Source organism: Artemia franciscana, unplaced genomic scaffold (assembly GCF_032884065.1).
Source record: "Artemia franciscana unplaced genomic scaffold, ASM3288406v1 Scaffold_1270, whole genome shotgun sequence".
Lineage (NCBI taxonomy): Eukaryota > Metazoa > Arthropoda > Branchiopoda > Anostraca > Artemiidae > Artemia > Artemia franciscana.
The window spans coordinates 1-120,130 of record NW_027062779.1 but is presented as its reverse complement, the minus strand read 5'-3'; the positions used below and the strand labels follow the sequence as shown (position 1 = coordinate 120,130).

Here is a 120,130-nt window from a genome sequence, read left to right as displayed (position 1 = left end):
CAATTCTTGCTGGTTTGGAGTTTTACTCGGCTATTTATTGTAATTTCTGTTCGTATTAAGTTTCGTTTATTTATTAATAGTTATTTGTGGTAATTTTACGCTTGGAAGATTATTTGACTTTATTTCTACTCACTTTGGCTTAATGGAGCTCTTTACTTTTGTCTGTTGAATTCTTTATTTTGATAACAGTTTTTTAAATGAATTTAAAGAAGGAACAAACTAAAAACGACATGAGCATACAGGTAGTGTCCAAGGGGGTGAGCATTAGAGTCCTCCCCATTTACAAAATTTGAATATGGAACTTTTAATTATTGAATGGAAATTTTATTTATCAAAGCCCCATCTTCCAACCAAAATTATGGGTTAAAATTCTGATGAGTCATTAACAATTTCCCTTGATAGATGAAAGCAACAAATTTTCTAAAGAAATCTAAATTTATAAATCCTTCTAAAATACCAAGGATGGCGCGAAATATAGTTTTGTGGGTGTGCTCTCCGAGAAGAAGAAGCAGAACACTAAGAAAAATATGGAAGCATAATAAATACAAGAAGAGCAGAGCTGGCCTTTATTGGAAAACTGAAGAAGTTGGTTTCAAAACAACAGGTCTAACCTAATAGGAAGAAAAACACGCAAATATTTCGCCTATATCCCAACTGGCGTCGACAGCGCTGAAAAATACTTTATAAAAGAAAAAAATCAAACCACACTTTACAAATGGACTAAAAAGAGGAAAATAATTATTTCGAGTCTAAAGAATGCTTTTTAAAAACATACTTGGAAAATTTTTAAGTATGTATAACAAAATTATTCTTTAGAACAGAAAAATTTATATACTTCTTTTTAGTCCATTTGTAAAACGTGGTTTTTTAAAAGTTTCTCTTTTATAAAGTATTTATTTAATTTTTTTGTTGGTCTTAAGTTATGTAAATTGCGCCTACTTAGATCTTTAATGTTTACTATATTAAAACCACGAAACATTAAACAATTTCATACAAAAAACATTTACAGGAAATAAAAAAAGAAAAGCAATATGTGAATATGGGCAGGATACTTAACCTTTTTGTTTGGCTGAACTGAGACAACCTTAAATTAACAAGAAGGACACTTCTGCAAAACATTGGTTGTCATTCCGCTGATTTTTGTGAATTCTAGCATTTGTAGACCGCTAAACTTAAAAAAGGACAAAGAATCTTTTATGTTTATTTTTCATCAATCTAGAAGGACGTTCGACGCGTGAATTGAGATTTAGTTCTTCTTTCCCAAACCTCGATTCCTGCTATGGAACAACCAAGCAGCGTTTCCACTTCAAATTTTTGAAATAAATCCCTAAAGGCTGGTGAGAAATCCCTAGAAATCCCATTTTCCACAGAAAAATCCGTAAAAGTTGCGCCATTTTCTGACTTTTTTTCCAAATCACTTCTAAAGCATCTTTATTCTGATTTTTGTAACTCAAAACCCTTTACTTGTACCAAAATATCTTCTTTATACATTTAAAACAATGCTTTGTATTTATTGACTAGTTAAGTTAGGTTTCGATTCATAGTTTCCAGTGCCAGATTTCACATTCTGGACTGTATGAAGATAGTTCATTTCATCATTTTATTTATAATCCATCACAAAAAACTGGACAGAAAGCCCAGAAAAAGGTAGAGTAAAAATCAAAAAAGAAAAGAAAGAGACAACAGAAATAAGGACAAAGTTTTACAACTACAAACAAGGGACAAACAGAAATGACCAAAGATGGGAAGACTTCTGGTAGTCAGTAGTGAAATCACAAATACACCTCTCGAAAACTCCAGCTGGGTTTACCAAATGATACTTTCTTTTCAGAAAAGAGTTTCGTCCAAGTTGGATGTTCCATTAAATATTTTACAAATTTAAAGTAAAGGAGATGAACTTGCTTTCTTTTGCCACAATTAAAGAAAGACCAAACAGGAGCAAGGGCAAGTAATTGAGGAACCGTTAGGCTATAATATAATTGTTCGCACTCTTCTCGGAGATATTTGTTTTTCTTTTCGATGAATTTTCCTTCTCTACGAATATTTTTGACTTGAGTCGATGAAGTGGCATGAAGGACATCCGACCGGTCACACTTGAAGCTTAATTTTAATTTTGAATTGTTTTTGTATTGTGCTGTGTCTATGTTAGTGAAAATGCTTAAAAAACAGTATCTGTTGAATGATCGGTCGGAAGGTGACTGAAAATATGGAATTCGAGGATAGAAATCTGCTTAATATTTACTTTGAGTAATACAGAAAAGGTAAAATATAAAAAAATACTAAGGCATTGTTGACGTTCGTGTAGTAATGTGCAGAAAGGCAAACTAGATTAAATAAGAGAAATATATTCCAATTCTGTTTTTGTTACGCATGAACAAACAGAGTGATTAATTGGTTGTGTCAGCAGGCAAGTGGATATAGTGGTCAAAATAAATAAATATTTATTTTATATTGAATATTTCGGTAATTAAAGGCCACACTGCATATCATACCAGTGTAAAAAGTCCACTAGTTGCCTTAGAATATGGTTATATTAATTAGACTGTCCCTTCCTCAACACCTCGTTCTTTGCGCAAGAGTTTGACTCTTTGTCACAACTCTAGTTTTTTTAAACAATTAAAACTTTAGCGTAAAGAGCGAGACATTGAGAAGAGGACAGACCCTTTCATATACGGAATTATGTCTGTTTGTTTTTAAGTTTTAATGACGCTCCTTACTTTCAATTATAAAAAAAACTTGTTTTTTTTATAATTGATGAACATTTTTCAACTACTGCAGGTTTTACTTTGGCTCACCGTACATGAAGAATAAAAAAAAATTGCTCATTAGTTTTAGCAGATTTATTCCGTATATGAACGGTTCTCCCTTCCTCGGTACCTTGGTCTTCACGCTAAAGCTGTTAGATATTTAAAAAAAAATCTTCTCAAATAAAATGCCCCCGTGTTCCAACTTTAATAAACAGTCAAACTATAAAGTAAAGATAAATGTATCGAGGCAGTGGCAACCTTTCACATATGGAATAAATTTTGTTTATTTTTTCAAATAATGCCAATAAATCTGGCTCATCCCCTATGAAAGTGATCCTTCCCCCTTACAGAAACCTCCTCCATGGAAATTTCATCCAGCTTAAAGTACACCCGCCTCCCCATAAAATTCGCTCTAGACAGTCCGATCCACAACGAGAATCCCCCTCCTTGTAAAATTGCATGCGGACGATTCAGCCTGAAAAATTCTCCTTGGCATTCTTCAATTGAATAAAACTGGATCCCCAAACCGTATCTCGATCACTCTAGAAACGCCCCCTTCCGTAAAAATTATTTCCCAGAAAACAAAACTCGCGAAAAAAAGGATGATTCCCCCGGAACATCTCCACTTGAAAAACTTGGCAAAGACAATTACAACAAATTTCATATAATAGTTATGGCAAATCCCCCAGTGTAACATATCCCCTGGATTATTCCTCCTCCCCAAAATTTCCCTTCCCAAGGGAGATTCTCACCATAGAAGTCACCCCCAAGCAAAACCCCCTCTCCCCGAAAAATGTCTGTATGCTTCCCAATAACAGATACTATACGTAAACAATAAACGAATTTCATAACTTGCAGGCCTCTCACCACAGACTGTGGGGGGGGGGGGTGATTTTACATCTAAAGACATAATTATTTGATCTTTAACCTAAAATGAGCAAATATCTCAAAATTTTGATTTTTTATTTTTTGGAGAAAATTGGCGTTGGGGGGAGGGGGTGCAAGTTGCCTTCTGATTTCTTGGTCACTAAAAAGGGTACTACAAATTTTAATTTCCGTTTGAATGAGCCCACTTTAGATATTCTAGTATCATTGGGTTGTTACGATCATCCTTGGAAAAAAAAATAATAAAAAAACAAAATTACATATAAACACGCACCCGTGATTTTTCTTCTGCAAAAAATACAAAATTCCACATTTTTGCAGATAGGAGCTTGAAACCGCTACATTAAGGTTCTCTGATATGCTGAACCTGGTGTTGCGATTTTCAATAAGATTTTAGGACTTTTAAGGGATATTTCCCCTATTTTCGAAAATAAGACAAATTTTTTCAGGCTTCTAAACATTGATGGTTTAAACCAAACTTATTGAAACTTATATATTTGCAATCAACACAAAATCGAATTCTCTTGATATATCTATTAGTATCAAAATTCCATTTTTCAGAGTTTCGGTTACATTTGAGCCAGGTCGCTCTTTACTTACAATTCGCTACCAAGAAATATTTGATAGTATCTGAAGCCTTGACTCTTTTCATGTGCAATAGTAGCTGTTCGTCTCTACGAATGCATGAGGTACTTTCTTAGACCCACTTAATACCATATCTTGTTTTAATAATTCCACGTAAACCTTCCGTTTAAAGATTTTTTATCTGCCTGAATAGAACATATGCTTACGTTTTTGCAGTAGATCATTGGTTTGTTCAATTATGCACATCCAGAGTGGGAGAAGCATTTATTGGACTCTCAATTTTTGATCGAACGAGCATCCTCCGAAGTTACCACGGCAATGAAAATTTCTACGGCCATGAAGAAAAAGGATGAGGATGAGAAAAAGCAGTCTCCTTTCTATACGGAATAAATTCTGCTCATTTTGCGGTTTAATTTCTTTACTCTAATAGTGGTTTCTTAGACGAGAAATATTCCCAGAACTCAAGAGGGATTAAATATCATTTCATATTTTTGGCGTGTTTTTCAAATTTTTTCGTCCCCCTCCCCATAAATTTAAGCCCCTACAACAAAAGTCCTGAATACGGCCCTGGAGATTACACATTAATTTTTACCACTATCCTCCTTTTGTCTGTACAGGGGAGAACTTTACATGGAAGAATTTCTTGTGATAGTTTACGTAGCACTACGAAAAAACTATCAGAAATTAAATAAAAAAATTTATTTCAACTGTGATTAAGGAGCAACATTGTAACATCAAGCGAACAGAGGTTAACCTGTATATGATGGGACCCTCCTCCCTCGATATCTTGCTCTTTGTGCTAAAGTGTTAATTTTTGTCCCAAACCCTTAGGAACGACCCCTGAAACAAATAGGTCGTTTCATTAGAACAAGAGGTTAATTTAAATACAAAAAACTTGAGCGTGGACTTGACTTGACTTTATTAAACAAGAAACGATATACATAAATCTTATGGGGAGCGAGGCATTGAGGAGAGGGCGTCCCCTCTTATATACGGATTAATATGTTTTCGTCTTAAGCTTTAATGCTACTCCTCACTTCCAGTGAAAAAAACTTGTTTTTTTAATTTAATAAAGTGAAGGACAAGGCAATAACCAATTTCAGTTTTCTGTTGCAATTGAGTTAGAGGGGGTACATTAATACGGAAAAATTTCATCTCAGAACAATAATTGACCAAGCCATCCTCTAAATATTTAAGAAAAGGTAGGGCATAATGCTATTTTCTTATGTATTAGCTTGTAAGGGGGAACTAGAAAGTGCGGAAAAATGTATTTTTAAATAACAACTTTTATATATCCTCTGTAGAATTAAAATCGAGGAAATGGTTAATTTTTTTTCCATTTTAACCCAAGGGAGGAAGGGGTCGTGAATAAGGATATCTACATTCTTATGCAACAAAGTTTAAATTTTACCCAAGTGGAGATCTTTTGGGGTTATCTTAGGAGAGTAGAGTTCCCCTTATACGTCAAAGCGCACATAAAACTATCAATTTAGTTCTAAGAATACCTCATTTGTTGTAGTTCTCTCTAAAATTGACAATATCCGTAGTTTTCGTCTTTTCCAGTAAGCAATCTCCTCTATTGGCCCGAGACTATCATCATCTATTCGAAAAGATTCCCAAGTCCGAATTTCCTAAAAAACGAAAAAAAAGTTTTATCCAGGCACCAAATATGGCATCCTTGGAATAGAATTGAGGTGACGGTGAATGGAATTAAATATCCACAAGAAGATTTAAAATGAGATGAAATAATGATGATTATTCTAATGTTTATCAAAGATTTTATATTTAGGACACAAAAGTCGAAGATTGATAGTGAAACTGTTGTTAGCAGTAATGACGTTGAAACAGCGTATCCATTGTTTTGTTTTGATATTGCAAAACAAGAACCCAATACTTATACACCTGGATTAACTGCTGATAAAGAAATTAATTTTTTGTTAGATGATAAGCCTGATAGTCCGTACAACATTTACAATGTTATATTTTCAGAAAGAAAATCAAACATGGACGTCATTGATCATAAATTACATGTTAATCTGTAATTTATTTCCGATTTATAAAATTTATCTGATAATTGCCCAATAAATGGAGAAACTTTCAAGAGAAATTAAAATCAAAAATTAATACGATCAAACCGTCAAAAAATAAGACCTGGATATTAAAATGGACTATGAAATTAAAGAAATGAAATGTGAAAGAACTAAATATGGTAATAAACTCATTGTTACTATTAATCTTGAAGGTGAAGCGGTTGATATCTTTACACAAAAACGATTTGACTTTAAAGTAATCGACTTTAAAAGAAATATAAAAATTAGTTAAAGGTATGATTTCAAAGGTTATTGAACGAAAAAGTAAAGATAATAATAATTATTTTGATATAAATATTGAACTATCCATTAAATATTAAATAACATTAAAACATTATCTTGTATAAGTAGTATAGTAAGGAATTCTTGTTTCATAAGACTTGTTTTGCCCTTAAAGCTCATGATGGAAAATTTTAAAATGTTACTGGTTTTCATTGGAAATGATGTAAAATTGAGTTGAAAGGGGAGAGGGTAAAGTTACTGGTGATATAGGTGAAGGAGAACATACATTTTCCATACTACAGTCATCTTCAAGTTGTCCTGGACACAAAAGCGATTGTGCAACACTATGGGGAGTATTTTAGAAGTAATGTTTTGGGCCGTGCTCCTAGTCGCAACTTTAGATCTATCTTGAATATGAAATGATCTAACTCATATTTTGAGCCACTATTTACTCCAACATACGATATAATATTCTTAGGCATTGATTTCCAACAGGGGACAGGAGATGTAAACAATCTGACTTTTGGCCTTACCATCTTTTGAATGTCTTGCGGCCCTATGGCATGGGCTTGTGTTTAAATGAGATATTCGTAACTACCAGACCCATCTACCAGATAACTACCAGATCCTTCTTCAAGCAAAACTAAAGAAGCCTTGCCTCAAAACTAAAGAACCATTGCTACGTCTGGTTACAAGACCAATCTAGTCAATGGCCGACTAACCATTGGATACTTTTATACCTATTCTGGCGTTAAAGTTGCCTCCAATAAAGACGAGGTCTTCTTTCGGAACCTTCTTAAGTGCTTAAGTTAGAAGTTGGAAAAAAAATCTATTTCACTCACTGGTGCGACACTGGTTAGAGCATAAACTATAAGAACTGTTATATTGGATTGGTCGCCTTTGAATACCGCCCTTGCTGCTCTATAAAAGGAGGTATGTTCCCACTCTAGAAGTGACCTCAATACGAGGGGACTCAAGGTGATGCCCACTCCAACATACGCAGACCCATCTAGGGACTTAGATGTGAAAAAGGAGAATAAAGACTCTTGCTTGGGAGTTCTAATCTCCGAGTCTTCCATATTGCTGCTGATTAAAGATTCTGCAATGGAGTTTATGTCTATATTGTAACCCATAATTACCAAACGATGAACAACTGGGTCGTCAGGTATTTCATCCAACAGACTTTCCAATTTTCTACACTAATGGGCTGTCTAAGTCTTCAAAGCAGCATCGCAGCACAGCGATTTTTTGAAGCAGGTATCGATTAAACCTTAAACATATTGTTTGCTGGGAATACCGTAGTATGGGTCGGGCTCTTCACATTGAAGGGTATTTGTACAGGTCCTCATTCCCTGACGGCATCCTCTGTGCTTTGGCCACAAGTATTTAGTAAGAATTTGAATAGGCAATTTGAGTCATTTGCACCTGATTATTGCAATGAGGAGACTGCAGTTAGACTTCTCCCATGTTTAACTAAGGGTAGAAGACTAGACTAACCTCTTGCGGTGAGCAAACCTCCAGGGCCATCAGTTAAGCGGGGTTGTGTTCTATCCCTATTTAAATGGGTCATTTTGATGGGCTTTGTCCTAAGAAATACAGTACATTCTATAGAAGAGCACGGAATCACACGGGGAAGTACAACTCTTTTAGGTTTACATTTTCCTGATAATTTAAGCGTCCTAGATTTAAAATTTTAGTGAAATGAATGAATGTTGGAGGTTTGGAAAGTTGAGGGTCCAAGAATTGGTTTTGAAATTAACGTTAAGAAGACTAATATGCTAAGACTGGGACTATGTTAACGTGAAGAAGTGATGTCAGGTAGCGTGAAAATCAATCATGAATAATGACGAAGACCGCACTGCCTTTCCATAATACAAATACAAAAGAGAGAATAGTGACAACTTTTTTTTCTCAAGACACTGAAAGAACAAAATCTATTTTAATATTTCGTCCACATACCTAAGGGCCGTCTTCAGCAAAAAATAGTAAACAATAACACACTTAAAATAAAACTTCTTGGTTAAAAATTCCATTTTTTTAAATAGCCTAATTACTTCTTAATGAAAATTTCAGCCAAGACTGTCTGATAAAAGCTAACATTTTACAAGCCAAAAAGGTTCATTCATTTTACTAACTGTATTCATTAAAAATTGAAATAATTTCTTATTGCAATGTTTGCCTTCTTTGCAGCTAATTATGTATTTCTTTTGGGATTGTGTTTGTTTTTATTGGTTCCTATTTTTGTTTTATTCAGAATTAGATTATTTTCTGTACACAGGGTTGAGTGTTTATTCACCCAAGTCTCTATCTAGGGGTATATTATTATTTAAGTTTCATTTGATTTCGATTGCCTCGTGGAAAGTTTGTTTGATTCCTTGGTCATTGCTAATTAGAATCGTTTAGTCAAACAGAGTATAATGGTTTGGATTTTAAAAAATATGATTGCTTAAAGCTGAATCGAAAGTTATGGAGCCGTTTTTAGGTTTTATTGCTTTTTCAATACTTTCTTTTTGTCACTGTAATCTTGTTCCTAAATTTTGGTGGATGTAATAATTTCCACAAAGACGTGGTATTTGTTACATCCCTCCTAGACGAGTAACTGGGGTTTTATCCTTACCAGGATTGACAAGATTCGTTATGCTTAAATTACTTGGGAAGACAATGCGTAAATTATTTTTTAAGCAAACTTTTTTCAGTTTTGAAGTAATTGTCGGTATGTAAGGTAAGTATATTGTGCTTGTGGGTTTATTCGAATCGTTTACTGGTGTAGAATTTAAGGCTTTAGAAGAATGTATCTTTAATTTTTGAGCAATAACAGTATTTATGAGATAAACTGGATACCGGTTGCCAAAAAGCATGTCTGTAATAAAATTTAGTTCTTTGTTAATATACGGCTCTGAACAGATATTAATTACTCTATCCCCAAGAGATATTACCACGCCTCTTTTAACCTGTGGAGGATGGTTAGATTTGAAGTGAAGGTATCTATTATTATGCGTAGTTTTTCTGTAAACCGTAAAATTAAGTTTATTCACACTAAGTATTATCAATATATCTAGAAAAGGTATTTTTCCGTCTGTTTCGGTCTCTACAGTGAATTGCAGGTTTCTATCGTAAGTAATTAAATGTTCTAAAGAATCTTTAAGTTCACTTTCGCCATAATTTCAAACTGAAATTACGTCTATTCAATTCAATTGAATCATATACATTTAAACAAAAAAAACATAACTACTGTACATAATCTGCCAGGAAAGCAGTGCTTGTCATGGCAGAAACTTAACTAAAGAATAATTAAACAATCAACAAACAAAAACAACGATTCAACTGCATTTGTCAAAAAACAAAAAGAAAGGGGGGGGGGTGATGAAGAGAAGGAAAAGTAAAAAGAAAAGAAAAGGAAAAGACCGAAAAGAGGAGGAACGCAAGATATTCAAATTAGACATTATTTCTGTAATGAAATGGACGTCTTGGACGTCGTCCATGAAACGTCCCCAAAACACATGATTAAGAAAATACAAATCCAGGGCCCAATTTTCAAGATGCTTGACGAAAATATTTGCGAGTAGGGCTGATAGAGGTGCTCCCATAGGATGGCCCCTTACCTGCTTGTAATATGAATTTCGAAACTGGAAATGCATGGAATATTCGTTACATAATTTAACCAAATGCATGAGAACACCAATGTCTAGGCCTATCACTGACTATTCGATTTTCCAGTTTATTTTGCAATAATTGCTCAGATTTTGAAACATCAATACTAGTATGCATGGAAACTATGTCAAAGCTGCTTAATATGGAATTTTCAGAAATGTCTATCTGTTTCAATTTTTCTACAAGATCAACTAAATTTTTAATATAAGATTTTTGGGAGTGAAGCAATTGTTTAAATGCAGTGCATAACCATTTTCCAATGTTTGAGGCAGGTGATTTTGTACTAGCTACAATAGGTCTTAGAGGGATGCCTTGTTTTGTGCAATTTTGATAATCCATAAAACTTTGAGCAAAAAGCACAACGAAGGAGAAATTTTTTGTACATTTATGGAGTGACTCTGCCATTTCCTTTCAATATTTTTAATTCTTTCATAACTCTTTGAGCAAATTGATCAGTCTGGTTATGGGTTGATTTAACATAAGTGTTTGTATCATTTAAATGTGACTGAATTTTATTATCATACTCAGTTTTATTCATAATTAATAAGGAGTTGCTTTTGTCGGCCTTAGTGATTATTATTGAGAAATTATTATGGAGTTTGTTCAAAATTATGTGTCATATGATTTTTCCATTGCGTTATTTGGAGAATTAGGAAGCTTTAATGAAATGTTGAAAAGAGTGTTAATCAAACAAGATCTATCTGCATTTGGGTTTTAAACAAGAGCACTGCATTTGTGGAGAGAGGATTCTAAAGATGCTACCAAGTCTTCAACTGGAGCCTGTTTTGGTAAAAACGAGAATTTTGGCCCCTGTTCTAGAACTTTTCCTTCAACTTAGCTAAGTTTTTTAGACCAAATATTTACAATCGCAGGTCCAGGACTTACCTTAGGATTGTAAACTAGGTTTTCCATTCGCGACTCATATTTCAACCTTGCAAACTTATTAGTGAGTCTCCCTTTTGACATACGGAAATCATGGTGGAAAAAATTCCTTCCCATCCTAACAATCTGTCAGAAATCATTAGTTGACAAATTCTGGGACAGGAAATTTCCGAGCTATTTTTGTTCTGAGGAAATTACATATCTTCTGTGATTTTTGTCCTTAATAATATGATAAGTTTTTAGCTGTAATTTAAGTAAACTTGATTCTACGGTTTACGGAAAACATACACATAATAGATACCTTCACGTCAAATCTAATCATCCTCTACATCCTCTAAAAGAGGCGTGGTAATATCTCTTGTGGACAGAGTAGTTTATATCTGTTCAGAGCCGTATACTACAAAGAATTAAATTTTATTACAGACATACTTTTTGGCAACGGGTACCCAATTTCTCTAATAAATATTGTTATTGCTCAAAGATTAAAGATACATTCTTCTAAAGCCTTAAATCCCTCACCAGTAAACGATTTGAATAAGCCCAGAAGCACGATTTACCTACCTTACATTCCAAAAATTACTTCAAAACTGAAACAAGTTTGTTTAAAAATAATTTACGCGTTTTCTTCACAAGTAATTTAAGTATAACGAATCTTTTCAATTTTGGTAAGAATGAAACCCCAGTTACTCGTCTAAGAGGGGTGTATCAAATACCATGTAGTTGTGGAAATTATTACATTAGTCGAACCCACCAAAATTTAGAAACAAGATTACAGCAACACAAAGAAAGCATTGAAAAAGCATTAAAATCTAAAAATAGCTCCATATCTTTCGATTCAGCTTTAAGCAATCATATTTTTGAAAATCCAAACCATTATGTTCTATTGGACGAAACAATTCTAATTAGCAATGACCTAGGAACCAAACAAACTGTCCGCGAGGCAATCGAAATCAAACGAAACTTAAATAATAATACATCCCTAAATATAGACTTGGGTGAATACACACTCAACCCTACCTACACAAAATTAATTATAGAAAACAATCTAATTCATAATAAAAAAAAATAAGAACCAATAAAAAACAAGCCCTATCCCAAAATAACTACAAGATTAGCTGCAGAGAAGGCAAACGTTGCAATAAGAAATTATTCCAATTTTTAGTAAATACAGTTAGTAAAATGAATGAACCTTTTTAGCTTGTAAAATGTTAACTTTTATCACACAGTCTTGGCTGAACTTTTCGTAAAGAAGCAATGATGCCTAGACTATCTTAAAAATGGATTTTTAACCAAGAACTTTTATTGTAAGTGTGTTATTGTTTATTATTTTCTTTGCTGAAGATAGCCCTTAGATATAGCGCCGAAATATCCAAATAAAAAATATCCAAATCCAACTTCAATTCTCTAGGAAGCATCATTGGCAGCGCAAAAGCGTTGCCTCAGTAAACAGCAACGTGAGCATATTGTACTATTATTTTCTTTTTTCGCAAGGTACTTTGTATGGAAGGAGTTGTCTTGGAGACTTGGGAAGGTGTTAGTTAGATTGCAATTTGAAAGTATTAATGCCTTTTTCCAGAGCCAAAAGTGATTGGATGGCATCCATCCCCCCTCTCATGCACCTTTGTTTTTTTCACAGACATCCGATAAGATTTAAAATTTTGCTATCAAGATGGGCATCCTGTTCAGCTTAGCGGAAAGGCTTAAAAACCATATCTCTGGAGATGACAACCCAACGTATCTACTCAAAGCCCTTAAGGCAAAGAGTATAAGTTATACAATTCAGCCATTGTATGCAAATAGTATCAGGAAAAGGGTGCATGTTTAACCATTTGTGTCCTAAGAGGCGAAGGCCATTCAGGTGAAGTTTTCAAGGAATGTTGAAGAGTGTGTTGAACTAACGTGCTTGTGGGTCGTCAAAACGGCGTATCTTAAGAATGACCTAGAGTATTAATTTTGGACTTCCAGGAATAATACAGCGGATCTCAGGAACGACTTGGGGTCATTTGACGAAGAAGTAATTATATACATGCTACTACTAGTACTATTGCTACTACTACTGCAACTGCTACTTCTAATTTGACTTTTACTAAGGCTAATGGTATTACGTTGATAATTTTAGGAAACTTTGAGGGGGAAGTTCGGGTAAATTAAAACCCGCAATATTTGTCTAGATGGTGTATAAGCAGTATCTTAGGAACAACTTAGAGGATGAAGTTGTAACCACCAGGACATGATGAGAGGGATGTTCAACTGACCTAAAGGCAATATGGGCATACTATTACTGCTATATGTGCATACACTGCTGCTATTGCTACAATTTCTAATGCGGTTTTGACTAAGGTGCAAATTTAAGGAGAAGTAGAGGGGAAAGCTGATGTAAATTAAAACCTGCATGGTTAAGCAATATTTTAGGAACGGTTTAGAGCATTAAGCTGTAACTTTTAGGGCATGATGCAAAGAATGTTCAACTGAGCAAAAGGCATTTTGTGCATACTACTACTGCTACTACTGTTACTACTATTGCTAATACTACAACTACCATTACTAATACAACCAATACTTCTACTATAACTACTACTACTACTGTGACTGTCACTACCACCAAGAATAAGGGTATGAAGGTGAAAATTTCAAATAATATTGTGGGGGAAGTTGAAATAAATCGAAACACTGTTTCCATGCAAGTTGTCAAAATGGCGTATCAGTAATAGCTTAGGAACTGCTTAGAGCATTAAGTCGAAGCTTTCGGGGTATTTTGAGACGAATATTGAACTAACCTAAGGCACTATTTGCATGTTTTCACTATCAATACTAATAGTACTGCTACGGCAACTATTTTTACTCAGGCTAAATGTATAAAGGTGAGATTTTCAAGAAACTTTTAGGGGGTGTTGAAGTAAATCACAACGCACTATGCACATTCAGGTTGCGAAAAAGATGTATGAGCAATTTCTCAAGAACAGCTTAGAGTATTGAGTTGAAATTTGCAGGACATGTTGAGAGGAGTGTTGAACTAACCAAAGGCACTATGTGCATGTTTTCGCTATTAATACTATTAGTACTGCTACGGCAACTGTTTTTACTCAGGCTAAATGTATAAAGGTGAGATTTTCAAGGAACTTTTAGGGGGTGTTGAAGTAAATCACAACGCACTATGCACATTCAGGTTGCGAAAAAGATGTATGAGCAATTTCTCAAGAACAGCTTAAAGTATTGAGTTGAAATTTTCAGGACATGTTGAGAGGAGTGTTGAACTAACCAAAGGCACTATGTGCATGTTTTCGCTATTAATACTATTAGTACTGCTACGGCAACTGTTTTTACTCAGGCTAAAGGTATAAAGGTGAGATTTTCAAGGAACTTTTAGGGGGTGTTGAAGTAAATCACAACGCACTATGCACATTCAGGTTCCGAAAAAGATGTCTGAGCAATTTCTCAAGAACAGCTTAGAGTATTGAGTTGAAATTTTCAGGACATGTTGAGAGTAATCAACAAGTAATCAAGTAATCTTTTGAACTAATCAAAAGGCACTCTGAGCACACTGCTACTGCAACTGCTGCTGCTATTTCTACCACTACTACTGCTACTGAGGCCAAGGGTATGGAGATGAAAATTTCAGGAAATATTTTGGGATATGTTGAACTAAATCGAAACACAATCTGTGCATGTAGTTTGTCAAATTGATGTAACAGCAATATCCCTGAGTGTATTAAGTCGAAACTTCCAGGGCATAGTAAGGGGTACTTCCAAACAACTCAAAGGCACTGTGTTCATACCACTACTACTGCTACAACAGCTAGTCCTATTACTAGTACTGTTACTATATATACTGCTACTACAACCAATTCTAGTAGCACTCTTGAAGCTAAGGAAATTACAGTAAAATGTTCATAGAATATTGAGGATGGTCGTAAGCTAAATCATAATACACTATGTAGAGTCAGCTTATTGAAAGGGCGTAATGCTTAAATTCCATGAACAGCTTAGAAGATTAGGTTAAAACTTTCAGTTTATTTTGAGAGGGGTGTTGAAACAGCCAAAAATTTTTAAATGGATATGGAACTTCCACTACTACGGTTAATACTACTACTGAGGCTACCAAAACCAAGGAAAGCTGAGTGGGAGGATGAAATAATTTGAAACACGCTATGTGTATGAAGGCTCTCAAAAAGGGCGTACCAGCAGGATCTCAAGAATGGTTTAGAGCATTAGGGTGAAACCTTCAGGATACTTTAAATGGTACGTTGAAGTGATAAAAAAAACTCTGTTTGCATACTTCAAGTAGTAGTAGTACTACTGCAGCTACTGCTATAAGTACTACTGTTATTACGGCTAATTTACTAATGTGGAACTTTCATGGACTGTTAAGGGGGATGTTGAGCTAGTCAGAACCCACTTACTATATGCAGCTTATCGAAAAGGCACATCAGCAGTATCTCAGAAATAGTTTAAAATACTAAGTTGAAACAATCAGAGAATGGGTAGGGAGCTTTGAATCAGACCAAAAGGGGACAACGTGAAGGGCTGCCAATATGTTTACTACTATTACTATCACTGCTAATTTTATTACTTTTACTGCAACTATCTTATTTAATTTAAATAGTTTAAGTATATAGAGGTTGTCAAAATAGACCAGTTTGTCAATATATCTAGGCCGGATTTCTTAGAACGAACAGAAACTATAATAGATAACCGACTCAAAGTGAAAACGAGTAGATACTAGGAGGACTAGGGCTGATGCGCTTAATGCTTCTAAAGACCATAACAAAATTTAAACTTAATTGAAAATAAATAGCTTTAAATGTTTTTTTCATTTAATAAGTCGATATCCGTATACACATTAAACTGTCAATCCACATTCATTTTTTTTTCAGTAATCTTGATTTTGATTGTATGTTTTTTTTTCATTTGATATTATAAGATAGAAACAAAACACATAGCTTGAAATGAAGATTCCTTCCTGTAAATGCCAAATTTTCAGTAAAGTCTACTTTTTCGTTTTAAGAGGGAGAGAGAGAGGGGGGGGGTTAGCGTCCGGACTATTGATTGTTTTTTAAATCGACACAGTGTAAAATTTTCCCTAAAAATAAGGACTGATAATGCGACAGACAGTTACAGCCAAAATGTGACAAATAAGTTTTCGTGGCAACCAGAAATTTCCGAAGAAAAACTTTGTTGCTAAAAACCAGATAAATTTTTTGAAGAAAATTTGATTAAATCGTCTTTGAAAATGTCGTAAGTATATTTTAGTCTTTAAGTGGGTTAAGTACACATAAAATGTGCTCTAAATGGACAATTCATGCTCAAGCGCACAAAAAAAAACCTTCTACAAACTTTTTTTCTTCAGTGTGATTAGGGTATGAATATCAGCAGCAATGTTCTTTTTGAATTTTTATCCTTATCTGTTTAGCGGAGACGGATACAATAGTCTCTTAACAGTTTAATCAGCACAGCTAAAAAGTTTGTTAAATAGAATTTACCAGTTCAATTAGTTTAAGCCAACCATTGGCAAGATGTTCAGCAGCAGCAACAAACTGAGATGTCAAAGAATTTCCAGGTCCAAGTTTAGGCAGGGATTCCGCATCATATTCAAAATTAGGACAATACTGAAGAACATGACTAGATACTAAAAGATACAATCAAGTTAAACACGTAAAAAAAATTAGCCTAGATTTTCCATCAATAAGGGTGGGGAAAATGTTGAATATTAACAAATACAACAGCTGCGTCACAAATATTGAAAAGAAAGTCATAATGGTTGTAGGATTGCTTTTCCTTACAACTCCACTCTATATTTCTCTTTTCAATCCATTTAATGAAAGTCCGAATTTGCAATTGGACTTTCTATTGATATGATTGCTCCAAGAATTGATTAAACAGAAAAAACGAGTAATTTCTATTGAAAGTAAGGAACAACACTACAACTCTAAACGAACAAAAAATTTTCTCAAACGAACAAAATTATTCTCAACGAACAAAATTTATTCTCCGTATTAAGCTGGCTACCCCTCCTTTAGAACCCCCTCTTTACGTAGTCTTTTAGTGCTTTTGAAAAAAATTATACTTCCCAATAAATGGTTCTTGTGTTTTAAGAATTATTCTTAAGGAATTGGGATGAAAGGTTCAACCTTAGTGCAAAGAGTGAGGCACAAAGGAGCGGGCCACCCCATCATATACAGAATAGTTTCTGTTTATTTTAACTTTCAATATTGCTCCTTGCTTTCAGGAGAAAAAACTCATTTTCTTAATTTACTTTCTTGCCGTTTTTCAAATAATGCCAGGAAATCCACCTCCCCTCCATGTAGATATTTGCCCCGCAAAAAGTTCCTCCATAGGCATTTTTTACCACATAAAGTCATTCCGCGGGAAATTACCCCCTGACAATTCCATCCTCGCTGCCAAATCTTCAATAAAAAATTTTTTGGACGATTCCGTCAGAAAAATACTCCTTAGCATACTTTAATTTCAAAAAAATTGTTTTTATTTAATTCCTGATCATTCTTAAGTAATGGCGAAATACCCCCTGTGTGATAATTTTTTTCTCAAAAATCCTGCCACCCCCCATTAGAAAGTTTATCCCGACGGAAGTTCTCCCAAGGAATTCCAACTTTATTACAAGTTTTCCATGGACAATTCCCTAGAAAATATCCAAATGCTAAATGGAGTCAAAAGCAAGAAAGTAAAGCAAAGATTAAAAACATTTGTGTATGAATTCAAAAGAATTTACGTGTTTTGCCCCAGACACCTTCCTCCTAATAGAAAAATCCCCCCCACACAAGAAAGTGTATAGCGAAGGCATGAGTAATCTAACAAATCCATAGCTCCAGCTTTTACAGCCTTTAGCGGCTATGTCTCGCACGCGTACAGTAGTACAGTTTGCATGGATGCTATGTAGACTCCAACTTAGTTCTTTGTCGAGATCTTAAGTCTGGTTTCTAGCACCTTTTTCAGACTGGTAAAGACTCCCCTAGCCCTTGACATCCGGGTTGATTTGTCTTTACCAGCTACACCACCTGGTGTTAAAATGGATCCAAGGTACTTGATTTCGTCAACGTTTTCAATTGGTTTGCCGTCCAAGATAATTTTATATGAAGCAAAATGAACCCCATGCGCTTCTAAGTCCTAGAGACATGATCAGTCATGTCTTATAAGCCGTCGGCTGTTGTTTTCAACAAAGAAATATTGCTTGTAAAATCTAGGTTTGTCAGGGATCAAGAAAAGCCGTCCAGTTGACCATAGACAGCTCTCCTGTGGCTGGTCAGGGCATTATTGATTATCCAGTCTATAGCACAGGTGAATAATTTGACGACAGGGGGCATCATTGATTGAAACCAGACTTGACTGTAAACTTGGGGGGTATTATTACCCGAGATGAGGACACAGGTGTCAGTATCATGTATCCGCCTCGGAGAACGTCGATAGAGCACTAGTCTATTTGTCCTTCATTCTTTTGGCCACATAAAAGGACACTATAAATCATAATTTCAGTTCAAATGATACCTGTCTCGTTCCTTTAGGACCATTTTTTCAAAAGTATAGCCCCTGAGAGGAACAAATAAAAAACAAACAAAATAAACACGCATGTATGATCTTCCTTCTGGCAAAATATTCAAAATTCCCCGTTCTTGCAGGTGAGAGCTTGAAACCACCACAGTAGGGTTACCTAATACGCTGAATCTGATAGTGCAACTTCCATTAAAATAATAGGCCTTTTAGGGGGTTGTTTCTCCCATTTTCCGAAAATCAAACACATTTTCTCAGGCTTGTAGCTTTTGATGGATAATATTAAATTTTATGAATATTATGTATTTAGACATGGTTAAAAAATCCGATTCTTTTCAAATCTCTATTGTTATCAAAATATCGTCTTTTATAGTTTTGTTTGCTTTTTGGCCGAGTCGCTCCCTACTTGCAGTTCAAAACCACAAACTATTTGAAAGGTAGGCAAGATTAAAAGATTCAGCATTATTTGCTGATAGGCTTCCTTAGACAGCATTAAATAATGAAGAAAAGGAGAACTCTTTTTAATCGTTGATCAAGCTTCTACAGCATTTTCACAATGTGAAAGACAAAAAGAGATAACAAACAAAATAAACAAAGAAAGACAAAAAGAAAAACATAAGAACCTTGAAAAATTGAAATCTCACATTTGAAATGCATTATAAAGAGCTTGAAGATTCAGATTTTTGTATTCAAAAAAAATACGCATGTTATTCTAAAATAAAATTTTCACTCATCTCTCCATCTTTTTTCCTGTTTTTTTTTTTTTTGTCAGACTCTTCTTTCTCTCCTTACCCTCTTTTCTCTAATTTTTCATCTGACGTTTTTTTCGTATCACACCTAGCACATATTTATCGATTTAAACATAGCTTATAACTATTTTTTTTGTTTTTTTTTTGTGAGACTCTAAAAAACTCTTTTACCTGATTTCTTTAAGACTCAATAATTGACTTTAATCCAAAATTGAGTGGCATTTTAGAAACATCAAATTCTAGCAGGCCTAGCCTCTTAGCATGCATGAGATTGGAGACCACATTTGCTTTAAATTGTGAACGGAAAAACGAAGGACAGAGTCACTTATTTTATTTTTTTAAGGTTAATCCCAAAGGTTATTTTTTCTTATGTACATTAAATATATTTTTTATCACCGCAAACGGCTTAGTATTTGTCAAAATATCTACTCTGTTTAAGTTATTAGCTGGCTGAAAATCATCCATATTGTTATTTTCTTTTTTATTTCATTTGTTTATTCTTCATTTTTTCCTAAAATTCGAGCATCAGACACTTAGGTAAAGAGCTAGTGCCTTCAACCCTGTACTAGAAGAGTGTACAAACAATTGGGGATGAAGAATGACAGATTGCCAAAGATTAATCTTTTTGGCCAACAGTCTAGGGGTAAACGGATAGCGGGTCGTCCACCGTTAGGGTGGGAGAATGTTGTAAAGAAAAATTTTAAGGAAAAATGGGAACATCCTGGGAGGGTGTAAAGAGGGAATATTTGAATAGATTCACAGAATAGTTAGACAGAGCGTACGTACGTAGATATGTTGTCCTCAGGCGGCTTGGTGCTTTGGTGAGTTGTTAGTAGTTGAATATAAACAATAACATACCTGGTAGGGTTGGCTCTGTTCAGGGGAGTAACTCCAGCATTTTTACGGGGGGGGGGCGAGAGGGCTTCATATTCGGATAATCAAGGGTAGGAGCTATATAATAGTTATTGCCTCCGAATGATTGGGGAGCAGCTGTTCTTGCCCCCCAAAATGACGCCCATGGCTCTGTTTAACCTCAGAATGATCAAGCAAATATATCTGTTCAAGCTAATTCAAAAGGAATATAGAATAAATAAAAAAGTACTAGCCACCAAGCATGTACAAACAAACTGTTTTCTAGAAGGAAAACCAAGCATAATGTGTTTGTTTTTTTCCGACTTTTTTATGGGCACACAGGATAACGTGCCTTTTCCATGGAACAGCAAGATCATGGATTTTGGCTGACTACATCTTTAATAGTTAAAGCCCTACTCCTTTTTTCTCTCTTAACATTAAAAATCTTTTTGCTTTTTTTTACTTCTTTTTTATTTAGCAGTTTAGTTAGCAGTTATTTAGCGATTTTATTTAGTTAGTTCACCCAAGAAGTGGTAAGGGAATATGACACCACCCCGAGATCAAGATTGTCAGAGTATTCCTAACCCCACGAAAAATCTTAAATTTTGTAACATGAACATTCACTATTTTGGCATTTCCAGTCTCTTTGCTCCTGGCTTTTTTTTTACATTTTGGTATATTTTTTTTCGGGGGCAATCTGATCGAACCAATATTCATAAAACTAGTGGAAAGATGATCTCAAATATTGCTCTGTTCTTGTATCTTTTCAATGAGAAAAAAAATGCTACCTAAATTAACAGTCATTTTCCACCATTTTCTGCGGCAGCGCAAAAGGGTTGGACCGAGAAAAAAGTATTAGAAGTTCAAAAGTTCTGAGATAAGTCAATCTGTTCTAGGCATAAAAAATCCTTCCAAGTTTCTTTCAGTTTCCATGGACATATGGCCAGGCGCTGCAAATTTCCATTTTCAAAGACATAAAATGCAGTCAATTAAATTTATTTACCAAAAACAGAAAGGTAAAAAAAAGGGTAAAGGATACGGCATTAGACTTTACAGTCCCTACCGGCGGTGCTGATCTCCGTTTCTTGGCCCTTCAGCCAGGAAGTGCAATGGGGGGTTGGGGGCCAACCATCCTGTGCTTTTCGCACACCCTTCCTGTTTACCTTCCCCAGACTTCTCCAGGTACCCATTTAAAGCTGGGTCGACTCTGGCTAAGCTTACAGAGTCACGCCACTGACTCCCATCCCAAACTGAACAATTGGGTACACTGGGATTCGAACCCGCGTCCTTTCAGACAAAGGATCCCAAATCCAGCGCACAAACCGACTCGGCTAGGACGGCCTCAAAAACAGAAAGAAATTAGTCAAAAGACATAAAAAGGAATGAAAGTAACTTAAACTTAAAACAAAGAAGAACTATACAACTTATTAGGGAGCAGCATCCTCAATTCCTTCGCTCTTTATGAAACTAAACTTTTAAAAAGCAATTGTTTTTCTTTATCAGATTGCTCAGAGTGGTGAACCGTTTGCCAGGAGCAACCTTTTGTTACTTGTTTTAACAGTTTTTTTATTGTTTTAAAAAGAAGAGTTGAGAGAAAGAGTCAAACTTTAGCGTAAAGAGCGGGGCGTTGAGGAAGGAACAGCCCCTTTCATATACGGAGTAACTTCTGTTCATTTGAAGTTCCATTGTCGCTACTTACTTTCAGTTAAAAAAAAAACTTGTTTTTTTATTTAATCTTAAGCATAGAAGTGGGAAGCGCCTTATAATCATCAGAACTCTAAAAATAATATTAAAAACGAATAAAATTTAATTTTGTTTTTAATTTCAAATAAAAAGTGGAAAGTATTGGTAAGGCTTTCAACAAACAGAAGTTCACTATTTTGTTTTTCATCAAGGCGTTTGCATCAAGGCGGTGCTTTTATCCAGTATATGAGGGGGGGGAGTATGTCTCCATAAGGCTTCCGCTCTTTATCCTAGAAATCAAATTTACGTCATTGACAGTAGAATAAATATCTCTGATAAACAGCTTAAAATTTACACTAACAAAGAAGACGCTTCAGATTACCTTTCAAATTCGATGATAGACTTATCAGTAACATGAGTAAATCGTGACCTGCTATATAGGATGGAGTCTTTTCTCCTGGACCGAAAGACTTTTCATTTTCAAAGTTGTAGGCCTCCCAAGCTATTTCTTGAACTAATGGCTTGAAAATGAAGTCAATTAGTGTAGCTATGGTGACAGGGATGGTGCAACGTTTGGCTGAAACTGAACCAAATGATGTCACCTGGTTGTCTGTATCCAGCAAACCAAAAACGAAAGTTGGGCTTCCATTGGATGCTTGCTTTTTTGACACAACAAGACGATTTGATACGTTTTGGATTGCCTAAAAGTAAAGATTATTATTTTTTCTGTCTTCTTTATGCTTAAGGAGGATTCAAACTGCATTAACGACTAGTAATCTCCCGATCAAAACTAAATACAAACGCAAATGGTAGAATACAAATGCAACCTCAAGTGATGGATGGTGGCTCTTCTTCAACAGCTTTTTTTGCCTGATTACAAGCGAAAAAGTTCCTTTATTCTAATATATTCATTATTCAATATTCTGTCTTATTTCAGACACTTCTTGTTCCAGGGATACACTCATGATTTATTCACAATGAAAACTAGCTGAGGAGGTGAGTAACCTACTGCCAATAGTTTAGATTGTCCCAGGATGTAATTGAAGTACTTCTCATTTCTTCTTTTGTCTCCCAGAGGAGGGGTAACCTCTAGGCCCCATCCTGGTTGTATCCAAGACTGTATATGAATGTCCTGAAATATAGGGTGGTACCAAGTGTTTTATGAGACGAAAAGTTGAAAACCTTGATTATTATGATTTCACATACACTGAATTAGGAACATTTACTCTAAGCATTGATGTCCGCAAACACAAAGACTCGCCAAGTAGCTCCAGAGTCAAGCAAAAAGAGGACAATAAAATGCGTAAAATACCTCTGTGATTTTCCTTATCAACCCAATTTCTAGAAACTTAAATTATTATTTCTGACGTAAAAGCGAAAGAAGTAAAATAATATGATAACAGCACACAAGACTCATCACGTTGGCAGCACCAGTCTTGACTTTTTCAACCACATAATTCCTAGAGAACATGCAGTCAACCTTGACAGCTTTTCTAAAGACCAGCAGACACTAAATGGAGACAATTTAAACAATCAAATTGTCAACTTGTGGAACCTTGTCAGGGAAAAGAGTAACCTCAGTCAGCATGGATGCATTAAAGCTATCAGATGACAGGAACTAGCTCAACAAAATGTTTTGCACCATTATATTATTTCCTTAAGAAGAGAACACAGACTAGAGTGATGCCAAAAAGATAATGGTGAACCAACAAACTCCGTTATCCTTTTACCTTAGCCATAGGATATATTTGGTCCAATCAGGGAGAGGATGGGCTGAGATGTGGTTGTGAAAGCAGCAAGCACTATACTTAGTATAGGCCTTGAATGAAGAATCAAATGATAAACTTCCTTTTTCTTATCGTGTTTCTGCCAACAATTAATTTTAACCTTTGATTCAGTATATTTGAGTCTTATGTATTACTTAACTAAGTAGAAGCTGAACACTACACTGGATGTATCTCCATGCTCTTTGAAATATACGAATAACTTCGCTTACAAATTTTATTTTGAGCCCTTAAATGGGCCCTTTAAGTTACTCTTTATCCCTAATTATAAAATTACAACAAGAATTTGTGAGAACTACCTCAAAAAAAGCATACATACTGGTAAATTTTTAGTTGAGGGGCTTCTAACTATCCTGGAAAGTAGCTGGGTTTGGTTAATGAAACTCTCAGGAATGAATCCTGAGTCTAACTTATGCCATCTGAAGATATTATCAGGCTAATATCTTGACCATTTCCTTATTTATAGGGCTTAGAAGATTGCATAGAAGATGATAGGTGGGAGCAACTAACTGCATCCACATAATTTCGTCAGTTTTTCCCCAGTGAGGCCATCCTGTGTATGCAATATAGTATCCTTTAAAGGTTGCTTTTCCAGATTCTAAATTCTAACTTAAGAGAAATTCCAGGAATAAGAGAAATTCCCATCAGTAGAGGAAAAACCAGAATGAAAATGTCAAACTGGAATAAAACAAAAGTTTATGAATACAGCGAAATACAACGATTGTTATTATAATGTTTATTTAAGGAGAGGGTATTGAGAAGAATGTCACCAAACATAAAAACTTTCTGCTAAAATATAGTAAAGTAACCAAGTTACTTAACTAGACAAACGTCTAGTAATTTAGAAATTTTGTTACTTTGTTAACATAGGCTATGTTACTTTTAGCTGTTTTATAGGCACTTTTAGCTGTACTTGTTTTGTCAATCTTATTTTGTCTTTCTATAACACATTTGTTTGTTTTTTTTACTAGACATCTAAGTTTAACAAAAAACGTCTTACTTTAGTTTTGGGTTTTTAGTCAATGACTCTAGTTTTTAAAATAAAATTTCTATTATTTCAGCAGGAAAAAATTGCTCCCATTGTCTGTATTTGCTTTCATTATTTAATTGTGGTCTGGTTTCCTTGATTATACAGTTCATAGTCAGGTCATCAACTTTTGCTTTTGGTAGCTTTACTACCCTCTTTCTTAAAGAATCATGCCAAAGATTAGGAGCATATTATCCATGATTGCAAAAAATACACTTTAAATTGCATGTTTATCTAAGTTTCGCCACTGTCTGAACATTGAAGGTCCTACCCTGCTTATTTATCAGCGAAGGCTTATGATGGTTTGTTTTAAAGTAATTTTTGGGATTAACATAAAGTCCTTGCCTATTGGAAAATAATTAAGAACAAGGTTTCACTTAAAGGGCTTACAATAAAAGTTGTAAATGAAGCAATAAGTATGCTATATTTAAGAAAAGCATAAAAGGATACATCAAGTTATGTGTTTTCATCAAGGTAAAACGTAAATAAAGAATTTTTTTTATATTTATTCTTACTCCACCATATTTACTTTATGTATCGTGTGGGTGAAAAATAAAATAAATAAATAAACTGTTTGAGAAATATAGGCAAAAAGTGGGTAAACTGTAAAAAATTTTAATTATGAGGGACAAATACCTTGAGGCCTCTCCACCTCCTAATTTGCATAAGACTTATAAACAATATACAAATTGTTCTATGGCTTTTAAGAACAGTATACTTTATGCACTTGATTAAAACCAATTCTGCAGTTTCTTCAATTTTACAGTTGCTCCAATTGCATGAACTTCAATCTGATGATCTGTAACCTATTTTCTTATGGATACAATCTTTATTTTCTTTTTACAATACTTCACTTTTTACCAATTCAATTCATCAGCAATCCGGGTTTCAGCGGTAGCTTGCAACCTAGTAAAGAGATGATCACGTCCCATACTAAGAAACAAAACAGCCAGTAAGTTTAAAAATAGTGTCAGAAGACACACAAAGCATACTATTTGAAACGCTTGTCGTGAACCCCTATAAAGACAACACACATCACCTTGGTTTGAACAACAAAAAAAAGTATTTTGCCTTCAAAAACTACAAAAGGGGCTGAACCCACCATATCGGGATGTTTGCTGTTTGTTGTTTGTTCTTTTCCCAAGCATAATCATATCTATGAACGGATATGATGGAATGGATGAAGACAACAACAAGTAAAACAACAAGAAACTTACCTAATAAAGTGTAACTTGTTTAAACCTGCTCTATATCCAAGAGCCACCCTACTCATATAAACGTAGTATATAAAGTAGTTCATATAAATTAGTTTGCCTCATATATGACGCAAACTACTCATATAAACGAAATAAAACTTACAATTAAAAGGAACCTTTAAAACTACAATTAAAAAAACAAAACATTCCCAAGTTTTTTGTTTTTGTGATGGAAAGTTATTTAAAGAAACTTCGTCGTTATTTAAAGATCGGGATGTCTGCTGTTTGTTCTTTTCCCAAGCATAATCATATCTAACCAAGGGTCCAAGAAGATCGAAAGAGGGCTATATATATTAAAATTTAAAATAAAATCAAAAGTTTAAGTGCCCTTTTAAGTGACCAAGCAGAACGGAGGGCAACTAGCTCCCTTCCCATGCCGCTTTTTTCGCCCGGAGACTTCTGAATGAAATTCTGAGACAACCATTTGGTTCATCACAATTGAGGGTCCAATTAAAATGCTATTAGGGATGGCGTGATCCCCCCCCAACAACCTCTAGAGAAAAGCTGTTAGTTTTGAAATGTATCCATTGCGTACAGATAGTATTTGTTATTGGGAACTGAACGTTCCGTTTTCATGAGAGAATTTTCTGCGGGAGGGGAAGGGATTAACTTTGGAGATTTTTTCGATTTTTTTCTTTTAAAGTGTATTCAAATTAATTTCTGTTCGTTTTCTTGCCGGAGTTTTAAGTATGTCGACATTTCCTATCTCAAAACTCTGAAACTAGTTTCAAAGTAACAATAGAAAAGTATCAAAATATAAAAGTAAAGAAAGTTCAAAGTTACCCCTTAAACCGAAGAAAGTACCACCGAAGGTATCAAAGTAAATAAAATATCAAAGTAACAATAAGCAACTTGCATAACTTACAGCCCTTGCTCGGGGGATGGGGGTGGGATTTCGACTCTGTAAGCATAGTTATTCGGTCTGTGGACTATTTAACATAAATACGTTCTGAGACCATACTGGCTATGCATGACGCATGAAAACAAAGAAAGGAAATAATAAATGAAAAGAGGTGAAAAACGAGATTTTATCAGCCCAAAGCAAAATATGAAAAACAAGCAAATATTTCGACAAGGACCTCCGCCAAGTCGTCATCAATGCTAAAAAAAAATAAGAAAGATGAAAAAGAAAAAAAGAAACAAAGAAGAAACAACAACACAATCTAACCTTTTGAAGTGAAATGTGCGAGAGAAAAAAGACACTGAATCAAACAACAAAAACCAACTTGAAATCATTGAAAAGAGAAATTAGATTGAATAAGTATCCTTTGCCTTGCAACAGATTTCGCCTATCTACAATTTCGGTTTTCATTGGATTAAATAAAAGAACAAGTTTTTTTAACTGAAAGTAAGGAGCAACATTAAAACTTAAAACGAACAGAAATTACTCCGTATAGGAAAGGGGCTGTTACCTCCTCAACGCCTCGTTCTTTATGCTAAAGTTCGATTCTTTCTTTCAGCTCTACTTTTTGAAAAAGTAAAAAAATTTAGCGTAAAGAGCGGGGCGTTTAGGAGGTATCAGCCCCTTTCCTATACGGAGTAATTTCTGCTCGTTTTTTTCCCGGAGTTTTAAGTAAGTCTACATTTCTTATCTCAAAACTCTGAAACTAGTTTCAAAGTAACAATATAAAAGTAGCAAAATATAAAAGTAAAGAAGGTTCAAAGTTACCCCGTAAACCGAAGAAAGTACCACCGCAGGTATCAAAGTAAACAAAATATCAAAGTAACAATAAGCAGCTTGCATAACTTACAGCCCTTGCTCGGGGGATGGGGGTGGGGTTTCGACTCTGTAAGCATAGTTATTCAGTCTGTGGACTATTTAACATAAATACGTTCTGAGGCCATATTGGCTGTGCATGACGTATGAGAACAAAGAAAGGAAATAATAAATGAAAAGAGAATAAAGAAATAGGTGAAAAACGAAGATTTTATCAGCCAGTAGCAAAATATGAAAAACAAGCAAATATTTCGACAAGGACCTCCGCCAAGTCGTACTCAGTGGTAAAAAAAAATAAAGAGGAAAAAGAAAAAAAAGAAACAAAGAAGAAACAACAACGCAATCTAACCTTTATAAGTGAACTGTGCGAGAGAAAAAAAGACACTGAATCAAACAAAAAAAACTAACTTGAAATCAATGAAAGAGAAGTTATCAATTAGATTGAATAAGTATCCTTTGCCTTGCAATAGATTTTGCCTGTCTACAATTTCGGTTTTCATTAGATTAAATAAAAAAAACAAGTTTTTTTAACTGAAAGTAAGGAGCAACATTAAAACTTAAAACGAACTGAAATTACTCCGTATAGGAAAGAGGCTGTTACCTCCTCAACGCCTTGTTCTTTTGCGCTAAAGTTCGATTTTTTCTTTCAGCTCTACTTTTTAAAACACTAAAAAAGTCAAGCTTCCGGGGAGCAATTGACCAATATTGTTTTAGATTTTTTAAACTGTGTTAAAAAACACGCAAATCTTATTTGTCAATTCAATTTCTTAGAAACTTGGAAACGAAATCGAATTCTTCCTCCTTCTTTACGTTACAACTTTCACTCAAGTACACAATCCGAAGGCCCATTTAGCCAGAGAATGGGTTTCAAAACTCTAACACATATTTTAAAAGACCATAGACTCAAAAGATATGTCCTTAGTAATAAAATATCTAATTTCAAATCTTTATACGTGGTAATATCAAACAGTTCGTGGTAACGAACTGTAGTAAGGAGCGACCCGGCTGAATAGTAACCGAACCACTAAAAAACAGGATTTTTATAATAATGGTTACATCAAAAGAATCACATTTTCAAGCTAATTTTAAATATATAAGTTTCATTAAGTTTGAATTTACCCATCAAAAGTTACGAGCATGAGAAATTTGCCTTATTTTAGAAAATAGAGGGAAATACCCCTTGAAAGTCATAGAATCTTAACGAAAATAACACCATCAGATTAAGCGTATCAGAGAACCCTACCGCAGAAGTTTCAAGCTCCTATCTACAAAAATGTGGAATTTTATATTTTTTGCCACAAGACTGATCACGGATGCGTGTTAATTTGTTTGTTTTTTTGTTCTTTTGTTTTTTTTTTTGTTTTTTTTTCCAGGAGTGATCGTATCGACCCAAAGCCACGACAACTGGTCGTTTTGGGAGATCAGTTAAATTAATTAGTTTCACTTGTTGATGAGGCATATCATCCTTCTTAGTGCAGAACTTAGGTAGATAGATCTTATCAAAGATAATTTAGGAGGATAGAAGGCAGCAGAGTTAATCTCACCTTCGAAAACTTGGCCAGAATATTTAGAAAAGGAAGAAAACAAAAAACTTGACGGGAGTGATGAAATGAAGATAAAAAAATCGATAGGGATATATTTTTGGATTAAGTACAAATGATGATAATTTTTTTCTGTATGAACTAGAAATGTAATAATTGAGTTTACAACTGAACATAAAATATAATTATTATTCATTTAATTTTTTTCAAGCCCAATACGGTATTGTAAACCTCCAGCTTATTCTTTGTTTGGTCTTGATCTGCACAAGAGTTTAAATACACATAAATACTCAATAAGTAAAACTTATATAGCTATATATATAAAACTAGCTGATATATAAATGACGACAGGGACACAAAAAATTTTCGATTAGCAATCACCATCAACAAAGCTCAAGGGCAATCATAAGAATAATGAGGTATAGATCTGAATTGGGATTGTTTTTCCCATGGACAATTATATGTTGCATGTTCAAGAGTCAGTAAACCTGACAATCTATTTATATGCACAGACAATGGGACAGCGAAGAATGTTGTATATTCGCAAGTTTTACGTAGTTAAAACATATATATATATATATATATATATATATATATATATATATATATATATATATATATATATATATATATATATATATATATATATATATATATACATATATATATATATATATATATATATATATATATATATATGTATATATATATATATATATATATATATATATATATATATATATATATACATATATATATATATATATATATATATATATATATATATATATATATATATATATATATATATATATATATATATATATATATATATATATATATATTCACAGGTGGGACACAAAGACACAACTACAATGGAGTGTAGCTAATATGGCACGTGACGACTTACGCGCGCGAGGGGGCTGTGGGGGCGCGAAGCACCCCCACCAACTAGGTGTTGGGGTGGCGCGAAGCGCCACCCCAACAGCTAGTACCTTATAATACTTAATAAGTAAAACTCATCAAAACTTTCACAGACACAAGTAAAAGAAATTTGCAACTAAATTCGAAAAATAAAACACAGTAACTTTAATGTACGAATGATGCGTGGCACACTAAGGATGAGGATTCTACTTTTCTTGCGACATATCGTTTGCTTGTAATTCACTTTGGTAAAGAGTTCGTGGTAACGAACTTTAAGTAAGGAGTATATATATATATATATATATATATATATATATATATATATATATATATATATATATATATATATATATATATATATATATATATATATAGAATTGGCTTATTATGCTGATTCCAAATATGAGGAATTTATCAAGCTTAGTGTTATCCATCAAAGGCAACGATATCCTGATTTTCAAAGAAGAGCAGAAGCACTCCCCTAAAAGTCAAACAATCTTAATGAAAATGATAATATCGGTTTTTTGTGTGTCAAATATATTAATCGAAGATGTAATGTGCAGTAATCTATTTTGTTTTTCCTACAGTAGGCTACTATTTGCATATATTGTATGGATTCGCCAGGCACCTGTCTTAAATTCGAACACATAGCCTACATTTAACTTGCTATGTTGATTGTTTTGCTAAATCGGGTTGGGTGGATAAGTCTATGGTGCTGTGCATATGTAGAAACTAAATTTGTACTGGGGGATGGTTACAAATTAGGACATGCAAATTTGCAGACTATTTGATAAATATAGGCAGTAAGACAGCTTATACACAAAATAAACATCTTTTTCTTGGGCTTTCAAAGAGTCCTGAATTGAAAAAAAAAAAATCAAATTAAAAAAATTCTTTACGCTCTGTAATATTTTTTCAGAAATATGATTTTAGAAATGTAACATTATTTTACCCATTTGATTTATCAGCAATATTAGTCAAAAGTGTATTTGTGGTAATCTGACTACTAGCCCTTTGATTTGCTAAGCCTTAAATGCCATTTGTTTAGACAACACAAATTTTCCTATCATTCATCTCAACTTACAATAAATATAGCTAACTTTTGACTTGAATTTTCAGTGTACTGATTAGTGTTGTGGGGGGGGGTTCAATTAAAGAAATTACAGAAGATATGAGAAGTATACATGTAGGGAATTGGGAGGTAAGTTTATGGGGTATGTCTTTTACAATTAATATTCCCTGGGTTCCCTAGATTCCCTAGGGAACACTCCCCCTTCATACGAAACATAAATATAATATAAACCCTTTCCTTGTGGTTTTAGAGAATAGAATGCTTTATTACATGTGAAAACTTTCAGAAATGGTTTAGATCTTTAGTTTATCAAATTATAAGCGAATTGCATCAATAGGTACACAAGAACCCAAGGAATGTGTTTATTATTGGTATAACTCCACAGAAATTCAAAGGGAGGAGAAAAATATACTTCCAAAAATCCAGGAAAGACAGACATTTTTTTTTGCAATTTGTCAAAAAATACGATAAATATAATTTCTTGGTATTTGTGTAAAAAGGGTTGCTTCTGCTCAATGCGGAACAACAAAATTAAAAACTGCTTGCCTGTGCTGCACGAATGAGAAATTCAATGGGAGAATTTTAATTCTTCCTCTGAGATTTAATTGTTGTTGTCCTTATAATTAGACATATTATGAGAGACCTAGGTACTAAGGTAAAAGGATTGGCATATAACTTGTATTTATGGAAGAAGTCTTTTGAGTTTTCTAATGAATATTTCCAATATGTTATCACACAAAACTATTACCCCCCTTCCCTTTTTGTAGTTTTGCTTGTTTTTTTTTTTGGGGGGGGGGAGGGCAAAAATAGGAGTAGTTTCTAATGTAGCTCATTAGAAGCAAATTCCTTTTTTACAATGATTGTTGGTTAGAACAATATCAAATTCAAAATCAAAACCAAAATGGATATAAGCTTAATTTTCCTTTTGCAGGCTGAAATTTATTTTCATTCCTTTTTTGTATTGACACTCACCTTTATTAATTAATTAAAGATTGTTTATCATTCAATGAAGATTTTCTCTGAAAAAGTTTTAAAGGTGACAATCTAGTTACTGTGCTTATATTGTTTCATGGTGCTTAAATATTCATGACAAAATTACTGCAGTCCAAACATCCCTGTTTATTTTTCAAAAATTGAAGAAAAGTCATGGTTCCAAAAGACTAATTTTTTACCCTACGAAAGTAACAGGAAAAATACAAAATTTGCTCTCCTTGAAATATTATTAGTTTCTCAAAGCTTATTTGTCAAGTTTGGAGCCCCTATTACTTCTGCCAGTGGCAAAGCGTTTCAGCTACCTGACAGTCTCCAGTTTTCCTAATAAAAATTAGTCTATATCATGGATGAATTAATCTTTTTCAATTCATAGAGGAATCACATCCAGTTGAAGGCCCAGTCCTGTCTTTGGCCTGTTTGACAAGTTTGTCTCCTTAGTTATAACCATCTGTCACATCATGGATTGAAAACCATCTTAGAATTAATCTGCAATTTCTATTGAGGGATATAAACTTAGGCATAGAAAAAGGTTCAACTTTCTTTTATTTTGAATTTAAAAAAAGTTTATTCATGGTTGCCACAGTGGACGTTATAATGCCTGAATAATACGTAGTGATGAAGATAAACTGAAAAGGTGAAATATTTTACCATGCAATCAATAGTCAAGTAAAATAAGCGCATCATATAAAAATTATAAATTATTTGAGCAATAATTATTAGCACATTTTTATGTAAAAGCCAAACCAAAACTTGGAGAAAGCTTTCAGAACTTGAATTTCTAGCTTCTGGAGTATTACAACTTATAAAATCCGCATTACCCACATGGGCAATGCAATCCGCATGGGCTTCTTCTTCATGTTGCAGGTGTTAGAACAAATTCAAATCATACGACATATACTCTATACCGTGTCTTAAATAGCCTCAAACAAACCGATAAAGTTGTGAGATTCTAATTCATCTTCAGCCATCTTTGGTTAAAAGTTAACTCCAAAGTCGATAATGTGGGTATCAACGTCTATTATTTCTCAATTCTATCAAAAAACAATTTTGAGTGTAAATTAATATAAAGAAGTATAGGAGTGCTAAAGGGTTTTGATGGGTTTTGATTCTTCCTCTTCAATGGAGCCTGGATATGGAAATTAGTACATACACTTTTGCATTTTTAGCCACACTAGACGTAACTTAATTATTTTTTCTTTCTTGGATAGCAGAAGAGGAGTCCCAGTATTTTTCTGGCCCTTCTCTGCAATTCATACATTTTTGCATTTTTTGCTGGCTTCACATCATCTTTTTCTTTGAAATCGAGATCTTCGGGTGCTGGTCTTTTTATTCCTTTTCTGATTTTTGCTAAATGTTGGGATGAATCTTACCAAATCACTCTTGTACATTATATTGGGATAAGACTATCTTACTAATTTCCATATCCAGGCTCCATTGAAGAGGAAGAATCAAAACCCATCAAAACCCTTTTGCACTCTTATACTTCTTTATATTAATTTACGCTCAAAATTATTTTTTGATAGAATTGAGAAATAATAGACGTCGATACCCACATTATCCACTTTGGAGTTAACTTTTAACCAAAGATGGCTGAAGATGAATTAGAATCTCACAACTTTATCGGTTTGTTTGAGGCTATTTAAGACAGGGTATAGAGTATATGTTGTATATTTTGATTTTGTTGTAATACCTGCAACATGAAGAAGAAGCCCATGCGGATTGCATTGCCCATGTGGGAAATGCGGATTTTATAAGTTGCAATACTCCAGAAGCTAGAAATTCAAGTTGTGAAAGCTTTCTCCAAGTTTTCGTTTGGCTTTTACATAAAAATGTGCTAATAATTATTGCTCAAATAATTTATAATCTTTATATGATGTGACTATTTTACTTGACTATTGATTGGATGGTAAAATATTTCACCTTTTCAGTTTATCTTCATCACTACGCATTATTCAGGCATTATAACGTCCACTGTGGCAACCATGAATAAACTTTTTTTTAAATTCAAAATAAAAGAAAGTTGAACCTTTTTCTATGCCTAAGTTTACATCCCTCAATAGAAACTGCAGATTAATTCTAAGATGGTTTTCAATCCATGATGTGACAGATGGTTATAACTAAGGAGACAAACTTGTCAAACAGGCCAAAGACAGGACTGGGCCTTCAACTGGATGTGATTCCTCTACGAATTGAAAAAGATTAATTCATCCATGAAATAGACTAATTTTTATTAGGAAAACTGGAGACTGTCAGGTAGCTGAAACACTTTGCCACTGGCAGAAGTAATAGGGGCTACAAACTTGACAAATAAGCTTTGAGAAACTAATAATATTTCAAGGAGAGTAAATTTTGTATTTTCCCCATTACTTTCGTAGGGTAAAAAATTAGTCTTTTGGAACCATGACTTTTCTTCAATTTTTGAAAAATAAACAGGGATGTTTGGACTGCAGTAATTTTGTCATGAATATTTAAGCACCATGAAACAATATAAGCTTAGTAACTAGATTGTCACCTTTAAAACTTTTTTCAGAGAAAATCTTCATTGAATGATAAACAATCTTTAATTAATTAATAAAGGTGAGTGTCAATACAAAAAAGGAATGAAAATAAATTTCAGCCTGCAAAAGGAAAATTAAGCTTATATCCATTTTGGTTTTGATTTTGAATTTGACATTGTTCTAACCAACAATCATTGTAAAAAAGGAATTTGCTTCTAATGAGCTACATTAGAAACTGCTCCTATTTTTGCCCTCCCCCCCCCAAAAAAAAACAAGCAAAACTACAAAAAAGGAAGGGGGGCAATAATTTTGTGTGATAACATATTGGAAATATTCATTAGAAAACTCAAAAGACTTCTTCCAAAAATACAAGTTATATGCCAATCCTTTTACCTTAGTACCTAGATTTCCCATAATATGTCTAATTATAAGGACAACAACAAACAAATCTCAGAGGAGAATTCAAAATTCTCCCATTGAATTTCTCATTCGCGCAGCACAGGCAAGCAGTTTTTAATTTCGTTGTTCCGCATTGAGCAGAAGCAACTCTTTTTAAAAGAAACAAGTTGTTATATACCAAGAAATTATATTCATCGTATTTTTTTGACAAATTGCAAAAAAAATGTCTCTCTTTCCTGGATTTTTGGAAGTTATATTTTTCTCCTCCCTTTGAATTTCTGTGGAGTTACACCACTAATAAACACATTCCTTGGGTTCTTGTGTACCTCTTGATGCAAGCCCCTTATCTATCTATCTATATATATAAAAATAAGTTGTCTGTCTGTGTGTCTGTCTGTGGATCAGGTGACGTCATGTTTCTGTGTTGACTGACGTCATGTCCGAAGATATACTCCATCGAAAACAGTTAGAGACGTCAGATATGACTTTTGATTTTACATCAGAAATTTATAACTACACTTTAGTTGTTATAGAAGATTTGTGCGTACGTATGGCAAACAAACCTCTTCAGGATTTGGGAATGCCTTCACCTAACCGTATCGCCGCTGTTTCGACATGTGTAGAATTGGATCGTGAACAAAGTTACAGTACGAGTGATCTATTGTCGTATGTACAAAATAACATTTCCAAGTTAACGTCGGAACAAAAAGACATTTATGATAAAAATCGCTCGAGACTCTGGATCAATGCTTGAAAGATTTGCGAGGGAAGTCGAAACCCTTTGGCAGCACATTAATATTGCTTGCGGGAGATTTCAGGCAAACATTACCTATAATACCTAAATCAACTCCTGCAGACGAAATGAATGCTTGCCTGAAAAATTCTAATTTATGGGCACACGTAAAAACATTAAAATTAACTACAAATATGCGTGTCCGATTGCAAAACGATGACTCTGGTCAAACATTTTCAGATCAATTGCTGGCAATGGGAAACGGAAAGCTCCCAGTAGACTCAATTTCAGGACGTATACAACTACCTGCTGATTTCTGTAATTTAGTGACGTCCAAAAATGAATTGATTGAAAAAGTATTTCCGAATATTCTAAAAAATTATAAAAATAATAAATGGCTAAGTGAAAGAGCGATTCTCGCACCCAAAAATATAGACGTCCACGAAATCAACAATATTGTTTTAATACCCCACCAAAGCTTTGCAATGGCACTCGACTTGCCGTAAAAAAAAAACAATGGAAAACCTAATAGAGTCCACAATCTTGACAGGGCCTTTTGAGGGTGAGGCTGTTCTCATTCCTCGCATTCCCATGATTCCAACGGATCTGCCTTTTCAATTTAAAAGATTGCAATTCCCAATTCGATTAGCATTTGCAATCACCATTAACAAAGCTCAAGGTCAATCATTAGAAAAATGTGGTATAGATCTTAATACTGATTGTTTTTCCCATGGACAATTGTACGTTGCATGTTCGAGGGTCGGTAAACCTGACAATCTATTTATATGCAGCGACAATTGGACAGCGAAGAATGTTGTATATTCGCAAGTTTTACGCAGTTAATTTGTATTTTGGAACCAAATGAAGCGGTTAATTATCCATCTGAATTTTTAAATTCCATAGATCCTTCAGGGTTTCCACCACACGTGCTACAACTAAAAATAGGCGTACCAATAATACTTTTAAGAAATATCAACCCACCAAAGCTTTGCAATGGCACGCAACTTGCCGTAAAAAAAACAATGGAAAACCTAATAGAGGCCACAATCTTGACAGGGCCTTATGAGGGTGAGGCTGTTCTTATTCCTCGCATTCCCATGATTCCAACGGATCTGCTTTTTCAATTTAAAAGATTGCAGTTCCCAATTCGATTAGCATTTGCAACCACCATCAACAAAGCTCAAGGGCAATCACTAGAAAAATGCGGTATAGATCTTAATACAGATTGCTTTACCAATGTAGAATTGTATATTGCATCTTTGAGGGTCGGTAAACCTGACAATCTATTTATACGCACAGACAATGGGACAGCGAAGACTGTTGTATATTCACAAGTTTTACATAGTTAATTTGTATTGTATCTATCTATCTATCTATCTATCTATATAAAAACGAGTTGTGTGTATGCATGTTTGTTTGTTTGTAAAAAGAGCGTTTGCATGTGACGTCATTATTAGTACATACGGCTTTGTATATGGACAGACAATGGGAAAGCCAAGAATGTTGTATATTCGCAATTTTTACGTAGTTTGAAACACATATATAAATCTATCTATATTCACAGGTGGGACACAGGGACACAACTACAATGGCGCGTAACTAATATGGCGCGTAACGACTTACGCGCGCGGTGGGGCTTGGGGGGCGCGAAGCGCCCCACCAACTAGGTGTTGGGGTGGCACGAAGCGCCACCCCAACAGCTAGTAATTTGATAAACTAAAGATCTAAACCATTTCTGAAAGTTTTCATATGTAATAAAGCATTCTATTCTTTAAAACCCCAAGGAAAGGGTTTATATTTTATTTATATTCGTATGAAGGGGGAGTGTTCTCTAGGGAATCTAGGGAACCTAGGGAATATTTATTGTAAAAGACATACCCCCTAAACTTACCTCCCAAATCCCTCCATGTATACTTCTCATATCTTCTGTAAATTCTTTCATTGACCCCCCTCCCCACAACACTAATCAGTACACTGAAAATTCAAGTCAAAAGTTAGCTATATTTATTGTAAGTTGAGATGAATGATAGGTAAGTTTTGTGTTGTCTAAACTAATGGCATTTAAGGCTTAGCTAATCAAAGGGCTAGTAGTCAGATTACCACAATTACACTTTTGATTAATATTGCTGATGAATCAAATGGGTAAAATAATGTTACATCTCTAAAATCATATTTCTGAAAAAATTATTACATCGTAACGAATTTTTTTAATGTGATTTTTTTTTTCAATTCAATACTTTTTGAAAGCCCAAGAAAAAGTTATTTATTTTGTGTATAAGCTTTCTTACTGCCTATATTTTTCAAATAGTCTGCAAATTGCATGTCCTAATTTGTAACCATCCCCGAGTACAAATTTAGTTTCTACATATGCACAGCACCATAGGCTTATCCACCCAAGCCGATTTAGCAAAATAATCAACATAACAGGTTAAATGTAGGTTATGTGTTCGAATTTAAGACAGGTGCCTGGCAAATCCATACAATATAGGCAAATAGTAGCCTACTGTAGGAAAAACAAAATAGATTACTGCACATGACATCTCGATTAATATATTTGACACACAAAAAACCGATATTGTCATTTTCATTAAGATTGTTTGACTTTTAGGGGAGTGCTTCCGCCCTTCTTTGAAAATCAGGATATCGTTGCCTTGAATGGATAACACTAAGCTTGATAAATTCCTCGTATTTGGAATCAGCATAATAATCCAATTCTTTTAATATATCTTTTAGTATCAAATTCTGTTTTTTTGTTTTTTTTAGAGTTTTGGTTACTATTGATCCACAGTACTCCTTACTTACAGTTCGTTACCACTAACTCTTTAACGAAGTGAATTATAAGCAAATGATATGTCGCAAGAAAAGTAGAATCCTCATCCTTAGTGTGCCACGCGTCATTCGTACATTAAAGTTACTATGTTTTATTTTCGAATTTAGTTGCAAATTTCTTTTACTTATGTCTGTGAAAGTTTTGATGAGTTTTACTTATTAAGTATTTTCAAGTATATATAAGTTTTACTTATTAAGTATTTATGTGTATTTAAACTCTTGTGCAGATCAAGACCAAACAAAGAATAAGCTGGAGGTTTACAATGCGGTATTGGACTTGAAAAAGTTAAATGAATAATAATTATATTTTATGTCCAGTTGTAAACTCAAGTATTACATTTCTAGTTCATACAGAAAAAATTATCATCATTTGCATTTAATCCAAAAATATATCCCTATCGGTTTTTTTATCGTCATTTCCTCACTCCCGTCAAGCTTTTCGTTATCTTCCTTTTCTAAATATTCTGGCCAAGTTTTCGAAGGTGGTATTAACTCTTGCTGCCTTCTATCCTCCTAAATTATCTTTGATAAGATCTATCTACCTAAGTTCTGCACTAAGAAGGATGATAGGCCTCATCAACAAGTGAAACTAATTAATTCAACTGATCTCCCAAAATGACCAGTTGCCGTGGCTTTGGGTCGGTACGATCACCCCTGGAAAAAAAACCCAAAAGAACAAAAAAAAAACAAAAAACAAAAAAACAAACAAATAAACACGCATCCGTGATCTGTCTTGTGCCAAACAATATAAAATTCCTCATTTTTGTAGATAGGAGCTTGAAACTTCTGCTGTAGGTTTCTCTGATACGCATAATCTGATGGTGTGATTTTCGTTAAGATTCTATGACTTTTAAGGGGTGTTTCCCTCTATTTTCTAATATAAGGCAAATTTCTCAGGCTCGTAACTTTTGATGGGTAAGTTCAAACTTAATGAAACTTATATATTTAAGATTAGCTTGAAAATGCGATTCTTTTGATGTAACTATTATTATAAAAATCCCGTTTTTTAGAGTTTCGGTTACTATTGAGCCGGGTCGCTCCTTACTACAGTTCGTTACCACGAACTGTTTGATATTACCACGTATAAAGATTTGAAATTAGATATTTTATTACTAAGGACATATCTTTTGAGTCTATGCTCTTTTAAAATATGTGTTAGACTTTTGAAACCCATTCTTTGGCTAAATGGGCCTTCAGATTGTGTACCTAAGTGTAAATTGTAATGTAAAGAAGGAGGAAGAATTCGATTTCTTTTGCAAGTTTCTAAGAAATTGAATTGATAAATAAGATTTGCGTGTTTTTTTTAACACAATTTAAAAAATCTAAAACAATATTGGTCAGATGCTCCCTGGAAGCTTTAAAAAAACTTGTTTTATTTTATTTAATCTAATGAAAACCGAAATTGTAGACAGGCGAAATCTGTTGCAAGGCAAAGGATACTTATTCAAACTAATTGGTAACTTCTCTTTCATTGATTTCAAGTTGGTTTTTGTTGTTTGATTCAGTGTCTTTTTTCTCTTGCACAGTTCACTTAAAAAGGTTAGATTGTATTGTTGTTTCTTTTTTTCTTTTTCCTCTTTCTTATTTTTATTTAGCACTGAGGACGACTTGGCAGAGGTACTTGTCGAAATATTTGCTTATTTTTCGTATTTTGCTACTGGCTGATAAAATCCTCGTTTTTCACCTATTTCATTATTCTCTTTTCATTTATTATTTGCTTTCTTCGTTCTCATACGTCATGCATAGCCAGTATGGTCTCAGATCGTATTTATGTTAAAAAGTCCACAGACTGAATAACTATGCTTACAGAGTCGAAACCCCACCCCAATCTCCGAGCAAGGGCTGTACGTTATGCAAGTTGCTTATTGTTACTTTGTTATTTTGTTTACTTTGATACCTACGGTGATACTTTCTTCGGTTTACGGGGTAACTTTGAACTTTCTTTACTTTTATATTTTGCTACTTTTATATTGTTACTTTGAAACTAGTTTCAGAGTTATGAGATAGGAAATGTAGACATACTTAAAACTCCGGCAAAAAAACGAACAGAAATTACTCCGTATAGAAAAGGGGCTGTTACCGCCTCAACGCCCCGCTCTTTACGCTAAAGTTTTTTACTTTTTTAAAAAGTAGAGCTGAAAGAAAGAATCGAGCTTTAGCATAAAGAACGAGGGGGCCTAGTTGCCCTCCAACTTTTTTTGATCACTTAAAAAGAGCAATAGAACTTTCAATATCAGTTCCGTTACAATGTACCCTCTCGATATATTCTAGGACCACTGGGTCAATACGATCCGTGCCTGGGAATAAGCAAAAAAAAAAAAACATAAAAAAAAAATAAACACGCCTCCGTTATCTGTCTTTTGGCAAAAAATACGAAATCCCACATTTTTGCAAATAGAAGATTGAAACCTCTAGCGTAGTGTTCTCTGATAAGTTGATTCTGATGATTTGATTTTCATTATGATTCTATGACTTTTAGGGGGTGTTTTCCCCTATTTTCAAAAATAAGGCAAATGTTCTCTTGTATATTTAAAATGAGCATAAAAATCTGATTCTTTTGATCTATCTATTGGTATCAAAATTCCGTTTTTTGAGTTTCGGCTACTATTGAGCCGGGTCGCTCCTTACTACATTTCGTTACCAAGAACTGTTTGAAACGCACTATTCTAAATATTTGTCGATGAGAGCTTGAAACCTCTAAAGTGGGATTATATAATTGCTTCTCATTTAAGGAGGGGGCAGATGCCTCAAAAGATGCATTTTAATGTCATAATAACCTAGCTTTCATCGAGCTTTCAGATAAATACTGAATTAGCTCTAAGGAAGGAGGTGGAGGTAGAGCTTTATTTATAATCCCCCTTGATTTCCAGGAATATTTCTGGCCTTTGCTGCTATTGTGAAAGTAAAGAGTGACATTAAACCCAAGATGAGTTAAATTTATTCCATGTAAATGAGTGGCTGTTCTTTTGTCATCCCCAGTCTCCCCTGATGGACATAAAAACTACGGAGGATGCCCAGTCGATTAAATATTGACCGTTTTCGTCCTTTTTTAAGACAAAAAGCATTGTAGGCCAACTAGACTCTGTCCTGGAACCTCTCTCCTGATAGAACCTCTCCTGTCCTGGAACCTCTCACCTCAGACTCTCTCCTGATAGCTAGTCCTTTTGTTACCCTTTAGGACATCTGATTAACATTTAGAGATTCCTATTTTGTACATTCTCTGTGACTGCTCAATTTTGCCTTTGGGGAGATTTTCCACGGGGAGAATTACCAGGGTAATTTTCTGCTAGGGGTGAGCTTTCAAGGGGGAATTTTTGTGGGAGGAACTGTCCACGGAGGACTTTCTTTTGTGGGGATTTTCCGGGGGAATCTTCCAGGGGATTTTTCTGCAGGGGGAATTTTTCGCACGGGAGAATTTTCCGGTGAATATTTTCTGGGAGGAGGGATTCTTTCGATGTACATGCCCTGGTCAAGATTTTCTTTTTAGAATTTGTTTACCATTAGCCAAGTTCACTCCTTACTCACAGTTCATTACAATGAACTGTTTAACAATAATTGTGAAATAGTAATTCTAAAAAAAATTATTGTTGAGTTATACGAATTGAAAGTTTTCAGTTTTTTCAAAAGAAATAGAATAAAATGGCTCCAACCATCGCGTGGAGAATTTTCCCAATATATATTTTTGTGTGTGGGTTTACTTATGCCCTAAGCGTTAATAAAAATGTTGTATATATTCTAGTACGAGCAAAGACAATTGAGCTTCTAAAAATTATGTAATATTTGATATTTAATAGCGAGATTATTTTTTTGCAATTTGCAAATAAGCTGGCATTGGATCAAGTGATTCCAGAAAAATTTTAGCAAAATTTAAGAACTAATACTAGCAATTTTTATGTCTGAGAGGCATTAACTGTTTATTTTTTTTTTTTAGTAGACTTGATTTGAATTCATTAAAATTATTGCATGCATTAATACAAATTGTTGCATTAATGAGCAAAATTAAGCTTTTCTTTCAAAATAGTCATTTATATATCACTACTTGTATTCTTGAATGAATATGCAAGAGAAAAGAAAAAACCTTTCTGTAATTCCTAATTTACAAAAAGAAGGTTTATCTTTATGATTCTTCTGAATTTTCAGTCCCGCGATAATGATTTTTTGGCTGATTATATCCAACAATTCAATTACCATACTGTCAAATTTAAACAACAAATTGTATCCGGTATAAGAATGCTAACATAAACTAAAAAAAAACACAATGCTAAATTAATTACTAAGACGGTTTTATGATACAACATAATGTATTACACAGTGAATAATAGTATATACAAGAAATATTAAAATCAGAAGTAACACCAAAATTGTACAGTAATAAGTTACAGAAACTAAATATAAAACAGGCATAAAATAACCTTAAATTTATTTATATCACCCAGTCCACAAATTTGGGCAAATGTATCCATTCAAAAGATCACGATTAAGCCCGAATGAACTCCGACTTCTTAAATTACTGATTGAAATATATATCCCATATCGGAAACGAAGTTTGTTTAATCAATAGGGGAAGGGATCCGTTGATAGGATTACGTGACACTCAGGACCAGCTAAACGCCAAATAAAATGAGTCCAGAACAAATTAGTTCGGCTATTATACATTTTCCGCAAGCATATACTTTTCTCTAGAGGATGTAGCCTCAAAAAAAAGAAGAAAAAATTAATTTGAATTAAATGCGAAATATGGAAATAATCCTTAGATTTCATGGGAAAACTTATGAGCCAAAGCCCCCTCCCTCCCTTGCGTACTAGCCTGACTTCCGGTTGCTACCATACTTTTTGTTATTTCATGGCATTCCTGCGAGGATGAACCTTTGCTTTAACCTCTAAGGTTACTTGCTTATTCTGTATGTTTCACAAATGAAGAATGTAAGAAGATTTTATTTTGCGCTTTTATGGACAATTTTGTCTTTTTGTTTCCATTTTTTCAATGAAAATACAAAAAAGTATTTCTCAATTAAAACATTAAAAAAGAGCATTTTTGTAATTGAGAGGTTTTTCGGAGGATCTATGGCGACAAATGTCCTTCTTTCCCCACTCTATTGATGCCCCTGCCTCTTCCTCACCTCTTACGGAGAAGCAAGCGAAGAGTATTGGGATTTATGCACAAATACAACCCTTAGCCGAAAGGACAATGACCTGTCTATTAAATCCGCAACCGTGGGAATCTATAGGTGATTTAAACATAGCAATTTTGGACCTAAATAAAGAAATAAATTGGTACCTTTTGGAACTATGTCTATAGAATAAGTATATTCTGATATATCTGCCTAATGAGAAGTATGGGAAATTAAAGAGCACTACCACCTACGCAACTCAATTTTTATGGAATCCCTTAAGCAATTTCAAATTAACATGTTAACCCATTAAACAATTGACAGAATTAAAAGGTAAAAAATATTGTAGTTTCGTGAGGCAGCTTAAATTTGTGTCAAAGCAAATATTCCAAACACAACCTGGGCATCAGATATATTTTTGATGGATCAAGATGACATTGTTTCGTTAAATCCTTGTTGGGTTGCGTTTATTCTTTTCTTTTTTAAGATTCGAAACAATTTTTAGACTCAGAAATTAAATGATTATGTGAACAAAACTTTAGTAGGTTTGAGAGATCCTTTATTTCCTAAATTCTCTCTTAACTTGAAGAAAATAACATTTTAGTAAAATACAGACAACTTTTAAGAAATTAAAACCTTTTTTTATCCCTCCTAAGTTATAAGAGAGACAGAACACCCAGCCTATCCACCAATACCTGCCTTCCCTGGGGTTTGAAATCCTCAAAAGAATCAGACAAAAGCAATCACAATTTAAAATTTCACAACTTCAAGATACTAGTTATCCCAGATAAACCGGTTTTCAGTCAATTTTTAAATTTTCAAAATGTAGTCTTTTGCGATGCCCAAATAACCACAACTAATGCTACTAAGGGCCAGGAAACCTACGTAAATTTGTGCATGAAACAGAGGGTTGAAAAAATTGTTTTGTCAGAAAATACTATATTTTACGCAATTCCTTAAAATGCTACGCTTTTATCATATTTATGACTAAGGTCCCCCACCCCTCTTTATAGTAAAAAATTATTACTTTTGCTGATTGGATAAGTAATTTGTTGAAGTTATGAAACACTTTTTAGTTTTGGTCAAAAATAAATCAATAGGAGAAAATGTATTAAAAGGAGAAGAAAAAATTAAACGTTGACGCTTTCCATGCGCTATAATATGTAAACAATAATAATAACAACGGTAATAGAGTAATGAAATATTTTGTGAGCTAGTCAATGGTATAGGTTTAACCAATTTAGGGGGACTGGATTAAAGCTACTACCATTGGTCCGAAAAAAAATTTTCATGGAACTTCTACTCTCCTCATATGTATACCATGTGATTTTTTTTGTGGTCAACACTAATTTCTGTCAGGCCTTTTTATAGAGCCTCAGTTATGTTAAAAGTGTACCTTCTTCGACTTCGATCGTGGGGAATCAAAATATGTTATGGGGATTTATTGGTCAAAATATATATTTAGTGTCCACTTTGTTAAACTGATAAAATGTTTCGAAGTTAATTTGATCCTTTTTCATACTCGGTTTTACAAAAAAATTACAATTTTCTTTTCACATTGTGGTATATTTTCTTTTTGCCTACAAAGCAGTTACAAGGTAGAGCTTTTGATCGTTGGAGCATTCCTGAAAAATTCCTGAAAAATATTTCTTTAAAAAACGATCTTCAGTAACGGTAAAAGAAACCAACATTTTTCAGCTTTTCTTCTATCCTTTAAATTTCATGTTATCTAACATAACACCTTTTGAATTGCTGTGAACGACTTGTAGTTTGTTAGTATAGTATATAATAGCATAGATTGATATATGGTTAGACTTATAGTTCATAATGGGTAAACCCAGGGCCGTCACGCATGGGGGAAGGGGGAATGCATCCCCCCAATTTATTTGGTCATTCGACAAAAGAAGAAATAGTAAAATCGTGGCACTTCACGCCACAACTTATCCGACGCAGCTAAAATTCTTTGTTCGGTTCAATAAAGACCACGAAAATACGGACAAGTCATCTACAGAAATTTCGAATTTGGTTGGTAAACGCAGCAGTACCGATTCCTGTCATTATTTTAGAGATGGTGCCACAATTTTCCATTTGGTTATATAAACAGGATTAATATAGTGTCATGATATGCACCAAAATCTGAATCTCGGTTGATAAATACAGCGGTTTTACCGACTTGTGCAGTAATTTTACGTATTATATTAGAAGCAGACATTATTCTAAATTTGGCAAAAACAGTCGGTAAAAATGACCAGCCATTCGGTAAAATCTCTTACTCCCCCCACAAAAATGTTGGCTTCTAACGACCCTGGGTACACCTATGAAAAGTAATAACAATAATGAAAGTGAAGAACCCATAAAAGTAAAGAAGTAAATGACGAAAAAGTATACAAAAAACAGATAGGATTGCACGAGAGCGTGAGTGACTAATCAATGTTAAAGCCACTAAAATACTTAAATATTATAATTATAATATAAATATACACCGTCCTAAAAAGCATCCATGTAGCACTCTACTTTTTATTCGAAGATGAATCTGGAAATAATAGGTAACACAATTGTTATAAGGACTCCAATGCTAGTCTTGACGTCAGCGCCGTTTTCACCTCCTACAAACAAAATAAATAATTTAGTCATTGTTTAGGAATTGAAAAATAATTTTTTTTCGACTTTCTGTTTTTCATGCTATCCCATTGGGCACATACACAAAAAAAAGGTCTGGTTATAGTTCGACTCTTTGCCAAAGAAATAAAAGTAAAGAGCCCCTGTTTATAAATAGTTCCACTCATCGTAATCTTGCAGAATATGAGTGAATAAGTAATGAAAAAAAAAAACGTTATAACCCCCTGGTTTAACGTGGAAAATACTTATTCTGAATTCGATTTTCATCCAAGTCCACTTCAGAACCGTATTGCCGAATAAAGCACTTTTGTGTACATCTTTAAAGTGGTTCTTGGAGTCCGTGCATTTTCAAAGAGTTTTTTTCTTATATTGTAGCCTACCTTAGGCGTATTTTTCCTTTTATGGATGTGCCATATTAAATCAGGCATCTGGTAACACGACTATCAAATGCCTGGTGGGGTGGTAGCAATGGCTTCCAAAATTGAGGTATTAATGTTTGGAAGTTATGTTTAGTGCATTTACATATCCATTGCTTAGTCCGAACAAAAGCCATTATGAAAGCTATCGATATCATCTATCGAGATAAATAGAAAATAGTCTAACAAAACACTTTCTAGCTAGAAAATTTCTACATATAATGTATGGGAATTCTAAATAGAAAGTGTTTCTCTCATAAAAATAAGCTTTTAATTAAATACAGTACTTTTGTCTTGGAAGATGCTCAAATACCTCTTAAAAAAATGTTCAAATTTTCCACGATGAATTGAAAACTATCTTTTAAAACTGTACAAAATAAAAACACTGAAAGAAAACAGGCTTGCAGAATGCATTGCGACTTTTTTTTCGATTGATTTTTATGTATTTGTCCTAAAATAGAAATCAGTATCTAATTCATTCGGGTTTCAGCATTATTTGAACTTCAGTATAACAACCTCACAAATGATAAAATAACACACTAAAGAACACTCACGCCATCCAAGGGGTGATTCAGCATTTTCCTCTTCCAGCCATCTCATTAATGGCTCAAAATACTCCAGAATTGGCGCGGCATCCATTTTTGTCGTTCTTCCATTTGTTAGTATCCTTATTGCTTCTGGTGATGGTTTAGCTGAGCCCAAGGCCAACACAGACCTATGGGAGTGAATAAAATATCAGTTTTGCACCCTGCTAAATAAGAGTTTGATTTCTTTTGTTTTTGGGGCTGGGATCAATAGCTTATAATTTATTTGTATAATTTATAAACAATTATACTTAATAATTTATAGGCTTTTCCTAAGAAGATCTGTATTCTTAATCATATACTATGCTCATATAACCTTAGGTTCATACACGAGAAGTTGCTGCGATAGGCAATTTTCGTCAACCGCGGCAATTGGCAATTTTCGTTGACTTGTTGTTCCCACACGATTTTCGCATCGGTCAATTTTTATCCGCAAAAAATTGAAATTAAAGCACGTGAGAAGAATGAATCAAGAAGATATTCTGCTTCTATCTCTTGTTGCAAGGAGGAGAAAGAGAAAGATGAATTCGGTTATGTCTAGCTTCATAGAAGAAATTAAAACATTCATTCTTTACCTCTTTTGTCCTGGATACCTGCTCCCATGCTTTTAGCAGCAGCACTGAGTTTTTGTGACCCTTTGCTTTTTTTTCATATATTATAAAATTAAATTGAACAGCCATTATCAGCTTCTCAATGATACTATCAGTATCTTCCATTATGTTGCTGTTGCGCGCAGAAATTGCTTCGTCGCCCGGTTAAAGTTGAATCTTTTCAACTTTGCTAAGTTTCTCAACGGAGCACCTAAACTTACCCAGACTTGCACCTAAATTGCGGCGATGGGTGATTTTTGCTCCTTTGTGAACCTTTTTCTGAACCCAGAGTAATATGAACAATCTTAGTTGCGCAAATGCCTGCAAGTACTATGGACATGGTCAGTCATAAATCATTGAACAATTTTCTGGAGAGCTCAAATTGCCTTCAAATGGTTCACAGAACTGAGAGACTATTTGAATTATCCTTACTCTACGCCTATCCACCTTAGTTCTGCCCTAGGATGCATGATAGACTATTTATTAAGAAGCGAAATGAATCATTTTTATACACTCTGAAAAAGTAATGACAGCTCTACCCATCATAGAGACCATCTGTCTTGGTTTTATTCTATTTATTCATTGCTCCCACTTCCACTAAGTTCATTTTAGTTCTAAAAATCAGCGGACTCAAATATTGTATTTCCCTTAATGTTTTCCATTTTATGTCTTGGTTCTTGCAGAAATACAGCAATTGGTTTTATACAGAAGACCTCCGGATAGAAGTTCCAAATTCACGAAGAGAAGGGAAAGTTCATAAAAATCTTGGTAAATATCCTTACACTCTGAGATTATTCCCGAAATTTCTGAACTGTTGGAACGGGAACTAATTTTAACATTCTTGGAATTTAATCATGATTTATGTACGGCCTATTTAGATGGTTCCAAGGTTTGAAACCATATTAAAGTATCAAATAAGCTCAAGTATCAAAATAAGCTCAATACCAGATAGGTAACACTTTTTTACTTTATTTTCGAATGCTAGCTTACGCCAGAACACGCAAAACCATGGCATTTTTTCAGGGCACAGTCTTTGGAGAACGGACTCCAAAATAACCCAGACAAGAAAAATTTTTGATGGGTTGTAAATATGCTAATATTCGAGGATTTTACTTGGAAGAATTTTTGACGGGTGGAGGGGAGTAGGTTTGAATCTTCTGGCACCTGAATGATAATTTATATGAGCTTTATCTATAATGAAGCTCAGGAGAATTTCAATTTATCTAAAGAAATATATCAGATAATCAAATCATCGTCTAAGAGTATATGGAGCTGTAGGCTGAAACCGCTGTTACCGTCTTTCAAGGCTTGTCAACTTTTCAAAATTGTTTTGTAATATTAGTAAGTTTGTTTTACAGCTTTTGAAACAACAATTCAAAACAATGCTGATAGATCAATTTTCTCAAAACAATACGATTTTTATAAATGTAAGTTATCAAAGGACATTTTTAAATGATATTTTTGGTGTACTCGTTATTTATAAAATATTATTAATTTTTCATTTTTCAGATCCTACCTCAAATATAGATTAGAATGATGTGAAACATATATTCTGCAGTTAATTAGTCAAAATGAAGAGTTGCAACACAGATATTCTTGAAACCGTGTATAGACATGTTACAGAAAACTAACCAAATTCTATTTGATCTAAATACTGCGTCTGCTTTGATGGTATTTTGCTGTCATGCAAAAATTAGCACATAACAATATTATAATCTTTATGCTGACAAGTATTAACCGTTACTTTAGTATCTGAGATGGCTTAATTTCATGAAGCGAATTCAAAACATAATATTGAATAAGATTTTAACTCAATCTCCATTCCTTGAACACAATTTTTTCTCGAGAGAACTTGGTCAATTGGTTGGCACATTACAAGATCATTGACACATTCACACAGGTCAAATAAAACAGCATTTTAAAGTTGAACAGTTTTGCCATAATTCATAACCAAATAATTAATTTCTATTTGATTTTTAGTAAATTTCGGTTACTTTAGCACAGTTTTCAGCTCGAGAAACTTTGCCTCGAGGAAGTTTTTTCAATTCTTTGATGCATTTGCACGGAAATCACTTTCGAAATTAAACAGCATTGCCGTAAACCATAATTAGACAGCCAAATATTTATTTGATTTCGATTCAATTTGGATTATTTTATCAAAGTTATTCGCTTGAGATAGTTTTCTTCTATTTTTGATTAATTTTAATTTTTAGCTCAGTTTGAAACACTGGACATTATTTTTGTAATTTCCACTCTTCTGAAATTTCTGAAATTTTTGAAATTCTGAAAATTCTGAAATTTTTGAAATTTCCACTCTTCTGCCATTCTGCTATGGTCTGAAATGGAAATAATACACATTTACTTGCTGAATTTGGATATCAGAGTTGACCCTTGACATATTTGTTTGTTTTCACTCCTGAAAGGTTACTTTTAATCTCACAGAGTAAATAGGAGACTATTTAATACTATTATAAAATTATATTAAAATTATTATAATATTGTATATATATATATATATATATATATATATATATATATATATATATATATATATATATATATTATAATATTAATAATATTAATATATAGAAGCTATTTGAATAAATAACGTTGCACTTCAATTTGACCGGTCACAAGCATTTGTTGTGCAAAGTGTTTTCACTTCAAAGGGCCAAAATATAGCGATTCTTGCATAACAGGAAAAGAAATTGAACTCTTTTACGATTAATTCACTTCATATATGCATAAAACCAATTACTTTGACTCTTTTGTTAATTATACTATTAAATACCTACATCGATCTTGTAAAAGTTTTAATCCGAGTCAACTTTTCAGTGCATCTGTTTCTTATAGAATATTCATTAACCTATTTGGACTTTGTTTATTTTTTTTCTTTTGTTTTTTATTAAATTTATTTTAAAAATAGTTCAGGCAAGTACCGTGCCTTTCTTAAACAAATTATGTGCGAAAAACTAGTTTCAGATAGGGCAAAATCTTGTTTAAGGACCAAATAAAAAAAAACAAACAAATCGATGAATTGAATGGTAGATAATCTTAAAAAATTATAATTTAATAAGTGAGCGGCAGAACTAAGTACTGCCTCTATCGACGTAATATGTCAAATGCAGCTCGCCCTGCTATCCACATGGCCCTACTACTGAAATGTTACTTTTAAGATGTAGCCTGTAACACAAAGCTAAGGTAGAATCGTAGTAACTTGAAAAAATCTTTGTAAATATAAAAAGACTGCATCTTACTTATTCTGGTACGATCATATTTCGATTTGATCATCCTTGGAAATCATCCTTGATTTCCTCGAACAAGCCTGTCTTGTATTAACGTTTGAAGGAGTCTTTAAAGCTAGAGGTATATTTGCCAACTTTCTCTACTCATAGTCATTGTCACTACCATTTTCCATGAAATGCTGGAAAGTAGGGACTGAACGAGAGCTGCAACTCTTAGGGATTTTCCCCTAGATTTTAAGATTTCCATACTAAGCTTTTGGCTCTGGAAAAAGTATTTGTTTACGATCTTTTAAACTATCATCGAAAAATGTATTAAGTGTATGCATGATATTGCATACACAAGTGTATGTCTATACACTGTAATGTATGAATTATTATTATTTAATACACTTGAATTTTTTAAACCTTGAGGATTTTATCCATTGATTTTAGAGGTGTTGTTAAATTTTAACGGCACCAATTGACCGGACAAGTGAGATATCACAAGAATAATTGGGGCTTATTTTTTGAGACTTTAACTTGAAGTTACCATGATTTAAAGTTATTAAAGTTGCATCTCAGTAATTAAAAAAAAACTTACGAAAGGAGCCTCCCAGCTTCTTTTGACTTATAGACGTCGCATTTGTAAAGTGGGCCTTCATAACCTGCTGCATCGCACATGGCCTGATGAAGTTGAAATTGCAAAACAAAGCTAACAAAGTACCTAAGAAAAAAATAAAATCGATATATATGAAACTGTCACGAATACAATGTAAAAATAACTGTATATAAGGGAGGGGGGATTCATCATAAAGATAGCTCTGAAGGACCCGATCCTCTTTCAAAGAAATTGAAAAGTTGCATTCTAAAATCCAAACTGTTCTTCATTTTTGGCCTTTCAATGGTAAAATCCTGCAATGGCAAAGATCCTCTGCCTAACTTTCAAATTGATGCATATATATATATATATATATATATATATATATATATATATATATATATATATATATATATATATATATATATATATATATATATATATATATATATATATATATATATATATATATATATATACAAGTAAATTCCGCAAGTGACGAACAATGGTGAATTTAGAAAGTGATAGGGTTTCAATGCAAAAGCAAAAATACAAGTAGTTTATGTACGAGGTCTGTTAAAAAAAGTATTGTGAATTTTTCTTTTTTCAAGAAATATTGATTTGTTAATGAATATCTATTTTACACGCTTCACACTAATCTCCACCAGATATTATACACTTATGCCAATGTTTAAAGCACTTAAAAAAATTGTGATGGTCATCAGCTGTTTCTTCGATGTCATTTTTATTTCATTTATCGTAGTGTGAGGTCACCCTTTCACGTACCACAGAAAAAGTCAAATTGTGCCAGATTTAAGACACACAGTGGCTGTGGTTACCGCACTTCATTGTGTGGTTACCGTAAAAGTGTGGTGGCATTATTAGTGTGTTGTTTTTTGCCAAACATTCACACGCAGTTAAGGACAAGTTACCAAGGACATGGCACAAAAGCAAATTTTTTTCTTCCCAAAATATTTATGCTTCTGACATATTCACGAAACATGCACATAACCTGCTGTGAATATTTCTTTTTGATAGTCCTACCCTATTGAAAAAAATAGTAACAAAACTTGCCCCATTTAGGTAAACATGGAGCGATCTTTTCGGTCTTGGCTCGTGTGACAGCTCCTTTTGGGATGGTTGAGCTCCATTGTTCACCTCATAACCATAAACCCATATTTAGTCCTCAGTTATTACCCTTTGGAGTAAATTTTAATCATCGCGGAAAGAATCTAACAGCCGTGTACCAATGTTGGTGTAATGATGTTTGTAGTCGAAATTGAACACCGTGGCATATATCTCATGCCCAAATCACTGATAAAATTGCGCGACACTTGCCAATTGTTGTCATTAAATCCTCAAAAACTTTTCTAACCGTAATTCAATGACTGACCACTACTATTCTCTTCAATTCATCAGTGTTTCAGTCTGTTGTTGACGTCGTCAGGTATCCAGCCTACTCTTCATTGTTGACATCTTCTTGACCCTCTGAGAGCATTCTGTACCATCGATAAATGTCGTATCAGTCCAAGATAGGTTTCTTTGATTCATTTTTTGGAATGGACAAAAATCGAAGATGTGCCAAAACACTTACAAGAAAAGTAGGTGCCAAAAATTAGCAAAGTGGTCGAAAATGCCGTCATAAATGAAATACATGAGCACTGGCATGACGCTACCAAAATTGTAAATTGAATGTATGTAACTCGTGGACAATCAAAATTCCCTATAATTTTTAAACAAAACTCGTATCGTCCTATTTCCGTCTAAAGGATATAATCCTGTTTCTACTTGAAGGAAATAGCCGTATTTCCTATTTTCATTCCTGTCATGATTTATATTTTTTAGAGTATGGAAATTGAAAGTCAGTATTTCTCAAAGTTTGGGTCACACAAGGCTGTAGATGGTTGTAGAATTTTTAACAAATCTCCAAAAAAATAGTAAAAATGAAAGTATTCGTTGCTCACAAAAAGTTTATAACCTACAAGAAACCTGGTCCATCAAATGGCAGACTTTTCAGAAATGGCGAGCGATCATGACATTACCATTTATTTTATAATTCATTACGGCTTTCAAAAACAAACGTTTTAAAACGTCCGTTTGAACTGAATGATAGACCTGGGTGAGCTGAATGAGCTGAGTGAGCTCTCACCATCTAAAACAAATGTCTTATTTCCAGTGAAGGATTTATTCCACAATTTCGATTCGCTGACAACAGTAACTCATTTTTGTAACATATCTGTTAAATTCAACGAATCAATTTAAATTTACAAGGCCTCGTTTGAATATTTTCCAAGTATCAGAAAAAGTTCCTTTGATAATAAAAAAATATTCTCAAGAAATTTTGAAAATTTCCCTTGCGGAAATTTTAAAAGAAATTTTAAGTCTGTTGGAACATTGCATAATTTATTGTAATCCATGTAACTATGATAGAAATGACCCAACTATGACCTTAATTAAAAATAAATTGGCAATTAAGTTGCCACAATTAAAAATTAATTAAAAATAAATTGACAATTAAATTTTCCGGCTGCACGAATTTGAGTAAAGTGTTTGAAAATCCACCACAATTCCATTTTGTACTTCAAAACAAGTTTTAAAATTTGCTGCTTTTTCTATTAGTGATATAAAAGTCTTACCTAATATATGGAATATTTGAAGGAACATGGTACTTTGCACCAGCGTCAAAGTTCTCCTCTGTACGATTCACTGGTGGTGATATGCCTTGGTATTTGATACGATAGTCCCACCAAGCTTCATTAAGTCTTTCAGATGAAATTTCCCCGCTAAACACCTTCCAGCGCCACTATAATTAAAATCTGAAGGTTAGTGACAATAATCAGGAAGGAATGTGTTGAAGACTCTTTTTAGTACTACTTTTTAGGAGAACCCTGACAAGGTCAGCTGTATCTGGTGTTTGTGATGGGATCAGGTTAAAATCCAATCCGAAAATTTGAAAGAAGATTATAAGAATACACAGCTTTAATTATTTATAAAATATTCAGGAATATTCTCGTTTTTAGGAATAATTTCGTATCAGTGTTGGGAATTATATCAGTCTTGAGGTATTTCATGGTTTTGCAGAGAAAATAAATCACTTCACAGTTAAATTACCCGCAATGCTGGCATTCTAGTCACTGAGTACAGAAGTGGGAGTTGAGTAAGTTTTTCTGTCGGATATCTATGTCCTATGGTTTGGAATTATTTTCCAGGGAGCATTGCGGCGGTGGAGCACTTTGGTTTATTCAATAGTAAAATGAAAAACTTTCTTTTGGACTTGGTTCATAGATTATTTTTGTTTTTTATTTTCTCTTGTTTTGTTTATAATTATTTTCATTTTTTGTTGTATGTTCTTTTATTGTCATGATTAGATATTTGTCATAATTTGGTTGTTTCGTTTCGTTTTTTGTTTGTATTGTTCTTTTGTTAAGAGCTTTGTCTGTAAAGGGTTTGTTATATATGAGGTCGTCCAGTATCAGGTGGTTTTACGTCTTTCACTAGGCAACCATTGGGATTAGTGCTATGTGTTTTTTAGTTCTGTACTTAAACGATTTGAACTTGAACTAGTTGAAGTAATGACAAAAAGCTAGAAAATTCTTTTCTCCATTGTTAAACTCCCTCTCCCTAAATCATTTGAACCCCCTCCCCCCTTAATGAGACTTCTAGGTGTGGTTTTACCTATTGAAAAAAATTGACATTTTTCAACTTAGTAGGCTTAATCGAATTGAAACACTAAATAAAAGAAACTAATAAGAAAATAAAAGACTAATAAAAGAAACACTAATAAAAGAAACACTAACTAAAAGAAACACTAAATAAAAGGTAACAAAGATTTTTGAAGCTTGAAATTGTTGATACTGGCCTGACAATTCAGTGTCAATAAGTTTATTCGTAAATTCAGCTGATGTGTTCAAGATTCTATCAAAAGATTATTTAGGTTTAAATATAATAGAAAAGAAAATAAATATTTACCTTGTCAAGCAAATAGCCAAATGGCATGAAAGCAATTTTCTCCATACCCATCGTGAATAAAAAGTTCATATCGTTCTCTAAAAATAGAAATGAATGATTAAATTAAATGTTCTGATAATCATTGTTAATCATCTATCATTTTAACATCTTAAGACAAAAAAGGCTTAAGACAAAAGGAAGATAAAAAAAAAAAAAAATGTAAAGCTGATTTGCCAAATGAGAATTTTTTTTAATGCAACTCAGATAGTCAAGATAAGAAAGTGATAGAGTCAAAAAACAAATTAAAAAAAACAAAAGGTAGTAGCCTATTACCATGTTTGAGGATCAAAATCTTTCAGTTAATATAACTCTAACAAGAGCTGAAACTCATTGATTTTGTTAAACGCTTTTATTTAGCTAAATCTGCTTAGCTTTAAGACCATACATTCAAGATCACATCCTTTTTCAAAGCCAATGAAGCAACTATTAGTTCTTTTGAAGGAGAGGCAGGCTTGGTCTTACTATAGAATTACAGAATCGATAATTTTTCTTGTGAATTGTTAGTATGAATTCCAAAGATAAAAATTAATTATGAGACATGACAAAGATTAAATAGATCAATAACAATAACTTCAAAAAATCCTTTTATCTTCAAATGAACTAAAAGGAAAGTGTGGAGCGGTCATGATATAATCATGTCCTTTTCTAATTAAGAAATTTGTCATGATTATTCTCTGTTTTCATTCATTTTTAGTGTATTCATGGAAATGGGTCTTTTAAAGCGTTCTTTAATATCTTTATCCTTATTCTTTCACGAGTTATCTCTGGAGATCATTCGTTTTTTGCTATCCTTTGAGATTGTAAGCTTATGACAGAAGTTATAATGTCTATTGTCTTGTCTTCGACCAATTCCACTGCTAGGAAGCAAATGTCAAGGGTTAGAACTCCAAAAGTCTGGTAGCTTCTGGGGCTGACTAGAGCTGAAAAGGCTGTAGCCTTGTCTCAAGGAAAATTATTGCTTTGAAGGTCTGCATAAATTAGCTGATTTGCTAATCAGGATATGATGACTAAATTTTATTACCATGGTGATTAACCTACCATAATCGTCTTCTGCTTTATTGAGTAATCCCACTTGCCTCAGATGGCTTGGTGTGATAACAGATAATGAAATAGCATCACCAACAGCCTCATGAAAACCTGAAAGATAGAATTTTTTATCAAAACCAATATTTGTCTAAGTAAAAAAAGCAGTGGCAAAAGAACGAAGAACGGTCGGGATACAGAGAATTTTTCTGAAATAAAAAAAAAATTGTAGGAAGATATAACTTCCAATCAAAATTCTCGGACTAGCTGACACGATAGTGCTAGTCATTTAGTACGGTTTTGAAATGCAGGCATTTTCTAATAGTTGAGGAATTACTGTCAAGTAACAACATCTGGGGAATTCTATTTATTCGGATGTGAAAAAAATTAACTTAAAAAATATTCCTTAATCGCTGTCATTGGTTTCTCCAACTTTTTTATTCACAGCTGAAAAAAAATACTTCTAAGTTAAAATTACACAGTGAGATAATTCTGTATGACAAAAAGGTAAAAATAATACATTTTAGAGTGTAGGACAATGACTAAATAAAGTTAAAAAACCTGAACAATACTGTCCAGACAAAATTCTCAGTCAATATGGTTTAATTTAGGTATACTGTGCTATAACAAAAGAAATGATACAATGATTAAGTCATATTTTAAAGATTCAGTATGATATGCTGCCAAGAACCGTGATTTTTTCAATCATGCCTTTTATTCATGAAAATTTAGGGGGGGGGAGAAAAACATAATATCTTTTATCTAGTTGTGAGCGAAGTTGTCGTCTTTTATTTTTCTTCAACAAGAATGCCAAAACAGGAATTTTCCCTGAAAATACTCCAAAGAAGGTATTAAAAAAATTTAGGGGGGTCCATGAGACACGTGCTCTTCCTTTCAGTGGCGCATACCATTGATAGTAAGAGCCTGAGATTCTCAAGTGGAATGGAGGAAAGACATTTCGAAGGATTAAGAGCGATTGGGAGCTTCGTGTGAATAGGTTGAAACGGAGGAGCGTGCAATCCCTTGTGACCTCATGCAGTTTGGTTACAAACGAGCTGACAGCAGTAATTATGAGAAATGTGTGCATTTGCTTTTCCTGTATAATAAATAAGATGAAATAACATTAAACTTATTATCGAATTTGAGCATAAGGTAGGATTTAATATCCAATTGATAAGCTTCAACACGCCATTTGCGTTTTAAATTATTTTTTAAAACTTTATTACCTTTTTGCAAAATTAAATAGCCTCACTAGTTATGTTTGGAGGCTTAAAAATGTGTAACCGAAATCCTTCTAATAAACACTCATACCACAAAAGAAACAAAACACGGAATTTATAGAACTAGATAAAAACCGTTTCAAAAGTAATCTCAATGTCTAAAATAGAACGAAGTGGATTCAATTCTAGCTGGAGAGCACTACCAGTAATTTCTTGAACCTACCTGGATTTGCACCCTCTCTGAAAACCAAGGGTTGATCTACATACTGCAGGTAGTATTGTATATGGCCCATCTCATGGTGCGCGGTTACGAAATCTTCCATTGTTACTTCTGTGCATTGCTTTATTCTGTAAAAAAATGATATTAGTTTATCAAATAGCATTTTGAAATTTTGGAATCAACTGAGCATAGTTACACATAGAAATAATGCCAAGTTCTGTTTTAAAATTTCATATTCTAGAAATAATATTAAATTATTTAAACTACCAAGTACACTAACATAAATAGAGGCTCATTAGTCCCATTGACTCTATACGAAATACATTGAAGGGGTGAAAAAACATTAGTCCTAAATAAAATAATTAAGACAAATGTAAAACCTTGAAGTAAAGTAGCAAATCCGAAGGAAATGAACACTTTATCATTTGAACTACTTTTCTATATATTTCAATCAGGTCTAGCTTTGTTTTTTGTAGATTTTAACCTTTTTTTATTTTATAAAGTTTGAACTATGACCACATTCTTATAGATGTTAAGCTAAGCTTACTTTCTTCTATTATTATTCTTTTTCAAAGAAAAGTTAATATCAGCAGAGCCATAGAACATTAAACCGTGGGCAAGCGGATATAAATTCAAATAGTAATTCAAACTTAAAAAGAATAGAAATCATATTCATTGAGAAAATGAGGCCCTAAACGGACAAAAATTACAATAAATAAATCCGGTCAATCTTAAAGCGAACATAAATTACCATTGACATGAATGAGTTTAACCCTCCTAAGCCTTCAAAGCTCCACAGCGTCATTCACACATTACTGAAAAAAACTTTTATTTTCGGTAGTGTGTTTTTATTTGTCGTAACATTGACAACAAGACGGCTTGACAAAAAGACAATGTCTCAAGATTACTTAAGGTTTACAGATAAGAGTGGTTCTGTTTGCCCCCTTCCTTTCCTATCAAAACCTCAAGCAGCTTGAATGTCATTGGCACATTAATGAAATTAGGCTTTTTAACATATAGTGACATATATTCCTGGAAGTCTCTGCAATTCACATTTCATGATGTTGCGAAAGCGGAATTTTTTAATTTTTTTTTTTTTTGTAGAACTGAAATGACATTTTGGCCCTTGGGAAGCCTAGGGAGCATTAGCCCTACTCTTGTTTGTGGAAATTTTAATTCATTATAAATTTGACTTGATTGTAATAATTGTTTGTTTAACGTCCCATTTTTTCATTGACAGTTATTTCTGTTGGTATTAACTTTGAATTGAATAACAAAACAAGTTTTTTCAAATGAAAGTAAGAACAACATTAAAACCTAAAATGAACAGAAATAATTACTTATATGAGGGGTGTTGCTCCTCCTTAACACCTCTTTGCTCTAAAGTTCTTAGTGCTTAAAAAAAACAACTTGGTATTGTTGTAATTAAACGAACCTTTTGTATCAGGAGTCGTTCTTAAATAATCAGGACAAAATTCGAACTTAAGCATATAGAGCTAATTGTTGAGGAGGAGCAACCCCCCTCATGTATGTAATAATTTCTGTTCTTTTTAAATTTTAATGTTGCTCCTGACTTTCAGTTACCAGTGACCGGAAATTTGGCTCCACCTCCACGGAAAAATTCCTCTTTTCGTGGATATATTCTCTGGACTATTCGATCCTGGTAAAAATCTACCCTGGGCAAATACGCTTAACACCTGCACACGTAAATTGAGTCAGTAAATGGAAAGCAAGACATAAGAAGAATTTCTTATTGGAATTCTGGCAAATTCCCCCAGTGTAAAATTTCCCAAGTAAAATTCATCCCTTGGAAACGTCCCTCCCCATTAAAAACTCTCCCCGTGAAAATAATCTCCAGCAGAAAATTCTCCCTCCCCCCTCCACCCGGAACATTTATAAATGCTTGCCAATGAGAAGTACTATATGTAAACAATGTTAGAATTTTATTACTTTATGACCTTTTTCCCTGGAGCTGTGGAGGGTCATGATATTTCCAAAGGCATAGTTATTTGGTGTTTCAACTGTGCTGAATAAAATAAACATCTCAAAGTTTTCTTCCGACGATTTTGAGATAAAAAAGGCATGGGAGGGAGCCTAGTTACCCTTTAATGTTTTTGTTCACTTAAAAAGGACACTAAAACGATTAGTTTCTGTTCGAATGGCAATATCCCAATATTCTAGTATCACTGGGTCGACACAATACCCCATTAGAAAAAAAAGAAACAAATAAACAGGCATCCGTGATCTTTCTTCTGGGAAAAAAAAATATAAAATATAAAATTTTTGCAGACAGAATATTCAAACCTCTACAAATGGGTTCTCTGATACGTTGAATCTGATGGTGTGATTTTCATTAAGATTCTATGACTTTTAGGTGGGTGTTTTCCCCCCTTTTTCTCAGGCCTGTAGCCTTTGATGGTTAGGGCTGACCTTATTTAAACTTATATATTTGAAATCAACATAATAAGTCAATTATTTTGATATATATATATATATATATATATATATATATATATATATATATATATATATATATATATATATATATATATATATATATATATATATATATATATATATATATATATATATATATATATATATATATATATATATATATATATATATATATATATATATATATATATATATATATATATATATATATATTGGTATCAAAATTCCGTGTTTTAGAGTTTCGGTTACTATTGAGCCGGGTCACTCCTTACTTACCGTTTGTTACCACGAACTGTTTGACTATTATTTGACATTATTTATGTTCGTCTGTGATTTTGCCCCTCTTTACTTTTCTTTGAAAAAAGCTTCTTTTTTGGAAAAATTATTTTTTGGTAAATTTCCATTTCTTTTTAATTAACATTATTTTTTATTGGTTAATAAAATAAATATAATCTTAAGGATTAAAAATTGGGATTTTGGTTTGCTAATTATATTTTTTTGGACAAAATTGTGCAAAAAAGAATTAATAGTAGCTTTGCCATGTAATTTTTGATGGATCAAAAGGGGAAATATTATTCAAATAAATGCATTGAAAATATACTGGGTCTTTACCTTGTATAGGGCCGAAGCCATCCTAAGCCCCATATTTTAACCTTGAATATAGACGAATATTCATCGACCGTTCTACTATAACACTCTTATTGTATTATTCATTTTTTTTTCAAGCTCACTTGGTAAAAAATTCTCATTCGTTATTTCAAAACTAAAGTAAAAAATGGATGAGAAGGACAAGTACAACCAGATTTGTTTCCTGTTGAAGCTCCCTTGGTTTTACAACTTTAAATGAGCCGTCATCATAGCGTGAAATTTTAAGCAGATCAGCATAAAAAAAAAATCACACTAATAATCGACATAACCGCCAAGCTTCAAAAACTTTTTTTCATTGGTTAGTCAATCTTGGTCCCCCAGGTTAGAACTTAAAATCTGCTTAATCCCCAGTAAAATATTTTTTTCAAATTTTAAGCTTCGTTCCTAGAGCCATTCATTCATGCCTCTGGCCATCCCCAAAACTTTGCAGATGCGCCTTTTTGACAACCTGGATGCACATAATGTCTTTTGATTTAGTTCAACAGCCAGCTCGACATCTTCTGAAGATTTCGACTTTATACCCTAGGCAATTTGTGTTATGTTGCAAATGTGCCCTTTAGATAACATGTATGTGCATAGTGTCTCTTAATTTAGTGCAACATCCCTCTTAACATTCCATGAAAATAAAAATTAAATCCTTTAGCCATTCCTGAGCCTTTGGGGATACGCCCAATTGATGGCCTAGAGGTACATAATTCCCTTTGGTCCAGTTTAACATGCTCCCTCAGTGTGCCCCAAAATTTTCAACTGAACAACCTTCGCCATTTTGTAGATTTTCTAGACACGCTTTTTGAAATTCTGAATAAAAATAGCGTCTTTTGATTGAGTTCAATTCCCCTATAAATACGCCTAATATATTGCAGATACGCCCTTTTGACACCGTGGATGCATATATTATCTTTTGATTTGGTTCAACATTTTCTTTTACGTTATCTGACAAAAATAACCTAATACCCTTAGGTGTTCCTGAGACATTGTTGATACACTCTATTGACAACCTAGATGCACATAATTTTTGATTTACTTCAACATCCCCGTCGTTATGCCCTTAGTCATTCCGAAGATATTACATATAAGCCTTTTCTAAAACATTAATTAATGTAATACTTTTTTATTTAATTCAACGTCCTCCTCAACATTTTCTGACAGTCTTAACTTCATACCCTTAGCAGTTTTGAGACGTTCAAATACGTCCGTTCAACAGCGTGGATGCATATAACAATTTTGGTTTAGTTCAAAATCCATTGAAAGTTTCAACTTAATACCCTTTGATGTTCCTGAAATGTTTCGTATTTGCCCTTTTGACAACCATGATGTGAATAATGTTTTACGATTGAGTTAAACATCTCCCTCAACATTTTCTGAAAATTTTAAGTTCAAAGCCTAAGCAATTTTTTGAGACGTTAAAGCTATACTCTTTTGATAACCTTGATGCTCACAGTATTTTCGATTCCTTTCATCATCATCCTCAAATCTGTCTGAAACTTTCAGCTTAATACCCTTAGCTTTATCGGATACCCAAGATCAAACTAACCTGCCCTCATAATCAGTAGTAAATGCAATATTTAAATGATGGGGCTGCTTGAATAATTTACAGCAGGTTCTCAGAGGCATATTTACTGCACCTTTCGACCGTTTTCAAAAAAATAGCAACCGACTAATTTGGTTAAATTTCTCTCAAGGTTAGGAGACGAGGTTAGCTAAAAGGGCATAGTAGGAGGCTAGTTTTCCTCCAACTAGTTTGGGCTTTCAAAAGAAAGCTCTCAATTTCCAGTCGGAAGAGCCCACTCCGAAGTTTCTACAAACACTCCTTCCATACGAAGTGGTCTGGTCAAAAGAGGCTAGATCTGAATTTTTGTTTATTTAATCCAGGATCCTAAGGCCTGCCGGCTATGTGACGTCAAAACGGTTAACCAATCGGAGTTATCTAATAATAGTTTTAGATGAAAGAAAAGGCGGTTTTGGTCCCACACATGAAAACATTTATTTGTTTGTCATCCATTCAAACGGCACTTGACTAACTTTGCCTTTCAAATTTTTTTTCCAGATTTTAGAGCTTTCTAAGAACCTGTTGCATGCTTTAATGTGGTTCTACGAATATTTTGACAAAAAAGAAAAATTATAAAATAACCGATGCTATGGAATGATATATGTGGTTTTGGAAATGTTTCGATTCCTCCCCCTTGCCTGTACATAAATTCACCAAAGCTAACAAGTACAAATAAGGGGTAAATGGATGCTCAGGCAATATATTTGCCAGCATTATCTTGAATTCCAAGAATAAGACCCAAGTCAGCTAAAAGCCATTATTTTGGATTGCTGTCATGATTTTGCAAACATTCCACAGATGTTAAGACGACCAACGCATTTTGGTTCAACTGTATTTTCCTATTGAAATTCCAATTCAAAAAGCCAGACTGTTCTTGATGGTCAAATGCATAGTTTAGCTTTAGGCTTTGTATTTAACCATAAATATACATTTAAGAGTAAATTCAATATGCATCTAAAATGCATCATGGGTGCATTTGTGTAATAAAAAATTATTTATTTACTACTTATGAACTCATACTCTTTTTCGAGACGTTGGCTCTATACCAGTATCTTAAAGATCTTAATATAGTTTTAACGAACTCAACAGAAGTCGCAGTTGGTCAACTTTTTTGGCTAATTTTTAATATTTTTGTTAAGAATTCCAATTCAAAAGCTAGAATATTTTGAATGCCATATACAGCATTTAGAATATTAATATAACCATGAATGTATTTCGTCAGAAATTAGACAGTTAATAACTAAAAATTATTGCACTGGCTATAGATCGTGACATGTTTCAAATTTCGCCTAAATGCCATTAGGCTAAATAGTTGCGAATATTTTTCACAGCTCCACAGATCTTAGACCTGGCAAGCATCTTTGGGTTCAGCTCTATCTATCCACGAAAATTCCAATTCAGAAATTCAGATTGCTCTTCAGAGTCAAATGTGATTATTACACTTTAAACCACCTTCAATAAAACTTCAACTTTTCATGTAAAAAACTCCAAACAAACATTCAAATCTTACCTAAAATCTCCCCTGTCACAAAAATCCCAAGCAGAAGCATGGCATACAACATCACGATCCTCTGGCTTCCATAGCATCGATTTTTCCCAAAAATCTTCTGGTACAGATTTCATGCCCAGTGATGCGAAGAAATCATCTGCCATTTTGAATATCCTAAAAAATTATTCAGTGCCTCATAGAATATGGGACGATCGTACTTTTATCCACGGTCTATGATTTTTTTTTAAAGCTTGAATGTTAGACCAGTAGCTCCATCTAATGAAATATTACGGTCACTGTCACTGTCACTTATTACTGTCACTGATACAATCTTAAACAACCAAAGAAATTGTACCGTCTGCCAAGTCCTTCTAATGTGCAATACTGCTAAAACAGCTACTTTTAAGAATTGGCTTTCTATGCTATTCATACGTAGTGGTCTGTTGTAAGAGGAAACGATTGGGCAAATGGGAAGTTTTCAAAGCAGAGGAGAAATAAAGGAGCGGGGTATAAATTTCACTTCAATCCATGCACACAAAACATACCTGGTGGTCACCATAGAGGTGTCTACATCAATTGAGCATTATTCCGGGATGAATACTGCTGCTACGAACAACTATTTGTTGCGTAAATCCGACGGAGGCCAGCACATGATGAAGCTAAGTCGGCTAAATTTACCGTCATAGATTGACTTCATTTACCTTAGGGTCACAACTACTCGAACAAAAATTTTGGTGATTATTACTAACCATAAGCAGTAACGTAAAAAAGGATGAAAAAACGCAAAATAGACGCTTCCCAACTTCAAAATAGAACTCCAGAACATTTCGTAATTAATATCAACAAGGTGATTGAGAATTTTTGAATTTTAACCCGCAATTAATTATTTTCTTAGAATTTCACTGAAATTTCTGATTGTAAGAATGCTCTTTATTACTATCTACTTAGAAAACATTTATCTTACGGATTTGATAAACTCCATGCGTCCAGTATTCTACGTTTGTAAGTTTTCGCTTTTCCAGATTCACAATCTTTGGTTTGTAAATGACACTGAGCTGGCTTCAACAATGACACTGATGATGACAACAATGACAATGACAACAATGACAATGACAATGACACTGAGCTGGTTTTATTTTTAAATAAAAAAAAATAAGTTTTTTAAACTGAATATACGGAGCGACATTAAAACAAAGATAAATTATTCTGTATATTACAGGGGCTGTACCCTCCTCTACACCCCACTTTTTACGCTAAACTTTGACTCTTTGTCACAACTCTACTTTTTAAAACATTAGAAACTTTAGCGTAAAGAGCGGGGTGATGAGGATGCGATAGCCCCTTTCATATACAGAATATTATTTCTTCGTTTTAAGTTTTAATGTCACTCCTTACTTTCAGTTAAAAAAAAATGTTTTTATTTAATTTCTGAACGTTTTTTAATTAATACAGGTTTTGAATTTGGCTCATCGCACATGAATAATTAAAAATAATAATAATAATTTATTTCTTACCTACTTACAGAAGGGAAAAGATTGAATACAAAGAGAAAAAACAAAACTACAAACAATACAAAATACTAGAAAAAGAAATAACAATTTCGCAAAATAGGCGGATAAGATGATTGCCAAGACCAAAACGGATTGGAGCCTCGTCAATTAATTTTGAGCTTAGTTTTTCCACTGCGAGAACAATATCCGTTGGCTGATATTTACTAGTTAACCTTTGGTTCCGAAATGATCGTGGTAAATTAAGTAAGAACTAATAATACCGATAGTAATCCGTCTTGACCCTCTTTACGTCGTCTTTATTCAGAAGCATATAAATAAAATTTGTGGATTAACTTTACGTTTTTAAATTAATAATAACTTTATAATAACCTAAGCTTGATTTTTGTTTCAGTTGTTTAAGAATGACTCCTCAATCACAAAGGCTATTTAATTAGAATAATAGCCTCTCTTAAAAGTTCAAAAGAAACTTTAGCGTAAGAGCGAGCTACTGAGGAGAGGCAACCCAACTCATATACAAAATATTTTCTGTTCGTTTTATGTTTTAATGTTGCTTTTTACTTTCAGTTGAAAGAACTTGTTTTTTATTTAATTACTGATCGTTTTTTAAACAATGTCGGGGAATCCAGCTCCCCCACCATGGGAAATTCCCTTTCCCCACGTAAAATTCTCCATGAAGAGATTCTCCCACGTAACTTAAATTAGCAATATTTGCAGAACTAATTTTGTAAGACATAGGAACAAAATGGCCAAAGAGGTTGAAACCATTCCTATGGAAATGAGAGTCACAAGTTGAGATTTTCTAAAACGACTGAAATGAAAGAAAAGATCTTTAACAGATTAAATAAAACAAATAAGTTTTTTAACTGAAAGTAAGGAGCGACATTAAAACTTAAAACGAACAGAAATTACTCCGTATATGGAAGGGAATTTTCCTCCTTTACGCCCCACTCTTTACGCTAAAGTTTGACTCTTTCTGTTAACTCTACTTTTTAAAACAGTAAAAAACTTTACCGTAAAGAACGGGGCCTTAAGGAGGAAAATCCCCTTACATATACGGAGTAGTTTCTGTTCGTTTTAAGTTTTAATGCCGCTCCTTACTTTCAGTTAAAAAACTTTTATTTTATTTAATTTCTGAACCTTTTTGAATTAATGCATGTTTTGATTTTGGCTCTCCGCACATAGATAATTAAAACGAAATTTGCATATTAATTTTTTTTTGGCTAAATGGCTTTCTCATAGTTTTGATTGGAACATTTTGAGAAAAAAGGAGCGGGGGGAAGGCCTAGTTGCCCTCCAATTTTTTAATTATTTAAAAAGGCAACTAGAACTTTTAATTTTTTACGAACGTTTTCATTAGTAAAAAATATACGCAACTTACGAATTAACTTACGTAACGAAATTCTATATTCATATGTTTTTATTACGTATATGAGGGGGTTCACCCCCTTGTCAATACATCGCTCTTTATACTAAAGCTCAAGTTTTGGCCCAATTCCTTTAGAATGACCCCTGAATCACAAAGGCAGTAGAATAAATAGTTGAAATTACTAAGAAAACTTAGCGTAAAGAGCGAGGTATTACGAGGAGGTAAACCCCTCATATGCGTAATAATTTCTGTTCGTTTTAAATTTTAATGTTGCTCCTTATTTTCAGTTTAAAAAACTTTCATATTGATTTTTTCATTGTTTTTAAAATATTGCTAAAAATCCTAAGCTCCCTTCATTGAAATTCTCTTCACCCATCGCAAATTTCTCCATGGAAAGATCCTCCCACGTAACTCCCTCCTCAGCTTCTTTTCCCCCCAAACCAAAAAATCCCCCTGAAAACGTCTGTACACTTACCAATAACCATTACTATATGTAAACACTGGTCAAAGTTTGTAACTTCTAGGCCCTCCCACGGGGACCATGGGGGAGTAATTCGCCCCCAAAGATATAGTTATTAGGTTTTTCGACTATGGTGAATAAAATGGCTATCTCAGAATTTTGATCCAATGACATTGGAAAAAAATGAGCGTGGGAGAAGGCCTAGCTGCCCTCCAGTTTTTGATCACTTAAAAAGAGTACTAGAACTTTTAATTCCTGTTAGAATGAGCCCTTTTGCAACATTCTAAGACCACTGGGTCGATACGACCACCCCTGGGAAAAAGAAAGCAAAAAAAAACAAATAAACACGCACCCGTGATCAGTCTTCTGACAAAAACACCAATATCTGCATTTTTGTTGATAGGAGCGTGAAACTTCTACAGTGGGGTTTTCTGACACGCTGAATGCGATGGTATAACTTTTGTTAAGATTCTAAGACTTTTTGTTAAGATTCTATGGCTTATGATGTGATTTTCGGTAAGATTCTATGACTTTTAGGGGGAGTTTCCCCCTATTTTCTAAAACAAGGCAAATTTTCTCAGGCTCGTAACTTTTGATGAATAAGATTAAACTTGACGAAACCTATATATTTAAAATCAGCAGTAAAATACTATTCTTTTGATGTTATTATTGGTATCAATTCAAAAAATTTCACTTTTTTTAGAGTTTCGGTTACCATTGAGCCGGGTCGCTCCTTACTACAGTTCATTTGAACTGCTTCATATACGTAATAATTCATTTTCTTTTTAAGTTTTAATATTATTCCTGACTTTCAGTTGGAAGAAAATGTGTGTTTTTTGTTTTTTATTTAACATCAACCACAAGCTGAACACATACGACATCTTTGGTTTATTGTCACATACAAATCATAGTCATGAAGCTGCTTAGGGTAAAATTAAATGCCAAGATTGGCCAGAAAATAACACCAACAAATTATTGCTTATACAGGCCGTTATCTTAAAAATTCGAACTTTAGCTTAAAGAACGAGGAATTGAAAAGGGGACAAACATCCTAATATACGTAATATGAGGGGGTTCACCCCTTTGTCAATATCTCACTCTTGACGCTAAAGTTACAATTTTGTTCCAATTCTTTAAGAATGACCCTTGAATCACAAAAGCCGTTTAATTAGAATTAAAAGCTCTTTTGAAATTACTAAAGTACTTTAGCAGATACAGCGAAGTAAGTAAGAAGGGAAGAGCCCCCTCATATATACAATAATTTCTGTTCGTTTTAAGTTTTAATTTTACTCCTTACTTTCAGTTGAAAATTGTTTTTTAAGTTTTTATTCTAATCGTTTTTTAAATAATGCTGGGATATCCAGCGCCCCTTCATAGAAATTATTGTCCTCTATGAAAAATTCCTCCATGGAAAAATCTCATAACATGACCCAATTCAGCCCCCCCTTCCCTCCAGAAAAAATCCCCCTGAAAACATGTGCATACTTGCCAATAACAAATACTATGTGCAAGCAATTGACAAAGTTCATAACTTGTAGCCCTTCCCCTGGGGACTGGGGGGGTTAATTCATCGTAGAAGAGATGGTTATTAAATATTTCGACTATGCTGAGGAAATGGCTATCTCAAAATTTTGATCTAGTAAATATGGGAAAAATATGAGCGAGGGAGGACGTCTAGTTGCCCTCCAATTTTTTTGGTCACTTAAGAAGGGCACTAGAGCTTTTAATTTTCGTTCGAATGAGCACTCTCGCAAAATTCTACGACTGCTGGGTCGATGCAATCACCATTGGTACAAAAAAAACAAAAAAAAACAAACAAACAAGTAAACACGCATCCGTGATGTTTCTTCTATCAAAAAATTACAAAATTCCACATTTTGCAGATAGGAGCTTGAAACCTCTACAGTAGGGTCCTCTGATACACTGAATCTGATTTTGTGATTTTCAATAAGTTTTTATGACTTTTAGGGGATGTTTCACCCTTTTTTCAAAAATCAGGCAAATTTTATCAGGCTTTTAATTTTTTATGGGTAGAACTAAACTTAATGAAAATTATATATTTAAAATCAGCATAAAAATCCAATTTCTTTGATGTATATATTTTTTTTTACCAAAATTCCGTTTTTAATAGTTTCGGTTACTATTGAGCCATGTTGCTCCTTACTTACATTTTGTTACAACGAATAGTTTGATCAATGCATAGATTCAAATATTCTTAGGAATTAACAATGAATTTTATCATGGAAAAAATTTTATCATGAAAAATTCATCCATGGAAAAATCCTCTAATTTGACCCAGTTGTCGTTTGGCATTGGACCTGTGAGCATCGATAAAATTCTGAAGCAGGATTAAAGTTTGGAATAAATTACGTTTGAAATACAGTGACTGTCAGTGACTATTGAAGTTTCGCAATAAGTGAAATATATACGCAATAAGGAAGGCTTGGATTGTTGGATGTCGGAGTACGGTGGGAAATAAGCCAGGCAGGTCCCATCGGGCCACAGACCACAAAGTGATTGCCACTGCTTGCTTGGGTCTGTCCCTATTTGAGATAAGTAAATTTCAATTAATTTTAAATAACGAAAATGTCTGTTCAACAGGAAACAAATCTGGATATTTTAGAGCGTCTGAAAAATATAGAAAACCAGCTTGGGGGCCTTTCTAAGCTCGCGTCGATAGCGGAAGAACTGCAAACCATATCCTCCCAAATAAGAAAAATGAGGCGTCGCAATCGAAAACCACGGAGGACATCCAGAAAATAAAAGAAAAGATAGACAAATCGCAGAGGCGCGGAGAGTGGTTAGAAAAAGAAGCAAAACAGTCAAACTTGATTTTTTATAATTTTAAACCCCTAAGCCCACCTAGGGGATCACTTGCGGAGGAAATCAGTGAGGTCATTTCCGGCTGTTTGCCACAGATTGAGATCAGGAGATGGGACATAAATGACGCATTCCGCTTGAACACTAAAAAACAAGGAGAAATCCGTCCAGTTTTAGTGAAGTTCACAACCGAATATTTGCGAGATTTGATTTTGCGAAACTCAGTTCGCTTCCAGAGTTGCGGTATCTCCCTAGCTCCGGATTATACACGGGTCGAGAGAATTGCTCGCAACGCTCTGAAACCACTTTTACAGAAAGCAATCAAAGAGGACCGTGAGGTGAAATTCAGGGGCCCTCGTTTATTTGTAGACGGTGAATTGTTCACGTATGAACATGAATCAGGAAAAATTAGAAATAATGGAAGAAATAAAGCAAAAGAACTAGCGCGATCTCAAGTGCAAGAATACACTGGATCTAACGCGGAAATGGAAAGCGAAGGTGGAGATCAAATGTCAGAGGTAAACTCGGATATTCGTAGCGGTAGTCTCACGCACGACCAGGCTATTAGCCAGGCAGACGGTAAAAAATCCGGAGTGAGCGGAGCCACGAGTAAACGAGGTTTAGAAGAGATAATCAGCCCCGAAGATCGTCACAGGCAGGATCGTCGGAACGTAACTCGTGACCCACCAAATCGAGGCCTTGGTCGAGAACCCCCCACGCCGCTCACTCAGAAATAGACGAAGGAGCCCTTTCAATTTCGAGGAATAGAAAGTAGGCCGTGTACAACAAATTCAGTTTGACATGGAACGTCCAAGGCCTAATGAGTAAAAATAACAGTGTCTAAATGAGTTTTCTGAAGTGTGATGTAACATGTTTAATTGAGACATGGACCCCGCCTTCGGAGGATCTGTCGGTTAAAGATTACAGAGTTTTCCGTGCTGACCGGCAAATTTCCCGTAATGCACGTTTTTACGGCGGAGTCGCGGTTTTTGTGAAAAAGCAGAGTTTCGAAGTTTGTCATAGAATAAAAAGTAAATCTGAGAACATTATTCGGTTAAACCTTAAGTGTCATGATGGATCAAAGATTGTCCTGGGTTGCATATATGTTGCTCCACAGAATAGTAGTTATATGAAAGAAGATACGTGGACTTTGATTGAAAATGAGTTGGAATATTTACAGAGAAAATATAGTCAAGAGTTTTTTGTTTTGATGGGTGATTTTAATGCTTATACGTCAGAAGAACCAGAAATTCCCCTTGTTTCTCTTTCAGGAAAGGATTTGACGTCACTGAGGATTCCAGAGAGCTACAAAACTCCAAGGAGGAGCCAAGATGTGAAAAGAAAAGTTAATCAATGGAGAAGGAGGTTGTTGGGCATTTGCAGAGAATTTGGTCTAGTCATTGGAAATGGAAGGTTTGGAAATGATGCGGGACGCGGTGAGTTTACTTGCATTTCCGGAACGAATTTTAGTGTCATTGATTATGTTTTGGTGGACGGTAGGCTCGCACCTATTTCCCTAAGCCTTGAGGTAGTGCATTTTGCTGGTTCTGACCATTTTCCATTAATTTTTTATTTTCAGTCGACAAATATTAGTAAAAATCAGCGGAAAAGAGAAAAACTAAAGTATCAGACATTTGGGACAGGAACGAGTAGCACTAGCTTGGTAAAATCAAAAATACAATGTGAGTGGGTGGAGAAAGATGTAACCCGAATAAAAGATTATTTTTGCTCGGAGCCGATGGTTCAACAGTTGAATGCCCTAGCATGTAAGATTGAGGAAAATACGGGAAATGTAAATGGGTAAACAAAAAAGCACGTTCTTCGACAATGAATGTGAACGGAAAAAAGAAGAATTAAATCACATGCTAGAATATGTTAAAAAATCCAAAAAGGAAACTGAAAAACTGGAATTGCTCCGACAGTATAGAAGTAAAAGAAAAGAATGTAAACTAATGATAAAAATGAAGAAACTAGAGTTTCGATGGCGGGAACAAAATGAACTTGTTCATTTCTATAAGACAAATGATTTCCGGGAATTCTGGAAAAGAGTTTCATAAAAAAAAAATGACTGCTCCCAAATGTATTCCGCAGGAAGACGAGTGGCACCCCCCTCTTTGAGAAACCAGAAGCAGGTACAGCATCTGGCACACAATTGCCCCCACTCGATTTCGAAAAACTGGCAGAAGAAGTCGGAACACCCTCTTATGACCACACTGAATACCCCCTATTGGAAGAAGATTATCACCTTTGCCGCCAAATCTAGCGGGAAGAAGTAGAAGATGCCATAAAACAAACTAGAGGTGGATATGCGCCAGGACCAGATGGAATTCCAGCAAAGGCTTTGAATGTACTACAAGTAGTTTTATTACCTCTGCTTCTGGGGTTGTATAACTTGGTTATGAAAGAAAAAAAGTGGTCTGATCCTTGGAAGATATCTGTAGTTATCCCCCTATTTAAGAAAGGTGATGCAAGTTTGTGCGAGAATTACCGACCAATCAGCTTAGGAAACTGTCTTGGACAAATTTTGGACAGAATCTTAAACAAAAGGCTGGAATTATGGCTGGATGAGAGGCAAATTCTGAGAGAAGAGCAAGCCGGTTTTCGTAAAGGATACTCACCATCTGATCGAATGTTTGTTCTAAGTGCATTGATTAGTAAGTATTGCAAGGGAAACGGAAAGTTGTACGTGGCTTTTCTTGATTTAAGTAGAGCATTTGACAATGTTGACCGTATAATTCTGTTTGGAACGCTTTTAGGAACAGGAATTCCGTCACCATTTTTAAGGGTTCTTCTCTCGATGTATTGTTTGACCAGAAATGTGGTAAAGATATCAGGAAGCGGTATATCTAGAGTTTTTTTTAATGTAAAAGGTGTAAAACAGGGTAGTACCCTATCACCGAAAGTTTTTGCTCTTTTTATAAATGATCTTGCCGAATACCTTGAAAAAAGGTGGGCGCCAGTTGTACACCTTGGAAATAAAGTATTATCATTACTATTATTTGCGGATGATATTGCCTTGTTCGCCAGATCCAATTCGGAGCTATAAACTCTGTTAGATTTAACAGCTGAATATTTAGAGGAAAAGAAACTGGAAATTAACACAAAAAAGACAGAAGTAATGATTTTTTGCCGTAGACAATCTACAGGAAATAAAGATGAAGAAAGTTTTAATTTGAATTTTGAAGCTGTGAAGGTTGTGTCTCAGGCAATATATTTAGGATTCCATCTAACATCGAACGGAAGATGGAGCAATCATATTTCGAAGTTGGCAAATCGAGGAAAAGCAGCAATGGCAACGCTGTTCAGAAACAGTAATTTGACGGGAATAGGTGACTTAAAGATGCACAAAAACGTGTTCAATTCAAAAATAAGGCCAATCCTCCACTATGGAGGGGAAGTATGGGGCCTAGAAGTGGCAAATTCATTAGAAACTCTACAGCTACAATATTATAAACGAATGCTAGGTCTGCACGCCACAACTCACACACTTTTCATCTAGGGAGATTTGGGACTTTTCTCCATGAGAAAACATAGACAGATCCAATTAATTAAGTTTTGGCTGAAAATAATGCAATGTCCCTCCTCAAGACTCATCAGAGCAGCGTATGATGAATTACTTACCCTGGGATAAAATCGTCATGGCCCTTCCATGTCAAAAAACTACTGGACAACACAGGTCTATCGTATGCATGGAATGGAGGAGAGGGCCCAATATCAGATCAAAAAGCCTTTCTGTCAGAGATCCGAACAAGGCTGGAAGACCAAGAAATTCAGAAATGGTGGAATGACCTTAGCCAGTCGGAAAGCTTAAGTTCTTACTATAAGGTGAAAGAAAATTATGGTGAAGAGTTATATTTTAAATTAGGGATTCCAAAAGAATCCCTGAGGTCTCGGATGCAGGTGAGAGCAAACTGTCTCCCTCTTCACAGTATTTGGAAAAATAGGTGTCACCCGGAAATGCGGTATACTTTTCCAATTTGCGGTGATCTTGAGGGGCTAGACCATTTTCTTTTCAGGTGTCTGGGGCTAAATGAGCTAAGAGGGAGCTTTTCGGGGTGGATGGTCGTGAGCCCCTTCTTGGAACTTTGAAGTCGACGTCGAAAATAAATATAGTAGCAGTGGCAAATTTTGTCCGGATGGGTCTTGTTATTCGAAAGTCGATTGTTACATAATTTAGTTTGTTTGTTGTTATATATGTATGTATACGGCCTGAAAATGGCTTTAAATACAGTCATTCATTCATTCATTCATATAGCCGCCCTCCCCCTCCCACCAGAAAAAATCCTCTTGAAAACGTATACATGCCAATAATAAATACTATGTATAAGCAATGGGCAAAGTTCATAACTTGCAGCCCTTCCCCTGGGGACTGTGGGAGATTAATTCGTCCTAAAAGAGATAGTTATTAATATTTCGACTATGCTGAGCAAATGGCTATCTCAAAATTTTAATAATGTAAATTTGGGAAAAAATGAGTGTGGGAGGAGGACTAGTTGCCCTTCAATTTTTGGGTCACTTAAGAAGGATACTAGACTTTTAATTTTCGTTCGAATGAGCACTCTCGCAAAATTCTACGACCACTGGGTCGATGCGATCACCATTGGTACAAAAAAATAAAATAAAATAAACACGTGGTGTTTCTTGTGGCAAAAAATACAAAATTCCACATTTGTGTAGATAGCAGCTTGAAACCTCCACAGTCGAGTCCTCTGATACAATGAATCTCATTTTGTGATTTTCACTAAGATTCTATGACTTTTGGGGGATGTTTCGCCCTTTTTTTTAAATGTCAAAAAATTTCAAAAAAGTGTTTCGCCCTTTTCTCAAAAAAATTATATATTTAAAATCAGCATAAAAATCCAATTTCTTTGATGTATCTATTTTTTATCAAAATGCCGTTTTTAAGAGTTTCGGTTACTATTGAGCTGGGTTGCTCCTTACTTACAGTTTGTTACCACGAATAGTTGATCCATGTATAGATTCACGTAGTCACATAAGCAATGGGCAAAGTTCATAACTTGTAGCCCTTCTCCTGGGGACTGTGGGAGATTAAGTCATCCTAAAAGGCATATTTATTAGATATTTCGACTATGCAGTAAAAAGGGCTCTCTCAAATTTTAATCCAGTGAATTCGGGAAAAAATGAGCGTCGGAGGAGGTCTAGTTGCACTCCAACATTTTTGGCCACTTAAGATGAGCACTAGAACTTTTAAATTTCGTATGAATGAGCCCTCTTGCGAAGTTCTACGACCACTGGGTCGATACGATCACCATTGGAAAAAAAACAACAACAACAAAAACAAAGAAACAAATAAACACGCATCCGTGATCTTTTTTCTGGCATTCCACATTTGTGAAAAAAGGAGCTTGAAACCTCTACAGTAGAGTTCTCTGATACGCTTAATCTGATTTTGTGATTTTCATTAAGATTTATGACTTTTAGGGGGTGTTTCATCCTTTTTCCAAAAATTAGGTAAATTTTTTCAGGCTCGTAACTTTTTATGGGTGGAATTAAACTTAACGACCCTTTACATATTTAAAATCAGCATAAAAATATGATTCCTTTGATGTATCTATTTGTATCAAAATTCCGTTTTTAAGAGTTTCGGTTACTATTGAGCTGGGTTGCTCCTTACTTACAGCTTGTTACCACGAACTGTTCTATTCAGACATAGATTCAAACATTTTTAGGAATTTTACCATAACGTTGCGTTATTATTGAACAATCTTCAAAATATGTTTATTGAATTGTAAGTAAGGAGGTACATTAAAAACTCAAAAGGAGAAGAAATCATTCCGTATTTGAAAGGGTTACACCCCGCCTCAATACCTTGCTCTTTACGCTAAAGCCTTTAGCACTTTTAAAAACACCTTCCTATTCTAATTAAACAACCCTTGTGCCTCAGGAACTGTTCTTAAGAAATTGAAAAAGACAATCAAACTTTAGGTTAAAGAGAAAGAAATTAAGGAGGGGTGTAACCCCTTCAAGTACGGAATTCTTTCTCTTCGTATTGAGTTTTAATGTAGTTCCTTACTTTCAGTTAAAAAAATTGTCTTTTTTATTTATTTTTTAATCGTTTTTCAAATAATTCCGGTAAATCTGGCTCACCCTCCATGGAAAATTCCTTCCCCTCACGGGAACCACTGTGAAATTTCCCACTTGAAATACACACCCCTTCAAGACCCCCTTCCAATTTAGTTTAAAAGAGCCGAACTTTTCCAAGAAAACCTTATCAATAATTATATACTCCATTTCCAGAGATGAAAAAGGAATTATTCTAATGATATTATTCCATTTATAAGCAGTATACAAATTATGCAATAAAAAGTCTAATTCGGCAAAAATTGATATTGTTTCGCCAATTGAACAAGCTAACCTACTAAGAAAATCTCTAAAAAGGTATTTTTGGAACGTTCAGTCCAGTATTAACGTAATAGAGTAAGCGAACTATTTAAAGCAGGACCGAAGCAGAGATATAATACAGTCAAGAAAATCAGCGGTAAAACGGTCAAAAATGTCAAATTTAATCTTAATATTCCCTCGGAAACTACAGCTGATTCACTAAATAAATACGAAGCCGCTATTTTACAAACCCCCCTCCTCTCTCATGTAATATTCCCTGTTCCTTGGAACCAGAGCATGATATCCCAATAATACAACCGGTTGACGTTGAGGCAAAAATACATAAACTAAAAAGAACTACAATATACCCCCTTGATATTCCGACTGACTTTGCAATAGCACTTCCTGATAAACTATCAGAAACTTTACCAAATAATTTTAATACAATAACTAAAAGTGTCTCATTCCCTAAGTGTTAACAACGGATACATTACACCCATACAGAAGAAAGGTGTTAGTTTGAATTTCTATGGAATCCGACTAATTACCTAAACACTAATATTCAATAAACTGTATAAAACCGTCGCAGCAAAATGGCTTAAAGAGACGATCCTTGAATTTATGGATAAGCAACGATTGAGAAACATGAAATACTTATCAACAACGAATTACCTGGTCTGTCTCCTCGATACTGTATACAAACTACTTGACGAGCCAGATTCCTGGCTCAATATCCTTTTAATTAACCTCCAAAAGACTTTTGATCTTGTTAGTCATAATGTTTTAGTTGAAAAATTGCTGGATGAGTTTAAAGTACCTCGTTTTCTAGTTAACATTCTTGTGTCTTTATTGCAGTTGTTAAGTATAAAAATGCTTATTCTAATCCACTCCCTGTTTCTTGCGGAGTTCTGCAGGGTAAAGGTTTAGGTCTTATGCTGTTTTTGGTAATGATTAACAATCTTGCTAATGAATCAGCCGACTGATGGAAGTTTATGGATGCCATGTCATTGTTCGAAAAGTGTAGAATAAATATTAAGAGGAAATTCAGTACAATGGAAATTCTTGAAGACCTTGCAACTGAAGCAGCCCGGTCAACAATGAAAGTAAATTCTCGTAAATCTAATAATATGAAACTTAGTTTTCTGAAATCAAACCCATCGTTCACAACTCGAACCCTAAAGAAATAATCACAACAAAAACTAAACTCTTAGGGGCCCATTGACGAGCGATTTGAAATGGGAGGCCCACGTTTGTTCTATTATTAAACAGGCTAGTGCATTTCTGTCTCTCCTCAAGCTATTTGCTAAATTTTCATGTCCGAAAGCACACATCCTTTGCCTCTATACATCTTTTATCCGTCCAATTCATGAGTATGCCTGCCTAGTGTGGCATTTTTGCATTACGGTGGATCAGTCCCAAAAGCTAGAAATTATCAAGAAGACAGCCCCGATAATTATTTACGGCTGCAACAAAGTGCCCTCTATTCTCCTCCTCAAGGAATTCCGCCTCCCAACCTTGGCATCCCGACGTTTTAATCTTTGCACTAATCTCGGGAATAATTTGCGTTCTAACCCAAGATATCAATATCTACTCCTAGAACCCTATGGCCCACCAAAGCCCTGTCTGCCTCGATCAAAAGCACAGATAATTCTGGTTTAAATCCTACTAGTGCAAGAACTGAGCGTTGCATAAATAGCTTTGTGCCAGCGTTTGTTGAAATCCTAGATAAATGAAAATAGTACTATTATCCTTTAAAGGGCCAGTTTGTTTGTAAGCGTTTTTAAATAACAGGCCAGTTGGGATCACGTTGTATGTTTTTATAATGTACCTGACGAAGAGCAACAATGTTTTTGCAACGTTATATACTGATGTACCTGACAGCAAAACATGATATACCGACAATGTTTATGATGTACCGACAATTTTTTTGCTTTTTTTTATAATAAATCTGACACAAAACGACAAATAAGGCAGTTTGATGTTGTGAAAGTTTGTTTTTTAATAAAGTATCGTCCATTCATTCATCCACCCCTGTAAAATTCCCTTCGGACAATTCTATCCTCGCTGAAAATCCCTCTCCTCATAAAATATGTTGTGGACGATTCAGTCCGGGAATTCTTTTTAACATACTTTCGTTTAAAAAAAGACTTTACTTTCTAATCTTTTTCCCGATCTTTTCGGAAATCCCATCTACCGAGGAAATTATTTCCCAGGAATCTAATCACGCTGAAAATAGGCCCCAAATGATTCCCCTAATCATATCCAACTGAAAAACTGAGTTGACAAAGAGAAAGTTAGACAAATAAAAAGAATTTCGAATAGAGTTCTTTCAAATCCTTGTAGTGTAAAATTTCCTCTGGAAAGTTTGCCCCTGAAAATTTCCCTCCCCAAGGAAAATTACCCCCGTCGAAAAACCCTACCACAAAAAATTCACCTCTCCTCCAAAAAAAGTCTGTAGCCTATACTTACCCAATAATAAATACTACATGTAAACAAAGAGGAAATTTAATGATTTATAGACTTTTACTCAGAGACTGTGGGGGTCTTGTTATCCCCAGAGGCATTGTTACTGGTCTTTTCAACTATGGTGAACAAATTGGCTACCTCAAAATTTTGATTGGACTAGCTCGAGAAAAAAGGGGGTGAGAGGGGGGCTAGTTAGCCTCCAATGTTTTCGGTCACTTAAAAAGCGCGCACTACAGCTTTTATTTTCATTCGAACGAGCCCTTTTCCGATATTCTAGGACTATTGGTTCGATGCAATCACCCCTGGGGGAAAAACAATAAATGCTTATCCGTGATCTTTTTTCTGGCTAAAAATACAAAATTCCACTTTTTCGGGATGGAAGCTTGACACTTCTACAATAGGGTTCACGGATATGGTAAATCTTATTGCATGATTTTTGTAAATATTCCATATTCTTAGGGGGTGTTGCCCCCTTTATCAAAAATCAGGCAAATTTTCTCTGGCTGGTAGCATTTGATGAGTCACAATAAACTTAACGAACCTTATAAATTTGGAATTAGCACAATAAGCCGGTTCTTTTGATATGTCTATTGATATCAAAATTCCGTTTTTTAGAGTTTAGGTTACCATTGAACCGCATCGTTCCTTACTTACAGTTCGCTACCATGAACTATTTGAAGATAACAAGATTTATTTCTTGTACTAATTGTGTTAGTATGTGATATCTCTACTTAAGAGATTTTGGCAAAATAAAGATTGGAAGAATTCGCATCCTCTTTTTGCACCATACTGAAGTCCTGAAGACTTCAGTCAAAACATAAGTTGTTTAATTCTGATTTAACTTAGGTTTTCGAAAATAAGGGCTGTCAAAATACGACAACCTTTTGTTTCTGTTCTTTTTAAGCTTTAACGTCATCCTTACTTTAATCCAAACCTTTTTTTTTAGATTTTAAAAGTTTAGCTTTATCCTAAATATAAGGATGGAGGCTCTGCCTTCTTCAGCCTCCCCCTCATTACATCAAAATTTTATCTTTTTAGTACTTCAAAAATTGAAGAACTAGTACAGGCATATTTGTTTTACACAATAGATAAGATTGCTTTAAAATGGTAGATAAAATGAGAATTTTTTCTCTTTTTTTTTATAATATAGCCGCTACATGCAACTGGCTTGTCAAGTTGATAGAATTTTGAGGAGTCATTTCAAAAGAAATTACAATTTACCTGCTGGGAGTGTATCCTTGAGCCACCATAGCCTCAGTTACATCAATTGATTGTTTTTCAGGAAATGGTAAAGTAAGGTCAAGAATATTTGTCCAACTTTGTGCCCACATGTTTCCTAAATGTAATAAAGGGTTGAAAAAATGAATGCTAAAATTCGAGCCAACCAAATTTGAACTTGTTCAAAATTTGCGCTTAATTACTACAAAAGCCACATTACAATGGTACATTACTGATCTAGAGTACCACGGAAGCACCACTATATCTAGCGATGTGCGCGTGTAACTCAACTCCCGTTCAATTCACCCCATTTCACTTAAACCATCTTTAACTCAACCCCCATTCAACTCTAGCCTCATTGCACTCAACCCCGTATAACACTACCCCCTGGAACTCAACCCCCCTCAATTTAACCTCCATGGAGCATAAATCACATCGAACTTAAAATTATTCATCTCAAACCGCACGCAACTCAACCCCCATTCAAATCAATCCTCATTTAGCTCAACCCCAATTCAGTAAGTTTGCTGTGGGTGACTACATCTAGGGAAATGTGCTAATACAATAAAAAATAGTACAATTAGATTCCTTATTTTATGTTCTTTATATATGTCATGGCAGCTTTTCTATGAGTTCGTTTTTAAAAAACTTTTTATGTGGAAACCGTGAAACTTACAATTTAAAACACATCTAATATTTTAGATGATTTATAAAATAAAATGAGTGCAACACGGTTAAATGTTTCGATAGGTAGTTGGATAATACTTTCAGAAAAGACGTTGTATAGCAGTATGCAGAAGCTGAAACGACTACACAAATGCCATATTACCTCAAAGGGATGGGAGCCTGGGATTGACAGCAGGATAACTTTGGTCACGACCTGACCAATACTTTTACCAGTTTTACAATATATACCTGTTTAACAATAATTTGTTTTTATCAAGACCTTGAATTTTTAATTTCCTCAGTTTTTAAGAGGGAATTAAAACAAACTGAATCATAGAAAAAAAAATCACACTAAAACTAATTTTCTGTTATAAGCTATTACATTTTGTAAGCTATTATCTTTTCACAACTGTGTCCATTTGAGACTTCTTAAGCAACACTTTTATTAACAAATCTTCAGATACCAGTAAAATCAGCCACTGGTGCTGAAACAGGATCTGCTGAAAACAGATGGTGTAGTATGTTGCAGTCCTGGACTGGAAGAACTTACTAAATCCGAGAGGAAAAATTTACTAAATCAAATTTTTGCTAGATGTTTTTACTAAATGCTCCAAAATCTTTATTGTGCATCCGGGTACCGCCACAGGCACCCCATCAACCAACAATTTTTACTATAGGAAGATAATCAATAGGAATTCCTCATTCTTTTTCATTTTTTTCTTTCTTTCATTTTTCCTTTTTTCTCTATCTTTTTTTTATATTCTTTCGTTTTCACTCAAATAAACCTACTGCTGTCACTTGCCAGTCAAATTTTATCAATTTTTTAAGTTAAAACTACAGATGTCACTGCATAGGTTGTAAACATCGATCCGTTGTAAATGCGGGAAGCGGAATATTTCTTTTCCCTAAAAAGGGTGGAGCTAGTTCTGATTGGTTGAGGGTAGGAACGTGCTTGTACTGTATAGAAGCAAACTCTACCTTGAAGTGTCTTTTTTTTTATGACTCCTTCACAAATCTATTGTTAGACTATTTTCGTTTGACTGTCGTCGGTCGCAACAGTCAGAGAAGGAGAAACAACATCCTGCTTTCACCTGTCGGTAAACAACTGTCCTGTTTGTTCAAATCACTTCTTGCCAACTTGACTGAGTCGAACAACAGGTGTCCGTTTGCACCTCCAAGAAGTGAATTCAAAATGGTAACAGTTGTCTCATCCCTCTTACATTACCTTTACAGTCCGTTTGCATCTTACAGTCCGTTTGCACCTCCAAGAAGTGAATGCAAAATGGTAATAGTTGTTTCATCCCTCTTACATTACCTTGCAGGGAAAAAAGATTCTACCGCAAACGGACTGCAAGCGACACCCCACCTAGTAAGCCTTGTCTGTACTTGATGGCTTTTTCATACCATCTCCTAACGGGATGCTGTCCTGGCACCGATGAAACACCCAAGAGCATCGAATTTATCGATCCATCTGTTGCTTTGTACAGCTCCTTAAATATAAAATATTTTACTATCTGAGTAGGCTGCAGTTTATTGCTATTGGTAGTTTTTGGTGCCTGACAAAAAAGAAACTACCATCAAGACAAAACTTGCTTCCACCTTGAGATTCTAGACGCTAACTGTAGTGATATGGACCAAGTCGATAATCCCCCATTTCCACTTTCTCTGTGCACCATTTGTTTCATGTGCATAATTGTAGCAACAGTTTCCCTCTTTAGCCTATTTCGAAGCTTTGTCTTCATGTTTGACAAAACTGAGAACTGGCGTTTTGACTCAGCAGACGAATGGGGGAGGAAGCAATTTTTTTTCAGAACGTGTCAGGTTAAAAAATGTCACTAATTCTGTTTTTCACAAAGTCTATCCCGAACACTGCACATAAAGGTTGTCTCTTCTTTTCCCTCTATTGTCCTATTAGCATTTACCAACCAATTTGAAAAATTGATCCATGAGTCGTACTAGTATTCTTACTAGACCGCTCAAAGTAACGGTAGGATCGATGAACTCAAGTTCTTGAGCGTTTCATTCGCGCTGTCGAACCTCTTGGCGATCTGCCTGCAGAGCTATAAATAATATGACCTGGAATTTCTGCAGAATTTTGCAGCTTCAGCAGAAAACGACTGTAACAAATGACGCCCAGTGCTCGGTCAAGGTTAAATTCACTCAGAGGAAGAATTACACTCTGGAGTGCCTCATCCTCCAAGGAGAGTTTCAAAACTTCCCCATGTGCAGCCCTCTCTATCACACTGGGCTTCATAAGGCACTTCAATAGCGAGGTAAATGTAGTTCTGATTCTATCCAAAATACTGTGGACACGAACTGATCGACTCTGAAACTCTAGATTGAGCAGATTGATCTTCTTCAGCATGAAACACAAAAAATATAGATATGCTTATCAGAAGGGATCGTTCATGAAACGGTAAATCGGCCTTACCTTCTCCCGACTAGCCCTGTCAGTGTCAGGGCTGTTAGATTCATCATCCAGGAACAGAGCTAAGGTACTCCACTATAAACCGCTGCTTCAAAAGACAACCATCGTGTTGCACTGTTGGACAGCAGCCTGTGTTTGGCAATTTTTGTAAGCTCTTGAAACTGTTCTTACTCTTTGACCGGTTTTGGACTAGAACACATATAGTTGACTAGGCTCCTAATAAAATCATTCACGCTTTCAGGTAACAGTTTTGAAGCGTGAGAAGAGCAGAGTGCTAAGGAGTGACTAGAACAGCCAAAGGTAAACAGGTAAGGAACCTGTAGAGCATATAATAATTGTTTCCAAGACAAATTTTTGGCAATAAGTTAAAAACTTATTATATGTTGCCAATAACTTCTTTTGTTTTCATAAAATTACATGCAGTGTAGGAGCCGTGTAACAGGTTGAATTGCAAGCTTGAAAAAAAAAACTGTTTAAAAAACTCTCCAGGTAGTATTTTCTAACCTTTCAAGTCATTTTTAAGGGTCAAACACCCCTTGGAGCTACGCATTCCTGGGTATAATTCCCATCAGCTGGTTTATTATGACTGCAAGCCGCATTTAGATTGAATAAAACAGATGCATCATGACGTCAGGGGACTTGAAAATAAGCATATCTATAGGTTGTCTCAATTCCCTATATTTGAACCTTTGTTCCATGCACATTACAATAACAGGCCCAGTGTATGTTTCACCTACATTTGGATGGAACAACCATTAGAAAAACAAGTCCAAATTTGTTTGGAGAGCACAATAGTTTGCCGTTTCTGTCTACCCATTAGAAAAAACTTGAAGCACTTCATGGGTCAGGTTTTCCTCCCCTGTGAGCACTCACCAAACCAGTGGGCACTGTACATATTTTTTGTTCAGTTTTTCACCACTTTTGAGCAAAAGCTTACTATGCACCCACGTGCTTTGAACACAACTATCACTGTAATCAAAACTGTCATTAAAAATAAATTACTGACTGCAGAATTGATTCTTCAATAAAAACGAAATTTGTTGGTTTAATCCATGCTCAGATTGCCAAAGCTTCTCACGGTATACTTACGTTGATGAAGAGGTGGAAGGGCCTGAAACTGAAGCCATAGAATAAAAAATATCAATTCAGACAGATAAAAAGTTTGAAATTTTGTTCAACAGAATGAATCTTGGCGCAAAAATCATTAAACTTTTTTTTCGTATTTCTGGCAAATTTACTAAGAAACTTACTAAATTTCAAAATTTATTAAATTTGACCAAGCTGGGAAGAAGAGCCAAGAATGGAAATAGAAAATAGTTAAAAAACCTTTTTGATACTACTTTATAGATACACATCCCTTTATATGTACAATTACATCATTTTTTTTATAAATCGTGGTTGAGAATGGGGGTGGTCACATATTGCCTCTGTAGAACAAGTTCACAGATTTGGGTGAAGTACAGGATAATCTTTAGACTCTGTCAACTAATCTTTAGACTCTGACAGCTACTTGACAAATGATTAAATTGTGTATTGTGTTTTATTTGTTTAATAAAGTAATTCATTTCAACTTGATTGTATGAAGTTGACATTTTAATGAATATATATACGGTAAAGCTGCTAGTTGTTCTTATTGGTTTTAAAAAATGTTGTTTTTTAGTTTAAAAATCAAATATTTTATTACCAACTAAATTACCTAGTATATATACCTATAAATTACCTAGTATACATATACATAAATCTGAGAACCAAAACTTGGGTATAAGCTGTTATTTACTTAAGTTAATTCATCGCGTTTCAAATAGTTCATAGGAATAAACTGTATTTAAACAAATATCAATACCAATATTAGCTGAAAATGTAGAAACTGGAGTTTGATAGCAATACGTATATGCTTCGAAAGAATTTGATTTTTACGGTGTTTCTAAACAGATAAAATTCATCAAGTTTAAAACTATGAAAGTTATGTGCCTGTGAAAGTTGCATAGTTTTTGAAAAAGGGGGAAACACCCCCGAGAAGGGGATGGATCTTGATAAAAACGACACTATCAAGTCAGTATATTATATAACCATTGAGCAGAGGAAGAGAGGTTTCAGACACGTATGGGCAAAAATACTTATTCCGGAGAGACGGTCACGAATACGTCTTTATTTGTCTATTGTTATTTTTCAGGAGTGTTCGAATCAAACCAGCAGTCCTAAAATACAAGGAGTGGGCACATTCAAATGAAATTGAATTTTTTTTTGCCTTTTTAGGTGACAAGCTTGGCACTTGTCACTGTAAAGAAAACACCACAAATGAAACGTCAATTCAAGGCCCTCTACGCCAGAAATGGCCATAGAGTATATTTGTTGTTTGTTCTTTGTCCCTTTTAAAATATTAGAACAGATGGCGCTATAGCAAAGTATTCAACTCATCTACAAAAACATGGAAACAATGAACCTAAAATTAACTTTTGGTATTTTGAACCTCTTGCCTCTCTTTCCAATATTTAGAAGTTGGACTTTCCAGGGATGGTTATAATTTTCAGAGCATCGTTAAATACTAATATACTGACATCCATATTGGCGCAGGAGGATTCATAGCCTCCCACACCATTAAGAGAGCCCTGAATAAAACATAGTAAGAAACTGCAAGTGAAGAATAACACTTGTTCCTTTTTTTTTAATGTTAAAAGAAGAATTTAAGAAACTTAAGAGAGAAAAACGGGTTTAATTTAAACCAAGCCGTGATAAATCAAGGTCGTTGCTTGATTTAGATTAAACCTATTTTCTTCTCTTAGATTTTCTTAGGTTCTCGTAAAGGGAAAAGCAGAGTGCAATAAGAAATTAGTTAAAAAGGATTCCCCATCGGAAGTCCGGGCATCAGCAAGGTTTAGGTAGGGAGCCTGCTCCCTGTCTAGCTGTAAATGAGCTGGAAGACACTGAAGAAGGGGGGGATTTTTAATTCTATATGCTATTGATGTTGTAAGAGCTTTTGACTCGTTTGTATTCTTGCAGGTTTTGCTTCAGGCTCAAATGAAAGGTGCCAATGCTGTGGTAATTTGTCTAAGATATATTTATGTACATGAATCGGAAAGCTAAAAGTAAAGATGGTAGTCTGCTAATCAAATCCTTAAAAGTGTGAACCAAGGAGGTGTTACTTCTTTTTTTGTTCAGTAAATTGCATTACTTCTGCACAGGATAAGCTAAGCTGCACATTTATCCTCAAGGACGTTGATCTCTCGCTGGTTACTTTTGCTGATAATTTACTATACTTTTCTTGCTCTTTCCAAGGATCCTCTTGGAATTTTGAGTGTCTCCAAGAAGATCATTAGTAGTATTGGTGTGAGTTTTTTTTATAGTATCAGTATTGGTATAAGAAGAGTATTGGTTTGCGTTTTCAAACAGTCAAGTTTGTCAATCAAGTGGGTTTTCAAGATGTGACTCGGGCCAATAGTGACGAAAACTCAAAAGAACGGAGTTTTAATAACAATAGATACCTTAAAAGAATTTGCTTTTTATAATGATTTACATCTATACAGAAAGTTTAATGTAGCCCACCAAAAGATTTTTTAAAAACGAGTAAACAGCCTCAAAAGTCAAGTAATCTTAATAGAAATCCCACCTTCAGATTCAACATATCAGAACCCTACCGTATGTCTTTTAAGCTCCTATCTACAAAAATATGGATTTTTTTTGCAGAAGAAAGATCACTGATGCGTCTTTATTTCCTTGTTGTTTTTCTTTCACTTTTTCTCGGGGGAGATCTTATTCAAACAATGATCCTAGAAAACAGTGAAGGAGCTCATTCCAATGGAAATCAAAAGTTCTAGTACCCTTCTCATGCAACCAAAGATTAAGCAGCATCTAGCAACCCTTCCATGTCCATTTTTTCCCTAAGACATTTGATCAAAACTTTTATATAGCCATTTAATTAAGCATTATTGAAAGGTCCAGTAACTATGTATTCGGTGATGACATGATCCCCCATAGTCCCTGTGGGAAGGAATTTAAGTTACGTAATTTGCCCATTGTTTACACATAGCGTTTGCTATCGTAAAATATAGGGTACGGAGAATATTTGGGGGGAACTTTCTGATAGGTTGGAGAATTTTCGTGAGGACAATTCCCTATAAGGGAAAGTCTCTGGTGGACATTTTTCAGGGTAAATTTTAAACGGGGGGAGAGATTCCCTGATATGATTTAAAACCAGTCAGAAATTAAATTTAAAAAAGTTTAGTAAACTGAAAGTAAGAGCAGCATTAAAAGTTAGGTTGAGAAAAGAGGCAGCTCCCATCATATACAGAATAATTTCACTTTGTCAAACAGTTCGTGGTAACGAACTGTAGTAAGGAAGCGACCCGGCTCAATAGTAACCAAAACTAAAAAAAAGGAATTTTGATACCAATAGTTACATAAAAAAATTGCATTTTAATGCTGATTTTCAATATATAACTTTCATCAAGATTAGTCTTACCTATCAAAAGTTACGAGCCTGAGAAAATTTGCCTCATTTTAGAAAATAGGGGAAACACCCCCTAAAAGTCATACAATCTTAACGAAAATCATACCATCCGATTCAGCGTATCAGAGAATCTTATTGTAGAAGTTTCAAGCTCCTATATACAAAAATGTGGAATTTCGCAATTTTTTGCCAGAAGACAAATCACGGATGCGTGTTTATTTTTTTTTTATTTTTTTTTCTTTTTTTTTTCCAGGGGTGATCGTATTGACCCAGTGGTCCTAGAAAGTCACGAGAAGGCTCATTCTAACGGAAATTAAAAGTTCTAGTGCCCTTTTTAAGTGACTAAAAACTTGGAGGGCACCTAGGCCCCCTCCCATGCTCATGTTTTCCCAAATTCACCGGATCAAAATTCTGAGATAGCAATTTCATTCAACATAGTCGAACAACCTAATAACTATGTCTTTGGGAACGACTTACTCCCCCGCAGTCTCCGTGAGAGGGGTTGCAAGTTACAAACTTTGACCTGTGTTTACATATAGTAATGGTTACTGGGAAGTTTCCGGACGTTTTCAGGGGGATTCTTTTGGTTTGGGAGGGAGAGTTGAGATGGGTGGTTGGGGGTTATGTGGGAGGATCTTTCCATGGAAAAACATCTCATGGGGGAAGAGACTTTCAATGAAGGGGGCGCAAGATTTTTTAGCATTATTTAAAAAAACAATGAAAAAATAAATATGAAAAGCTTTTTTCTACTAAAAGGTAGGAGCAGCATTAAAACTTAAAACGAGCAGAAATTAAGGTGCATATGAGGGGTTTACCTTCTCGTAATACCTCGCTCTTTACGCTAAAGTATTTTTAGTAATTTCAACTATTTATTATACGGCCTTTGTGATTCAAGGGTCATTCTTAAGGAATGGGACAGAATTTAAACTTTCGTGTAAAGAGCGAGGTATCGACGAGGGATGAACTCCCTCATATACGCAATAAAAACATACGAATATAGAAGTTCGTTACGTAAGTTAATTCGTAAATTTTACGTATATTTTTTACTAATGAAAATGTTAGTAAAAAATTAGAAGTTCTAGTTGCCTTTTTAAGTAATCAAAAAATTGGAGGGCAACTAGGCTTCCTCCCTCTCTCCTTTTTTCTCAAATCTTCCGATTAAAACTATGAGAAAGCCATTTAGCCCAAAAAAATTTATATGCAAATTTCGTTTTAATTATTTATGTACGGAGAGCCAAGATCAAAACATGCATTAATTAAAAAAAGTCCAGAAATTAAATAAAAAAAAACAAGTTTTTTGAAATGAAAGTAAGGAGCGACATTAAAACTTAAAACGAACAGAAATTACTCCGTATATGAAAGGGCTTTTCCTCCTCAACCCCCCGCTCTTTATTTTTATTTATTTATTTATTATTACGAATAGTGGTAAGCATTAATGCTTGTCGCAAAAACACAAAAACACAAAATCATAATACTAATCTAAAGTAAATTGGCAACGACAAATTAAACATCAAAAACTTCTAAATAAAACGACACTACACAACAAAAGCGTCTAAATAGAAAGGCGTATTTACTAATGCACTCTTAAAATTTCGAACACTCTCTGCCTCGACAACCTCCAAAGGCAAACCATCCCATGGTCCGGCAACTCTAATAACAAAAGATAATTGACCAATTTTTTTCAGTGGTTTTGGGGGATATAATTTATTATCATGCTGACGAGTAGAGTGATAATGGCAGAATTTAAAAAAATAAATTTGGATCAACATCATCCACTCCTTTAATTATACGAAACACATTTACAAGGTCATTGCGACGTCTACGAAACTTCAACGACGGGAGTTGAAGCCTAGAAAGTCTCTGCGGATAAGAAAGGTGCTGAAGGTATGGGACCAATCTAGTGGCCCTTCTCTGAACCTTTTCTATCCTATGCTCATTCGTTAGACTTAATGGAAACCAAACAGAAGTATTATACTCAAGAAGAGGGTGGACCATTGATTTGTATAGTAGTAAGAAATTACGAAGGTTGAACCTACTAAAGCTTCTCCTTATAGACGATAAACGATAATTCGCATTCTTTACAATTTCCAAAACATGCTTATCAAATTTCAATTGGGTATCAAAGTAAACACCAAGGTCATGCATTATTCGTTAGAAGGCATTTGTATGCCAAACAGCTGGTAAGTATGCACAGGTGGGAGTTTACGAGCATAGTGTAGAACAACACACTTAGAAGGGTTTATGAACATGGAATTAGATTCGCACCAATAAGTTAGAGAGTCAAGATCCTCCTGTAAAAGTTGCACATCGTTTTGGTCTCGTACTGGTAGATAACGTTTTACATCATCCGCGAACATCTTGACAGTAGAATGCTGAACAGAGGAAGGCAGATCATTAATAAATAAACAAAATAAATTGGACACAGGCAGCTACCCTGGGGGACTCCGCTTAACACATCAATTGAGGATGACATAGCTTCACCAACAACAACCTGCTGAGTTCGTCCATTTAGATAATCAGCAATAAATGCAATTGTTTTTTTACCCAATTTATAAGCTGCACATTTTTTAAGAAGGGTGGGTATTGAGACTTTGTCGAATGCCTTCGAGAAGTCGATGTAAATGCAGTCAAACGGTATAGCTAAATCGGCAAAACGTTGAAAATCCAAAGTAACCTCAAGAAGCTGAGTATTACAAGACCTATTTTTTCGGAAACCATGCTGAGCAGGATTCCAAAGATGATTTCCGTCAAAATTCTTTTGAACGCGTGAAACAATCAACTTTTCAATCACTCGGCAAAAAATAGACGTGATTGAAATTGGCCGATAGTTTTTAAAATCTGACCTGGAGCCACTTTTGTGAAGCCGCTTTACCAAGGCGTTCTTCCAACCTGACGGACACAGCCCATGCGCCAAAGATAAGTTAAATATATAGGTAAGTGGTTCTGCAATTTCATGAACAGTTTGTCTTATCATTATGTTCGGGAAACCGTCTATATCCGGCGCTTTAGACGTATCCAATTTTATAAGAATAGTATAAACTTCAGTCAATGAGAAATCCGAATCATCAAATGGAACAAGAATGTCCGGCGACGCAATCGACTCTACTTGAGATGCAAAATTAGCTTCATTTGAATGAATTGGCTGTGTTTTAACAAAAACTGAAGAAAAAATTTGGTTAAAAATAAGAGCCTTCTCAGAATCACTATCAATCTTTTGGTGTGTATCCTGATGTGTGAACGTAGATGAAGATGGTACAAGGTTAGGCTTATTCCTATTTACATGTTTCCAAAATATTTTAGGTGATGCGGTGCTTGAGTGAATAATATGCGACTCAAGCTCTTCACGATTAGCCCTAAGAAGCCGAGTGACCTTGTTTCTCGCTAGTGAATACGCATGCCATTCACCTGAATCCTCTTGCAACTGAGTATCCAAATGCCCTTGTCTGACTACTTTACTATGTCGTGACTCAAGATAAGACCGCCAAAGACTATTTTTTTCACGTATTGCTTGGAGTATGTGTCTCGGAAGTTTAGGATTATTTCTGCGACCGGAAAAATTCCTCACCAAAGGAACAAATTTATCCCTACATTCCCTCAACACCTTTTTTACAAAATCAAACGCGGTGTCCGGAGAAACATGATTATTTTTTAGTTCATACATGATATTAATAGACGAAATAAATTGTCGCATTGATTCATAATCGGCTTTAGCATAATCATGCCGATAAAACTCAAAACCTCTCTGTTGAGCATCAATATTCATGTAAATATCTAACACAACATGATCACTTTTACCTAAAGGCGGACGGAAATCTACACTCAAAATATCATCGATTGACTTGGTAATAACCAGATCTAAAATCGATGGAATAGCATCATCCCTGGCCTAACAATATGTTGGTATAAGTACAGATCATCCAATCTATCTAAAAATTGCTGCTCATACGATGAAGTGGACAAACTCGTACTATGCGCACTCCAATCTATCAAAGGTAAATTGAAGTCACCTAGAATAAGGAACTTTGAACTACGACCAACAAGACGAGAAATACACGCTAGAATATTGGCATTATTAACTGGACTCGATAAATTCACAGTAGGACTACGATAAAAAATTGCAATACACATGTAAGTACTATGATAAGGCAATTTAACATCAACCAAAAGACACTCCGACACTGAGTCTACTAACGAATCAACAACCACAGAAAGCTTAATAGAACAATGAATATAAATACAAATCCCTCTTTTAGCTGAATTATTAGATACTAAATTATATTGTGGTAGCGGCTGAAAATAAATAGACGGGTCACTGAAATGTTTTGGTAAAACTTCGGTAACAACAACTAAATGCGGTTTACGTTGCTTTATTAGCTCACTAAACTCTTCCCATTTAGATAACAGGCAGTCTGCATTTGTATATGTCACCAAAAATTTATCACTCAGAAACTTCAACTTTTTTAGGGAGTCACTCTTCGATGCTCGCGTAGCTATTTGGGGTTTCACGAAAAGAGTTATTATTCACGAGGGTTAGTCCGTTTTTGCTACGTTTTATTTTCCAGTTAGTTTCGCCAGCGTCCAATTTCGATTTCAGCTCCTGTTTCAGGGCATCGTACTTCTTTTTTTCCAACAGTTCAATCGTAGTACGATCATGAGAAACTTTGAACAAGGGGTACGTAGCTTTGATACTAGCAGTCTCGGACATCAGAAAGAAACAAGCTGTATCACGTTCTATCGGTCTAATGAAGTCTACCAAGTCTAACTGAGTAGCTACATTTCGCAGGGCAAAGTACAAGTAGCTTGTCGTTGAAAAATTTGCAATCGGTCTCGTTTTGTTGTCTACGAGATGACAAAGTAGCGTCTTCAGCTAAACCAAACACGATCAGGTTTTTTTGTTTTTCCACAAAATCTGACACATAAAATGAGCTCAAGTTGGAGCTACTGACACTGATTTCCTCGTCCTTTTTCACAAATTTTTCAGTTAGGCTTTTTTCCAAGCTCTGACACTTCACTCCTATTAGGTTCTCGGTAAAATACTGGACGTCGGAAAGTGTACACTTATTTTTCAGGTCATTCTTGATTTTAGCTACTTTCCGTTAGATAGACTCTAATAAAGCGCAAAACTTATCCTCCATCGCCTTAAATGACGTTTGAATTTCACCCCTCAAAATATCTTTAATTTCTGCAGATGTCAGCCCTTGGTTGATCGTGTTTTTCTTTTGTTTACATACGGGGCAGAACCAAAGTGACCCGAGCCTCCGAGTCATTTTTGTGAATAAGTTGTATTCCGGCTCTGTCGTTTCCAAGCATACGATGCATACCCAGGATTCGCTTGAGTCGCAAAGCAATGCAAAATCGTCTTCTTGCAATTTGGAGTCACAACCTTTGCACTCATCAACACCTTTTTTGGGCGAATGTCTTGGTCTTTTTTGGGCAACTGTGTTAGACGATCCTTTATTTTTCTCCATAACTCTATCGTTCTAATAGTGACAACAGTGCGCGCGCGCTAATTTTGAAACCAAGCATACATGTGGGCTAATTAAAACAAGGTCAAACAAAATAGTCCTTAAATAACAAGATTGACCTTAAAAATGCGAGTTAGGGTAATACACCACTCTATAGGGTCACTTATTAGCAAAGCAGGTAAGCAGATTGATACTTATTATTCCTCTGATTTTTGAAGATTTTTGGATTACACTTAGATAAGACAAGAAAACAGCGTTATGCTAAAGTTTTTTACTGTTTTAAGAAGTAGAGTTAAAAGAAAGAGTCAAACTTTAGCGTAAAGAGCGAGGCGTTGAGGAGGAAAAGCCCCTTTCATATACGGAGTAATTTCTGTTCATTTTAAGTTTTAATGTCACTCCTTACTTTCATTTAAAAAAAACTTGTTTTTTGTAGTTAATTTTAAGCTCAGATGCTGCTTCGTACTTTTAATTGAAAAACTCTTGTTTCTTAAATTTAACAACACTGATAAGACAGTTGTTTTACCGTTATAAAGGAAACACATGTTCATTAAGTCTTTTTGGTCTGCAAACTATAAGTATATACAGATGTTCAGTAAGTCAATAAGTATTCATCATAAGTAGTCAGTAAGATGTTTTAATAAGAAGTTTATTGGATAAGTCTGAATGTTTTTTTTTTTTTTTTTTTTTTGCTTGCAATCTTGCTTAGCTGGTTATGTCTATTTTAACGGATTTGGAAGAAATTTGAATAATCTGGAAGGATTTGCAAACTTGGCACTGAAGAATTTCGCTCGTAAGATTTGGGGTACGTATACATTCCTGGCTTCGAACGTTTTGTATTTGAGTAGAGTATATGGATCTCAGTTGTATGGAGCCTTAGAGTTCCTAATCTACTCGCTCTTGCTCATATCTTGTCATTTTTCAATTACTAAAAAAGGAAGCATGTTCGCTGCCTTTATTTTTTTATTTGCAAAGCATTTCATAGAAACTGCAAACGCGAGCATGTAAGTCTTTTTTGTAGAAACGGTATTGACTAGCAAGTTAATCTTAGTGTTATCTTAAAGTAGTTAATCTTAAAGTAATCTTAATGAAAATTGCACCATTAGATTCAGCATATAGTTGGATCTTATTGTAGAGGTTTCAAAAATGTGGAATTTTGTTTTGTTTTTTGTCAGAATAAAGATCACGGATTTGTTTTTTTGTTTTTTTTCTTCCCAGGGCTGATCTTATAGACCCAGTGGGTCACTCGATCAAAATTTTGAAGTTAAAATTCAGAAGTTGCGGAGTATCGTTTTTAGTCGTTTTTCTACTAAATACAAGGATTCTTCCTATTTTTGGTCATTTCTGTTTTGCCCTGTGTTCGTAGCAGTCGAAGCTTATTTTTCTTTCTATTGCTTCCTTTTGCTTTTCTTGCTTTTACTCTGTCTTTTCTCGGCCTGTCTATTTCTGGTTATAAATGAACTGAAATGGATATAAAAACATGAAATTCCAGAGAATGATGGTATGGTCACGCATGCGTTTTTTTTTTTTTTTCTTTTTTTTTCGCGTAAGCGTGTTCATTTGAAAATACAATGTTTCTTATCTTTTCAAATGGAAGCGAAGAACAATGTGAAAACTTCAAATACACAAGAATTTAGTGTTCTGTATATGAAAAGCCACCCTCCCCCTGTATTCCTGCCTCTTACGCTGAAGTTTAACTGTTCTACCCATACTTCAAGAACGAATGCTCTAAATCAGCGTAATGGTAAAAAAAGATTTTTTGCGATCCCTTCGAGAATGTTGTAATTTCTCGTAATTTCAAGAAAGGCGTTTTCTCTACATAAAATGACTTTCATTTCAAATATGTAACGGGTAATTATTAAATAAAGTACTTGCAGTCATCAATTGGTTGTATTTGTTTTTGATCAAACTACCTTCAGCAAAAAAAATCACAGGCTTGACAGAGGGTCTACGTAGCGCAGGTACCAAACTCTCAATTCTCTTCCTTCAGCTGTGGCTGCTATGCGTGGCTGGTATTATGGCGTGTGAATGCTATTCAGTAAGTATTAGCGTACAGACTGCGTGTTCACAGGGAGGGGCTCCTCGTACTAGCGATAATTTTTGTTTGTTTTAAAGTCTTTAATGTCTGTGGTTTACTTTTATTTTACAAAAGAAAGAAAAATCTTGAGTCGGAACAATAGAAAGACTAAGCCTTTTTTGCCAAGTGGATTTGGAAACAGGAAAATTTTCCGACGGGAACCAAGGTACGGATTCAATTCATTGAATCCGTCAACTCTACTGTAAGACTTAGCTTAAACTTCAGCTGTAAAATTAAAAAAGGGACCCATCAGGATTACTAATCACCAGATGAGATACCGTTAAAATTCAAACAGCGGTGTCTAATAGCCTGAAGTTTTACTTACCCAGCAAATGCGCTGGAATAGGGCCTGCAGGATCAATCTTATCTTCACCATACTCTTGAACCAGTTTTCGTCTAACGTAGGCATGGAGCTGATGGTAAAGTGGCCTGAGGGAATACCAAAGATTTTCAAGCTGCTCTTCAAAATCAGGAGTGTCGTATGCAGACCGCCAGTAGTCACCATGATCCTTGAAACCTAGGTAAGATATATAATAAGTGAGTGAATTATTAAGAAATTATTAAAAAGTGTAAAGCAATAAGGGTTAAAGACGTAAAAGAATAAGTACTGTGTCAAAAACACAGAAAAAAAAAATACGACTTCATAATTCCTGCCGATACACCCATTAAAGACGATTTTCCATTGTAATGCTAAAAAAGTTAAATAAATATTTTTTATTCAAAATTAGGAGAGAAAATAAGGGTTTACAAATTACTTGGAAAAGAAAATTCACTAAAATATGCTCAGATTAATTCTAGCCTCAGAAAATGAGAAATATATTACCCCAAATTAAGATTTTTCCACATTTTCATACTACAGTGGAGAAAAAACATACCCCCCCTCCCAAGAGTCTGGCCTAACTGCATCTATAGGTATAGGCACGTGCGACCAGGCACACACGCAGGATTTTTTTTTGTGGAGGCAATATGAAAAACAAGGGTATTTGATAATTTGGATGGTAATTTCTATAAAATTTGGGACAACAGGATTGGTGGAGAGAGGTTAGGCCACAATGCTCATTCCCTCCTTTGTATATCCCCGTGTGAGACATGATGTAAGTTTGCTTACCGCTGTAACTTGCATAGTTTTTCAAATGCTTAATTTGTATCTGTTTTTATGTTCTAAGAACTTGAATTTTCATATTTTTCTGTTGGGACTTTGGGATCCATTACAATTAGAACAAAAAAAAAGATATTCAGTATCTACTTTTGAGGTCAAAAAATTGTGCTATTTTTCCTGAACTTTTTACAAGCTTGATATTGGGGTAAACATTAAGTTTTTAGACTGTTCTTGCATTCGGTAAGTAAATTGGGCTATTTTTCCTAACATGGAGGCACCGGAAATCTACAAACGACAAGGTTTTGCAATAATTTTATTTACTACAATTTCAAAATCATTAATTAACTCTAAAAACAAACACCCGAAAATACACAAATGTGTTTTTCATTTAATACCTTGTCCATAGTCACCCCTTGACACTATTTCCAGAAGGTGGCAACACTAAAAATTAGTTTTTTCTTTGGGAGAGGGGCGAAACTTCAAAATTTTGTTTAATTAGGAAGATGTCTCTTTTGCTGATTTATGGACCAAAGAAGGAAGGAAAAGAAACATTGACAGGATGAATCCAATCCCCCTGATCTGACGGATGCCATTGATGTTCCCAAGTTTTATCCCAAATCTTTTCAAAAAAGTTAGCAGTTTTTTACTTGATGCTCAATTTTCTGCTGTAATGACGATCATAATGGACCATAATTTTCTGCAGAGAAAAATTAAAAATTTAGCCACATTACGTGCATTTTAGATAAATTAATATTTTTGTATACTTAAATAGACCGTTAAAATCTGGCAATAAATCACTCTCTAAGTTGTACATCGAAAGTAAAATCGAAATTAGTTAAGTTGCAACAAATAGCGCTTGACGGACATTTTGTGCTGTCCTTTATTTTATATACTGGAATTAATTTCAGAACAAGACTGGTGGCAAATCTTTATTAAAAAATGACAACTTAATGGCGTAACGTTGATAGCCCGAAGGAAAGTCAGTTAGATTTACCTCAGAGTAAAGGTACCTTCACACTATACTGAACGAGGTTTCACAATAGGAAAACTTAAGATTTTACATCTTGAGATTGAACAAAATATGAAAATAATTAAATAACTCTTTGTCAGAAAGTCTTTAACGCTTGAACAGAGCTTGAATATCTATCTGGATTCCCCATTTTTAACTTTTTAAAAGTTCGCTGGTAAAAATTATGATGGTCATATGCATTGATTATGATGGTTCCATAGATTTTTGCTATAGCCTAGTGTTTAAAAGCTTGAATTGTGAAAGGCTATACTTAACGCTACGTAACTTAAGCATTTAGCCTAAAAAATTACCTGCATAGTGTTTAAGCCACTTAATGTAGACACGTGTAGATTTTGTGTTACTAACTTTGGTAATAAATCAAATCAGTTCACACCAGCCACCTTGCAATCTATACCAGATGAATTTGAAGATTATGAACTTATTCCTGCTGATGCTAACTACAGTTCCTGATAATGCTAACTACAGTCAAACATTCCTTTCTATTTTGGTTACAAATTGTCTTTTATTTGTTTTCTGGCTTGGTGATGAATATTAGCCAACCGTTATAAATTAAAACTTAAATGGCAGTACGACAACCATTTCTTTAAGCCCATAAGAGCAATAAAGGGCCTCTGTGTAAAACTTCTCGTAATTAGCAATTCGTAATTCGTAATTGGTGGATGTTAGTATGCCTCCCTTCAAGCTTAATGAAACTTGAATAATTTAATTTTGACTGATGGATACGATGGCATCCACTCATTTTTTCTAACAGCTAAGCCAACCAAAAGACTTTAGACTTAAAACTCAGAAGACTCTAAGCTTAAAACTTGAAAATATACTTAAAAGCCTAGAAAAATTTAGCAGGTGCTTTAAACAAGTATGGTTCCATCTATACTCTTTAAATACCTAACAACTTTAAATAACTAAATCAAATACCTAAAATCAAATACCTAACAACTTTATTGTTGTTAGGTATTTGATTTTAATTCTTGTAATTTTGGCCTTTTATTTAATTTTATTTATCTTTCATTTTTTGCCTGTTTTTTCATTAGTTTTTAATTGGTTTTGTTGTTTTTCTGCGTTTGTTTTTTGTTTTTTCTTCGGCATTTTCCTCAATTTTCCTTGCCCTAGTGTTTGGGTTGTCTTTCCTAAATTTCAGGACAAAAAGTCAAACTTTAGCATAAAAAGCAAGGGTTGAGGATGGAGCAGCCCCTGTCATATATATATATATATATATATATATATATATATATATATATATATATATATATATATATATATATATATATATATATGTGTGTATATATATATATAATAATTTCTGTTTGTTTTAAGTTTTAATTTTGCTCCTTACTTCCAGTCGAATTTTTTTTCAATTTAATTTCTGACTGTTTTTCAAATCAGGCCTGGAAATCTTCGTCCCCCCGTGTAACATTTCTCCTAGAAAAATCCCCTGGAAACTAAAAAAAAACACAAAATAAATAAACACGCATCGGTGATCTTTCTTCTTCCAAAGAAAAGCAATCCCACATTGTGGTGTTCATTAAGATCACTTGACCTTTGGGGGTGTTTCCTCCCTTTTTCGAAAATCAGACAAATTTTCTCAGGCTCTTAGCTTTTGATGTGTAACATTGAATTTAATGCAGTTTATAAATTTGGAATCAGCATTAAAATTTAAACTCTTTCGACATACCTAATGTTATTCACATTCCGTTTTTTAGAGTTCCAGTTACTACTGGGCAGAGTCACTCCTTACTTACAGTTTGTTACGACGAACTGTTTGATGAGAATGGATCAGCCCTTTCATTCTTGAAGCAGCGTTAATTCCCTTTCTAAATTTTACTTGCAACGTATGAACAATTATACCTGAATCGGGGATAATAGAAAGTCAATCTAGTACAAATAGCAGAATCTAAGGGATTGGGACATGATTGTCTTTGGGAAATATATATACACATGCAACCAGACCATCTTGCTGGGGAAAAACGTGAAATTTCGTGTTTATGTAGGTAGTGAAAGTGCTAGTGGAAATAATATTTTGGTTTTCTATAACAACATGAGCATTGGTGGATATTTACTTTCAGCCACGCTGTGCAAACCTGGAACTTATTTAAAATTAGAACGTATTTAGAACGTATATATACGTATCAGAACGTATTAGAACTACATTAGAACGTATTTAAATGTTATTTAACAGAAACACTCATATGGAGTTTTAAAAGCAGAGAAAGATCTGAAATAGTATAAAAATACTGGTGATCGCATTACCAAGGCCACAAAAATTTATGAATTTATGTTACGTCTAGAACATCGATATAACAGTTATGCGACGTTTAGAATATAAACTTCGTATATTTTTGCACTCTATCAACCCCGAAAGAATGTCACTTATACTTTTTATAAGTTTGTACGTTTATATCTCCAAAGTCACTTATATATTCTGAAGTTTTGAACTATTTTTGTGTTGGATTCGCTGATATAGCTTTTCCTCATTAATTAAATATGCAAGCAAAAATATCAGACGAATAGTTTTAATAGAGAAGCATATAGTATAGTATAGAAATATAATATAATAAGGAAATCCCAGAAGTATAATTTTCTGTTTAAATCTCACATTCTTTTAGAAAGAAGATTATATTTAAATTAATTTTTCGGCTTGAATTTATTGACTTAAAAAAAAATCCTAAATCTGGCGCTCCATCTATTACTTAGCTACAGTTAGCAAGGGATGAGTTCTTTTGTGACTAATGTTAATAACCTTAAACGCATAGATAAATACAAAAGTGGAAGCTTATTACTTTCGTAAGTAACAAACTATACATCAAAGTCAGATACTGAAATAATGCCATATGGTGTCGTAACTGCATATTGACCCAGACACATATGTGATGTAATTACTTCATATAAAGGAATTTAAAATAGTGATGGCATACCCGAACCTTGAATCATTACCCTATGGAAAACGAGAAATGAACTTTAAGTAATTAAGTTATGGAAAACAAGAATTCGTAATGAACTTTAAGTAAGGAGTGATGCGGCTCAGTATTCACTGAAACTCTAATAGACTAAATTTTGACACCAATAGATATATCAAAGGAGTTGGCTTATTATACTGATTTGAAATATTTTAGTTTCATTAAGTTTAGTTTTACCAGGTAAAGGTTAAGAGCCTGAGAAAATTTGCCAAGTTTTCGAAAACTTGGGAAACACCCCCTAAAGGTCATGGAATCTTAATGAAAATCACACCATCAGATTCAGCGTAACAGAAAACCCTCCTGCAGAGGTTTCAAGCTCCTATCTGCCTAAATGTGGAATTTTGTATTTTTTTCCAGAAGAAAGATCACGGATGCGTGTTAGTTCGTGGTTTTTCTCCTGAAGGGTGATCGTATCATGAAAAAGGGCCTAGAATACTGTGAGAGGGCTCAGTCAAACGGTAATTAAAAGTTCTAGTGCCCTTTTTAAGTGACCAAAAAGATTTGAGGGCAATTAGGCCCCCTCTTTATCCAAAATCGTCTGATAAAAATTTTGAGATAGCCATTTTGTTCATCTTATTTGAAAAGCCCGACAACCATGTGCCTTGATGTAACATAAATCCCTCCTTCGATAACCCCAGGGGAAAGTTCTTTAAGTTATGAAATTTGCCCATCGTTTACGCAGTGTTTGTTTATGGGAAGTAGGGTTAAATTTTTGGGTGGAGGATGGGGGTCAAATATTTGCCTGTGATTTTTTTTTACGGGGAACATTTTCCATCAGGAGGGAGGTTTCCATGAAGGTGAACTTGTCAGGGGAAATATGCACTGGTGTAATTTGCTAGAATTCCTACACAAAATTTATTTTTATATGTCTTTTTATATGTCGCTCTCTCTTTTCCATCTCAATTTTACATGTGGGAGTTATTAAGGATAATTATCCGGGGTAAATTTTCACCGGGATTTAATTTTCTTGAGGATTATACGGTAGGGAGAGGATTTCTCAACAAATGATAGGCCAGATTTCCTGATATTATTAAAAAACGATCGGAAATTCAGAGGATCAGAAGTTTTTTCAACTGAAAATACAGAGAAACATTAAACTTAAAGCGAACAGAAATTATTACGTATGTGAAGGGGATTACCCCTTTCTCAACACCTCGATCTTTAGGCTAAAGTTTGAATTTTGTCCCAATTCCTTACGAATTTCTTTAATTCCTTATTAAAATATAATAAATTCCTTATTATTCCAATTCCTTGCTAAATTTTTATATATATAGATAATTTTATTTTATTACAATTTTATTGTAATTAATTATTTAACTTTTTTTAGTTTTGTTAGTATTTTTTTACCTTTTTTTCAGTTTTCTTTTAGTTCTTTTCTTTTTTTCTTTTTTTTAGTTTTTTTACGTTTTCTTTTAGTTTATTAGTTTTTTTAATTTTTTAGTTTTTTTAGTTTTTTTTCCAGTTTTTTCCTTTTTTTTATAGCAGATAGTGTAACAGACGGACAGACGGTACATTTTAGTTTTTTTTTCCTCTTTTACAGTTTTCTTTTAGTTTTTTTTTTAGTTTTTTTAGTTTCTTTTTCTGTAGAAGATAGTGTAACAGACGGACAGACACTACATATATATATATATATATATATATATATATATATATATATATATATATATATATATATATATATATATATATATATATATATATATATATCAAAAGAAACATATGATTGACAAGAAAAATCATATGATTAAATTCATATTTATGATCACATTTCAAACAAGAAGAAAGTAGAAACAATAAGGAAAATCTTTTCAAGACAGTGGAAATCAATTCAGTGGATATTTTGGCCTTGTGTCCAAGGGCCGTCTTCAGCACAATACGAGAAAAAAAATATATATAAACATATAAATTTACATTAAAATATGAGAATTAAAACTAATAATGTTTTTTAAAAACTTAAAAAAAAAACAGCCCTAACATCCTTACTTCAACGAAGTTCAACCAGGACTAATAAATAGAATGATATATATAAACATATAAATTACATTAAAATGTGAGAATTAAAACTAATAATGTTTTTTAAAAACTTTAAAAAAAAACAGCCCTAGCATCCTTACTTCAACGAAGTTCAACCAGGACTGATAAATAGAATGAAGTGAGATGACAAATTCATTCAAACAAAACAGAACAAAATGATTAAATGCAAGTTTTCAAGGCTAACCTTGCATTTTTGGCAGCCTGCCTCAAAGGTCTCTTTGTAACTGGCCCCAATAATATTATCAATTGGTTTAATAAAATATTTTGTTAGATCATTTTTAATTAGGTTTTAGTATGAATAATTTAGGGAGTATTCCCCCAAGTCTCTATTCAAATAAATATTATTATTTATTTTGAGACTAATTTCGATTGATTCCCGAACCACGTGTTTTATCCCAAATCATTACTAATGAGTGAATATTTTTCAAAAAGTATCGTGTGGGTGGGATTGTTAAATATATGCCAACCTAAAGCAGAATTAAAGGAGTAATTAGAACTATTTGAAATTAATGCCTTGTCCATATCTTTTTTATGCTGGTGTAGCCGTTTTTCTAGACTCTGATGGGCCCTGCCAACACAGTAATTTCCACAGTCGCAAGGTATTTGCTGTCAAATACCAAGGTATTTTCTATCAATATTTTCTATGAATAATAATATTAATGAATAATGATTTTTATTAGAAAAATAAACTTTTTTTCAAATTCAAAAAATACTTTAGTGTAAAAAGCAAAGTATATAGGAGGGGGCAACCACCTCATATAAAGAAAAAACATCTATTTTTGGCCGATCCCAAGGCTAAGCCCCGGCACGACTAAGTGGCGGGCTTATATATGTTGATTCTCGTAATCGCTTGCCTTCCAACCTCCGGCAATATGAACCTCTTCTTGATGTCTTTGCGTCATCACAGGTTCGATGTGACCTCCCTGAGAAAAATACAAATTCTGCTTTTAGATTGTGATCTTTTTGGATTTTTCTTGTGGCCAGAAATTTCAATGCGTAAATTTTAAGAAAAAAAATATGTAGTCGATTTTGTAGCCAGATTTTCTGGCCAATTCTGTGGCTGATTTTCGGCCATTTAGAACAAAAAGCCAAACTTTAGAGCAAAGAGCGAGGTATTGAGGAGGGGACAACCCCATCATATATGTAATAATTCTTCCCGTTTTAAGTTTTAATGTTGCTTCTTACTTTCCGTTGAAAAAATTTGTTTTTTTATTTAAGTGCGATTAAGCACTCTTATGAAAATGTGTACTATTGTTATTAAAGCGTAAATTAGATATAAGCCCAAAAAGTGATAGGCTTACAGCCCCCTCTTGTATTTAGGATGATATTTGTTCGCTTTTAGTTTTAAGCTCACTGTTTACAATCGCGTGAAAAATACAAAAATATAACCTATACAAGGAATTTGTATCTCTTCTAGAGATTGACATTGAATTGAAATGTAGCCAGATGCCAACTAGAAAGGCACATGAGAGCCCCTGACATTTAATCTTGCAAGCTCATTTTTTTAAATTGCTTATTCATTTTCGTATTGTCTTTATACTGCGTGTTATCATCGCAATGTTTCATAGAAAAATTTTCTATTCTAAAAAAGCAAATATCAACTTTTTACTCATTATCTACGATTCAAATTTTGCGTAGGGGCATTTTAAAAATCAAACAGTTCGTGGTAACGAACTGTAGTAAGGAGCGACCCGGCTCAATAGTAAACGAAACTCTAAAAAACGGAATTTCGATGCTAAAAGATATATCAAAAGAATCGGATTTTTATGCTGATTTTAAATATATAAGTTTCATCATATATATAAGTCACATCATATATATCATCATCATAATATATAAGTTTCATTTAGTCTTCGTCATCAAAAGTTACGAGCCTGAGAAAATTTGCCTTATTTTGGAAATTAGGGGGTAACACCCCCTAAAAGGATCCTCATAGGATCTTAACGAAAATCACACCATCGCACTCAGCGTGTCAGAGAACCCTATAGAAAAAATTTCAAGGTCCAATCTTCAAAAATGTGGAATTTCGTATTTTTTGCCAGAAGACAAATCACGGGTGCATGTTTATTTGTTTTGTTTGATTTTTTTCCCAGGGGTCATCGTATCGACCAAGTGGTCCTAAAGTGTTGCAAGAGGGCTCATTCTAACGGAAATAAGAAGTTCTAGTGCCCTTTTTAAGTGACCAAAAAAATTGGAGGGCACCTAGGCCCCCTCCCACGCTCATTTTTTTCCCAAAGTCAACGGGTCAAAATTTTGAGATAGCCATTTTGCTCTGCATAGTCGAAAACCATAATAACTATGTCTTTGGGGATGACTTACCCCCCACAGTCCCTGGGGGAGGGGCTGCAAGTTACAAACTTTGACCAATGTTTACATACAGTAATGGTTACTGGGAAGTGTACCGACGTTATCAGGGGGATTTTTTTGGTTTGGGTGTGGGGTTCAGGGGAGGGAGCTATATGGGAGGATCTTTCCTTGGAGGAATATTCCATGGGTGAAGAGAAATTCAATGAAAAGGGCGCAGGATTTTCTAGCATTACTATAAAAAAAAAAAAAACAATGAAAATATAAACATGAAAAAGTTATTTCAATTGAAAGTAAGGAGAAGCATTAAAACTTAAACCGAACAGAGATTATTACGCATATGAGTTGTTCTAAAAATACTTTAGCATAAAGAGCGAGGTATTTAGGAGGAGATAAATACTTCGCTCTTTGTGCTAAAAAACTTTTAAGTAATTTCAACTATTTATTCTACGGCCTTTCTGATTCAGGGGTCATTCTTAAAGAATTGGGATAAAACAAGATTCAGTGTGAAGAGCAAGGTATTAACGAGGGGACCGACTCCCTCATATATATAATCAAAAATATAAGAATATAAAAGTTTGTTACGTAAGTTAATTCTTAAGTTACGTATTTTTTTTACTTATAAAAACGTTCGTTAAAAATTAAAAGATCTAGTTGCCTTTTTAAGTAACCGAAAAATTAGAGGGCAACTAGGCCTCCTTCCCCACCCCTTATTTCTCAAAATCGTCTGATCAAAACTAAGAGAAAGTCATTTAGCCAAAAAAAGAATTAATATGCAAATTCTATTTTAATAATTTATGTACGGAGAGCCAAAATCGGACATGCATTAATTCAAAAACTTTCAGAAATTAAAAAAAAACAAGTTTTTTTTTAAATGAAAGCTTTAAAAAGCCCCGCTCCTTTCGCTAAAGTTTTTTATTTGTTTTAAAAAGTAGAGTTGCGAGAAAGAATCAAACTTTAGCGCAAGGAGCGGGGTGTCGAGGAGGAAAAGCCCCCTTCATATACGGAATAATTTCTGTTCGTTTTAAGTTTTAATGTCGCTCCTTACTTTCATTTAAAAAAAACTTGTTTTTTTTATTTAATTATCATAAAGCACTTGACATTCCATCCTGCTTTATCGTGTATTTTTAGTGCTTACTTATTTTACATTATTGACTTTTTTTACTGTGTTTCTTTATATCCTTTTCGTCAATTCTCTCTGTCTTTTAGTAAAAGTATCTATGACAGCAACAACTATGACCCCAAAATTTGTTTTTTGAGCAAACTACTTCACTTTTCTTGTAGATTTCTCTAGTCCAGTCTTATTTGTGGATTCTCAACTTCTCTACCCTTCTGTGTGCAGGTATGGCTAAGGAAAAAAGAGTTAAATCTCATTCACAATGAGATTCTACAAATACCAAAATTTAAATTGTTCTAATTTGAGCCAATTAAATTTTTGTAGAATTTTCTGTTAAGCTGGAAACCTTTGTGAAAAATTCGGATCAAACAGTTCATTGTAATCAAACTGAAACTCTTAAAAAGCAAATTCTGGTATCAATAAACACATAAAAAGAATTGCATTTTTATGCTGATTCCAAATATATAGGATTAAATAAGTTGAGCGCTACCCATCAGATGCTACGAGCCTGAGGAAAGCTATTGGTTTTCGAAAAAGGAAGCAAAAACCCCTAAAAGTTCAGGGAACCTTAATGACAATCACACCATGAGATTCAGCGTATTCGAGAGCCCTATTGCGGAAGTTTTAAGCTCCTATCTGCAAAAGTGTGGAATTTTGTATTTTTTGCCAGAAAAAAATTCAAGGATCCGTGTTTATTTGTTTGTTTTCTCCAGGAATGATCTTATAGAGCAAATAGTCCTAGAATATCGGGAAAGGGCTCATTCGAACGAAAATTAAAAGTTTTAGTGCCCTTTTTAAGTGAAAAAAAGATTGGAAGGCAACTATCCCCCACTCCCACTCCCCCTTTTTCATCAAAGTAGCCCGATCAAAATTGTTAGATAGGAATTTCGTTCAAAATAGTTGAAATGTCCAGTAAATTTATTTTTGGGGTTAACACTACCCCCCCCCCCAAAGTCCCTGGGGAAAGGTCAGTAAGTAATGAAATTTTTCCATTGTATGCTGATAATATTTATTATTAGACATTTTTGTTCGGGGGGGGGGGGAGATTGCTATACTTAAGCATTTTTCACGGGTAAAATTTTCCGTGGGGATGAAAGTTTCCGCGGGATGAACTTTCAAGGGTAAATTTACTTTGGGGGAATATGCCAGAACTCCTATACGACATTATTTTTGTTTGTCTTACTTTCTCTTTGCCGAAACAATTTTACATGTGATGATGTAAAGGGGATTTTTCCTAGAAGAAATTTTTACTTGGTTGGAATTGTCTAGAGTATCATTCGTAAGGGGGAGGTTATGAGTATTTTCCACTGGAAAATTCCAGGGATGACTTTTCCAGGGGATAAATTCTCTATAGGGACTATTCCGCGGGAATAACTTATTTCTAGGGGCCTGGAAAGGGTTTTTGCAGGGAAAATTTTCCAAGGAGGAGAGGATTTTCGGCTGTTCGTATTAAATCAATCGGAAATTATTCTTTTTTTTCAAATGGAATTGCGCTAAGAAAAATATTACACCCGGAGTCGTCCGCAAGAAATCTCTTGGGGGAGTTTGCAGCTAGAAGTGAATTGTCTGGGGAGAATTTCCTTGGCAAGGGGGGGGGGGGGGTATTATACGTTGGAAGAACTTTCCACGGAGGGATTTTCCGTGGAGGGAAGGAATTTTCTATGGAAAGGTAGACAGATTTCCTGGCATTATTTAAAAAAAGTCCGAAATTAAAAAAAAAAACAGTTTTCTCAACTGAAAACAGTAAAGTGAATACTTTCATTTACTAGTTAATCACATGCTGAGTGCAAAGAGGGATCAAACCTGAAGCCCTTCTGCCAGGTAGGCCAGTAAAATAAGGTGTAATATCTGAGTTATGGCTTGAGTCTGCGCGGAAGATTTATTTGGTTGTACCCCACCCCATTGCTGACCAAATAAGGCCTCTTTACCGTAATCTGAAATATTCAACCTAAACCGTAACCCCTCTTCCAATGAAAATGGATATGGACATACATATTTAAAACAAATTTTTCAGTAGTAACATAACATGGCTGGGATTTTTTGGCTTTTTTTTACAATCTAACTACTAAATCCCTTATTGTGCTCCCTGCTAAGGATGCATAATGGGCGTGGCTTTTAGGGCCAATATCCGAAATGTCAACTTGTTCCCAACCTCTTAATGTCTATTATTTGTGCTAAAAAAATTTTATCGTTTCTCTTAAGAAATATCAGCTTGATCATTTTAGGAACTTAACGTGAACTTACCATTTAAACTGGCGGCTTCATTAGAAAGTTCAACGTAGCGATTAAATTTTTCTCTGATTGGTTGACCAGAAGCATCATGCCAGGCTTTCCATGTAAATAGTAGCTCATCGAAATCTCTAGATTTGGACATGATTCTGGTTAAATCTGGAAAAACAAAAAGACGTGAAAAAAACACATCTGCCACAAAATTAGTCGCCGAAAGCGGTGGCCAATAATTCTTTAGTGGCCTGCTTGGTTAAACAGGAATATAAAACTGGGAAAGCTGATTCTGTCCATGAACACGTTCTGAGGATCCGCCATTTTTTACATTTATTTGAATCACGCCTATTCCTTGTCCAAAGTGGGATATTCAATAGATATTTTCCATTCTTGATGACAGTTGAATGAAATGCTCCGACCAATTCATTTAATAATCAAAAGGAGATTAAGTGCTGAAAGATAGGACATTAAAAAGGTTGCATTTACAGCTTCCGGGTTATCACTGTACCATTTACAATTTTTCTCAACTGGAAAGTCAGGTAGTTAATTTGCACGTTCAGCAAAACAAGATGCGCATCCTGATGTACATATGCTTTCCGACTGAAGCAGCCCTAGTACTACGAATTAAAATTAAAAAAAAAAATTTTTTTTTCATTGAAAGGAAGGATCAAATTCAAAACTTAAAACGAACAGAAATTTGTACATATATGAAGGGGGCTGAACCTCATTAATTGTTCACTCTTTACGCTAAAGTTTTTTTTTATTCTAAAAAAGCTTATTGTTCTAGTTAAAATGCCCTTGCGTTTCAGCATTCATTCTTAAATATTAGGAACAAAAAGTCGGACTTTAGCGTAAAGTGTGAGATACTCAGGAAGGGCATCTCTCAAATTCGTAATGATTTCTGTTCGTTTTAAGTTTTGATGTTACTCCTTACCTTCAGTTGAAAAAACTTATTTTTTTTTAAATTTAATTTCTTATCGTTTTTAAATAATGCTAGAAAATCTTGCTCTCTCTATGAAAAATTTCTTCCCTTTACAAAAATGATCTTTCCTCCATGGAAAGGTTTTTCTATGCGAAATACTCTCCCCCCTCTGCCAGAGAATTCCCCCGGGAAAATTTCATGCAGACGATTCTGGGTGAAAATTTTTATTATCGCTCATTTATTTGAAAAAAAACTTTCATTTCTCTTTGTTTCTAAAAACCATGCTGGAAATCCCCTCCTTAGTTTTCCTACAGATACCCCCACGCCCAAATAGAAAGTTGCTCCTGCAAAAAAAATTGCCCAGAAGAATCTATCCCGTGGAAAACCCTCTATTGAAGTATTCCACCCGTGCAAAATCCCTGCCCCCTACAGAAAGATACTCTAGACAATGCCGACTCTGTTAAAATTTCCCCCCGAACAACTCCCCTTAAAATCCCCACTTATAAATTTGAGTCGGCAAATAAAAACTAAGGCAAATAGAAATAGTTTCGTACAGGAATCCTGGTGAATTCTCCCAGTGTAATATTCCCCTGAAAAGCTCACCCCCAGAAACTTCCCCCGCCATGGAAAATACTGGAAACCCCCAGGAGAAAATTCACCACCCCGCCCTCCGTTCAAAAATTGTAATTTAAAGACCTATAAATTTAATGATCTAAACAATGGCAAAATTTACAATTTAAAGACCTTTCCCCAGGAGCTGTAGGGGTCATTTCATCTCCAAAGGCATACGTACTGGACCTTTCAACTATGTTGAACAATATGGCGAAAAGCAATTCAAAATTACACATTTTTGCAGATAGGAGCGGGAAGCCTCTACAATAGGGTTCTATGTTTTGTTAAATCTGATGGGACGATTTTCATTAAGATTCCTGGAGTTTTAGAGCGTGCCCTGTTTTCCAAATTTCAGGCAAATTTCTGAAGTTCGTAGCATTTGACCGATATTAAAGTTAATGAATATTTTATATTCGGACTCAGCATAATAAGCCAATTCTTTTGATATACCTACTGCTATCAAAATCTCCTTCTTTAAAGTTTCGGTTAGCATTGATTCGCGTAGCTTCTTATTTACAGTTAGTTTTGAGTATAGCGCATATTACGCTCTGGTCTTTAGAAGGTACAGGGGCTTAGCCCTTTTCCTGTTTGTGGTAGTTCATTTTTATAGCACTTGGTATTAACCAAGTGACATACAGCAATCGCAAATTCTGTCGGTCTGTCGGTCCCGGTTTTGCTGCTTTAAGCACTTCCAGGTAAGCTAGCACGATGAAATTTGGCAGGCATATCAGGGACGGGACCAAATTAAATTAGAAATAGTCGTTTTCTCGATTTGACCATCTGGGGGGGAGTGGAGGGCCCCTTAATTCGGAAAAAATAGAAAAATTGAAGTATTTTTAACTTACGAACGGTTGATCAGATCTTAATGAAATTTGATGTTTGGAAGGATATCGTGTCTCAGAGCTGTTATTTTAAATCCCGACCAGATCTGGTGACATTGGGGGGAGGGGAGAGTTGGGAGGGGAAACCTAAAACTTGGAAAACACTTAGAGTGGAGGGATTGGGATGAAACTTTGTGGGAAAAATAAGCACAAGTCCTAGATACATGATTGACATATCCGGAACGGATCCGCTCTCTTTGGGGTAGTTGGGGGGGGGGAGGAGGTTGTTAATTCTGAAAAATAGAAAAAATGAGGTATTTTTAACTTACGAATGGGTGATCAGATCTCAATGAAATTTGATATTTAGAATGATATCGTGTCTCAGAGCTCTTATTTTAAATCCGACCGGATCTGGTGACATGGGGGTTGGGGTTGGGAGGGGGAACCTAAAACTTGGAAAACACTTAGAGTGGAGGGATCGGGATGAAACTTGGTGGGAAAAATGAGCACAAGTCCTAGATACAAGATTGACATAACTAGAACGGATCCGCTCTCTTTGGGGTAGTTGGGGGGGGGGAGGGTCAATTCTGAAAATTTAGAAAAAATAAGGTATTTTTAACTTACGAATGGGTGATCGGATCTCAATGAAATTTGATATTTAGAAGGATATCGTGTCTCAGAGTTCTTATTTTAAATCCTGACCGGATCTGGTGACATTGGGGTGGAGTTGGGAGGGGGAAACCTAAAACTTGGAAAACACTTAGAGTGGAGGGATCGGGATGAAACTTGGTGGGAAAAATAAGCACAAGTCCTAGATGCATGATTGACATAACCGGAACGGATCCGCTCTCTTTGGGGTAGTTGGGGGGGGGTTAATTCTGAAAAATTCGAAAAAATGAGGTATTTTTAACTTACGAACGGGTGATCGGATCTCAATGAAATTGATATTTAGAAGGATATCGTGTCTCAAAGCTCTTATTTTAAGTCCCGACCGGATCTGGTAACATTGGGGGGAGTTGTGGGTGGGGAAACCTAAAATGATGGAAAACACTTAGATTTGAGGGATCGGGATGAAACTTGGTGAGAAAAATAAGCAGAAGTCTCAAATGCGTGATTTACATAATTGGAACGGATCCGCTCCATTGGGGGGGGGGGGGGTTAATTCTGAAAAATTTGAAAAAATGACGCATTTTTAACTTACGAAGGAGTAATCGGATCTTCATGAAACTTCACATTTAGAAGGACCTCGCAACTCAGATCTCTTATTTTAAATCTCAGCCGGATCCAGCGTCATTAGGGGGCAGTTGGGGGGGGGGGGGCACAAATCTTAGAAAATACTTAAAGCAGTGAGATCAGGATGAAACTGGATGGAAAGACTAAAAACCTGTCTAAGATACGTGACTGACACAACCGGACCGGATCTGCTCTCTTTGGTGGAGTTGGGGGGCGGGGGGTAATCTTGAAAATTGAGGTATTTGTAACTTACGATAGGGTGACCAGATCTTAATGAAATTTGATATTTAGAAGGATCTTGTGCTTTAAAGCTCTAATTTTAAATTCCGACCAGATCCTGTGACATTGGGGGAATTGGAGGGGGAAACCAGAATTCTTGGAAAACGTGAAAATCGGGGTATTTTTATCTTACGAATAGGTGATCGGATCTTAATGAAATTTGATATTTAGAAGGAATTCATGTCTGAGAGCTCTTATTTCAAATCCAGACCAGATCTTTGGACATTGGGGGGAGTTGGAGGGGGAAATCTTGGAAAACACTTTGAGTGGAGGAACCGGGATGAAGCTTGGTGGATAGAATATGCAAATGCCCTTGATACGTGATTGACAGAACCGTACTGTATTCGCTCTCTTTGGTGGAGTTGGGGGAGGGGTTCAGTGATTTGGCGAGTTTGGTGCTTCTGGACGTACTAGGACGATGAAAATTGGTAGGCGTGTCAGGGAGCTGCACAAATTGACTTGATAAAGTCGTTTTCCCAGATTCGACCATCTGGGGGGCTAAAGGGAGAGGAAAAATTAGAAAAATTAGGTATTTACAACATACGAGTGGGTGATCGGATCTTATTGAATTTTGATATTTAGAAGGACATCGTGACTCAGAGCTCTTATTTTAAATCCTGACCGACATTAAGCCTCTTATTTTCCTTTTAAATCAATCTATTGATTCATAGAATTTTGTTAGAGCTCATACCATATGATCTCTTGGCTCTTAGCTCTTCATGCCTCGTCACAAGTGCCATATGAGCTCTTAGCTCTTGTTGTTCTTAGTTTGGTTTAATCAGTGTTCTAGTTTTTGCTGTTTTGGGCTAGATATGTTTATTTATAGTAGTTTGTGCACCTTTTACGCTTGAACAATATTTGAGTTTAATTCTGCTCGTCTAACTACAAAGCAAACGAACACTATTAAGAAGTACTTGAGAAATATTAATCAGACAATTCGTGGTAACGAACTGTAGTTAGGAGCGACCCGGCTCAATAGTAACCAAAACTAAAAAAATGGAATTTTTATAATTATAGCTACGTCAAATCGAATTTTAGTGTTGATTTTAAATATGTAAGTTTCATCAAGTTTAGTCTTTCCCATCAAAAGTTACGAGTCTGAGAAACTTTGCCTTATTTTAGAAAATACGGGGAAACAACCGCTAAAAGTCAAAGAATCTTAACAAAAATCACACCATCAAGTTCAGCATATCAGAGAACCCTATTGTAAAAGTTTCAAGCTCTTATCTACAAATTGTGGAATTTTTTGCCAGAAGGCGTAGGCTATCAAGGATGCGTGTTTATTTGTTTGTTTGTTATTTTATTTTATTTTTTTCCAGGGGTGATCGTATCGACCCAGTGGTCCTACAATCTTGCGAGACGGGTCATTCTAACGGAAATGAAAAGTTATAGTGCCCTTTTCAAGTGACGAAAATTTTTTTAGGGCACTTAGGCCCCCTCCCACGCTAATTATTTTCCCAAAGTCACCGAATCAAAATTCTGAGAAAGCCATTTTATTCAGTGTAGTCAAAAAACCTTTTAACTATGACTTTGCGGAAGACTTACTCCCCCACAATCCCCGTAGGAGGGGCCACAAGTTACAAACTTCGATCAGTGCTTACATATAATAATGTTTATTTGGAAGCGTACAGACGTTTTCTGAGGGATTTTTAGTTTGGGGGGTTGAGAAGAGGGTAATATGTTGGGGGAACTTTCCTTGGAGGAATTTGTCATGGAGGAAGAAAAGTTTCATGAAGGGAGCGCAGGATTTTAGTAATGGTTATTTGGAAGTGTACAGACGTTTTCAGGGGGATTTTTAGGTTGGTTGGGGGGGCGGTGAGAAGAGGGTGATATTCTGGGGGAACTTTCCTTTGAGGAATTTGTAATGGGGGAAGAAAATTTTTATGAAGGGAGCGCGGGATTCTAGCATTATTAAAAAAAGAACAATGAAAAAATAAATATGAAAAAGTTTTTTTACTGAAAGTAAGGAGAAGTATTAAAACTTAAAACGAACAGAAATTATTACGCATGTGATGGGCTCAATTCCTCCTAATACCCCGCTCTTTACACTAAAGTATTTTTAGTAATCTCAACTATTTATTCTACGGCTTTTGTGATTCAGGGGTCATTCTTAAGAAATTGGGACACAATTTAAGCTTTAGTATAAAGAGCGAGGTACTGACAAGGGGGTGAACTCCCTCATATACGTAATAAAAACATGAGAACACAGAAGTTCGTTACGTAAGCTAATTTGTAAGTTACGTATATCTTTTACTAAAGAAACATTCATAAAAAATTAAAAGTTCTAGTTGCCTTTTTAAGTAACCAAAAAATCGGAGGGCAACTAGGCCTCCTACCCCGCTCCTTTTTTTCTCAAAATCATTCTATCAAAACTAGGTGAAAGCCATTTAGCTAAAAAAAATAAATAGGTAAATTTCGTTTTAATTATTCATCTGCGGAGAGCCAAAATCAAAACATGCATTTCTTCAAAAACGTTCGGAAATTAAATAAAAAAAAACAAGTTTTTTTTAACGGAAACTAAGGAGCGGCATTAAAACTTAAAACGAACAAAAATTAGTTCGTATATGAAAGGGGCTGCTTCCTCGTCAAGGCCTCTCTCTTAACACTAAAGTTTTTTACTGTTTTAAAAAGTAGAGTTAAGAGAAAGAGTCAAACTTTAGCCTAAAGAGCGGGGCGTTGATGAAGAGGCAGCCCTTTTCATATACGAAGTAGTTTCTGTTCGTTTTAAGTTTTAATGCCGCTCCGTACTTTCCTTTAAAAAAAACTTTTTTTTTTATTTAATATCTATCAAAGAGCCTGTTTTGGTGGCTAGCGAATTAATATCTACAATTGTAGAAGTGCGACTGTCATTTACTACTCACTGTTTTAGACAGCAAATTACAAGTTAGTGACTGAATAATAGATATCGAATCCGAAACAATAGAAAAGTGTTAAGAAAACCTTGATGAATATCAATATCTATAAAAAATGATTAAAAAGATTAAAGGATTGTAATTAAATAAGAAACTAAATTATAAAACTATAATTAAATTAAAAATTACAAAATTATAATTAAAGGATTAATTTAGCTATTAAATTTTCTTTGAGAAACTTCATTTGTTGAAAAAGTATTTTTGAATTAGTTTTTGTTCGTTTTGAATTCCAGTTTGTCTTTTATTGGTTAATATAAAGAGTATTTATAAAGCTTTATTGGGTTTTTCCCTTAATAATCAAGATTTTGGCTTGTTGTTTATATTTTGAAGAAAAAAAAAATGCTTCAAATTTTAACAATAGTTGTTCTATAGAACTTTGTCAATGGAACATCATTCAAAAATGGATTGATAAACTACACAGTCTCTGGGCTTCTATAGGACTGAAGCCATTTTAACCTCCTTCATATTACAAAATTGAATACAGACACATATTAATCGACCATCCGCTCAACAAGTCCTGAAAGTTTCAATTTAATTCTTTTAGTCGTTCTTGAGATATCGCAGATAAACCTACAGCATTTTGACAAGCTTGAATGGGTATAGTGTCTTACGTTCCCATCAACCCGCCCTGAAAGCTTCAAATTAATACACTTAGTCATTCCTGAGATATTGCAGATGAGCAATTTTGAGAAAATGGACACAAATTGTTTCTTTAAAGTTAGCTAAACATCCCCTTCAATATACCCTGAAAGTTTTAACATATTAAATTTAGAGGTTCCTTAGAAACCACAAATACACTACTTTTGACATCCTTTAATACACATAGGGTCTTTTGATTTAGTTCCAGCCTAAAACCCTTAGCTGATCGTGCAATATAGCATGAACCTGCTTTTGATATATTACATCCATGCCATTTTGAAAACTTGGCTTCCCCTAAACTCTTTTGATTTACTTAGTAGTAGTATTAGTAGCAGTAGTAGTAGTATTAGTAGTAGCCTATAAGAAGTAGCATCAGTAGTAGTAGTAGCAGTAGTAATAGTAGCAATAGCAGTAGTAAAAGCAGTAGTAATAGTCGAAATAGTAGTAGTAGTAGCATTAAGAGTAGTAGTAGTAGTAGTAGTAGTAGTAGTAGTTGTAATAGTAGTAATAGTAGTAGTAGCAGTAATAGTAGTAGTAGTAGCAGTAGCAGCAGTAGTAGTAATAGTAGTAATAGCAGTAGTAGTAGTAGTTGAAGTAAAGTAGTAGTAGTAGTAGTAGTAGTATTAGTAGTAGCCTATAAGAAGTAGCATCAGTAGTAGTAGTAGCAGTAACAGTATTAGTAAAAGTCGAATTAGTAGTAGTAGTAGTAGAAGTATTAGTACTAGTAGTAGTAGTAGTAATAGTAGTAGTAGTAGTAGTAGTAGTAGTAGTAGTAGTAGTAGTAGTAGTAGTAGTAGTAGTAGTAGTAGTAGTAGTAGTAGTAGTAGTAGTAGTAGTAGTAGTAGTAGTAGTAGTAGTAGTAGTAGTAGTAGTAGTAGTAGTAGTAATAGTAGTAGTAGTAGTAGTAGTAGTAGTAGTAGTAGTAGTAGTAGTAGTAGTAGTAGTAGTAGTAGTAGTAGTAGTAGTAGTAGTAGTAGTAGTAGTAGTAGTAGTAGTAGTAGTAGTAGTAGTAGTAGTAGTAGTAGTAGTAGTAGTAGTAGCAGTAGTAGTAGTAGTAATAATAGTAATAGAAGGGGCTGTTCCCTTCTCAACGTCCTGCTCTATACGCTAAAGTTTGACTCTTTTTCTCAATGTTACTTTATTAAACAGTAAAAAACTTTAGCGTAAAGAGCAGGGCGTTGAGAAGGGAACAGCCCCTTTCATACACGGGGTAATTTCCGTTCGTTTTAAGTTTTAATGTCGCTCCTTACTTTCAGTTATAAAAACAAGTTTTTCTTATTTAAGTTCTGAACGTTTTTGAATTAATGCATGTTTGATTTTGGCTCTCCGCACATGAATTATTAAAATGAAATTTGCATATTGATTCCTTTTTTTTTAGCTAAATGGCATTCTCTTAGTTTTGATCAGCCGATTTTGAGAAATAGGGGGTGGGGAAGGAGGCCTAGTTGCCCTCCAATTTTGGTTACTTAAAAAAGCAACTAGAACTTTTAATTTTTAAAGAAAGTTTTTATTAGTAAAAATTATAAGTAACTTAAGAATTAACTCACGTAACAAACTTCCATATTCTTATATTTTTATTATGTATTTGAGGGGGTTTGTCCCCTCGTTAATACCTCGCTCTTTACACTAAAACTTAAGTTTTGTCCCAATTCCTTAAGAATGACCCCTGGATCAGAAAGGACGTAGAATAAATACTTGAAATTACTAAAGGTACTTTAGCATAAAGAGCGAGGTATTTAGGAGGAGAAGAACCCCTCATATGCGTAATAATCTCTTTTCGTTTTAAGTTTTAATGCTACTCCTTACTTTCAGTTGAAAAATCTTTTTCGTGTTTATTTTTCCATTGTTTTTTTTTTATAGTAATGCTAGAAAATCCTGCGCCCTTTTCATTGAATTTCTCTTCTCCCATGACTTCTTCTCCCAAGGAAAGATCCTCCCACATAACCCCCCCCCAAACCAAAAAAAACTGAAAATGTCCGTACACTTCCCAATTGCCATTACTGTATTTAAATTAAATAATAAAAAAACAAGTTTTTTAACTGAAAGTAAGGAGCGACATTAAAACTTAAAACGAACAGAAATTACTTCGTATATGAAAGGGGATGTTTCCCCATCAACGCCACGCTCTTTACACTAAAGTTTGACTCTTTCTCTCAACTCTTCTTTTTAAAACAGTAAAAAACCGTTCATGATGTTCATATTGTTAGTGGTAACACATTATTTTTAACAATAGAAGATAAAGATTCGCACGCGCTAATCATGCCCCTTGTGTAGGGTAAATTTCAAAAAAGGCAACATTGCGCTCATTTTACGCAAAAGATACGGAATTTTTTTGAAATATTTAAAATAACGAGATATTAAGAGGAGGCACTCGCCAGAGCGCCTTTTCCCTGTCTAGATCGAAAACCCTCCTACGTGTGTAGGGTGTTACAGTCAACTATGATCAAAATGTCACGTTCTCAAAGTGGGCATTATCAGTCCTTTCGGGGCATATAAATCCCTGTAACTTTAATAGGCATTAATTCTTATAAAGAGAAATATATTGCTTAAGAAATAAAAATATCAAATAAATGATTAATATAAATCTTTATTACATATGTATTTCGTTTATGGGACACTAACAAAACGGGATACTAAGCTACATGAAAAAAAGTTTGATAACCAATTGATTGAAGCGTTACACTTTTCTCAAAAGTTTTCCTTTTCTGATTCCATTCAATTTGTTTTTTTTTCTAGCTGATTGATGAGATTAATTACATCAAAAGTAAATAATGTACTTGCCTGGTTCTAGGGGGAGATTACAATCACTTCTTTTTGGCTTTTCAATCTTATAATCACAAATCTTTGTTTGAGCATAGCTGTCACGCATTTCACCAAGTAGTTTTTGCAACTAAAATTGAATGACTGTTAGTATTTTAAAAAGTTCACTGGATCATATACTAATCTTTTGGTAATTGTACAAGACGATTACACACGGTGATAGTTTCAACACTTACTAAATTACCCCAGTAAATCCTTTTTAGCACCCTAGGTAGAACCCGACTAGAACTTCGATTTCCATACCCCTTAGATAGACAGTACTTCATCAAAGTATTGAATTAAATGCAGAGAGTTAGCAAAAATAATCCTCTTGAGGCACCTAATCACTCACATTGAGCCTCAAATGAGAGGTCAGTATTGGACACACATTTCTTTTTGAATTCGTGTCATATTTTATTCATAGCATTAAGGTTCTTCTTTCGTCGCGATGAAAATAGAAAGAGTTTTTTTGCAAGCCGCAACATTTATTTTCTTCCAAAGTTTTTTTTACTGAAGTTATTACTATGTCCTTATAAGTATTGTCAGAGATGACATGCATCAAGATAAAAATAGACTTCCAGCCTTTTATCTCTTCAAATTCAAAAGAAAGTTAAAAAAAAAATCAATAAATCAAATTAAATCTAAATAACATTAATCAATCTTTCGATTTATACTTTTCAATACAGTGTTTGAGTAAATCGATCAAAAATTTAATAGAACATAATTAATTTAAAATTTAAGAAAATTTTTAGAAAATGTAAATCAATTAGAATCCAATTTTAAAAAATTATTCTATAAATCTTCACACTGATTGGTCAATTAGAAAATAAAATCATGTTTGTAAGTAGAATATAGCCCAACTCACAAGATTTGCATATTGGGTGTGTTATTGTTGCTGTGCTGATATAACTTTATTATCAACAAGTGTGATTATACTGCTGCTCGAGCATGATGCATTCATGCATGGGCTATTTAGTTAGGGTATTGAATGGCTGTATGCGATTGGAAGCATAATCAGCAGCTTTTACAGGTGATAAGAACAAGTGATTGCTGGAGTTCTTTGCTTTTTGTTACCCGCATCAGATTGTTAATGTCAGGTACACAGATCCCTATTCCGAACTCTTCAGGAAAAAAAAGGCTTATTCAAACTATTAAAACACATCTTTTTTAATAAGGTTTCTGAATGCAAGCTGAATATCCACAACAAAAGTGAATATTTTATGTTATGGAATCACAGTTATTATCTTTTCTTTAAGTATAGCTTTCGAATATAAAAAGTTTCCCGAAATGACAAAGCGTAGCAAACAGGCAGTCGGGTATGTCCTTTGGAAAGTGAGAATCTGTAGTAACGGTTACCAATTAAGTTTGTTCTGGTTATGCTCTGCTGTCTTGAAAGTTTGCAAATTCTAATTTGTTAGCTATTATATTTTATTGTGTTCAAAAGAATTGAATCTTATAATTCCCGAAAGTTTTGAAAATAACTACCATCCTTTGTCAAAAAAAATATGTTT

At 34.4% G+C, this 120,130-nt stretch overlaps 1 protein-coding gene across 1 annotated transcript; it reads right to left on the bottom strand.

The window, feature by feature from the left end:
• Nucleotides 1-46,178: 46,178 nt before the first annotated feature.
• On the bottom strand, nt 46,179-118,710 carry LOC136042421 (angiotensin-converting enzyme-like; the record flags this gene model as incomplete). The annotated part of the gene is given in 12 exon segments (XM_065727397.1): nt 46,179-46,339; nt 47,323-47,483; nt 51,768-51,890; nt 54,401-54,567; nt 55,734-55,810; nt 56,811-56,909; nt 58,239-58,363; nt 64,400-64,552; nt 80,565-80,679; nt 95,967-96,158; nt 108,424-108,567; nt 118,602-118,710. Coding segments are annotated over 12 exon segments (1,554 nt in total), but the record flags the coding sequence as incomplete, so codon positions are not given.
• Nucleotides 118,711-120,130: the final 1,420 nt, after the last annotated feature.